Genomic DNA, 144179 nt, shown 5'->3' with positions numbered 1-144179 from the left:
GCCAGCAAACTGAAAAATCTGCTCACACAGTTCTACCTCCAAAGTCAAAGTGCAGTCACAGCTACAGGAAAACCATTAATTTAAGATTCCAGAGCTCACCAAAATCCAGATTATTGTGTAAAAGCATAGTTCATAATCCACTGTAGTCTCACTACTGTAGTGAGCTGGTAGTCTCTGCCCAGTTCATGGGTCCAAATTTAACTAAGCACTTTAGCAGGTAAAAATTTAAATTTCAGCACATGCTGAAATCCTACTAACCTAAGCAAAGCTAAATGTGATCAAGCACTTTCCTGGAGCCCTCAGGTCAGAGTTGGAGGGGAAGGGTTATTGACTATGTACTTCTGTGGACAGAAACTGTAGGGCTCTTAATCTGGTACTCTTTATAAGAACTATATTAACATAAAACCCATCAAAATTTATGTGCCCCAGTTGTGATCTTCTCATGTCACATTCTTTTCTAATATAAAAAAAAATTCTTTTCTGACAAACAACCTATAAATAAACACTTTAAACAAAAACTCCTTGCAATGATTACAGCCTTCCTTAATTCTAGGTCAGACCTGTTAAGGCCCCCATTCAACAAAGCACTTAATCCTGCAGTGAGGCACATCTTTAAATTATGCTTCAAGTACTCCATCAGATTATAGAATGATGGGTTTATAATGTATTCTAAATCTGTCACCAAGGATTAGATTGAAAGAGAGAGACTCTCCAGTCCGTTGTTTCAAAAAGTTAATTCCTTTTTTATTTTAGCAGCAAAATGAATTATTCTATGCCTCTACCCCCGATATAACACGACCAGATATAACACAAATTTGGATATAATGCGGTAAAGCAGTGCTCCGGGGGAGGGCGGGAGGGCTGCGCACTCTGGATCAAAGCAAGTTCAGGATGACGCGGTTTCACCTATAACGTGATAAGATTTTTTTGGCTCCTGAGGACAACGTTATGTCAGGGTAGAGGCGTACTTGGAAATGTGCAAACTCAGTTTTATCTTGGAGGCAGCTAAATTCTGTGGTGATAGGTGTTGTAGGAAACCCTCACCTAAAGTTATAACAAGACATTGCATACTGTGTGTATGCTAGATAAAAACTCATTGTACTGGTGGCTCTAGGCTTATTATAATTAAGTGACCTTAATCCTTAATACAGTTGCAGCTATATATCCAGGGCCAGCTCTACCATTTTTGCTGCCTCAAGCAAAAATAAATAAATAAATAAAAACCGCTTGGACTGTGCCGCCCCACGACTGGCTGGATGTGCTGCCCCTGAGCATGTGCTTCCTCCACTGGTGTCTGGAGTCAGCCCTGTATATATCCCACTCCAGTACAATGATATCACATCATGCACACGCCAATTCCTGCCCCTGGGTGCGTTCAAACATAGAAGACAAGCAACACACAAAGAGTGGGCTGTAGGAGAGCTAGTAAATATAAGCAATGCTAGGTGTGTATTTTATATACACTTTCTTGTAATAAACTTTATCAATTTTAAGTGAAGTTCAGAAACTTCTCCCCCACGTAAGTAAATGTCAGTTACATGAGCAAGCAATTTCCTGCACATAGACAGATACACAAGAAGAACCGAGGGTTATGCTAACGAATAAATGCCCCCAAACTTACCCAGCATCCCTCCTGGAGTACTAGAGGAGTGTGTGCTACAGCAGCTATTCCCTGACCCTTAAAAAGGGGCAACATATGCTTTCCCTGTGTACTGCCAGTTTTTCTAGCTGTGGTTCCTCATACCCCTATGGGAGGCTAGCACAACTGGCAGGACTGGCCAGGAATAGGGCCTTTGTTGCCAGCAAGCATCTGCACTGGGGCACATGAGGTGGAGGAGGAAGACTCTTTGCAATTCTCTACCCACTTGCAAAGAACCAGCCTTTTTTGGCCCTATAGTGGCCGAGGGATTGTGTCTTTACTTGTTTTATGAGACAACCAGCACACTTAATAAATGTGCTCAAAACAAGAAATGATCAGAATGTTAAATCACCATTCATTGCTTTTACAAGAGGATAGATTGACTCTGAGAGCAAAGGAGTTACCGGTATTATCTTTTTTAAAAGACAATTATTTTATGTGAGAAACAATAAAAGTTACGTCACTTATTCAAAACACTGCTCCTACTTCCTTCGCAAACTAATGAGACTTCCATGCATTGCTATTCAGTATCAATCATACATAAAAGCCTAAATTGCCAAAGTAATATCAGCCATGGAGACTTAAAAAAAATTAAAACGGTACCACTAATGTGGATTATGGTACAGTCTTTACTTACGTGAACATGTATTATTTTTCACACATTTTCACACATTGAGCCTTACCTCAATGAATGAATAGTGACTTAACATTTTTTATCTTCATGCATTTAATGCACACCATTTAAACCCTTTAGTGAATATTAAATTGTATATTTTCTCATGGGTGTTTGTTGTGCTCAGCCCACTGTATCTGTGCATCCCAAAAATGAATTTAACTACACAACATCCCTGTGAGATTAAGTGTTATCTCCATTTTACAGCTGGGAAAACTGAGGAACAGAAAGAGTTGGCCAAAACTGTCGGAAGGGTCCACTAACTTTGGGTGCCTAAAGTAAACTACTTAGGGCTTGACTTTGTTTGTTTGTTTGTTTGTTTGTTTCAGAGCACTTAGCACTTTGTACATTCAAAGCAATGCTCCAGTTGATTTCAGTAGCAAATGAGAGAGTTTAGCACTTCTACAAACATTGGCCTTCAGGTACCTCAGGTTGGACACCCAGGAAATAAGGAATGCACAATTAGTGGCTGCTTGTGAAAAGGCTGGTTTAAGTGAGTTGCTCAGCATCACACAAACTCATGGCAGAGGCAGGAATAGAATCTAATTCTCCACGGTGGCATTAAACGATCCTCTTTTCTCTTCCTGCAGTACCCTACCCCATCCACCACACACTTTTCAACCACTGCAACAAATCAGGCAGGGACAACAGCCTCTTTCATTACACAGCCTTGATTCCATTCTGAAGGATGGTCTTTCCTGTGCATTGAATGACAGGGAGTTCCTATGAGAAAAGTAGGATGTGATCATGTAATAAAAGACTGCACTGTAATACATACACATAATGGGATGAGTTATGGTTGTACAGGCAACCTTAATGGTGGCATTTTCTATTTTTTTTAGTGCTTGGTTTAGCAACCTTATGTTCTTTTAACATAGTTCTGCATATTGCTTTAGACTTTAACCATATAGAAACAGCTTTTAGTTTACCAGTAAATTCGTATTGATTTCAACTAAGATTTTGAGTGGATGGTTTCTCCAGTCCAGTATGGACATTTGAAAGCAAAAGATGTACCATGTTGATTTGAAAGTGGCCATTTCAGCACAGTTCCTACTTGTGAAAACCCTCAGAACATTTTGCTTTTTGTTTCAATGCAGAACAAAGACAAATTTTGAGACCTTGAAAGCTGCCATGAACAGCCAACTTCCAGTGACCTGTAATATACTTCCCTTTTTCTACTGAGTTTTTAAATGAACAACATGCATAGTAGAAAAGTCAGAATCGCCTTCTTAGTGGCTGATCTATGGGCCCAGGTCCTAGTGACAGACACAGGGCAGCCTCCTAAACAGCCCTTGAGTGCTGAGGGGAAATGTTTTCAACTAGCAATAATCATCCTGCAGTTCAGCATTCCAGTCTCAGGCTCTGAATTCCAGGTTGTAGTTGGAGTTTGGCTCCCAAACTCTCCTGTCTTTCTGGGGTTATTTCCATTCCTTTAGTAAACAAAAGATTTAATAAATGATTACTAGACATTATAAGCATGTTATAGATCATTATGATCACCCCAGTGGGAGATGCTGTGAGTAGTTGTAAGTAACCTGTTGACCTCTTGGATGCTAATAATTTATTAATGTCTGTTAATCATTTATTAACCCTTTATGAACTCATTGTAAATGAAACCTTTTAACATATTTCAGTTACTCTTTATATTATCAACATTTCACATCTGATGACTGAGACCAAGGGTGCATGGAAAGTGCTCTTAACGAGAACAGCCCTGTCCTGACTCTAGAGAGATGAAGAAGATATTAAATTGGTTGGTGTATGCTGGATAAAGGGAAGGATAAAGTTCAGTACATCATGACACAGGCATTTTTTTTTTTTGCAATGGCATAACCAGGAACAATTTAATTTTCTGCCAAATGATATTAATCTCTTTAAGAGATGCTTGAAGTGAGGGAAACATAGGCATATGCATTGTGATAACCATAGGGTGACTGTGTGTGCATGTGGACCTTGACCATGAAGAGAAAAGAAGATGACGGGGTGGGGAGATGGGGAGCGGTAGCAGAAGCTGAAAGAGAATTGAGCAATTCTATATTCTGCGTTCACTGAAGAAGAAAAATACAATAATATAAAATTCTCAATTCACAGATCAGCTGCTGGTTAGACAGGCAGTGAACTGTGGTGCTTACTGTGAAAAGCTTGCTTGTTTCACTGTCACTGACTCTTCTCGTCTCTCTCATCTTCGGTTTCATTCAGCTGTCAGTATCTTGTCATAAAACCAAAATAATAAGCTCTTTTGAGCAAGGAGTGTGTCTCTACTGTGTGTCTGCACAGCGTTTAGCACAATGGGGCTATAAGCCCTGATCAGCACTACTGTAATACAATAAGAAATGCATTGACAGGTGAGAAGTTTTATTTTAAAGAAGATCTATTTACTTCAAGTGAGTAATGGGCATTAGGAACAGATGAAGTCCCAAGAAACAGAGATCTTGTTTCTTTGTGCAGCCATAGTGATCTGAAAACCTCACCAGGAGAAACATAGATGCCTGAGATGAAAGCAGAATAGTGACTGAATAGAATATTCTTTGAGGCATCTGGAGGCTAGATTGATATTCATAATAAGGAAGTTCAACAGTTTCAGGTAAACTTCTTTGAATTTCTTATACAGAGCAAACAGGCAGAGACCTAAACCCTGCCTTCTTGTGAAAGAGTAACTCTCTAGAGTTTTCTTGCTGAGATAGCCAGCAGACACTTGGGCCAAAACGTTCAAACTTGAATGCCTAAAGTAAAAGCACCAAAACACTGAAAAAGATATATGGGTTGTGGTGGACAATCAGCTGAACATGAGCTCCCAGTACTAGACTGCGGCCACAAAAATGAAAAACAAGTAATTTCTCCTTTCATCCTTCTTGATAACCAACTTTATTATGCGATATTCTTTTTACTGCCTGTATCTAATTTTGATGATGTCTTCAACACTGAATTCCAGACCTATAATACTTGGTAAGAACGCAACAAATTAATACACATAGGGGTCCGATGCAACATCTTCCTGCACCTTTTAAAGTCACTTACTACAGTCCAGCATGGATGGGTGTCAAACTCTTCCATTCATATTTGATAGGTATTTACAACCACTTTGCACTGGTGTAAGTAACTGCCCAAGATACAGGCATGGACATAATGGATCAGACTTGGTAAGGAGCTGCTAACAGGGAGTTTCGCAAGGGAGTTCTCCAGGTGAAGGAGGAGCACATACAGCATCTGTGGGGTAAGTGACTGTCTGCAGTGTGTGTGTTTGTGTTTGTGTTTGGGGGTTACTTGCTGTGTGCTGAGCTTGTGTTTGTCAGTCTGTTTGGTTTGTTTGTTTGAAGGACCGTGTGCTGTAGCTGGCAGTTGGAGGCGGAGCTACCAAGGAAGGTTTGAAAGCTAGAAGCCTCTGGTAATTGGCTGAGCCTTAACCAGTGGGCGGGGCATTCACTCAGGCCAGGGCTGTATAAAGCTGCGCACAAGAGACCAGGGAGCTTAGCGAACAGGAGCTGCTAACAGGGAGTTTCGCAAGGGAGTTTGGAAGGGGAGTAGGAAGGGAGTGGGGGTCCCTTGTCGGTCTCATCCGTGACCCCTTGGTCCTCTGAACCTATAAACCAAGCCCCATCCTAAACCTTTCTGTTTAAAAGCAGAGCAGAGCGGACCGAGAGCTGCAGACGGGAATTTGAGAGAGTTTGACAGAGGGAGGCTTACAATGGTGAGGAGGACCCGCAACACCTGTGCCAGCACTGCTTCTGTCTCCTCCACCTGCGCCTGTAGCCAGACAGAGCACCAAAGCATGGATGCTTTTACCCAGATTCTGGTGTGGGCTTGCAAAGACTGTAATTTGCAATTTCCACTTACTGATATCCAGGCTGGGGGTGGCATCCAATGTGAAAGGTGCCTACTGGTGGAATCTCGCAGGCAGCAGGTGGGAGAGCTACAGGAGGAGGTGGCTAGGCTGAGGAACATCCGTATCCATGAGCAATTCCTGGACAGTATCCATGTGGAGACAGCTGACGTAGCTGTCCCAGATCACAGGACTACTGACACACCAGTGGAGGAGGAGATGGCTCAGGGTGTATCTGACACACCAGTGGAGGAGGAGATGGCTCAGGGTGGACACAGCCAGCTGGTTACCTCTGGCAGCAGGCAGTGCTCCACCCCTGCTGCGAACCCTCCTGCTGTGGTAATAGATAACCATTATGCTCTTCTTGATACAGGAGAGAAGGAATCACCTCCAACAGTTAAGGAGGCGAAGCCTTGTACCTCTAAGGCTGGGAGGTCAGCTGCCACCACTGATAATAAGAAACGTAGGGTAGCGGTGGTTGGAGACTCTCTGCTGAGGGGGACGGAGACACCTATCTGTCGCCCAGACCGTTCATCCCGGGAGGTATGCTGCCTGCCAGGGGCCCGTATCCGAGATGTTACAGAGGCATTGTCGAAGATTATCCGGCCTTCTGACTACTACCCCATGCTACTCATCCATGTGGGTACAAATGATACTGTGAGGTGTGACACTGAGCAGATCAAGAGTGACTACAGGGCTCTGGGAGTACGGGTTAAGGAGTTTGGAGCGCAGGTGGTATTCTCTTCGATTCTTCCTGTCGAAGGTAGGGGCCCGGGCAGAGACAGATGCATCGTGGAGGTGAATGCCTGGCTGTGAAGATGGTGTCGCCAGGAGGGCTTTGGCTTCCTCGACCACGGGATGCTAGTCGAGGAAGGACTGCTAGGCACAGATGGTGTTCACCTTTCGAGGAGGGCAAAGGCCTTATTTGCGCACAGACTGGCTAACCTAGTAAGGAGGGCTTTAAACTAGGTTAGACGGGGACAGGTGAGCAAAGCCCACAGGTAAGTGGGGAACAAGACCTAGGAGATGGGTTGGAAACAGGAGGGAGCACGGGCTATAATAGCAGAGAGAAAGGAGGGTCAGGGCAAAGCTGGGAGGCAAGATCAAACCAGTATCTTAGATGCCTATATACAAATGCAAGAAGTATGGGTAATAAGCAGGAAGAACTGGAAGTGCTAATAAATAAATACAACTATGACATTGTTGGCATTACTGAAACTTGGTGGGATAATACACACGACTGGAATGTTGGTGTCGATGGGTATAGTTTGCTCAGGAAGGATAGACAGGGGAAAAAGGGAGGAGATGTTGCCTTATATATTAAAAATGTACACACTTGGACTGAGGTAGAGATGGACATAGGAGATGGGAGTGTTGAGAGTCTCTGGGTTAGGCTAAAAGGAGTAAAAAACACGGGTGATGTCGTGCTGGGAGTCTACTACAGGCCACCTAACCAGGTGGAAGAGGTGGATGAGGCTTTTTTCAAACAACTAACAAAATCATCCAAAGCCCAAGATTTGGTGGTGATGGGGGACTTCAACTATCCAGATATATGTTGGGAAAATAACACTGCGAGGCACAGACTATCCAATAAGTTCCTCGACTGCATTGCAGACAACTTTTTATTTCAGAAAGTTGAAAAAGCTACGGGGGGGAAGCTGTTCTAGACTTGATTTTAACAAATAGGGAAGAACTCGTTGAGAATTTGAAAGTAGAAGGAAGCTTGGGTGAAAGTGATCATGAAATAATAGAGTTTGCAATTCTAAGGAAGGGTAGAAGGGAGTACAGCAAAATAGAGACAATGGCTTTCAGGAAGGCGGATTTTGGTAAGCTCAGAGAGCTGATAGGTAAGGTCCCATGGGAATCAAGACTGAGGGGAAAAACAACTGAGGAGAGTTGGCAGTTTTTCAAAGGGACGCTATTAAGGGCCCAAAAGCAAGCTATTCCGATGGGTAGGAAAGATAGAAAATGTGGCAAAAGACCACCTTGGCTTAACCACGAGATCTTGCGTGACCTACAAAATAAAAAGGCGTCATATAAAAAATGGAAACTAGGTCAGATTACAAAGGACGAATATAGGCAAATAACACAAGAATGCAGAGGCAAGATTAGAAAGGCAAAGGCACAAAATGAGCTCAAACTAGCTATGGGAATAAAGGGAAACAAGAAGACTTTTTATCAATACATTAGAAGCAAGAGGAAGATCAAGGACAGGGTAGGCCCACTGCTCAGTGAGGAGGGGGAAACAGTAACGGGAGACTTGGAAATGGCAGAGATGCTTAATGACTTCTTTGTTTCGGTCTTCACTGAGAAGTCTGAAGGAATATCAAATATAGTGAATGCTTACGGGAAGATGGTAGGTTTAGAAGATAAAATAAAAAAAGAGCAAGTAAAAAATCACTTAGAAAAGTTAGGTGCCTGCAAGTCATCAGGGCCTGATGAAATGCATCCTAGAATACTCAAGGAGTTAATAGAGGAGGTATCTGAGTCTCTAGCTATTATCTTTGGGAAATCATGGGAGACGGGGGAGATTCCAGAAGACTGGAAGGGGGCAAATATAGTGCCCATCTATAAAAAGGGAAATAAAAACAACCCAGGAAACTACAGACCAGTTAGTTTAACTTCTGTGCCAGGGAAGATAATGGAGCAGATAATTAAAGAAATCATCTGCAAACAGTTGGAAGGTGGTAAGGTGATAGGGAATAGCCAGCATGGATTTGTAAAGAACAAATCCTGTCAAACTAATCTGATAGCATTCTTTGATAGGATAACGAGCCTTGTGGATAAGGGAGAAGTGGTGGATGTGGTATACCTAGACTTTAGTAAGGCATTTGATACGGTCTCGCATGATATTCTTATAGATAAACTAGGAAAGTACAGTTTAGATGGGGCTACTATAAGGTGGGTGCATAACTGGCTGGATAACCGTACTCAGAGAGTAGTTATTAATGGCTCCCAATACTGCTGGAAAGGTATAACAAGTGGGGTTCCGCAGGGGTCTGTTTTGAGACCGGCTCTGTTCAATATCTTCATCAACGATTTAGATGTTGGCATAGAAAGTACGCTTATTAAGTTTGCGGATGACACCAAACTGGGAGGGATTGCAACTGCTTTGGAGGACAGGTTCAAAATTCAAAACGATCTGGACAAATTGGAGAAATGGTCTGAGGTAAACAGGATGAAGTTCAATAAAGATAAATGCAAAGTGCTCCACTTAGGAAGGAACAATCAGTTTCACACATACAGAATGGGAAGAGACTGTCTAGGAAGGAGTATGGCAGAAAGAGATCTAGGGGTCATAGTGGACCACAAGCTTAATATGAGTCAACAGTGTGATACTGTTGCAAAAAAAGCAAATGTGATTCTGGGATGCATTAACAGGTGTGTTGTAAACAAGACACGAGAAGTCATTCTTCCACTTTTCTCTGCTCTGGTTAGGCCTCAACTGGAGTATTGTGTCCAGTTCTGGGCACCGCATTTCAAGAAAGATGTGGAGAAATTGGAGAGGGTCCAGAGAAGAGCAACGAGAATGATTAAAGGTCTTGAGAACATGACCTATGAAGGAAGGCAGAAACAATTGGGTTTGTTTAGTTTGGAAAAGAGAAGACTGAGAGGGGACATGATAGCAGTTTTCAGGTATCTAAAAGGGTGTCATCAGGAGGAGGGAGAAAACTTGTTCACCTTAGCCTCCAATGATAGAACAAGAAGCAATGGGCTTAAACTGCAGGAAGGGAGATTTAGGTTGGACATTAGGAAAAAGTTCCTAACTGTCAGGGTAGTTAAACACTGGAATAGATTGCCTAGGGAAGTTGTGGAATCTCCATCTCTGGAGATATTTAAGAGTAGGTTAGATAAATGTCTATTAGGGATGGTCTAGACAGTATTTGGTCCTGCCATGAGGGCAGGGGACTGGACTCGATGACCTCTCAAGGTCCCTTCCAGTCCTAGAGTCTATGAGTCTATGAGACGCTTTGTAGCTCTTCTTCTTTCTCATTTTCTTTAAGGGACTTCTCAGTCTGTTTTTGTATCAATTGATGTTTGGTTATAAGATAATTAGTAAACAATGTTAAGTAGATAGGAAAACTGTACTGTTGATCACTATTGGTACCGACAGTCCATCGTTCCCTTTTCCTCCAGTGGTGAAGCATCTGCTAAAAGGACAAGGCCAACTGTTACAGAGATAGCACGTACTCGAAGAGTTGATAGCAGTGTTATATAACAGGAGAAACATGAGCCTACCCACTCATAGTGCCATACAGAATATCAGCTGAATATATAATATGCAAGACCTTTAACTGAATAGATTTAGGAAAAGCAGTAGACTGAAGGTCCCTTCAAATGGGTGTGTGACAGCAGAGAGTAGAAGAAAATCTTTTAGGATTAAACAAAAGGAAAGTGTCAAGTCATCTAAAGATATGTGGCAGGAGACCCCAAAACATGCAAATGCCATCAGATATGTGAAAACTTGTATGTATTAAAATAGCATATATGCTTAAAGGAGGGGTCAGCAATCTTTCAGAAGTGGTGTGCTGAGTCTTCATTTATTCATTCTAATTTAAGGCTTTGCATGCCAGTCATACATTTTAACGTTTTTAGAAGGTCTCTTTCTATAAGTTTATAATATATAACTAAACTATTGTTGTATATAAAGTAAATAAGTTTTTGAAAATGTTTAAGAAGCTTCATTTAAAATTAAATTAAAATGCAGAGCCCCCTGGACAGGTGGCCAGGCCCGGGCAGTGTGAGCGCCACTGAAAATCAGCTCGCGTGCCATAGGTTGCCTACCCCTGACTTAAAGGTACCTGAGGGGATAATGAAATGGCAGCGGAACTTGTGGCACATACAGTAGTCCATACTGACACCTCAGCACCCCTGTTTCACCTGCACAGGCTATGCATCTCAGCCTGAAAATAGGGCTCTCCTCTCAAGGGTGCAGTAAAATGCTTAAATTGAATCCCAAGTTATTAATGTCTGCAATTCGCAGGAGCAAAATAAGGAGACTAATGTTTGTAAACCTGACCCATTCTGTGGAATAGTTGGTGTGGGAAATGCAGGCAGGGAAAGAGGAGAGGTTAGATAAAAATAAGTGTATTCATCCTCTCTGGCGGTTACAATAATGCAGTGGGTGTAACAGTGACTAACCTCATTAACTAGGAAGGCCTCTGCTTTAATGCAGACAATCTCTGGTGGGGTGCTGCCATCCAGGTAATGTACAGTATCTTCACTGGCTCAGAAACTCAGATTTGCAGCAGGCAACACAGGTCTCTTAACACCTTTCTCTGAAGCATCTGCCACTGACCTCAGACAGGACGCTGGACCAGATGGCCTGGGGGTCTGATCCAGAATGGCAATTCCTGTGTTCCAAGTATTTAACTAACTGCTGCCAGTTAACACAAGCATGCAGGTGTCGTATGACCTAAAGGAAGGGGGGTGTGTGAGAGAGGATTCTTTGTATGTGTGTCTCCTCACGCTATGTTTCATTCTACAATATTGATGTGCTATGTAGGGGGAGAGATGATCAGATGAAATGCTGGACTTGGCACTCCGCTTGCTAGGGGTGCTTAGGGTAGTCTAGTCTGAAGTATCTAAATTCATTGTAGATTCCATGTGCATGGAGCATACTTCAGCCTGGGCTTGAGTGGGACTTGCTCTGCAATTGCAGCTTTGGGCTGAAAGCAGGTAGCCTGTTTCTCTTGTGCTCTCAGTGACCATCCCCTGCCTGGGCCCAGGCAGCCTAGAGGATGAAGCTGTTTATTTCAACTGCAGAGGGGACAAGAGCTGGATGTACTGGGGAGTAGATGGTGACAGGGAGCCTGAGGGGAACTGGAACTGGAGTCTGGCAGCAGTGGGCGGAGGGAAATACAGGCAGCCGTAATTCTGACTTTTCCTAACCTTTTTGAATGACTGGCTTTGCCTTCCTAATCTTCTAATGCAGGTTTTCTGTTTTTGTTTTTCTCATGCATGTGTATTCGTATTTCTGTTTGAGATTTGGGCAAGAAACAACAAAGTTTTGCAAGCATCCAATTATTACTGAATGGGGTTTTGAATTGTATTGTATGTAAACTTCAGCAGTGCTGGTGGAATACTCCTGAGAGACCAGGTCTGAAACAGCTTCCTGTCGTGTACTTTGGGTTATGCTGAGACTCAGAGGTCCACAATCAACTATCTTCCAATATTCTAATAACATTAAAAGTCTGCCCAACATACACAAACAAGAGCATGATCCAGTATACAAAAATGCCACTCTGTTCTGTAAGAGCTGTGTACTAGTAATGACTGCCTGACTGGACCCTATAAATGCATTAATCAGAAGCTCAGTAGACTATTTTCAAAAAAGATGAACTTACTATCCAATACTTTTCAGCTACTAGAGATGCTTAGTTAGGTACCAGACAAACATGATAGTTTTTCAGATGTCTTGTTGCTGGATGACAGCTTTATCAATACCATCTCTCAGACAGAAAATCCAAGTATTGTCACTTTTAGACTAATTCTCCAGTATCTAACTTTCCTGAAACCAGAAATATTTTCCTTTTTGTGATTAACCATGACAGCTGCAACAGAATCAATACCAGCTTTAACTGAATTACTTTTTAAACCCCTCTTGGGAATATCTCACTATTTTAAGATTCCCAGTTATGGATTCCAGCTTTGAGAACCAAGGGGAATCTCTCTCCATCTTAGCCTCCAAACTGGGTAATCACAACAAAAAAGGTCTTTAAAGAAAGTTCCCCGGTGGTGTTTCCACATCAAAGGGCTTTGTACTTAACAGGTGTCAGACAGAATGGAGAGACACTGCTGCTTTCAGCTGACTTCCTTTCTCCATTAAGTCTTAGCTTGAAGAATGGATCGAGGGAACACTTTTATTGGTGAGGCTCCTTTGGTAATTCCTGCTGTTTTTGTAGATTGTAAGAAATGGCTGCCAGGTAAATGAACCAAGAAGCAAAAATAACCCAGACTAGGAAAAGAACATGGACCAAATTCAGCTCATACTGACTCCAGTGTAAATCCACAGTAACTTCGTTAGAGTCAGTGGAGTTATTATGGATTAACACTGATGCATAATGAAGAGCAGAATCTGGTCTGATGAATCAATTATGTGCAGGGTTTCTCAAACAGGGGTCGCCACTTGTGTAGGGAAGGCCTCTGCCAGACTGGGCTGGTGTGTTTACCTGCCCCGTCCACAGGTCTGGCCGATCGCGTCTCCCACTGGCCGTGGATCGCTGCTCCAGGCCAATGGGAGCTGCTGGAAGTGGCACGGGCCGAAGGACTTACTGGCCACTGCTTCCAGCAGCTCCCATTGGCCCGGAGCAGTGATCCATGGCCAGAGGGAGCCGCGATGGGCCGGACCTGCGGACGGGGCAGGTAAACATACTGGCCCAGCAGGGGCTTTCCCTACACAAGGGTGACCCCTGTTTGAGAAACCCTGCTTATGTGGAATTCTAATCCAAAGTACTGCTTCAGAAAGAATATATCCGAGAATATATCAGATGCCAACAGCATCCGTTCCATAAATACATTACCTCACTCAGGTCTGTAACATTCAGTGTGCACATTCACTAGCTTAGCTCCCTCTGAGCACCACATTTAAATATCTATAAAAAGTTGTTAGCACGCTACTGGAAACATGTAAGCAATTAAGGTGGGCTCCATAAAGGGATGTAGGCAATGCAATGCTCAGTGTTGCAAAGCTTAACTTTTAGGTGCCTAGAAAAATTACAGACATAACACTGCAATCTGTAAAGCCAGTATACAAGGAGGGGGGCTGCCTAAGCTAGCCAAAAGGAGATGCCAACAAGAGGGGTGTGTGTGTGCTAAACACTACTCATCTGTGATGGGGTATCCTCCTCCTACTTGTCCTGAAAGGGTTAAGGCAGGCCAGAGGGGCCAGTTAGCCTATTATACAGCAATATGGGGGAATTAAGACTGAGAGAAGACTTAATTAGAAGCTCACTTGTACAGGAAACGGTGTGGCTTCTATAAAGCCAATGAGCTGATAGCATGACGGGGCTGCAGGGAGGTAGTCTTCAGTTGTTCCCTGGAAGAAGGGAGTTGTGTTTGGGGCTATAGAGACAAATAGCCTATGTTTGTTGCCTGGGAGTAGAGAGGCTGACAAACCTCAGGGTGGGGAGTGCCTGGGTAGGAAGCAGCTCAGGGAGCAAGCAGCAATGTTGGGGACTGAACAATCCTGGCTGCATGTTGTAGGGCCCCTGGGCTGGAACCCAGAGTAGAAGGTGGGCCTGGGTTCCCCTGCCTGCCCCTGGGGAAGTGGCACTGGTGGGGCGGTGAACTGAAAGACAGGCTAGATCACTGTGGGAGTGATAGAGATTTTGAAGGACTCTACCCTGGAAGGAGGGAACACTAAGTGACCTGACTGGAGGGCTGAGTCATGAAGAGTATGCTGCAGTTGCTGGTGTGAGAGAGGGGCTGCAGACCAGAGAGAGAGAGACAGAATAATGGCATGTGATTGCAGGAAGGCGTGTTGACCTCATGAGCTAATCCCCCAGAGTGGCCAAGAAGACGTGCCAGCCCAGTGGTTAGTGGAGCACCCTGGCACACCATCTCACAGGGAGAGGAACATATCTCTGTGTGTGTGATCCACAAATGAGAACACTATGCCTAGAGTCAGGTGGCTTATGCACATAAGGCATTTCTTGCAGGAATGAGTTAAGGGCATGCCTCATGCTGCACAAAATGGATGCTGTTGGAGGAGGAGGCCGTGCCCCCACTAGTGCTCACCTTATAACTGTTAGTCCAGTGGACAGAACACTTGTCTGGGATGTGGGTAATGCACCTCTGTGAGAGGCGATAGCTATCTTGATGGGAGTGTCATGTCAACATAGCACTATCTATCCTGGGGGTCAGGTCAGTATAACTGGATTTTTCTCACCCTTGTGTGATGTATCTTTGAAAAGTCCTGGAAGACGGGATTGATTCCAGATGACTGGAAAAGGGCAAATATAGTGCCCATTTATAAAAAGGGAAATAAGGACAACCCGGGGAATTACAGACCAGTCAGCTTAATTTCTGTAAAAGGAAAGAGCAAATAAAATAAAAGTGGAGCAAATAAAATAAAAGTGGAGCAAATAATTAAGCAATCTATTTGCAAACATCTAGAAGATAATAAGGTGACATGTAACAGTCAGCATGGATTTGTCAAGAACAAATTGTGTCAAACCAACCTAATCGCTTTCTTTGACAGGGTAACAAGTCTTGTGGATAGGGGAGAAGTGGTAAAGCATTTGATACTGTCTTGCATGACCTCCTCATAAGCAAACTAGGGAAATCCAACCTAGATGGAGCTATTATAAAGTGGATGCAAAACTGGTTGGAAAACCATTCCCAGAGAGTAGTTATCAGTGCTTCAGTCATGCTGGAAGGGCATAACAAGTGAGGCTCCCCAGGGATCAGTTCTGGGTCCAGTTCTGTTCAATATCTTTATCAATGATTTAGATAATAGTAGAGAGAGTACACTTATAAAGTTTGTGGACGATACCAAGCTGGGAGGGGTTGCAAGTGCTTTGGAGGATAGGATTAAAATTCAAAATGATCTGGACAAACTGGAGAAATGGTCTGAAATAAATAAGATGAAATTCAATAAGGACAAATGTGAAGTACTTCACTTAGGAAGGAACAATCTGTTGCACACATACAAAATGGAAAATGACTGGCTAGGAAGGAGTCCTGCAGAAAGGGCTCTGGAGGTCATAGTGGATCACAAGCTAAATATGAGTCAACGTGTAACTCTGTTGCAAAAAACGTCAATCTGGGATGTCTGCAGTAGTGTTGTATGAAAGACATGAGAAGTAATTCTTCTACTCTACTCCACACTGATTAGGCATCAACTGGGATATTGTGTCCAGTTCTGAGCACCACATTTCAGGAAAGATATGGAAAAATTGGAGAAAGTTCAGAGAAGAGCAACAAAAATGATTAAAGGTCTAGAAAACATGACCTATGAGGGAAGACTGAAAAAACTGGGTTTGTTTAGTTTGGAAAAGAGAAGATTGAGAGGGAACATAACTGTTTTCAAGTACATAAAAGGTTGTTACAAGGAGGAGGGAGAAAACTTATTCCTCTTAACCTCTGAGGATAGGGCAAGAAGCAATGGGTTTAAATTGCAGCAAGGGAGGTTTAGGTTGGACTTTAGGAAAATATTCCTAACTGTCAGGGTGGTTAAGCATTGGAATAAATTGCCCAGGGAGGATGTGGCTCTCCATCACTGGAGATTTTTAAAAGCAGGTTAGACAAACACCTGTCAGGAATGGTCTGGATAATACTTAGTCCTGCCATGAATGCCAGGGACTGGACTAAATGACCCATAATTCTATGTAGTTATACTGATATAAGTTTATAAGGTAGACTTGGCCTAAGGTCTCGATCCTGTAAAAGCCCGGTCTACAGAGGCAAGTTGTTTCACCAAAAGGCAGCTTTTGGAGACAAAACAGCACAGGTGTAAACACTGCAAAGCCACTTTTTTGTGCCAAAACTTCTCAGTTACAGCACTGTAATAAAACCACCCCGACAAGAGTCCTAAGGTTTTTTTGTGCTGAGGCTTTAGAGCTGTAGTGCCAGTGTAGACACCATTGATTTTTAATGCTGTTGTTGACCTCAGGATGGTTTCCCACAATGCCCATCCTGACCACTCTGGTCAGCAGTTTCAAATCTGCTGCCCTGACACCAGGTAAACAACATTCTGCCCCTCCCACTTTAAAGCCCTGGGAATTTTGAAATTCCCCTTCCTGTTTGCTCAATGTGCAGAGCTCACATTGCATCTTCCCAGCTGAACAGGGCGGCCCCAAGTAGCAAACAATCTGCTTGGACCACGGTGGAGCTTCTGGATCTGATAAGTGTTTGGGGAGAGGAGGCCGTCCAGTCCCAGCTGTGCTCAAGCCATAGGAATTTTGATACCTATGGCGAGATTGCACGCAGCTTGCACAAAAAGAGATTTGACTGGGATACGCTGCAGTGAGGAGCATAGGTGAAGGAGCTGAAGAACGCGTGCCACAAGACAAGGGAGGCAAACCATCACTCCGGTGCTGCGCCCCAGACCTGCCGTTTTTAGAAGGTGTTGGATGCTATCCTAGGTGGCGGCCCCACCTCCACCACAAAGAACACCGTGAATACTTTGGTGGGTCTGGAACCAGTGGAAAGTGGACTTAACCCAGAGAAGGAAGTCATTGATGAAGATGTGGAGCCCACAGCAGGGTCACCTAGTGGTGTGTCCAGTCAAAGCTGTTCTCCACTGCAGAGGTGTCTAGCCAGTCTCTGCAGTTGCTCTCTGGCAAGCCAGAAGCAGGAGAGGAGACCCCTGGTATGTGGTTTTGCTTTGTGAAGTTCTGAAGCAGGTTGAGGGCAGGGAAATGTAAAAGTCTGGCTTTGTTTCTGTGTGCTGGGCAATTTCCCCACACAGCTAGGCAGTATGTCAGAATAGCAAGTTGATGCACTCTGAGATTTCATGGGAATCCTCCAGAGAGATCGCTAGCAAACTTTTCTGGAGGTATTCAGCAATCGTCTGCCAGAGATTCCTTGGCAGAGCTTTATTCCTTCCCCCACTGAGAGACACTTTCCCACCCCACTCTGCAATTACTTGGGCAGGAACTAAAGCTGCACACAGGCGAGCAACATAGGGACCGGGCCAGAAGCTGCAAGCATGTAGCAGATGCACCCTTGCTTCCCTGCTTATCCTCAGGAGTGAGATATATCCTATAGTGACCACTGCCTGTGGAAAATGGTGGGAAAGTTTAGAGTGTTGCGCGTGCACGCCCCTATAAGTGCCCTGCAACCTTTTCAGATTGCAATACACAAGGCCTCTACCCTGGAGTTCACTCACCATTCTTGGGGTCTTCTGCCTCATGTGTGCTTGCCTAGGGTCATCGAGATAGTGATAGGTATGTTACAAGCAGTGTATTAATGTTAGTGTTTAAGTGCTCTCTGGGTAGTTGACAATAGCGCTTCTGTTTATTATGAATTATGCCTCTCCAGTCTTCACCTTGAGAACCAACCCTCCAACAGCAGCTGAGCATCTGTGCAAGATAAGAAAATGGCCAAGACGGACCTGGGAAGGTATGTTCGGGGGGTGCTGCAGCACTCAGCGGCAGAAAACACTGAATGCAAGAAGTGGAGGGAAAGCGACAAGCAGAAAAGACAAGAGAAATATTCTTACAATGGGGATGCCACAGAGAGGCTGATTAAAGTTCTGGACTGTCAAACTCACATGTTCCAGACTCTCATAACACTGCAGACCGAGCAGATACATGCCTGCCCTCCCATTCATAACGTTGTGAACTTTTTCCCATGCACTCCCCAGACTCCCTCTGTGCATTCCTTTCTGCCTTCTGGCACTTTGCACTTTCCTTTACACTCCACCTCTGTGGATAGGTTTTCAAATGAAAGCTGGACCTATATTCAGCTATGAAAATCAGCCCTTCCACCGCTACCAACAGTGTGTTTGTGTGTGTCTGTGTGGTCTAGTTTATTGGGCAATAAAAGCAAGGGTTTTTTTTTTTAAATTATAAACACCCTTTAATTGTTTCTATACAAGGTATAATAGCTCATGATGCCTGAAAATCAACAGGCACTTTAATTAGTTCCTTACATTGAATCCTAGGCCTTAACAATTATAACTACTTCCTAGCCTACCAAATGTAATTAACCTTTGCAGCCCCAATAATAGCAACAAAAAATTGCTGGTTTTCATCTTGGAAGCATTGCCTCAAGGCATCCCTGATTCTTATTGCCCCTCGCTGCCCATAGCCCTGGGATCTGGCTGCTCAAAATCATCAGCCAGGCATTTTGTCTCACAGTTCACTCCTGAGTAAACCATTTGCCTTTCCCTTCACAAATATTATGCAGTGTAGAACACATGGCTGTAACCATGAGTACATTTTCCTCATTCAGATGTAACCTGCAATATAGGCATCACCAGCATGCCTTTAATCAGCTAAACACACAGTCAACGGTCATTCTGCACCTACTCAGCCTGTTGTTGAACCTCTCCTCATTGCTATCTAGGTTGCCTGTGTACGGCTTCATGAGTCATGGCATTAAGAAGTAGGCTGAGTCTCCCAGGATCACTATGGGCATTTTGACTTCCCCTATGGTGATCATCTGGTCTGGAAATAAAGTCCCTGCTTGCAGCTTTCTGTACAGGCAAGTGTTCCTAAAGATATATGCATCACACACCTTTCCGGACCACCCCATGTTAATGTCAGTGAAATGCTTGTGGTGCTCTACAAGTAACTACAAAACCATGGAGAAGTACCCCTTCCAATTGATGTACTTGGTCGCAAGGTGGGCTGGTGCCAGAATTGGAATATGGATGCCATCTATTTCCCCCCTGCAGCTAGGGAAACCCATGACTGCAAAGCCATCCAAAATTTCACGCACGTTGCCAAGAGTCACGGTCTTTCACAGCAGGATGCAATTACTGGCTTTGCACACTTGCATTAACACAGCCCCAGTGGTTGACTTCCCCACTCCAAACTTGTTCCTGACTGACCAGTAGCAGTCTAGATTCACCAGCTTCCACACTGCGATCGCCACACATTGAGAGGGTAGCTCTCATTCAGGTATCCCTGCACCACAGGGTTGGGGCAAGCTCAGCACACGGCTTTAAGAAAGTGGCTTTCCGCAGCTGAAAGTTCTGCAGCCCCTGCTAGTCATCCCAGACTTGCATAATGATGCGATCCCACCACTCTGTGCTAGTTTCCTGAGCCCAGGAGTGATGTTCCATTCCGTTCAGCTCCTCCATGAATGCCAAAAGCAAGATAAGGTTACTGCTTTCCGTGTTAGATCATGTCAGGCAACTGTGACTGCTGTTACCTTTGTAACTCCACTGCCACTCACGATGTGCTACTGAGAGCTTGGAGAGCAGTGTGGGATCCATTCCTGCTGCTAGATGTGGAGGGGAAAGCAGAAAACAAGGGATGTTGAAAAATGCCGTGAACTGAAAACGGAAGCACATGGAATGCTGGGACAGAAAGCAGTACATCACAGGGCATTGAGCCTGGACCCACTATGTGTCACAATCCCCTCCACCTTCCCACAAGACCTAGTGGCAGAAGGAGGAGAGCTGCAATATGCAATAGCTACCCAAACTGCACTGCTCTTATTGGTGCTGCAAGCGCTGCTAGTGTGAACACGCTATGCTGCCAGTGGAAGGCAATGTGGCCACACAACAGCAGGTTTCTTTAAGTGCTTTTTTAATCAGTGACAAGGCTCTTGGAGAAAAAACTCTGCCAGTGTAGACACACCCTTACAGTGTATAAAGTTAAGCATGTGCACACATCATTAGGGTTGGCACATTAGTCAATCCAGCAAGCCACTTGTGAACTGCTTAATTTTAAACATATGAATAGTTTCATTAACTTCACCAGACACTGCTTAAAGTTAAGAATCTGTCTGAGTCCATGATCCATCTAATTGTCTGCCTGAACAGCCACTTATATCAGCATGGAGTCCCAATGAAAACAACAGAGCTCCACACGCATGCAAGGGTGAAAATGGAATAGAAGCATATCATGTCCAACTAAAACTATGCAAACTTTGAATTGTGAACATCAGGTGAGTCATGAGAAATCCAAAGGCTGAATTATGTTTGCATAAAACCCTTGCCAAATTTCACACAGTTAACAAGGTCATGAAAATCACGATCGGATTGTAGATAATTTGTAAATAGTAAAAAAGCCTCCAGTAGATTACTCATTGGTCACTGGAGCTAGCTTGCCCATTTCTAGTAATTTTTTTATCATTGCTGTAGTGTAAGATGGCTTTCTTTCATGCAGCAGCTTTTCAGGTTTGTAAAGGTACTGTATCTCTGTGTGATGCATCACAGGAGCTGTACGGTAAAATTGAAAGCTTAAGGCACTCCTTGAAGCTACAGTGGAAAGCTTTTAACTTTAGAAATGGTGTCAAATTAAATGTGTTTTCAGTGTCTCTGTATGTACCAGAGGTGTTTTTCTTTTAAAAAAAAACTTCAGTGAACACAATGAATTCAATTCACTGTTTTATTCTGCAACATTTGTCACGGGCAATTGTTCTTTTCCAGAGTAATTAAGGCAGATTTTGTTGATTGCTAGCAACTAAACCCATAAATTATCCTACAGAACAAGATTGATTGAGTTTTCATTATGGTTTCATTGATTGATTCTTGCAGTAGATGCTCATGCAAAGTAAACAGTACCATTAAATAAAGATTTGTTTAAAATGTGATCAGAGAGTAATCTGTTTGCTGTTACCCTTTCTCCAGTCAAGAGAAGCTGTGGGCGAGAACCTATTGTTACATTAACAGTACTATGGGAACAATCTAAAACCAGCTGTTGTAGAAAATATTGCTTAACATGACTAACCATTAGAGATGTAGGGCCAATACCATCACTGGTGTAATTCCATATATTTCATTAAAAGCAGCAAAGAGTCCTGTGGCACCTTATAAACTAACAGACGTATTGGAGCATGAGCTTTCATGGGTGAATACCCCACTTTGTCGGATACATTTCATTGAAGCGCCATCCACTTACACGTCTGAATTTGGCTTGCTCTATTTAATAGCTTTTCCCTACTCCATCTATTTTTCTCTGTTCTGTCATTGTTTAAAACTGGCTCTCTTCCATCTGTCCTGGACTTTTTAATTTTTATTTTCACTGTGTTAGTTGCTCTCTCTCCTCCCTGCCCTTTTGGCGCTAGATGTTTGCTTTTATTCTACTATATTGTATTGCTTAATGCCGGGATATCATGCAGCCCCTTGGTAAACATAGGAAGGAAAAGAGACCCAGCTTTTCTGAGTTGTAGCTGTAAACTTCTACACCTTCCTAAGAGAACTTAAGGAGCAAGTATATCTGAATATGGGACAGCAAGGGTGGAATCCATGGCATTACAACATTGAGTGTCGCAGCACCTAGAAAATCCAAGATATATCCCTGAGGTCCTTGAAGTGGTTAGGCTCCCTGTTTGATGAAAAGCACCCAAGAGTGTGATCTACGAAAACTAGCATGCTAATGCAGAGATCCCTATGCCAGCCACTGAGAGATGCTGACCGAGGGAGATGGGTGCTGAGCCCTGCCCCCATGAATTTTAACCTTAAAAAGTAGACACTGAGTGAGTTTAGGCACCTACAATGTACGGATGGAGTTTTGTGGATTGCAGTGGAGCTAAAACTGGGATGTTGGCACCTAAGTACTTTTGTGGATCCCACCCCATGTCCTTACTTATTGTCAAATTCTGCTCGCATGCACATCACTGTAAATCTGTAATAAATCCATTCACTTTAGTGGATTTAATCCAGGTTTACTCTAAGAGCAAAATTTGGCTCTAAATGAGTCCTTAGTCAAATGGCCCCCTGAAGCCAATACGAATTATGCCTGAATGGGGAATTCAGTAACTGCTCAGTATGAATAAACTGTACCTTCTGGGATACATTTGCTGGGCCCGACTTCACATAAAACTGCAGGAGGATAAAATGGGGTTAAATGAGTTTTGCACTTAACAAATCCTTGAGCCAGCTGGGGACTAGGCTGGTTTCTAGAATAAATCAGAATACCCTCAGGACTGTTTGAATTTATGCCAGCTGCCCACAGATCCAAGAGCCTGTTGTGGCAGCAAGGAATCAATTGAATGCAGTAGAATCATAGCTCCCTTTCCCCCAGACATACACCTCTATACTACAGGTTAGGGAATGGTGTAGGTGTTACTACGATAGGTTAGGAGTTGCCTGTAATAACTGTAATAACTTAGGAATGCTGCATCTTGACCAGGTTATTGTGATGATTACTTAATCTAAATTTTGAGTTAATTCAATAGCAGAATTGTCAGAAAATATACACAGGAAGGGGATTGGAGATGGATCCTAATATATACTTCCTAGAAAAGGACAATACAAAAAAGTAGGAGTGCCTTTTCAGATTTTTGGGGGGGCAACTTTAACCATGATTCCAAGGGCTACTTAGGCACCTGAAAACTCTAGGGTTTTTTTGCAGATAGTTACTTAGAAATTAGCTGATAGGGCACTATATCTAATTGCTATATAAAAAAAGAGGATTTAATAAATATTAGACTGACAGCTCTATACTAACATATACTCACATCTTATGTCAAGTCACTTAAGGGACATTTGTTAGGTTTAAAATTTTAATGTATATTCTTTGATACCAATTCTTGAATACAACAATTGAAACAATTGTAGAAAAATCTAGACTACTTTCTATCACTATTTAGCAGTTCATCAAGCTTGGAATAGATCATTTAACTTTGGAAACATCCTACTAGGGCAGGGGTTCCCAAACTTGGTTCACAGCTTGTTCAGGATAAGCCCCTGGCGGGCTGCGAGATGCTTTGTTTACCTGAGGGTCTGCAGGTATGGCCGCTTGCAGCTCCCAATGGCATGGTTCTCCGTACACGGTCAATGGGAGCTGCGGGAAATGGTGACCCGGCCCACATCACTTCCTGCAGCTCCCATTGGCCGAGAATGGCGAACTGCGGCCACTGGGAGCTATGAGGGCTGAACAAGTTGCAAACCAAGTTTGGGAACCCCTGTACTAGGGCAAGGCACTATGAGTTTATACTGCAGCTGCCTGGGGCTCTAGAGGTGTTACCTCACAACAAGTAATAGACTTTCAAGTCACTTTCACAGTATTGCCAATCCCAAATGTTCAAAAATCATGAATCAGGCTCATGAAAAATCATGAAATTGGCTTTAAAATAATGAGAGTATGTAAAAATACCTGACTGGGGGTTCTTTTTATTTGATGTCTGCTTTTTGAGCCTTTAGGGTGCACTGGGGTCACCTTTTGAAGCTGTATCTACAGCCACAAGGACTAGAAACTTCATTTTTCTTTAAGAATGAAAGCTGAAATCATCAGATATCCATCTTCTAGTCCTTAATCAAGTAAAACTTCTATTGCCATAAGCGCCTCCACTCATAGATTAAGCATCACAGTGAACATGTGATAACATGTGTGGTCAATAACTATACACTTCATACTTAAATATCTGAGCCATCTTATCCAAAGTTATGCATCTTGTATGCATTGGAGCAGGGACTGGATTTTCTGGCATATTCTGAACAGTGCTGAGCACACAGATGGTGCCCAGTGAATAATGCAAATCATGACAATAATTGTTGACTTTATATGGACTCTGTGGATGCAGTTTCCATTCTTTGTTCTGGAATTGGCCTGAATACAACTGAAACTCTATGAATTTGAGGCATAAACAGATCTGATATTCATACAACAGTTTCTCATTCCTTCCTTTTCTCAAACTCAGAACAAAAAATGACTGAACAAAATGGTTTTCAGTTAAAATGTACAAGTCAGCATGGGCAAGAACCTGCCACACATTGGGAGTTAAGTGATCACCTTTCATCTGACTCTCATTCTCCATCCTTCCTAACCTCTGTGTTGCTTTTCATGCTGTCAACCATGACATCCATCCTAGGACCGTTTGTTGGAGTCTCAGAGATCTGAACACCTTGGTTTTGCTCCCATCTATCAGAGTCCTCCTTTTTTTGCAGCATGCAGCAGAGAGAGGGGCTGATCTGCTAGATAAGGAGCTAGCCCAGAAAGACCTGGGTTCTACTTCTCCCATGGACTTCCTGTCTGACCCCAGGCCAGTGCTTTAAGGACAGAATTTCAAAGGTTTTTAGGCACTCAAAGATGCAACTAGATATCTAGTGGGGTTTACAGAGCACCTAACCTTCTAAGTGTGTTTGAAAATCTCACTAGGTGCCTAAATACCTTTGAAAATCTGTGTGTGCCTCAGTGCCCCATCTGTACAATGGGGATAACAGCACTGCTCTATCTCTCAGAGTGGCTGGGAGGAGAAATAGGTTAGACTTTGTGAGGCACAGCCACAGACAGCATGGTATTGGGGCCACATAAGTACCACAGGTAGAGTGGGACCTTCTGTATACACTGCTAGCCCTTCCCTGGGTTTGACTCCTGCTTTTCACCTACGCCCCCAAATCTCCCCCTTTTCTGAACATAACCTTGGCTCAGTTCTTTGCTGTATTTTTTCTGAGTCCCCTGTGTTCTCTCTAAAACAACCCCTCCTCCTTCTCCCTCCTCCAAGGAGGGATTTCTTTTTCACAGGCTAAACTTCCATATCCTTAATTTAATCCCCAGCCCTTTCTTATCTTACTCACCTTGCCTCTGTAAACAAAATACTGACTTCCTGCAGGTTTCAGAGTGGTAGCCATGTTAGTCTGTATCAGCAAAAACAACAAGGAGTCCTTGTTGCATTCTAGAGACTAACAAACTTATTTGGGCATAACCTTTCGTGGGCTAAAACCCACTTCATCCGATGCATGGAGTGGAACATACAGTAGGAAGGTATAAATACACAACATCTGAAAAGATGGGAGTTGCCTTACCAAGTGGGGGGTCAGTGCTAATGAGCCAATTCAATTTATGTTGGAAGTAGGAAATTCTCAACAGTTGACAAGAAGGAGTGGAAATCACTTTTGTAGTGTTAATGAAGCCAATGTAAACAAGGTGGTTCAACTGTTTGAAATGATGTTGATCAGGGTAGCTCTACTCACTACAATAATTTGGCCTTATGTGTACAATTTTGGAAGAAGGTGGTTACAGAGAAGACCGCCAAGTGTTCATACAGATTATGGTAAAATGAGTCAGATTGAGCTGCTTTCAGGAGGGTGATAATGGATGGCTTATCATCTTGGTTATTAAAGGATGGGTGTTTGGAAAAGATAATGAAAATGTTTTAAAGTGCTGACCAACAGTGGGAAAGGGGTAGACTTCCTCATTGGGATACAGATTGATTTGGCAGCAAGAGACATCTTTTTAGGCTGCTGGACCTAAACTGCTTAGCCATGTGTCACATTCTGGGGTGCAATCCAGACCAGCGAGAAGTTGTCTTTACCTGCCCTGTAACCGTGGAGTCTTAAATGCTCTGCTATTTGGCTTACAGCCTGGATACCAACAGCAAGAAACAGATGCACTGAATGCCTGTATGCTATACAGCTCTAATGCAGCAAATTTGATTTCAGACATCTGCTTGTTACACCCCAGAAACACTCTGGTATACAGCAGCTTGGGTTATACCTAGAAAGGTGACACAAACAAACCCCAGTCCTGAATTTTCCTAAAACTGCCCACATGTCTACACCAGCGACACCATCACAGGACCTAACCAGATCAGCCACACCATCACCGGTTCATTCACCTGCACATCCACCAATGTAATATACGTCATCATATGCCAGCAATGCCCCTCTGCTATGTACATCGGCCAAACTGGACAGTCTCTACAGAAAAGGATAAATGGACACAAATCAGATATTAGGAATGGCAATATACAAAAACTTGTAGGAGAACACTTCAACCTCCCTGGCCACACAATAGCAGATCTTAAAGGTGGCCATACTGCAGGAAAAAAACTCCAGGACCAGACTTCAAAGAGAAACTGCTGAGCTTCAGTTCATCTGCAAATTTGACACCATCAGCTCCGGATTAAACAAAGACTGTGAATGGCTTGCCAACTACAAAACCAGTTTCTCCTCCCTTGGTTTTCACACCTCAACTGCTAGAACAGGGCCTCATCCTCCCTGATTGAACTAACCTCACTATCTCTAGCTTGCTTGCATATATATACCTGCCCCTGGAAATTTCTACTACATGCATCTGACGAAGTGGGTATTCACCCATGAAAGCTCATGCTCCAAAATGTCTGTTAGTCTATAAGATGCCACAGGATTCTTTGCTGCTTTTCCTAAAACTGTATGTTCTGCAATATCCAGCCCTTAACACTGGATTAGTCAGAGGAATAACATGGTTCCTTTGTTCCTCTGAAGAGACAGAATGCATAGCTTATCACTTTAACTGGAATTAACCACTTCAATTCAAACACAGAGGTGTAGCGAGCGCCCTCCATACCCTCCAACCGGAGGGGGCCCCGCAAGGAAGGGGGCCCCTAAAAGTGGCAAAAAAAATGTAAGGTATAACTAGGTAAGTGACATTTATTGACGCTATTGCACAATCCATGTCGGTTTTACTGACAAAACCGTGAAGTCATTATGATACATCATAATGCTATTGGCTACATCAGTTGTCTGTCGGTCAGTTTCGAATTTTAGTTGGACCCATTCAAATAATGTGTATTTGCGTTCATAATGGTGGTCTGCGGATAAATGTTATTAATTTAGTTTAGTTTTTTATCGTTTCCAACGCAGAAGCGTGCTTTGTGATGTCTAAGAGAATGTATAAGAGCGGAGCTAGTAAACGAAAGGCAGCAAAAGATGCCGAGAAGGAACTTGAGAAAATTCCAAAGTTGTCAATGTATTTTGCGCTGCAATCCAACGTACAGGTACAGGCACATGAAACGGACAGTGCTAGCAGCGACGAATCGTATCCAGAAGTATCCAGAAGTGCTTCAAGTGAGGTCGAAGGTGAAGCCAGTTGTTCTACCAAACAAACTGTGACAGATATTCCAGCTGCTGCCGGGAAAGAAGTATCTGAATCTGAACCACTGACTGATGATCCAGGAGATTGGCCGTCTATAATATCAGACAGGCAAGTGTGTGACATTGTTGCACGTGACCCACCACAGCAGAATGAAAGTTACGAATTTCCATTTAACGAGGAAAGACGGAGGTTCACAAGTACTCATTTCTATCGAACCATGGCAAATGGCGAGAAAATAAGACGTTCACGGTTAATGTACTCAGTTCAGAAAGATGCCATTTTTTGTTTTTGTTGTAAATTATTTGGCACTGGCGACATACCGCTACGTCATGGAACATCTGCTTGGAAAGCACTGTCAAAAAGACTTCAGCAGCAGGAAACAGGCAAAGGTCATCAAGACTGTATGGTGAAATGGTTTGACCTTCGGTCAGGCATAGTAAACCGTACATCTATTGACCAACTCGAATTGCAGGCTTTTCTGAAAGAAAGAGATTTCTGGAAAAATGTTGTCAAAAGCATGGTTGATGTGGTTATTTTCTTGTCCGAAAGAAACTTGGCATTTCGAGGAAGTAATGAAAAACTCGGCGATCCTTCGAATGGCAACTTTTTGGGACTGTTTGAATTGCTTGCAAAGTATGATACTGTCCTCAGCAAACTTTTACAGAGGATTAAGAAGGCAGAGACACATGTTCAGTACCTCAGTCCACAGATCCAAAACGAGCTGATTCAACTTGTTGCCAGTAACATTCAAGAGGCCAACATAGCGCAGCTTAAAAAAGCAAAATATTATTCAGTTATTTTGGACTGTACTCCCGACGTGTCACATGAAGAACAGATGTCTGTGGTGTTACGCTTTGTTGAATGCAACGGTGAAGATGGTGTCAATATTCGTGAAGCGTTTGTTGTTTTCTTAATGTTCATGATACAACTGGCGAGGGCTTATTGGAAGCGTTTCTTGAAAAGGCAAACAACTTAGGAATAGACATTGCTGACATGAGAGGCCAAGCTTATGATAACGGCGCAAATATGAGAGGAAAGAATAAAGGAGTTCAAGCCCACATGCTAGAAATAAATGACCGTGCCTTGTATGTACCATGTGGTGCTCACACTTGGAATCTTGTGATCTCAGATGCGGCAAAGTCATCGAAATATGCCATTGACTTTTTTGGTCTGATTAACAGAATATATGTTATCTTTTCTTCTTCACCTTCACGTTGGGATATACTTCAAGAACATATGCCAATATCTGTTAAAGGGTTATCGGACACTCGTTGGGAGTCGAGAATTGATGCTGTGAAGCCATTGCGTTATCACCTTGAAGAATTGCGCAATGCTTTGTCATCTTTGCGAGAATATGCGCTCGAAAAGAAAGATGGCAATACAGCAACAGAAGCCGGTGCGCTTTTAGACCACTTTACTACGTGGCCTTTTGTTCTGACTGTGTACACGTGGTACGATATACTATTTCACGTCAATAAGACCAGCAAATTAATTCAGTCACCAGATGTGTCAACTGATGTACTGCAGGCAGAAGTCGGTGCTACAATGAAGTTTTTGGAAGCCTATCGAAATACAAGATATAACTCTGTGGTCACAAATGCACGTGAAATAGCAGAGCATATGAGTATTGAGCAGGTGTTTCCAGAAACCAGGGTGCGAGGTAAGAAGAGAGTGTTTGATTACGAATGTGCTGATGATTCGAGTCGTCTTTCTGCCAAAGAAAAATTCAAATTGCAGTTCTTTCTTGTTCTCACTGATCAGGCCATATCTTCTGTTTCGTCGCGATTTTACCAACTCGTGGAGTGGTATAAGTTGTTTGGATTTCTGTACAATGCCAACAGCCTGAAGCAGTGTCACAGAGAAAATGAACTGGAGAATCACAGCAAAAATGTTGAAAGAAAAATGGGAGACATTGATGCCAACGAACTCATAATGGAATTGAATCGTTTTATTTATGTCATCGAGAAAGAGAGAGGATTTGTCACGGCAAACAATTTTTTAACGTACATATACAAGAACAGCCTTCAGGAGATATATCCAAATCTTTGCATTTGCATCAGAATTCTTCTGACCACACCAGTTACTGTCGCTGGTGCTGAAAGGAGCCTCAGCAGAATGAAACTGATCAAGAATATCCTGCGCTCAACCATGACAGATGACAGGCTTTCTGCGCTTGCAGTTATCTCAGTCGAAAACAAGACTGCCAGATCTCTGGACTATGACGCATTGATTAACCAATTTGAGGAGAACAAGGCTTGAAAGAAGCGCTTTGCGTAAATACGGAATACATGTACACCGTAAGCCTATGTATACATAATAAGAACCCTGTATATTGTATAAAATAAATACCGCATTCCAGTTTCTGCATTGTAAGGGGCCCCGGACATGTGTTCGGAGTGGGCCACGTTCTTTGTTGCTACGGCCCTGTTCAAACACAGCAGAGGGCTGGTTTAGATTAAAAGTAAAACAAGTTTGTTAACAAAAGCATATACTATGAAGTAGAAGAAATAAAGTTAGAAAGGATAACAAACAAACATAAGTTAAAATATGCTTTCTAATGCTAAAACTTTAACAAGGTATTATCTCTGTATCAGATAAGATTCTTACTACACTTTCTTCCAGCGCTGTAGCTGACCACCTCTCTGGTCAGGAGCTCTGTCTAACCAAACACAACATGCTCGGTTTCTGTCTCTTCTTGGGTGAAAGATAACTCAGGTTCTTTGCTCCTCTCTTTCATAGTCCAGTGAACCTTTGAAATAGATTCTTCTGAAGGCTACCCTCCAAAATGAAGTTCATTCAAGCTGTGAGAAAGAAGACATGGAGTCTGGTAGAGAAGGAAGTTCTATGCCGGTTTCTTCCACCGCTGCCATTTGCTAAAATGCAAATTGATCTGTTCCTGCCCTCTCAGATGCAAATGATCGCCACGTGACATGTGATTGTTAATCAGCTCTGATGATACCTGGAGGCATTGACTTGTCCTTTGTCTTGGAGAAACCTGTTTACCCACTCTCTGGACTTGTCTGGTAAATACATTTTAATTCCGTGTTTCCTTCCCTTGGCCATTTACCATACATACACCATGGAAAAATGTGAACGATCAGTATGTTATTAGTTTTCCAGTGACACCTTATATGACACTTATCAGATACAGTTTATGAAATTAATGAATTGGGATACAATCAACTGGTCAAGCCAGCTGAAACTGGCTACCAGATACCAGCAAGCCTCTTGCATTGCTGTGCTGTGAGGGTCACACCTTGCTGTAGATAATATTTCCATATTTCATAAAGCAAGTCTTGCGCATCCTATTGGTCTTACTGGAAATCCTAGGAGGTGAGCAGACACAAGCCCGCCCACATCTAAAGGCCTAAAGGCCCCTCCCCCAGCCTTGCGGAAGGGACCACTGGACCTGGGGAACCAACTGAATTTGGGGGACAACTAATGAGTAACAGGGTCAAGAGTGAAGGTGTGCATCTACTGGTGCTTATAGTGTCCTGCTGGATGTGATTATATCCAATTATGTCTTATTTTGTTCTGTTTTCCAAAAGTTTACCAATAAAACTTGCTTGGATTTAAGATCTCCTGCAACGAGAGAGGGAGATTGTGTAGGGGGTGAGAATTGCTGTTAAGGTCATCTTTTGAGGGTCAAAACCTGAAGAGTGATGTCTGGGGAATGGGACCCCTTGCAGAGGCAGTAACAGCATCCAGTCAAGGGCACCAGACTTTCCAACCTGTCCATCTGCTGTTCTTTCTCAGAAAATTTAGGCAAGTGTTTGTTAGCTACTGTTCAGTGTCTGTCTGATTATTATACTGAAATATATGGTCCCTGAAGAAAAAATATAACTTAAGTTACATTATTATAATTGTTCTTGAAAATTAATACAATTGTCACAGAGTGGCTGACCTAAGGGAAGTCAGGGCAGGTCTATCTGTGACAGGGTTTGTTAAGGAGCACAAGCCCACCTGTAAGTAACTAATTGCCCAGCTGGCTGGTAGGCAGCTAATGACTAACAAGCACCTGAACCTGATAAAGGTTACCAGAACTAAGCTGAAAAATAGTGCTTCCAGGGAAAGGAATTGAGTAGCACCTCACAGATACTTGCAGGATGTTCAGGCTATGAGGAGCTGTATGTTACTGGGAGAAGAGCTGCAGTTGGTAGGAATCCACTGGCTCTATTGAAAGAAATTAAGATCAAGAATACCTTGTAGGTAAAGGGTCTGGATATCGGACTGATAGTCTTAGATGGAGTCTGCTTCCCTGTTGAGAAGCCTGGGTGAAGGTCTTTCTTGGGTTTCTTTTGAACTTTCTGTTAATAAATCAGCCCATTGGAAGGGAGGTACTGTTTGGTGAACTTACTGGAGAGCCAACTGAGAAAATTGTTGTAGTGCACCTGTTGTGCCGTACCTCTCCATAAGAGAGTGCAGGGGGATGACAAATACCTTTTACAACAAACATGCATCCCTTTAGAGTGTTAGAAATAATTCATTTAGTCAAATTCTCGATTGGGGCCTGCCCCAATAATGTGCTGAGTATGGACAGGCCCCTCTGCCAGCCTGAAGCCCCATTAAAGTCTCTGGGTCTTGGCATGGGAACAAGGATAGACTTACATAGAATTAATTGTATTGTGCTGGTAAAAAAGAATTTGTGGAACAATTTAAAAAAAAACAGCTCTTAAATCTCTGGTGTCTGAATAGTTGAAATTCCAGGGAGAGTTAAAACAGGCATCAAAATCGGATGTTAGTCCCACCATATCTTGTTTAATGGGAATAACACAAGCAGTCTCTTATTTTCCTTGTCTTTCAATTCTCTGTCATTGTCTGTCTGTTTCCCAGGATAGTTAACCTGGCTTTCTGTGCAGTCTCTGTAACCTGTCCATTCTCCATTGATCTGGAACCTAGCAGGTTATCTCTAGATCTTCATTAATTCTCTTTCATATTAAGAGAAAGTGCTCTCACAGCTATAGAGGTGAAGGCCTAATAACATACTAAAATATAACAAATTCCTTCATAGTCTTGATTTCTTCTATGTAAAAAGAAATCCTTGGTATGGTTTATATGTATAAAAGTACCTTGCTGTGATGCGTGTAGGTATAAAGGTTTATATAATGCTCATAGCAGTGCGTCATTGCCATAATACAACAAAGTCATGTAACACAGTTGAACATGTTAATATTTCTCAAAACCACTTTAATCTGGGTCTTAGATGAACGATTGCACTGGGCAAATAAATCCTGGGTGCTGGGAAATAAACCTTTTTTACAATGCTTATGCTCACTGATGGAATCCTTTCAAAGGGGATTTAGGAACCTAGATACAATTCACTTTCATGTAGGCACATAAATAAGCAGATAGGTGCCTAAATCCTGTTGATTTCAAAGATTTACTGAGGGTGAGTTTTTTTAAATTCGTTGTCACTGCTGACACTTTTCAAATTGTCCAGAAAGAACTGGGACATATAAGCAACACAACCCTATAAGATTATGTTTTCATTCCACTGGATATACTTTCTCTTATATACAGCAATGAGTAGGAAATAAAACTGCTTGTTTTAATTCCTTAGGCTTTTCTCTAGGCTTAAATTATATAAAAGAAGCTAGAATCTGATCACCAGGAATCCTGCTATCCCACTCTTGCAATAAAACAACAGAAATCCTTACGTGTTGACATGTCCCCTCCAATGTGTGACAAATAAATTATAGCTATGATCCTCTCTCGCCAGCAGCGGGAGGGAGGGCCTTCTATCCCCCACAAGACACCCTCCCTTTCAGGTATAATTGTACAGTACTGGTGAGTGAGATGAAACACCTTTATGTAATGCAATTATTGTTAGAAGGAAGAGGGGAGGAAAAACCTCATCTTGAGGGCAGGGCTACCTCAGGGAAGAGATTTGTATTCTCAGTCAGCCTCCTCTTAGAGGGAGCAATAAACCAGGTTTCTGAACAACTGGCAGATTTGAAGCCAGTAGGAGGATAAACCAAATGAAAATTTATCAAGCTGTACAGAGGTATTAGAAGTTCACTCATGATCTAGGATGTGCCAGCCTTCTGCCAGCATGGTTGTCTGGGGAAGAAACCCTGTTTTTGTTTTGGGGACGGAAGACATCTCTGCGCTGAGCATTTGGTTCCTGTGCTGGATGGAAGGGGAAGTGTGACACTCCCTGAAGCCTAGCTCTATGCCTCTTCTCCTCCTTCACCCTATTATCTCCCTCTCCCTTGCTCCAGTCTAGGTGATGCAATAAAAATAAGAGAAAAGATGGTGCTTGGGGAATCCACTGACTTTTGGCCTCCTGTGAGATCAAATTGTATTATATAATTAGAGAATAAGTATGATTATTCCTACTTCACTGCAAAAATGTCTAGTGCATCAGGCCCTGGATTTTTTTTAGTGAGGAAGGAGAGTTGTCTTATTTTCTATTCATGCCACATGATTGAGAGTGGTGGTGGGGAGACCATGATGGCCAAAACTTGAAAGACTCTGGTAGGACTAAGATGCCAGATCTAGGTTTTTGCAACATTCATGTTTTGGAGTGTAGATCTTTTCTGGGGGTGGGAGGTGGTGGGGGGTGGTGGGAGAGTGAGTTCAGTAGGAACAAGTAAACTTCAACTTAAAAAAAAGTGCTTAAGTGACTTACATAAAAACTGTCATACTGGGTCAGACCAAAGGTCCATTTAACCCAGAATCCTGTCCTCCATGAATTTGTATAGTTCCTTTGTTGAACCCTAGTATAGTCTTGGCCTTCACAACATTCTCTGGCAAAGAGTTCCACAGGTTGATTGTGTGTTGTGTGAAGAAATACTTCCTTTTGTTTGTTTTAAACCTGTCTATGTCCTATTTTCAAAAGTGAATTAGGCACTTGGAAGTTTAACTCCCATAGAAAGTCAGTGGGACTTAGGCTCCTAAGTAGCTTAGGGACAGTTTTTCAAAGGCATTTAGGTGCTTTAAAAATGCAGATAGGCAGTTTTCAAAATCTCACTAGTCAGCTAACTCCCAACTCTAGAAACTTTTGTAAACCCTACCAGAGGTCTATCTGCATCTGTAGATGGTAAAATTCCTTTGAAAGTCTGGTCCTTATGCCCTTTGGAAAATTTTATTGCTATTCTCTTTTCATGGTCAATTTGGAGGCTTAGAGGTGAAGATCAGTAGGATCCACCTTTCTTTTTTATTCCTTGGGTATCTTGCATGGTCTTAATGTGTGTGAACTTAAATAGATATACATCCACCACCATGGATTTGTTTTGTCACCTGGATTGATCGGTCTTCAGCTATTGTTAAGACTGTGCCAATCAAAACACGCCCACTATTCTTCTCGCATTCTTGACTTTTTCTCCATGTTCATCCGAAACGTTTAACAGTGCCATCTTCCCATCTTCTTGGAGGCCAACCAGGGGTCTTTTCTGTTCTCATATATTTGTATGTATGGTCTTGCTGATTTTTCCTTTGAGGACATCCTTGATGGAATTAAATACACACCCTTCTGCCCGAATCTTTCGCAAAAGTTCTCCATTCATGTCTTGGTGCATATTAACTTCTTGGCCCAAATATGTGTACTGTTCCACTTCTTCAATTTCTTCTCCTGTTACTATTATTCGAGATATTCATAAAATATCTGATTGCATGTATTTGATTTTGCAGCAGTTCATCTTTAGACCAACCTGACTGCTTTTCTTGCTGAGTCTTCACAGCATGCTCTGCAGCTGGTTGGTGCTTTCGACAATTAGTACAATGTCATCATCAAATCTGCGATGAGATAACCATTTTCCATATGTGTTAACACCACTCCTCCAATGGATCTTGTTCACAACCATTTTGAGGCAGGTTGTTAATAGTTTCGGTGAAATCGTATCTCCTTGCTTTACGCCTTTCTCTACTGGGATGCGGAGGGGAGTTTTAAGGAGAGTAATGTCTGCTGTACATCCAGTATTCGCTTCCTTCAATAAACTGATGTACTGAGTATCAATGTCCCACTCTGCAAGCGCCTTTAATATTGCATTGAACTCGAGGCTATAAAGGCCTTTTCATAGTTAATGAATCAAAGGAAGCTAATGATTGCCTACACCATGCCGAGCCACTGCCATCCACAACAGTGAGAGCACCGTGAAATATTATTTTCACCCAGTCTCTAGGGGTATGTCTACATGGCAGCAAGGAGCCAGCCGCTCCTGAGAGTAGGCAAAGGGCTAAAAATAGCTGTGTGGACCAAACTCTCCACTGCCAATCCCATTAGCAGTCAGGAGGCGTGCGGGTGCTGAAGCCATTGCGCTGTCCCTCTCTTCTCCCCACCCTCGCCCCATTTCAGGCTCAGGAGGGGGTGGTGGGCAGGGGAATAGTGAATGCGGGAGTGGACCTGGAGAAGGCTTCGTGCCTTCAGGAGCAGTGTGTGCCCCCCAGGATGGGAGTGTGGGGCTGGCTCTCTCCTCCCTCTGGCAAATCAGGCCAGGAGGGTGGGGAAGGAGGGAGAGGGGCTTGCTTCGCGCGCTGAAAGTGGATGAGCATCCCACCCCCGCTCTCCTCCTCCCCTTCTCCTCCTCACTCTCTGCTTGTGGAGCTGGGACCTGAGTGCGTTAGATGCTGGACTCTCTCTCCGCCTCCCCTCCGCCTGCTTTGTCGGGGATGTGCTGAAGAGCGGGCAGCTCCCCCGGCACTCCCTGCTGTGCACCGCTCGCCTCCCTTCGGTGCCAGTTTTGACGCGTTTGCAGGTTGAAAACCCCGGCCGGCCGGCGGTGAGTAACCTGCTCCCCTCCCGGACGGATGGAGCGCTGGGTGGGGGCGCCTGGATGCTCCAGGGTTTGTCCCCCCGGGTGAACCGGGCTCGGGGATCCTTCCCGACGCAGGTGGTTTTTTTTGGGGGGGGGTGGAGGGATTGGGGGGGTAGTTTGGGCGAAGCGGAAAAAGTCTCTCGTTGAAGCATGGGTGTGGGGCTGCTCGTGTGTTGGGTGGAGCTGTACGTGCCTGTCCCTGCGGAAGAGGGACCCCTGAGAGGGAAGAGGGACCCCTATAGATCCAGTCTGCCAGAGAGACAGGATGCTGGGGCTATACGTGCCTGTGTGATCCCGGCGCCCTGCCCTGTCTCCGTGTGACCCGGGCTATATGTGCCTGTATGATCCCGGCGCCCTGCCCTGTCTCTGTGTGACCCGGGCTATATGTGCCTGTATGATCCTAGCGCCCTGCCCTGTCTCTGTGTGACCCGGGCTATATGTGCCTGTGTGATCCCGGCGCCCTGCCCTGTCTCTGTGTGACCCGGGCTATATGTGCCTGTGTGATCCTGGCGCCCTGCCCTGTCTCCGTGTGACCCGGGCTATATGTGCCTGTATGATCCCGGCGCCCTGCCCTGTCTCTGTATGACCCGGGCTATATGTGCCTGTGTGATCCTGGCGCCCTGCCCTGTCTCTGTATGACCCGGGCTATATGTGCCTGTGTGATCCTGGCGCCCTGCCCTGTCTCCGTGTGACCCGGGCTATATGTGCCTGTATGATCCCGGCGCCCTGCCCTGTCTCCGTGTGACCCGGGCTATATGTGCCTGTATGATCCCGGCGCCCTGCCCTGTCTCTGTATGACCCGGGCTATATGTGCCTGTGTGATCCTGGCGCCCTGCCCTGTCTCTGTATGACCCGGGCTATATGTGCCTGTGTGATCCCGGCGCCCTGCCCTGTCTCCGTGTGACCCGGGCTATACGTGCCTGTGTGATCCCGGCGCCCTGCCCTGTCTCCGTGTGACCCGGGCTATACGTGCCTGTGTGATCCCGGCGCCCTGCCCTGTCTCCGTGTGACCCGGGCTATATGTGCCTGTATGATCCCGGCGCCCTGCCCTGTCTCCGTGTGACCCGGGCTATATGTGCCTGTGTGATCCCGGCGCCCTGCCCTGTCTCTGTGTGACCCGGGCTATATGTGCCTGTATGATCCCGGCGCCCTGCCCTGTCTCCGTGTGACCCAGGCTATATGTGCCTGTATGATCCTGGCGCCCTGCCCTGTCTCTGTGTGAGCCGGGCTATATGTGCCTGTATGATCCTGGCGCCCTGCCCTGTCTCCGTGTGACCCGGGCTATATGTGCCTGTGTGATCCCGGCGCCCTGCCCTGTCTCTGTATGACCCGGGCTATATGTGCCTGTGTGATCCTGGCGCCCTGCCCTGTCTCCGTGTGACCCGGGCTATACGTGCCTGTATGATCCCGGCGCCCTGCCCTGTCTCTGTGTGACCCGGGCTATATGTGCCTGTATGATCCCGGCGCCCTGCCCTGTCTCCGTGTGACCCGGGCTATATGTGCCTGTATGATCCCGGCGCCCTGCCCTGTCTCCGTGTGACCCGGGCTATATGTGCCTGTATGATCCTGGCGCCCTGCCCTGTCTCCGTGTGACCCGGGCTATATGTGCCTGTATGATCCCGGCGCCCTGCCCTGTCTCTGTATGACCCGGGCTATATGTGCCTGTGTGATCCCGGCGCCCTGCCCTGTCTCTGTGTGACCCGGGCTATATGTGCCTGTATGATCCCGGCACCCTGCCCTGTCTCCGTGTGACCCGGGCTATATGTGCCTGTATGATCCTGGCGCCCTGCCCTGTCTCTGTATGACCCGGGCTATATGTGCCTGTGTGATCCCGGCGCCCTGCCCTGTCTCTGTATGACCCGGGCTATATGTGCCTGTGTGATCCCGGCGCCCTGCCCTGCCTCTGTATGACCCGGGCTATATGTGCCTGTATGATCCCGGCGCCCTGCCCTGTCTCTGTATGACCCGGGCTATATGTGCCTGTGTGATCCCGGCGCCCTGCTCTGTCTCTGTATGACCCGGGCTATATGTGCCTGTATGATCCTGGCGCCCTGCCCTGTCTCTGTGTGACCTGGGGTGTATGTGCCTGTATGATCCTGGCGCCCTGCCCTGTCTCCGTGTGACCCCGGCTATACGTGCCTGTATGATCCTGTCTCTCTGGGCGGCTGGGTCCGTATGTGCCTGTCCCCAGCTGCGGTGAATGTGTAGCAGGGTGGGCAGTGCTGGGTGGGGCCAGGTGCTCTCCTCCCCACTTCCTTGTGGGTTCTCTCGGGGGTGGCGCTGCCCCAAGGCGGGGATTTGCCGTGGATCCCAGCAGGAGCCTGCCTCCTTTCCCACACCCAGCATGTGTTCCACAAACTTCGCTTTTACCCACCGCTTAGTCCCGCCTCAAGCTTCTTCACCATGGAGGCAATTAAAGTGCTCCAATAGTGCAACTTTCGGGAGCCGGGGGGATAAGGGACGGAAGGCATTGTCATCTGAACTGTAGCTGCACCCGTGCACAGAGATGTCTCATCCCCCCTCTCTCTGTTCAGGGTCATTTCCGCTAGGACAGTGTCCTGTTAGCTGCATCCTTCTGGGGGGAGGGCGGGTCTCATCAAAAGGAATTGGAGATATCCCCTGCGGATAAGGATGAGTGTCAAGTCTGGTTAGATCTTGCCTCACCCTAGTAGCTCCCAAAGAGATTGTCTGACAGGCAGAGAGAGAGAGAGAGATATCTCGTGCATTTAAACTGAGATTCCTATTTACAGCAATGTGAAAGCTGTTCTCTTTCTGTGGGAAGGGTGACAGATTTTGCAGTGTGTGTTAATGAGACACAAATCTCGCTCCTATTTTTCATTTTCGCATTTAAATGATCACAAGTTGGTAGTGGTGGCTGCAGATGTTTCTTCCTACTCAGCATCGCAAGAAAAAGGGAGGTTCCGGCATCAGCAGACTCTTATTCTGTATGTGGGTGGAGAAATAAATGATCAAGAGTTAATTTGTTAAAGGGACACTGCTAGGTTTTTTTGTTTGATTGTTTTGTTTTAAGGTCTTAAATGAAGTTCCTGGTCCCACACCTGCCCCTGAAACCACTTGCCAATATCTGTGGCTTTACTGTCACATTTTCCTTTATAAAATTATTATAAATGACTTTTTCACCCCTTCTGCCACCCGAAAGCCTCACACAAATAACAGGGGAAACTGATTACACAGGTTGGGAAGAGAAACCGACTATTGCAAAATGCTGTCAGATGCACTAAGCAAGCATATAGGGAAAATAGATTTTTTTTCTTTAATCTCTTTCAGTTCGTAGATTCATAGATTCTAAGGCTAGAAGGGACGTAATAATATAATATAGGGATGCAATATAATTATAATAGGGGTTACTTGTAATAATAGTAGGTAAACAATTTTCAGGGAGAAGTGTGATTTCTGTTTTGTTTAGTTTAGTTTTTAAGTTGATGGTGTGTTTTTAACCACACTGGTGCCTCTGAATGAGGAGATGTGGAATATCATCTAATCAAAGACCTAAATCCTGCAGTCCTTGGAACAAAACTCCCATTCACTTCAGTGGGAATTGTGTCTCAGTCAAGAATCAAAGAATCAAGAATCAACCAGTGCACCTCCCTGTCAGAAATGGATTATTATCTACAGTAAATTGACACCTCCTCATTTATATGGCTGTTTTTTCAAAGGATAAGCCTGTCCTACTTGGTTTGTGAGAGTACAGCATAAACCTGATGTGTGTCTGCAACACTGTTAAACTTTTTTGTGTAGTAGAATGTGAGAAAACTGAAAATATGAAGGCTGTTTGAAGAATTGCACTTATTGTCGTATTCACTTGTTGAACCACTTTTATTCTGCATGAAATATTGAATACTTCTATGTATAGCTACAGCTATGTATGTCTGTAGATAGATAATATGTGGGTATAGATGATTGACAGACAAAGTCTTTTTATAAATAAGGTTCCAGTCAGTTTGAACAGTCTTCCCTTCTGAAAAATATTTTCTTATTCAAAATGTTTCTTATTTTTTCCCCCTAGTGCTCTGTAAAGAAAATCTTTAGCCATGGATGTATTCATGAAAGGGCTTTCCAAGGCAAAAGAGGGAGTTGTGGCAGCAGCAGAAAAAACCAAACAGGGTGTGGCAGAAGCAGCAGGAAAGACGAAAGAGGGCGTTCTCTACGTAGGTAGGTGGGCAATAGAAAACAAATTGCTTTTAACTTGTTTGCTGAACTGAATGATCAGTGAAGGGACAAGGATCCAGAGTTACCTTGCTATAAGTACAGAGTAACTCAATAATAAAGCTACCGCAATGGAAATGAGATCAGAATTGAGTTCTAAGTCTGGAAGTAAAACCTCTGTAAAGATGGACAATAATTATTGCTAAATCCATTGGTGTGTCATTGCATTGTTGATAGCCACCCGTTATGTTAGCATCGTGCTAAAACTATAGTACCATATCATAGATCTGTGCTATACATGGCACTGTACTATAGGAGATGTGCCAAAAAAATGTGGCTCACTGTCCAAGAGCCCTAACAGTTTAAGGGCGCACAGGCTGCTACAGTAATGAACAATATACAAAGACAGAGTGACAGGTGGCTTTATAACCAGAATGCTACTGAATGCGGATTTTAAGGAGTTTTATTTTTAAGAAAAAGTCAGTTAATTTGGCAATTTATCCAACCCTATCCTTCCTCACTGTATAAAGCAAAAAGGATTCAATAGTTAGAAGGAAATATAATCAGTTGCTTTTCAAGATTTTAAATAAAGATTCCTGATATTCATCATTCTGTGTACAAGCATCTCATTCCCTTACCGCCTTTGACTGAGTTTCCTTAATGGATACTTGTTACATTGCAGGCCCACAGCACCTTCCTTCCATGGATCGTGAAGGAATGACCACAGCAACCCTTTGAGATAGGGGAATTATTACACTGTTCTTACAAATGGGAAAATTGAGACAAGGGGATATTAAGTGACTTGCCCATGTCACACAGGGAGCTTGTGCAGAGCTGGGAATAGAATTCACATTTCAAATTCCTGTCCAATGCTTTAACCACAGGTTTATCCTAGTTGCTTAGCAGGTTCCTAGCTCTAGAGAACTGTGTCTTCCAAAGGCTATGATGAAAAATTCATAGGAAGAGCCTGTAAAACATGTGATGATTAAATGGTTGGTTAGTTAAAATAAACATATGCCTCTGTTTCCTCCTAAGTTAAATTAGGTGATGGAAAAATATGAACGAAATAATATATTCTTTTCAGTATGTCCTTTCTCTTTTTTCATGGTTTTATAGGTAAATACTGGTACAGATGCTGTGTGTACCTAGGGAGTTGTGCACAGATTTCAGAGGGTGGTTGAAAACTGGAATAATTTCCTTGATATGGAAGTGTTGGGTTTGCTACACACTTCTTCCCCCTCCCCTCACCCAAATCCCAATACCCTTCCAGGTTAGCATTATTTTTGAACAAATTATTTCTGCTCCAGATACATTAGACTACACATTTTAGCCCATCTTGAACATTCTTTTCCAGTTAAGCAATAGCAAATTCCATTCCTGGGTAAACACAGAAAGCAGTAATTTTGCAAACTAAATGTAAAAGGAATATATGTTTCAATGTATGTAGGCATTTTTGCACAATTATCAGAATACCTTTCAGTATTTCATTGTCTATTATTAATTTTCAGTGGTGTATGATTTATTTCCTTGTAAATCATGATAGCACTTCCATGATTTCTTTTTATTAGGTATGCTTACAAAATGTATGCTGAGTTAATCTTCATGCCGTTTCCATTTGCTGTGATACTAGGAATGCTGAAACCCAATCCTGCTTCCAGTGAAATCAATGGCAAAATTCCCATGGTCTTCGATATGCTTAGATTGTGAATTGTTGGGGTTAGGGTCTGTATACTAACAATTAATAATAGTGCAGGAGTGATCCCACACTGAACTGATTTCTTTCATAAAGGAAACATAAACATATATGTAATTTCACTGTAACAGGTAAGGAGCTACTGGCAAAAGATCCACTCTCCTTCAGCCCATGAGTGATGATAGCTCGTGTGTATTGCCTCTGGATGTGCATCTTCCCTGGTTGGAATTGTAGTTAAAAATATCAGCTGATCTAGGTTGGCCTGATTCTCCTTCATGCTCGGATGTGAAAAGGGAAGCCATGTATTCCTCTTTTTACCTCCCCAGCACAGGGCAGTGGTAACTTCTCTTTTCTCCTGTTCAGCCAGATCAGAGGAAGAGGAGGAGAATTGCTAAATTCCTAAAGGATTAGTACAGTGGAACTCATTTATAATGGAGTAAAATGCATTGAAGCAGTTGAGGATTTTCATTCTACATGGCTTTATGTGGAGCTGCAGCTATAACTGGGTGCATTACAAATGAGTTCTGTCATGCTACTGGTTTCAAGTATCAGAGGGGTAGCTGTGTTAGTCTGGATCTGTAAAAGCAGCAAAGAATCCTGTGGCACCTTATAGACTAACAGACGTTTTGGAGCATGAGCTTTCGTGGGTGAATACATCTGAAGAAGTGGGTATTCACCCACGAAAGCTCATGCTCCAAAACGTCTGTTAGTCTATAAGGTGCCACAGGATTCTTTGATGCTACTGGTTGATACCTTCCCGAAAAGACTCTGTTAAGAACAGAATTGAGAGGGTCTCGATAGTAATTTTTAAATTCAGTAGTCAGCTAGTCAATGACTCTTTGCCATCAGTTCTTGGGGAGGAATTAACGAGAAGCTAAAGTTTTTTCTGTCCAAATTACAGCTACCTGTTATTCAGAGCATTGTAAAAAATATCTAGTGCAAAAAAAAATAGTAAGAGAATCCCATTGGAAAATATCCATTGTCTAGGAAGAAGTGGAATCATTGTAATGGCTTAATCTTCTAGGGCACAAAGGAATATTTCTATCTGTGGGTCAGAGGGCTATGGAAGACTTGAGAAAGTTTGGATTTTATTCTTCTTCTTATCTTCACGCTGAATGCTGTTCTCCTCTCCCATTGTTTGTTTCCTCCTTTCTTAGTACCTGATTCAATGTTAGTTGCAGTCATTGGAAAGCCCTCCCGGATGGTTTTGGATTAGGCCCTGAGTTAGCTTTTTTCTTACCCTCTGTGTTCAGAGTCTTAGCTTGTGTGCGTCAGCATAGGTCCAGTGAAATCAATGGAGCTACACTGATTTGCATCAGATCCTTCATAGTTATGGTATAACATACAAAGGAACCATGCTGATTAGTGGTTACTAAGAGAAGGGGACTGGGATTCAGCAACCAAACCTGGGTTCTGGTTTCTGCTCTGCCACTGGTTTGCTGCATGGTCTGTGCAAGTCACTCAGGCCAGATTGTTTAAACTTGAGTCCCATTGTCTTCATTAGAAGTTATGGGTGCTTTGCACATCTGAGTTTAGGAAGCTAAATATGGATTACTTAACCATGTTTATCTTTATGCAAATTTCATTTAAGTGAGTAAGGGCTAGATTCTGATTTCAGTGAGATGGTGTAAGGAGTGTGGTACTACTCAATGCAAGTAAGAGTAATTTAATCTGACTGACTATAGCTTTGATGCTCTGAATCAGGGACTGCAGTGTGCTAATCTTGGCCTCAGGCTTTCACTATCACCAGGGAAAGGGATGGGGCTTGTCAGGAGATGGCATGTGGTAGAGTGAAGCTTTGTTTCTCTGGTTTCTCTGCTTGTGTGTGATCTTGGTGTAGGACAAAGTGCCCCCCTCTGCAGCTTTAACTTACATTTGGCCTGGCTAGCTCAGTATCAGGTAGCTGAGAATGGATCCTCTCCTGGTCAGCTCCTACTCTCCACTGTACTCAAACTCTGGTGTTCATATTTGTATAGATTTGATCTGACCCACAGCAGGTGCATAGCTACAAAACTGTACCTTCCCCATATTGTTTAGATCATAGAAAAGCCTCTGTTGCAGCCTTCTCTCAAGACATATGTTGTTTTTCTTTGGCAGTAGAAAAGCTAGTGAGATAGCGACGATATTCCAATTCTGTCTGTTGGAATAATGAGCAACCTAATCCCTGCTAAAGTCCTTGTGGAAACAGTTCCCTATAGGAACACTCAGAAGCAGAAGCAATAATATCTCCTTCTCTCCAGTGGGGTCATGCTTCCCTGTCCCCAACCAGCTGTTGCTTAAAGTGGTGTATACACCACTGCAGAAAGGGCCTTAGCCAGCCCTATATCTGAATGAGGCCCCAATTCAGTGAAGTGCTGAGAATACTCGGCACCTGTAAAGAAGTGCTCAGAAATTAATGCCTTGCAGGACTAGGCCTCATGGCCAACACAGAAAATAGCTACTTAAGTTTAATAGTGCTGACAAATACTGTTGAAATGGGAAGGAAGGGTGGTAGCTACTATTTTTTACTCTTCTTCCGGTGGTCCATATTCTGGCTAGTGCCTGAAAACAAGAGTAATGTCCACCCCCTCTCCCCACCCCCGTGTGGTCACATGAACAGAATATACAGGAAAAGTAGTGTGCATGTGTGGCACTATTCTGCCTGAATTGTGTAATCTGTGCAGAGAGGCCATTGCTTTATCAGATAGTACATGCAGACCATGTTTCTTGACTGCTAGTTCATGCCCTTTATCACCCTTTCACGGCTCCTGTCAGATAGAGCATGAGGAGTGGCCAGAGTAAAGACAGCCACTTTCCATTATATGCTCCCACTACTGGCTGCAACTTTACTTAGGTGAGCCCCTGTGCTTCTCCAGCCAGAATTTGTCCCACAGAATTGAGCCGTTGTCCTTACAGAACTGTATTCTGACACTGAGCACAGTCTAAGAAAAAGAGAAGCTGTGTTACAACACAGCACAAGTAAGGTATGAACATGAAGTGTGAAGCCAGGAAAACTGCATAGATAGCTGGCTACTAACTGCCAAGTATGAATTTGCTTATAAGAATCTGTACTTTGGGTGGATCCACTGGCCAAACTCTCATGTGGGCAATGGGCCCACTCCCCACAGACCTGATTCTTTATCCCAGTTGTAGTAGTGTAAATCAGGACTAACTTCACTGAAGTTAGTGGAATTATACCTGTGTAATGCTAGTGTAAGTGAGGTAAGAATCAAGATATATGGTATACTCCTTTCTGGAGATATCTGCAGTTGAGAATTCCTCTGTGAGGATTTTTTGCTGCTTTACCCCATCTCTCTCCACCCCAGTTGAACAGTTAAACATCATTACCAGGCTCTTATGTACTTATGTACAGTATGTCACTTGAAGGATTTAGCCCATAGTGGCTAGGGAATCAATCCAGCAAGGGGGTGAGCACTCTGGCTCCAATCCAACAAAGCCCTTAAGCATGTGCTCAATTGTAAGCACATGAATTGTTCTATTGAAGCCAGTGAAGTGCTTTGTAGGCCCTTTCTACAAGTCAATAGAATTGCTTGTATGTTTAAAGTGAAACGTGCTTTGCTGGATTGAGGCCAGAGTACCTATGAAATGCAGGATCAAGCCCTGATGACCTAAGCTGAATCCTTACACACTGAAAGGACTTCTTCCGCTTTGTTTTTAATCAGATAGCTCAGAAACCCAGCTCTTGTGTTTTTCCTTGCACAAACTGAAGAATGAATATAAAGAGGAAAGGACACCATTTCTTCACCCTTTGTTCTGATCATTAGCTATTTACTTCATTTTCAGACAGAGAGACAATCTTCTCCAAAGTACCCCAGGCAAGTCTGGCATCTTCATTTTCCAGGCTAGAGCATGAAGTCATTTCACATGACACAAAGAAATCATTCATTCTCTCTCTCTCACGTGATTCTTATTCTGCTCTTACTCTTTAGTAACAAGACATTTTCAATGATGTAAAAGTTCATAAATCTGATAGTACAGATAATAAACCCCCAGGGTTTAGGTTTAACAAACTGGCACCAGTAAAGTATGAAACATAATGCTGATGGAAACTATGTGCTGTTCTACAATATTTACATTTATATTAGTGTGGTGCCCTAATGTGACAACTCTAAGAATCACTGACGGTCTCTTTCTTCTAACACTAAACAAGAAACTTTATTAGAATAAGGAAATCGATGTTAAACTTAATGCTACTTTCTTGCTGCTTCACTGTAGAGCTTCTGCCTAGAATTTTCCCCAGATCCTCTTGTTTGGCTTCCTACTACAGATTTAAAGAAACAATGCACATACACACTGTTGAAAAGCCCTGTACATACAATAACGTGCATATACTCTGTGTGTGATACATAAAAATTATCCAAATTAATAAAATAACACAGCTAGAAGTCTCTAAATACTAACTCTTTGGGAAAATGTTTTCTTATATAATAATGCATAATAAAGAAACTAAATGCTTTTTAAAATTTAGATCTCAATACTGTCCCTCAAAGACCTAGTCCAATGGCATTATAAGGCTATTACTTTGGCTTCCATGGCATGCATCACATACCCGTTCTCTGCACTGTAAATTGCTAAGCGTGACAGGCCAGAGATGGGCTCATCCCCTTCGTGTGTAGCTAAGTTATAGAACCAGAGAACTAGAAGTCCGGAATGGAAAAAGACATTGAGGGTGGGATTTTCAAAAGCACTCCCTGACTGGTTTATTTCTGCTCCCACTGATGTGAATGGGAGTTTTACCAATGACTTCAACGGAAACAGAGCCCATTTCCTTCCCAATACAGGATTTTTCCCTAAAGAGCCAGGATACATTTGCATATGCATTCCAAAATTGGTTTGGTGTTTGTGGCTGCCACATCACACTACACACTCATGTCCTGTATTATATCTATTACTGCTCACTGTTATCTCTAGGTGTCTCTCAGCATAACTGTTTTCTAGATTCCACTCTCATTAAACCATTTGTTTCAGATTACTTCCCACAGAAATATTAGCTTGCATTTTTCCAAAATGAATTTCATGACCATGTTTCTATTACCACTAGGCCCTTTTATATCATTTTCCTGCCCTCACTCTTTGCAGTTCCCCCCTGATTAAGACCAGAGTAAAGACTGCAGGATTGAGTTGTAAGTCACATATGCTAACTGCCGGGTCCTGAGGCTACACTGCCTTACACACATGAGTAATTTTATGCATGTGCGACTTTAGTGGAACTGCTCACATGAGTGAGGTTATTCATGTGCAAAAGTCTTTGCGGGATTGGGTGCTTACTTAACAAGCTGTTTACTAGAACAACTAACATGGATGCTTCCCCCACTCAACAACTCAAAACGTTGCCACTTATCTTCACCCTTTATTGATGGTTCTCCAGGCGATCTTCAGTCCTTATGCCATTGCTTACATCAAGCCAGATTTGAATTAATTTTAAGCATTTTGTGAGACATTTTGTGAGATGATTTATTAAAATCTAGCTGTGCTATATTTACTGCTTTCCCATCACCCACTCACTTGTACCAGTATTTGCCAACTGGTATTTCCAATGCTCATAACAAAATGATTTTTGCTTTGTTTAGGTTCCAGGACTAGGGATGGAGTTGTTCATGGTGTCACAACAGGTAAGCACACATGCACATTATTTCAACTGTCTTTTTATCAAAATCGGATGGCTGATTTGTCATAATCTGTTAAATGGGGTCTTCGTCTTTGCACAGCCTGCACCATAGAGGTTGACAGCCTTGTTTGGGCAAGTCTCTTTCTCCTTGAGCATGGGCAAGGAAGGGCACCAGGTGTCAAATGTGGGAGAGGGTGAAAGGAAATGTATTTGGGGGATATGGGGTGGAGTGGGATGCTTGTGTATCAGTCGGATGATTTGGGGGATGAGGGTGTTATAAAGTGGGTGACGGTTGGCTTGGGGGCTGGGATGAGAGTGCTGATGCTACCTGGGGATTAGGGACTGGGACGAACACGACAGATGGCTGGGAGTGGAGGATGCAGAATTTGGTGGTCAGGAGGTCACTCGTACGTGGGATTGTGCAGAGTGGGAAGGAAAGGCTGTAGGAAAGTAGGGAGCATTTGAAGCATACAGTAGAGACCAGTATCAGCAGTCAATGAGTGGTGGAGTGTTTAGGCAATGCTGGAGCTGCTGTGATGTGTGCTTTCACCTTCTGCAGATCTACCAAGGCCCCAGAGGAGAATACATCTGGGATCTGTATCACAGGTGGCACCTTTGCTTTTTGATCCTAGCCATGACTTCTTTTTCTTGTACTGTTCTCAAACCTGAATGAGTCATAGGGTTTGAAACTCTTCCCTGGCACTAGAGGATATGGAACTGGAGGATGGTTCTCTTGGCACCATTTCAATATATGAAGGAACACAGTAGAATTGAACTCATAAGGCCTGATCCAATGCCTATGAAAATCAACGGAAAGAGTCCCACAGACTTCATGGGGCTTTGGTTTGGGTCCATAAGGAAGAGTGGAAGTCATATTTTCCCAATTTTCTTCATATGTCTGTAGAGCTATACCTGTCTGAATTTGTATACAGCAGGTGATCTTGTGTTTGTCTAATCCAGGGGTTGGCAACCTTTCAGAAGCTGTGTGCCGAGTCTTCATTTATTCACTCTAATTTAAGGTTTCACGTGTCAGTAATACATTTAAATGTTTTTAGAAGGTCTCTTTCTATAAGTCTATTATATACACTTCAACCTCTCTAACCATTCAGTGACAGACTTGAAGGTGGCAATTTTGCAACAAAAAAAACTTCAAAAACAGACTCCAAAGAGAGACTGCTGAACTCGAATCAATATGCAAATGAGATACAATTAAATTAGGTTTAAACAGAGACTGGGAATGGTTGGGTCATTACACCAATTGAATCTATTTCCCTATGTTAAGTTCTCCTCACACCTTCTATAGGTCATCTCAATTATCACTTCAAAAGTTTTTTTTTCTCCTGCTGATGATAGCTCATCTCAATTGATTAGACTCTTCCTGTTGGTATGCATACTTCCACCTTTTCATTTTCTCTGTATGTATAAAGATCTCCTGTCTGTGTGTTCTATTCTATGCATCCAAAGAAGTGAGCTGTAGCCCACAAAAGTTTATGCTGAAATAAATTTGTTAGTTTCTAAGGTGCCACAAGTACTCCTGTTCTTTTTGCGGATACAGACTAATATAGCTGCTACTCTGAAACCTAAAGTATTGTTGTATGTAAAGTAAATAAAAAATTTAAAATGTTTAAGAAGCTTCATTTAAAATTAAATTAAAATGCAGAGCTCCCCAGACCAGTGGCCAGGACCCGGGCAGTGAGAGTGCCACTGAAAATCAGCTCGTGTGCTGCCTTTGGCACACATGCCATAGGTTGCCTACCCTGGGCCTAATCCATTTAATCTATCTGAAACTGGAGTTCTAGCTAGCAGATGCGGATAAAGGTGCCTAAGCATTTACATTCTATTGCTCTGTTTTCAACTGCTCAGAACTTTACAAAACTATCACTTTTTAGCCTGAAATTTACCAAATTGGTCTCTTTTTGGGGATGATTTTTTTTCCCTTGAAATTTTGAGCAAAAACAGTTCAGCCATTTTTGAATGAGAGGGGAAAATAACATTTCTCCCATTATTAAAATGATTGTGATTTTATTTTTAAGAAAAATCAGGTCTGGCACTGAAGTAGGCAGGAATAGGAAGCTAAAAGCTGGTAGGAAAATTGCCTTTTGGGAGAAGTGCCTTTCAAAATTGTCATGAAATTTGGTTTGAATTTGTCACAGTTATGAAGATTTGAAAATTGTACTTTGCACACGTACAGTCTATTTCAACAACATTAGCACTTTACAATTTGAAAAATAGGCTTCATGGGGCATGCACATGGCGTTATTAGCTGTACAGTTTAAAAGTCAGTGAATGTGTGCATTAAATTGATTTGAACAATAACAGGTGTGGTAAGGCAAAAATCAGGAAGCAATATGGTGCAATAATCAGTAAGATGCAAAGTCAGTGAAACTCTAGGATATCCACACAGGGCAGTTAGGACTTAAGCTTTTCAGCTGTTTGAAAAATCTGCATAGTACACTGAATTCCACGCAATTAACCTTCGTTGGAATAATTGACATGGGGAATATTTACACTGCAGCTGCGTGCGTGCCTCCCAACTCTGGCAGACAGACACACACTAAGGGCTTGTCTACATCAGAAAGTTGCAGCGCTGGTGAGGGAGTTACAGCGCTGCAACTTAGGAGGTGTACACATCTGCAGGGCACCACCAGCACTGCAACTCCCTGTTTGCAGCGCTGGCCGTACTCCCGTTTTGTCTCGGGTGTAGAGGATCCAGCGCTGGTGATCCAGCGCTGGTAATCAAATATAGACACTTACCAGCGCTTTTCTTGACCTCCGTGGAATAAGCAGGTATCCCAGCATACCTGAGGAAGCCTCTGGTAATCAAGCTGGTCTCCTTCCCCGGTTTGCTCTCGCGTTCCCCGAACCCCGAGCAAGCAGGTCTCCTTCCCTGAGGTTTGCTGGGTGGTTCCGGGAACGCGAGAGCAAACCGGGAAAGGAGACCAGCTTCGCCGCGGTTTGCTCTCGCGTTCCCCGAACCCCGAGCAAGCAGGTCTCCTTCCCTGAGGTTTGCTGGGTGGTTCCGGGAACGCGAGAGCAAACCGGGAAAGGAGACCAGCTTCGCCGCGGTTTGCTCTCGCGTTTCCCGGAACCACCGTGCAAACCGCAGGGAAGGAGACCTGCTTGTTCGGGGAACGCGAGAGCAAACCGCGGCGAAGCTGGTCTCCTTTCCCGTGTTTGCTCTCGCGTTCCCCGAACCACCCAGCAAACCGCAGGGAAGGAGACCTGCTTGTTCGGGGGTTCGGGGAACGAGAGCGCAAACCGGGAAAGGAGACCAGCTTCGCCGCGGTTTGCTCTCGCGTTCCCGGAACCTCCCTTGAAGCCGCCCAACAGCGCTGCAGTGTGGCCACATCTAACACCACTTGCAGCGCTGGTTGCTGTAAGTGTGGCCACTCTGCAGCACTGGCCCTATACAGCTGTACTAATACAGCTGTAACAACCAGCGCTGCAAAATTTTAGATGTAGACATGGCCTCAGTCTAACAATAGCAGTGAAGATGATGTGGCGTGGGTGGTGTTATGAGCTAGCCACCTGACTGTGGGGTACAGCGGACTGGTACTTGGGTGGCTAGTCTGTGCCACGAAATCAACACTACTATTCTTAGCAAGCTATCTCGAGCAGATCTAGGGCATGTCTGTCTATGCATGCTTATAGACACACTTCCAACTGCAGCATAAACACTCACTTAAAGGCCTGTGAAAATACCTGAGCAAGAATTTCAGAGGTTCTGAAGACCACTGTGAAAGTTAATAGCTCAGATAAGGAATTAGAAAAGAAAGAAGTTTGGAGTAAGACAAAGACTTTTTCTATTGCCTACTGCCCCACAGAGAAGCCTAGAGGAGACAAATAGCAGTTGATTGATGCTCAACTATACGAAGTCTACATTTTCGAAGAAAAACATATTGGGAGGCTTATTTAGCCCTGTTTAACATCATATGCCAAATGAATGGTTGAGGAATAAGCAAGGAGGGTGTTTTAGCAGCTAAACTAAAACTACAGCTAAGCAACCAGCTCTGACAATGCTGCAAAATTTAGCCTTAGGACACATGCCGAGGCATTCTGAGTCCGTACAAGTCCTTGATATAAGGTTTGCAGCCTGACATCAATCTAAGCTGGCCAGAGCTGAGTTAAGGGTTAACAGGAGGAAGAAAAGGAAACTCCACTTGAACTAGCAGAGGATCTGTGGTGACTTGTGTGTCTGATGTGTGGTATATCCAGACAACCAGCATGGGCATCCAGATAAAAAAGTGATGGCGATGATGACCAACTGGACTTGAACTTGAAAAGTCCAAGAACACTTTGTGAACCTGTGGAATTTGTGGCAACATTAGAATCTTTTTGTGCAGCAGCCTAGTAGGGATTAAAGCCACCTATCATGAAGAAAGTAGAAATGATTCATTATGAATCCTGTGAGTACCAGTCTATCTCTGATATTCATGAGAAAGGGGATTCCAGTTGGATGCATTACATGTTTGAGAGGTTTTTTTGGGGGATATGTTAAATTTTGTTTGTAAGACAAAGAACATGGACAATGATGCAAAACACAAGGGCATCAGTTCCGCTAAATGCTACTTCTGTGAAAAAAATTGACCATAAAAATTTTATTTTTGGCAAACCAGACTGGAACATCATAACTGACTAATGATAGGCCTCATTCGGCTCAGGAAATGGCTGACACCAAGCTGAATGGACAAGGCTTAGGGTTACTGATAGTAATTCCATAATATTTTTGTTTAATTCTGTGCAGTTAAGCTCCAGTAATGGACTTGGGTTGTTGAATGTAAATTAAAAATATGAAATGAGTAGTAACTTTGTACAATTATAGTGAATAGAGCAAACTTTCTACCTTATGTAAGTGGGGGAATGGTCCCGCTATTGTGGGGAACTTTCCTGGCTTCTGCACTACCCCGGTGAAGTGGGCTAGCAAAAGGATCTGAGTCCTCGCTCCCACTTCCTTTACCCAGAGGCCTCCCTGCCCTTGAGGGCTCCCTTTCCACTCTCCTGTCTGGCAGAGTCCTCATAACCCCAACAAGGCTGGGCCCAGGATTCCTGGGGGGCTCAACCCCCAACCCTGCTGTGGTTACCCAGGACAGGGGCTAGGGTGTCCCCACTCCGGGGTACTCTCTTTGCACTGCGCACCTCCCTGACCCACTGATCACATCATACAATTTAAAGCAAATACAAGTTATTTAATTAACAATTAACTTTAAAAAAGAATAAGGAAAAATGGGAAAGGTTAAAGGAAAACACATCACCTCGCTCTGTGGCAGGGACCATCACAAACAGTGTCTCTGGACATCAGGGCACTTCACAGTCTGTTCCTTGTAGGTCCCAGGCCTTCTTCTCAGGCCCTGGCTGTGCTGCAGGGATGCTGTGGGTTGGACACTTGCTCTGGCGGTGGCCACACTCTCTCAGGCTCTGGGTGGCAGGACCCTTCTCCCCAGTGTCACCCCCGCTCTGTCAGGGTTACGATCCCCCTCCAAGTCTGGCCTGCAAAGCCTCTTGGCTGAGGCATCTCCCTGTGCTGGGCCCACTGCCCAGGGTCCCCCTCGCTCTCCGCAGCTGCTCACCGCACCCAGCTCCAGACTGCTCCAGCCCCAGCTCCACTCTGCCTCAGCACAGCTGCTGCTGCTGCTTCTCTTCCTTCAGCTCCCTGGGCTGCTTCTCTGGCCTCTCTGGCTCCGGTTGTTACGGCTCTGCTCCCAGGGCAGGTCTGCTCTGCAGGCTGCTTCTGTGACTCTCTCTCAGCTCTCACCTGCTTCCTGGGCCGCTTGTCTAGCCCCTCTGGCTCTGGTTGCTGCAGCTCCACACTCTGGGCAGGTCTCTCTCTCTGGGCTGTGCTCTGGCTTTTTGGGCTGCAGCTCTGCTCCTAGCACCTTAGCTTGGGCCTCTACTCCATCTGACCCAGGCAATTCCAGCTCACAGGGAGGACGGGACCCACCTTGGCCTTCTGTCTCTTTGATTAGCCTGCCTGCCCTGTCAATCAGGCTGACCTGGAGCATTGGCCTCTCGCCATTGTTCCTGGGGACTGTCAGTCTCAGGGTCCTGATTTGCCATCGATCCCTCCCCTTTTAGTGCTGGGAACTAGCAACCAAAACATCCCCACCGAATATTAGTAAGGGGATAACAGTCCCCTTACAAAAATCTGGAGAACACAGGTTCTAAAGTAAAGCAGTATAGTTTCATATGGAGTAAGTGACTAGAGAACTTGCTCCCTCCAGTACAAACCGGGGAAATTGGGTTTAAGAAATGAATCTTTGGTATCTGAACAATTGGTCTGGAAAGCAAAGATAGTGGATGAATTCAGATTTGGATTTAATTATAGCTAATGATTGTATAATATATGCTAATAAGGTGTCTTGTAGACCAGTCCATGGAAATTAATCCTGATAAATCATGCTATTTTAATTTAAATGTGTGATTGAAATATTAAATGTAATGAGTTGTGTCATCTTGAAGTGCATTGGCATATTTCATGTAACCCTGTGTTGGAACTAGAAGGGAAGAAACTGACTATTACTTAGCCAATAATTCAGGCAAGCTGCCTTAAATAGCTTCAGAGTGTACTCTCAACATTAGCTTCACCATGGAGTAATTCTGACTCTCAGGTTCCAGTCAAATAGCTGATACAGCAAATATCTTGATTAGCATCATAAGGCTTGAGGCATTTAATATACATTGTCAGCTGCTAGTACTGGGCATAAGATGGTTTGATTTTATCAGTAATAGGGATGTATTATTGAGAAATGGCCTGGAGATGACTGACTTCATAATCAGTCACTGCTGGTTGGCATTTTTTAGTCAGATTACCTGCCTTGGAGATCAACTTGAGGGGACTTTGCTCAGCCATGGACTGGCAGCAGCCATGTGATTGTCCATGATTAATTTGTCTGCACCAGATCTGCAATAACCCCGTGGGGCTTTTAGACATGTAGAATAAAGCTGTACAATGTGGCCATGGATATTTGGCACTACGGACCCTCGCTGTCTAAGCGTGCTGTTGTTGTATTACTGGGGGGGCTGATAGCTTAACAAGACTGCTACATAGAGTCTAAATTACTACGTAGCATTTAACATAGGAAATGGTTTGATCAACCTGATTAGCTTAATTTGATATTAATCCACTTCATTCTAATTTGATTTGTTTATGTTTATAAACAAACCAAATAAACATGTGTGCTTTTGTTTTGTTATTTAGTATGGATAGTAAAGTGATTTATTAAAATGTTATTTAGTATGGATAGTAAAATGATATCAAACGGAAGCTTGTGTGGTTTGGATGGTTCTTCCTTAGAGTTAGGGTCCCTGAGGAGTTCCAGGGTAATAAAAGAGACAACTCTTTGATGCACCTACTGGTGGTGCATAGAACTACCTTGTAGTTCTGTTGTAACTGGTGCCTGAGCAGGAATCTTGGTTTCTGAGGGAAAATTGACTTTTGTATTGCCCATTTCTTTCAATAAGCAACATGGGCTCTGGAAACTGTGAGGGCTTGGGATAGGCAATATGAGCCCATCAACTTAAAGGCTAACCAGTTCCCTGTAATCATATCCTTATTCCTTACAAGCAGATAAGAGGAAATGCTCGCTCAGTCTTTCTCTGCTTTTAGCAGAGGAGGGGATGTGCACTTTGACATCTTCTCCACAACTGCAGTTTGCTGCACTTATGTGAAGGAATCTGAGAGATCTTTGTCTCAGCATCTCTAGCACCTGGTCTAATGCCAAAGGATGGGCCGCTATGACTTAGTGGGAGACACCTAACCTGTGTAGGTGCTTTTGAAAATCCCACTTGATACCTAGCAGCATCTTCAGGCACATTTGTAAATCTGCACTAAGTTGCTTTTAAAAATCGGGCTTAAGCCTCACGTACATGCTTTTGAAATTTTTATACCTGAATATTAGCTAAAAGCTATTCTTGGCAAACCCAGTATAATACTAACATTGTATTTCTGGGAGTGAACACGCTTTGGGTGGCATACTTTACTCATGTTCTGCAGAAATCAGCTCTGCTTATTGTTTTGAGATGGAAGCACTTCAAATGAATATTTGTCTCTGGAGAAAGCAGCTTTCCCGGAGAAAGCAGCTTTCCCCAGGAAAACTATTCAGCAGCCACTCATGATTGTCGAGTTCTGTATCCCAGCCCAGACTAATGATTTGGCAGTGGTGTCTGAGATAGTAAGAGAGAAACTGGCAGATGGGGTATTCTCAAGCCTTCAATTGTGTACATGGAGGCAGGCGCACATCATGTTCAATGCTCAGCATTATCATTTTCTTGTGCACTGTGTTTTATTCTTCTCCCTCTAAGCCAGCAGGATGCAATTACGCTGTACATTTCTGTTAGTTTGTCTTCCTGTTTCTTTACATACACTGAGTGCTATTAAATATGGACCTAATGCAACAATTTCTCCAGTAGATTGTAACAAGCTGTTTATATCGTCCCACAGTAAACAGTAAATCTCTTTAATGGCACCTATTGTGTGTCTTCTGTCAAGTTAACCTTGATACTCTATAGTGAACTCTGTAGCTACTCTTCTGGTTCCCATCTTTATTATATATTTTATGATTATATTACTAAAACCAGTGACAGCAGTCAGATTCCTTGTCCCTTTTCCTTGTTTGCATGTATGTACTAAGCCTTTCCTGAAGAGAAATGCATCCCTTTTCAGGAAAAGAAAACATATGCCCAGAGAGAAGGCTTTCTCTATACACTGTAACATTAGCAACTGTAGTCAGTAGGTAATCACCCTTGCTATACATCAACTGTTGTCACCTTAATGCAACCTAAGAAATGTGGTTTTAATAATGGCATTGTGTTCGAGCCATTGTATATCACAACTACATTAGTACAACTGTGGGGCCCCATACTTCAGTATATTTTTCCTTGTTTTGTCAGTGAACAGAATTAATTGGGCAGATCTTTAAATAGTGTAAATCTGCATGATTTGATTGAAGTCAATACAGCTATGCTAATAGTTCCACAGACTGACTGTGTGCTGCTGAAGAAGAACTTCCTTTTATTTGTTTTAAACCTGCTGCCCATTAATTTAATTTGGTGGCTCCTAGTTCTTATATTATGGGAACAAGTAAATAACTTTTCCTTATTTACTTTCTCTACACAACTCATGATTTTACATATCTCTATCATACCCTGCCTTAGTCTCCTCTTTTCCAAGCTGAAAAGTCCTAGCCTCTTTAATCTCTCCTCATATGGGACCCATTCCAAACCCCTAATCATTTTAGTTGCCCTTCTCTGAACCTTTTCTAATGCCAGTATATCTTTTTTGAGATAAGGAGACCACATCTGTACACAGTATTTAAGATGTGGGCATACCCTGGATTTATATAAGGGCAATAAGATAGTCTCTGTTTTATTCTCTATCCCTTTTTTAACGATTCCTAACATCCTGTTTGCTTTTTTGACTGCCTCTGTACACTGTGTGGACATCTTCAGAGAACTATCCACAATGACTCCAAGATCTGTTTCCTGATTAGTTGTAGCTAAATTAGCCCCATCATATTGTATGCATAGTTGGTGTTATTTTTTTCCAATGTGCATTACTTTACATTTATCCACATTAAATTTCATTTGCCATTTTGTTGCCCAATCACTTAGTTTTGTGAGATCTTTTTGAAGTTCTTCACAGTCTGCTTCATTTGCATATACTTCCCACAAGCTGTCCTTTATTACCTAACTTGATAATAAAATTTTCTAATGGGGACATTTGTTTGTTTGTTTCCCCCCCAGCTATTGTCTATTGATGTTGTATAATCGCTTATAGTAATCTGTAGAATGAGCCATTTGATACAGGAAGCTGAAATTCTTTCCATAAGAAATTGAAGGCATCTAATTGCTGGAAAGAAATTAACATTGCCAAAAGAAGAGTAGTGAGTCTGTGCACCACTTACAGGTAGCGTGACCAGATGTCGCGATTTTATAGGGACAGTCCCGATTTTTGGGTCTTTTTCTTATATAGGCTCCTATTATTCCCCACCTCCTGTCCCGATTTTTCACATTTGCTATCTGGTCACCCTACTTACAGGGTACAGCTAGGTCTGATTTCTGTTATTTTACTAGTAAAATTGTGGGTGTGGATACATCTTGTGGGCCAGATTTTCAGAAGAGTTTAGAGATCATTTGGCCACTGAAATAAATGGCCAGATAGATTTTCCAAGAGAAGCCACCACATTAGATGCTGATCACTTTTGAAAGTCTGACCCTTGTTTAGGTGACTAAGTGGGAGATGAGCTCTTTTGAAAATCTGGGCCTGTATCTTTAAAGCATGGAGTCCTATGGTCCTAATCCTGCTTTCTAGATTGACTTCACTACAGTGAAAGCTGCTCGTGCGGGAGCGCCTTTGGGAGTGAATGACCAGAAAGTTCACTGTAAGATTCCACAGGACAGAATGGAGAACTATTGATGTGTATATAGGGTAATTATATTGCCGTCTCTCTAGAGCCATGGGTCTGGCCACTAGTTTAGTTTGCTTTGATAGCTTTGGTTTGGTTTGTATTTATTTTTTTGTGTGACCTGGGCTTAAAACCCCACATTGGAGTAAAGATACATATAACCCTTTGTCTGAGAACAAGGTCTTCAGAATGTTACTTACAGGCTGAGAAACAATTGCTCCTGTTTATTAAGAAAATATTTTTTAAAAATCCTGAGAAATTAATAACTGGAATTTGACTAGTTCACTGAATTGTTTGTGATTAGCAGTTACATACAGTCAGTGTGTTCTGTGAACTAATCAAAATGTGTTTTTTGCATTGCATTGAACGTAAATGTTATGAAATGTAGATGGGCATAATAAAGGGCATAATAAATAACCTCTGTCCCGCACAGTATAACCTGAAAACTGAATGAATGAATGAATGTGGTCAGTAAAGCCTTACCAAGCAACAACAGTTGGGCCACGAATCGATCCTTAATTCTAGTTGTGCTACCACTATTTGTATGATCGAATGATGATGTTTCATTGCTTATGATTCACTTGGGATGTACAGAAATTGTAATAGTCTCACTGTCTATCCATGGATGCTGCACTGTCGGCTTCTGTATTAATAAGCCACTTTATCCTCTCATTCCCTGACTAACCTTCATCTCCCAGTACTGTAATGTATTGTTAATCTCTTGCTTTTCTACAGTGGCTGAGAAAACCAAAGAACAAGTGTCTAATGTCGGGGGAGCTGTGGTGACGGGAGTGACGGCAGTAGCGCAGAAGACAGTGGAAGGAGCAGGCAATATTGCTGCAGCCACTGGCTTAGTCAAGAAGGATCAGTTGGCCAAACAGGTTTGTGTTAGTTACCAGATGTTTATTTTTGAAGGTGAGGAAGTGACCAAATCAATGGGACCTCTGTGAATCCACCAATGTAAAGGACCTGGGTGGTGGTGATAGCTGGAGCAGGCATGTATGTCTGTCTCTTGATCTGGTGAGGCATATTTATGTAGTGAGGTTTACACTGCTACATGAATGAGAAATGAAGAAGCAAAGGGCTTGAGGAAGTTAGGAGCTTCAATGGGAGTTGAGCTGGTTGCTCCTTTCTGGTTCCTGTGAAAATCTCAGCCTACAAAACATTTAAGTGTACATTAAGGATGATCCCGAATGCCTTCTGATGGGTCAAACTAGAATGCTGGAACTGTATATCATGGCTGTCATTTTGGGGATTGAATAAGTGACCTCCAGAGCTAAAAGCATAAGCTCAGGGAGTCTTAAACTGGGGTCGGGACCCCTGCGGGGGTTGTGAGATGTCAGCCTCCACCCCAAACCCAGCTTTGCCTCAAACATTTATAATAGTATTAAATATATAAAAAAGTCCTTTTAATTTATAAGGGGGGTCGCACTCAGAGGCTTGCTTTGTGAAAGGGGTCACCAGTACAAAAGTTTGAGAAACATTGCATAAGCTACTACAACTTGAGTTCAAGGGCCAACTCATATCCTCTGTGGATTGAGCACAGAAGGAGCGGTGTAACATACGCTCACCCGTTAATTACATTGGCAAGCTCAAATGTTAAGAAAATTTTGATCCAAACCTAAACTTTGCAGCAGACTGCTACCTCTGTACCTATAATAAGATAAACTCAAAGCTGCCTCTGAACTTCTCTGATCTCTGCAGGTCAGATTCTTTTCTAGGGTGTTGTGTAAAAATAATTGCAGTTATTTTTGTTTCAGCCCAGAGGCTGCCATTATCAGTTGTCCTATGCCACCAGTTCCCATATTTTGGTATCTGATTCAGTGTCATTATATTTCTGTACTTACACCAGAGAAAAAGTATGATCTCAGATATAAAATTGTGGTAACTGTTGGTAGATGATGACTTCTTAATGATGATCATTGTGTATATTGATCTCTTGGGACAAAAACAACCAAAAGACAGAAGTAAAACAACTCATATATTATGCACAAATATTTTTAAAGTGATAGAAAAATAGGAGAATGTAAAGAAAAAAGCATTTGCAAAAGAATGGATTTTAAATGTAGGGTGTTACACTGCACTTAGACTGAATACATTGCTGTGTAATTTTTTTCCCATTTAATAGCAAGATAAGCTGTTAAAATTGAATTCTTTCCAGTAGCTCTTCTATATCCTCACTATCTGTTTTAAGACAGACTGAAATGCACTTTAATGAAATCTCCTTATTGTTTTAGAAAAAGAAGAATTACACTGTGAGTGGGCATTTCTTGCATAGGAGTAGGTTGGTCTCAAAACATCACATCAATGGTTTTGTTATTTTTTTCAAGCAATTTTCCTGTTTTATTTTTAATCTTTTTAAATTCACATGTAAAGAAAATGCTGCCTTAATGTGTCCCAGTGCTTTCTAGAACCTGTTTTGTAGCATTTAGAAAATAAAATACCTAATGAACTGTCAGGGGAATGAGATGAGTGAAAAGTTATGGAGCCCACACCCTTATTTTCTGCGAAATTTTGTTGTATCTCTTCAGTGGCTTTACAGAGAGAATTGCATTCCTTGCTGTTAGGTAACTCTTGGAACTTGGAAGCATTCTATGCAGTGTCATAGGCATCAATTTTACTACAGTATATGATTACCCTTTCACTCTTAGCCACTCCTAATGTTTGTGATTCCTGACTTTTAAAATTATAACTTTAACATCACATGAATCTACATTTATATTTCTTCCTTGTATTTTTTTTAAGAAAAGCACTACTCTGTACTGGTTTTACTGTCTAATCCCACTTTGCATAGTGAAAAACTTACATAGCTATGAAACTCATTAGCAATAACAGAATAAAATCCTATCCATAGAAGCAAAGAACATCTGTAGTGTATATTCATATTATTCCACAATCTTATAAATAGCATAATACATTCTAAGTGTAACTGAGATTTTGTACTTTGGATGTGAAAACCAATTTTTCTATTTCTTACACTGTCATTATTTATCCATTCTTATTTATTTAGGCTGAGGTTGTTAAAGCCCTCTGGGCCTCTTTGGTCACCCATCCCATTAGCATTCAAATCTCTTAGGCAGCTTTGAGAATTTCTGCCTTATTGTTTTCGCAGAAGAGGAGCAGCCATCTAGAACTTAGCAAGTTACAAAGTTCAGATGTTTAAAATCTTTTTATAGCAACGTAGGGTGGGGGCTTCTCCTGTTCTAATGCAAAAAAATGAGTGAATGGATTTTGCTCAAATTTGCGAGGTGAATTTACATTTTGGCTGAGGCCAAGAATGGAACATTTTGGTGAAAACTGAGTATTTTTCAAATAGGACCTGTCTGAGCATATGAAATTGGGGTGTACAATGGACATTTGGATGTGATTTTAAGTAGCATATATATATGTCCTGTGCCAGTTAAGTGGGTTATAACCCTTGTTTGGTGCCCAGTCCATAGTGAATAAGAACCTTCTACTCTTAATGGTGTCCTAACTCCGTTAGCTCAATTGTTAGAAGTCTGTGCCTTTGTGTTCCAAGCTTCTCTCCTCATAGATGACTGATAATCAGGGATGTTACAAAACAAATGATCTAATGTCCCTGTGTGCAAGGTCTGAGCTTGCTTATTGCTCTCACAACATTCCTCATTTTGTAAAGCTAGAAATTAAAACATAAAGAGAGTAATGAGCTGGGGTTCCTTTGCACGCTTGAATCCAGGATGTTTGCTAGTGTGGTGTCACCTTCTGAGTTTGCTTCCAACTTTGTGATAAATCGTGTCTCCCAGTTCATGTTGCCCAAGCGCTTAGGCATGGATTCTGCAGATGACAACATGTGAGCAAACCGATAGAGGCTCAGAGGGACCCCATGTGAGCATGGCACTCTGCCCTCACACTTTCAATTGCAGGATCAGGGCCCATGAGACAGATGTGATCAGCTCTCTATAAATACCTGGCTGCAGGACTAAAACCAATAGACACTAATACCCGTTTCATGTGACTGCTCTTTGAGGTTAGGAAGGGGGTTTTATTTGATAATCTTGAAGTATAAAGCAGGATAGAAATGAAATATCTCTGCATCACCAAGTCCCTCTTATTTGAATGGTTTGGACTTGATTCCCTCAAGATTTACAGTAGCACTTGTGAAGCATTATATCACTGATTAACCATTTCACTGGATAAGTTATCACTGGTATTATTCTCATGAGCGAACAGCAGTTTAGTTGTTCCTTTCAAATTCCTTGTTAGGAAGAGGAATCATAGGCTTAACAGAATGTATGTGTGTTCATATGTAGCTGCAAGACTACTTGTGATATAGAAACTCTGGTCAGATGCTTGGGGAAATGCTTTCTGTGTGGGCTACATCCATCTGAAGGTGCTAATATTAATCTTTAATAATACTTCCTTCGAAGAAGTTAAACACTGGCTGTGTATCATTCTGCCTGGCCCGGGAACATGAGAAGTACTGTTAGTGCTCTAACTGGAGACCAGACCGGAAGGCTTCTGTAACCATGAACTGCAGCTCAAATTCTAACAACACTATATACCCAGGCAAGCCTTGACTGGGAAGTGGTTAAGTGACAAATCAAACTATGGTTGATAGGGCTGATTTGTTTATTGGCAGTTTCAGTGCTGCCTATAGGTTTTATGATTTGAAAGGAATTTACTTGTGAATAGCAAAGCAAGAAGTGTCACTTTATATTAAGTTAATAAATAATTTTGAAGGGTTAGAAAATTATTAGAAAATGTTTTAATAAATGGCTAATCAATTCCAATAGATGATTATACAGCCAACAAGGTCAGTAGGTTGCTTATAATCATTGCCTATTGCCAGACATGTGTATATCATCTATAACACATATTACTAATGTAAAGTGAGAATGAGAAATCAAGATGCTGAATTTCTGAGTTCTGTGTTTGGCTTCAACTTTTGTTTGGTTCCCCCATCTGTGTACTGTATGAGTCATGCTTAGTAATAACTCTTAATCTCATAATGATCAAGGAGAAAAATAGAGAAAATAAGATAATTATATTCATAGTAAGAGAATATGCTTTCCCTGTGTAGAGAAAGTCATCCAAAAAATCCCTTGGGTGTCTGTTTGCTTCAGTACTCCCCGCATGTAGCTCCCATTAGCATCAAGGGGAGTTTAAAAAGGCGTACCATGGAGAGAACACACTAAAGTTGTGGTTTTTAACTCGACTGGATTTGGCTTATGTTACAGCTCATAACCAAATCTCGGGGTGCATTTTATCTCTAGTAAAGGTAGTGGTGATTATTTATGTTGTGATTGCATCCAAAGACCCTATTCAAGATCAAGACTCATGCTAGGCACAGTATAAACATATGTTTAAACATGGTCCCTGCCCTGAAAAGCGTATTGTGTAATTATATAGACTTGCATGCCTTCTCCTTAAGATCTTTAGGTTTTTTTTTTATAGCTGATCTCTTGTAAATCCCACTGTAGAACAAAAAAGGCTTTCCACTTTCAACAGTGACTCTGAAGTGGCAGGCGGAATTGTGCTTGTGAGTCTATACATACAGTATGTGGGGCTGGGTGATATAGCTCATCAGTGTAATTACCATGCTTTCACTGGGGGAAAAACCTGTTATGTGAGGATTTTGTTGACTTCGACGTTAAATAATTCTTTTCTACAGGAAACATTATTAAACTAAAAGCCCTTATTAGTGTATATTGCACATGAAAATGAATACAAAAGCATAAAAACAGTAGGAATTTTGTGAGTTCCCTTTCCATTTTTCCTCCTGATATAATATGGCCGTCATTCTCTGGATTCTTCAGAAGAGTTTAATCATTGTTCCACATGGCTGTTCAGTGAAGGGGGACAATTAGACCAGCTGAAGAACACAACATAAAAGCTACTGTAGTTCAGCTGCCTATTTTTGTTACTTCTCATGGTCAACCAACTTTTTCCATATACCTGCTGACTTTAACCATTCCCTACATCTCTTTTTGGGGTCACCTTGACCAAATGACTCTACACATGGATCTTTGTTCCCCCTGTGTGCAGGGGAGCTCTGGGAGGCATTGTGCCCAATATGAGGTTGTGGCTAACGTACCACGGTAGAGTCTTATGTGTAGAATGTTCCTTTTAATGTTGATGAGACAGGAATAACTTTAACTAGAATTAAGCCAACAGGCACCATAGTGAGTTCCATGCACTTATTATTTGTACACTTGGGCTGAATTCCAATTCTAATGGGCATTAGGTATCAACATCCCTTAAATGGCTTGGGCTTAATTTTTCATTTATGGAATGTTTGTTTTCCTTTTTCTTTCTCCTTTCTGTTAAACACACATTTTAAAAAATTGGGTGATACATTATCTTTAAAGATTTCATCATACCATAATGTGAACTAGGGCTTTTGGGTATTCCTTCAAATGTACTACTTAGCGCTCCTGTAGTTGGAAGAAACAATACCTAGGTACACAGGATGATTTTAATCTAATTTAAAATGGATAGAAAATGCCAAAAACTGATCAGCAAACTCTTCCATGCATTCACTTTTGCTGACAATGTCAAGTAGTTTAGGCTCAAAATTTGACCTATAGTAAAGTTATTATCTCAGGGAAACTGCCTCAAAATTTGAAATGTCAAATTTTAAAAAACAAAACCAAAATCCCTGTGTATATATTAGCACTACAGTAGAACCCCAGCGGTACAAATACAGGGTTACAAACTGACCAGTCAACCACACACCTCATTTGGAACTGGAAGTACACAATCAGGCAGCGGCAGAGGACCCCCCCACCCTCAAAAAAAAAGCAAATACAGTACAGTACAGTGTTAAATGTAAACTACGTAAAACAAAGGGAAAGCAGCATTTTTCTTCTGCATGGTAAACTTTCAAAGCTGTATTAAGTTAATGTTCAGTTGTAAATGTTTGAAAGAAGAACCATGACATTTTGTTCAGTGTAACAAACATTTCAGAGTTATGAACAACCTCCATTCCTGAGGTGTTAGTAACTCTGAGGCTCTAATGTAGTTCTCCTCAACACTACATAGAATATAAATTACTCATTTATGCCCTGTTCCGAAGTCCATTGAGGTCAATGTAGTGATGCCCATTGATTTCAGTAGTAATTCGATATCACCTAAATGGAAGTAGAAAATATGAGGTGGGATTTTTCTCAACTGCTCAAAATTGGCTAACTCTGCTTGTAATGAAGCCAGTGGTGAAACACCCACTGAGTAAAATGGGAGCAGTTAGGTCTGGTCTACACTACATAGTTAAGTCCACGCAAGACAGCTTACATCCACCTAGCCATGGAAGTGTCTATACTTGAATTTGACTCCGGCTGATGTGTCTGCCCTGCTGTGCCAACTTAATAACTCCACCTCCACGAGTGGTGTAGAGTCAAGGTCAATGTAGTTAGGTCAACACATTATCAGGGTAGACTCTGCATTGCTTATATCAACTGTTACTGGCTTTCAGGGGCTGTCCCACAGTGCCCCACATTGACAGTACAGTCAATACAAGTGGTCCTGGTAAGGACATGCACCCCTGACACAAGGAGTCAAGCATAGAAGAGTTAAGCCCAAGTATCATCACTGTGGCTTGGGAGTTCTTGTCATGGGCCAGGAACCCACTGTGGTAAGCACTGACCAAACACAGAACAAAAGGCATTCTTTGCCTGTTGTTACTTACAATCTAAATAACAACAGATGGATACAGACAAATGGGGGAGTTCAAGGCAACAATATTGGTCAGCTTGGTAGGATTGTCAAGATTTTTGTAGGAGTCATGGCAAAGAGAGTTTGAAGGAGAACAGTGAAGTGGCTTTATGGAGCAGCATGGGAGAAAGCAGAATGGTACTTGTTTAACAAGTGAGCGGTCAAGGCCAGCATCTTGGGCCAGTCAAAGGCAGGAATCAATCTTTCAGTACTGAATGACAGATAATAGACATGCAGGAAATAGACTGTAAAGGTCTTTGAAAGCAAAACCAAGTAGCTTATGTTTGATGCAATAGAAAAGGGAGAGTTGGTCGAGAGGTGTGATGTGGTCAGAAAATCAGGCACTGAGGTGATCTTTGCAGTTATACTCTGAGTGGATACGGGTGGGGCAAGATGGCATTTGTTAAGGCCAGAGAGAAAGATGTAGCAGTAATTGAGATGATGAGAGTCTGGAGACAAGTTTTAGCCTAGAGAGGTTATGCTGAAAAAGTCAGCAAGATTCACTTATAGCGTGGATGTGAGGGCCTAGAGAGAGGTCCAAGTTGAAGATGACGCCCAGGTTACTGGCCTGAATGACAGGTAGGATGGTGGTGTTGTCCATAGTTTCCAAGAAAGGAGAAAGCAGGGGCATTTTAGCATTCTATTCAGTTACCAAATACCACACCAGATATCTTGTTGGTTGTTAAAATTATTTCAAAAGACAAAATGTAATTTACTGTATCCTGGTAGCAGAGATATCAGGAAAAAAACGTCCTGACGTCTAATCCCATTGGAAGGAAAACATGAGAAATACCATTCAAGTTTCTTTTGAGAAATGACTTGATAGGTTGGTTAAAATGCAAATAAAGTTCTTTGCTTTTAGATGGCTGTCCCCACCCTACATACTATATTGCTGGCAACAATGTTTTACCAAGGTCCCTGTAAAAGCTTCTCCATCCAGGGAGGCAAGACAGCACCTGGAGAGGGCAAATGCTAGGTCTTCTCTGCTTGTGTTTCAGCTGGTGTTGCTCAGGGAGGTTCAGAAGTGGTAGTGGTGGTGGTGGTTGGGGGGAGGTTATGGCACAATCTGTCCTTAGCCTTCCTGGATGATGAAGGATAGTGGGAAAGGATTGGTCCCTTCATGGAGGAGATTGTCAGTGCTTTCCTTAAGGAGGGCAGGATACCAATAGTTTTAAGGCTCATGATTAGCCTCTGTCCAGAAAGCCATGTCCTGATGTGGCCATTCTATTCAGTTATTGACCCCAATGTAATCTTCCATAGCTGTTTATAATCATTAGTAAGGTTTGGCAAGATAACTCCTACAGTAAGCATATGCCTTGGACTTCACTTTGACTTTGTTAATCTTGGAATGGACCTGAGTCTGGCATGGTGATGGCATAGATTATACTGGTTCATCTCCTGCTGATGGATGATACTGGATAACATGCTGATGTTTTTAGATCTATTTACTGCCTTAGATACCACCGACCATAAAGTATTATAGCAGTCTGTAGTGGAAATAGGTGGAATGGCTCTTGAATGGCTTCATTCTGTTTTCTCTATTCTAGGAGTCTCAGATGCATTGTTTTAGGTTTTGTACAAACATGTAACAAAAAGTCAGTGCTTCCTTAAAGATCTTACAATTTAAGTATAAGACTGGAGAGAACAGAAAGGAAGGTTGGTCCAAGGAGGTAGCCTGGGACTTAAGAATCCTGGGTTGGAGTCCTGGCTCAGCCACATTATTTCTGTGTGGCCTTGGGGAAGTCATTTAGTCTCTCTGCTTTGATTCCCCATCTGTAAAATGGGATATAAGCACTGCTCATCTCAAAGAGATGTCGTAAGGATAAACACATTGAAAATTGTGAGGTGCTCAGATGCTCTGGCAATGAGAGGCCATATAAATACTTTATACTGAATAAGTGGATATCACTATTTTTCTTCTGGTCTAATTCTCTCACTTTCTAGCTTCTTACATCAGCCACTTCCCCCGGTACTCTCCTGCCTTTCTGGAGTTTGACTATCATTTGATCCATTGATTTATTTTAATTTTTTAGTTTCCATACTCTTTATTTTGCATCCTGTGCTTTTTTTCACTCACTCATTCTTTCCTCTGGCCTCTGCTCCTCACTCCTGTACATTTAATCTTTGATAGTCTTTCCAGTTAACTTAATTTCCTCCCAGCACATTACAGGCTGATACATTTGTCTCCTCTAATTCTAGTCATACTTAGAGTGTGTTATATAAACCTTTTCAGTTAACGTGGCACCAGTTCTTTTTCAGTGTCCCACTCTTTCCTATGTATCTGTCTGTGCCTGTGTGTGGGATCTCATGCAAAGCTCACATAAATGTATTTTTCTTGATCTAAATACGGTAGCAAAGCCTATATTAAATATGCAGGGGGATGCTGCTTGCTAAGAGGGTGAATGTGTTCAAGTTCATTCTGGGATAATTCATATTCATGCCAACTATTGCTATCCCTTCCCACTGTTGCACAAAGGCTTCTTGAACAGCCTCTGATTGGAAATAATTGTTTATAACCTACAGGGGTTGTGCAAACTTACTAGTATTATTGTCTGTCCTGAGTGCTAAGGATAGGTTTACAAGCCTGCAAACCTCATCAGTTACAATAGCACCATCCTTAGTTTCTCCTGCCTCTTACATATTGTGCCTATCTTGCTGACCTCATAGGACCAAAAATGTGTATTAAAGTAAGTGCCCTTAAGATTTGACATTTAACTCTGATTCACACGTCACTTGCTAGGACAGCAGTTACATGGGATGCAGGTTGGTAATGACTGAAAAGTTGTTTCCCTCTGAAGATATGTAAAATTAGTTGTTGCTCATTGTCCAGATCCTAGTAGATAAGTATCCATACAATAAAAATCAGTACTTTTTGTTGGCAAGTGATGAAAATTTTGCTGGGCACTGAGGTCCCATTTCAGAGAAGCAGTGAAACATGTGCCTGAGTCCATCCATCCCCCTAGATATGCAATGGAGACTTGGGGTCCTAGATACCATGATGATAGGTGCTGGAACTAAGGGTGTGGGAGGTGCTGCAGAACCCCATGGCTTGAAGTGGTTTCCATCATAAACAGGGTTTAGGGTTTAGTTCAATGGCTCTCAGAACCCCCACTATAAAAATTGTTCCAACTCCACTGTGATGATGGCAACATAAAGTTAGGGACTGTTTAAGTGTAGGCCACGGGTTGAGTGGGACAAAGAGAGAATATTGAGAATACATTCTTTTCTCACTCATACAGCTGGCTTCTCTAGTTCGTGATTGAATCAAGAGAAAGTAGTTGTGTGGATGAACAGAATTATTCACGCTTTCAGAAATATCAGTCAAACATCATTCCTAAGAATTAATTACTACACATTTAAACAGGGGAAAATGAGAACTTTAACAGTTGATTTATTAGGATAGATTTGAGAACAATGAAGTTTGTTTATTTAGGGATTTGTATAACAACTCTTCAAACAAACATAGTTTGTTATAAAACATGCCTGTTTCAAACATTAAAGAGATCTCATGAGAGATCTAAATAAATCTTTGTATTCATGAATAAGAATGATTACAGTTTTAATTACATTACATTTTTAATGATTACAGCTGTGTTATAGAAAGCCAGCGGTATCCAGGTGAAGAGCAAAGCAATTCTGGTGCCCTGTCAGCTGTATAAAAGGCTACCATTGACCTATCTCTGCAAACTGCATCCGGTGCTTTCAACTGTATTACATCTGGGCCTTTAATTGACACCTAAACAAAAGAGTAAATTTGTTTGTGGCAGGGTACCTGGTAGGTTGAGGTTTCCCTCCCTCCAATATTTCTTACAAAATGTTTGTGTCAAAGTCTCCCAGAATATGTCCAGGGGTCACAAGTCATTATTGAGGGAAAGTAAGTGGACTACATCACAAACTGGAATGGGTTACCTAGGGAGGTGGTGGAATCTCCTTCCTTAGAGGTTTTTCAAGGTCAGGCTTGATAAAGCCCTGGCTGAGATGATTTAGTTGGGGATTGGTTCTGCTTTGAGCAGGGGTTGGACTAGATGATCTCCTGAGGTCCCTTCCAACCCTGATATTCTATGAAACAGATCAAATTTTACCATCTGAGAACAGACATCTGAAACCTTTTTATGTTTTTGGTTCTCTAATCTAAAATGCTACCTTTTGAGCAGTTGGATGCAATTATCAAAATGGGTCATTAGTTCACTGAAAATGGATATCTGTAAGAAACTCCAAATGAAACCAAACCAGCAATGCTGTTTTCTTTAGGCCTTGATCCTGAAAGTGTCTGAGCACTCCAACTCTGATCCAAATGTATAAGGATGTGCTTAACTTAGAGAACTGCTCAAATGCTTAGCTGGATCAGGGCTGGAGTAGTCAGGACTGAGCCCCAAATGAGCTGATTTAGCAGACCCAGCTAATGTAGAACCCCCTCCACAGCCTTAGATATTGTAGTATCAATGTGCTAAGATGGTGGATTAACCCCTAGCCCTAAGAAGCAGCTCAAAGTTGGGCTGCCACCAGAAGCAGATCAGGGATTGACTTAGAGTGAATTTGGTCTCTAATCCTCCCCTTCCTTTGCTTCAGGAGGGGAGTAATCTTTATCAGCTAAAGGGTGCCTCTACAGCAGCACAGCTGTGTTGGCCACTGTGTGGAGAGGTTTGGGCAGAGACCAAAGCTCCACCCATTCCCTGCTCGCTCCTTCTACTTGCCCATGATGGGGAGTACTGGACCTGCAGAAGCTGCTTTCTTCTCTAAGCTGTGATCTGTAATGGAGGTGTCCCATGCAGGTGAGTAAGGGGATGTTGTATGCACACTAATTCTCCTGGGTGAGTGTATGAGATGGGTAATAATCCTGGCCAGTGTGAGTATATAGTTGTAAGGTGAAGTAGAAATCATGGAGTGAAAAAATAAATTATTCCTAATGAGTAGATTAGATGAATATTTTAGCAGTGCAAGGATCATCTGCCCTTGGAGGGAAGGGGGAAAATAGTTAAAGGGAGAATCATCAACAATCCAAGTGGTAATTTGATGTTGCTAAAGAAATCTGTGCTTTTACAACTGAAAGTAGAAAATGCACACAAGGAAAACATGACAGAGCTAGGTTAAGATATGGCCATTAGGGAGAAGTCTAAAGAATTAGAGGTCTTCTTAATTTCATGTGTACTTTGGGGTAGAGTGCTGGAACCCATGTGAAAGTATACGTGGCTGTAGTGAGAGTGGATGCTGCCAGCATTCTGATCATGTTTATAATGAAGTATTTATCATGGTCAATGCTGAAACACTATAAATTGTTAACGATGAAGGCTGCAGTTCAGCTAGGCATTTAAGGGAAATGCTTAACTTGTAGCACACTGACTGCATTCCAAACTTCTTAGGTACAGAAATAATATAGCATGGTTTTACAGATAGCAAATTAATTTGCTATCTATGTAGTTCATATACACAGTGTATATACTATAGAGAGTGTACATGTAATGTAAAATACCAATTTATTTTCATAATTCAACATACATTATGATAATTTAAACTGATACTGATTATACAGTGGGATTAAATCCTACAATTCATTACAGGATTTAATGCATGCGTACATCATTTAAACATTAATTCTTTTGTTAGATACTTGTTTAACCCAAGTCTTATTGAATTTGTGATTTGTATAATTGATGTAGAATAAATCTGTCTCTTTTTAAAACAGCATTACCCTCCAGTAGTATTAGTTTTAGTGGTTTGGTTGCTTCTGATTTCGCTGTTGACAGTATTTCATTTTACAAGACTCTCAAGACATTATTAGAAGAGCTCAGATGGACATACATGTATAGAAGTCTGTTGTAAGGAAGGGTCAGAGATTAACAAGCATGGAGTCTGAATTAATTTCCATTCCTTGAGAGAGTTATTCTAACAGGTCAAGGGGGAAGTCACTAGAGAAGGGAGGTAAATATGAATGGCTTCCACTCTGCTCCTTATACTGAGGAAAGAGGATTTTTTCCCCACATGTTTAAAAATTTATCTTAAGTGAATTTAGTGCATGTGAAAGGTGCTGGATTGACAACTCTGGAGACCAGAGAGCTCTATATTTAGCTACAGCATGGCCAGTGTCTGTCTAGTATCCCCCCTCACCCCATCAGTAAGCCTCTCAAACCTGATCGGGAATACCAATTTACAGGGTGAGAAGGTAGTTTAGATTCTGTGCACATTACACTTTTTGGTCTTTCTGTTAAATCTGACAACCAGCTGCCAATTGTTATGTTGGTGTCTGTGACAGGGACATCAGACCAACAAGAACTGGGGGAAGATTGCTAAAAGCAGTTTAGTTCCTAGTCCTGGCCATTTGTTTCATCCTGCCAGCTGGTCACATCAAAGCTGAACTCTTTAAATGGTGATTACACAGCATTTATGCAACTTCACTTTATTGCAAATAAGTCACATGGGTTCATTTGTGAATATAAATGTAACAATTGATCATTCAAGGTGCCTTCTGAAGTTAGTATATTAACTGGTTTATTACAAGCACAGAAAAGGGCTTTTTTGATGGCAAGGAGAATGAGAGGAAATGTATCGAAACAGATAAAGTAATGACTCTGTATCTAAACTGGTATAGTGGAGGTATTGCTCTTCCTGTTGATTTACGTAGCATTTACTCACTAGTGTATGTTTTTTAGACAGGTATGGGCTAAGCATTGGCAAGAGAGGAGACATTTTTAGCAATGTTTCTTTCCCCCTCCTACACAGCATAAATCTATGAGACAAGGTTTTTATATTTCTGGAGGTCTCTTGGCAGATTTTTCTCAGGGCTTGATTTCAGATGCGTGCTTTATATTAAGGTCAGGTGGAACTTATAAATTTCTGCTGCTGCATAGGCTCAGAAATATGAGGCAAAAATGTTTCTAGAGCAGTAATGGGAATAAAATGGAATGAGAGTGAAAATGAAAATAGGTCTGTTTTTGTTGGTTAGGCATTCATATTGAATGGTAAACTCTTTGATGATACCTCAGATGAGGAAACATAAATAGGTTTGCAGATATACCATTTGCTGTGTTCTTTGAACCTAGCTTAACAATAGTTCCCAAGACTGATGAGTGATCCATACACAGGCAAGATAACTGGAATGAACCAAAGACTTCAGTGGACTTTTAAAGGAGGGTCAGGTTTGTGTTCAGTGTTTGGTGATTTGCAGGTTAGCATGTAGAATGTGAATGAGGGGAGTAGGGGATCAGTAATCCTCACTGGATATGTAGGGGGATAAGATTAAGAGGGCTCTTCTAACATAAGAATGGCCATACCGGGTCAGACCAAAGGTCCATCTAGTCCAGTATCTGTCTACTGACAGTGTCCATTGCCAGGTGCCCCAGAGGGAGTGAAGCTAACAGGCAATGACCAAGGCATCTCTCTCCTGCCATCCATCTCCATCCTCTGGTGAACAGAGGCTAGGGACACCATTCTTTACCCTTCCTGGCTAATAGCCATTTATGGACTTAGCCACCATGAATTTATCCAGTTCCCTTTTAAATATTGTTATAGTCCCAGGCTTCACAACCTCCTCAGGCAAGGAGTTCCACAAGTTGACTGTGCGCTGTGTGAAGAAGAACTTCCTTTTATTTGTTTTAAACCTGCTACCTATTAATTTCATTTGCTGACCCCTAGTTCTTGTATTATGGGAATAAGTAAATAACTTTTCCTTTACTCATGATTTTATATACCTCTATCATATCCCCCCTTAGTCTCTTCTTTTCCAAGCTCAAGAGGCCTAGCCTCTTTAATCTTTCCTTGTATAGGACCCTCTCCAAACCCCTAATCATTTTAGTTGCCCTTTTCTGAACCTTTTCTAGTGCTAGAATATCTTTTTTTAGGTGAGGAGACCACATCTGTACACAGTATTTGAGATGTGGGCGTACCATGGATTTATATAAGGGCAATAATATATTCTCAGTCTTATTCTCTAGCCCCTTTTTAATGATTCCTAACATCCTGTTTGCTTTTTTGACCGCCTCTGCGCACTGCGTGGACATCTTCAGAGAACTATCCATGATGACGCCAAGATCTTTTTCCTGACATGTAGCTAAATTAGCCCCCATCATATTGTATGTATAGTTGGGGTTATTTTTTCCAATGTGCATTACTTTACATTTATCCACATTAAATTTCATTTGCCATTTTGTTGCCCAATCACTTAGTTTTGTGAGATCTTTCTGAAGTTCTTCACAATCTGCTTTGGTCTTAACTATCTTGAGTAGTTTAGTATCATCTGCAAACTTTGCCACCTCACTGTTTACCCCTTTCTCCAGATCATTTATGAATAAATGGAATAGGATTGGTCCTAGGACTTACCCTTGGGGAACAACACTAGTTATCCCTCTCCATTCTGAGAATTTACCATTAATTTCTACCCTTTGTTCCCTGTCTTTTAACCAGTTTTCAGTCCATGAAAGGACCTTCCCTTTTATCCCATGACAGCTTAATTTATGTAAGAGCCTTTGGTGAGGGACCTTGTCAAAGGCTTTCTGGAAATCTAAGTACACTATGTCCACTGGATCCCCCTTGTCCACATGTTTGTTGACCCCTTCAAAGAACTCTATTAGATTAGTAAGACACGATTTCCCTTTACAGAAACCATGTTGACTATTGCTCAACAGTTTGTTTTTCTATGTGTCTGACAATTTTATTCTCAACTATTGTTTTGACTAATTTGCCCTGTACCAACGTTAGACTTACCGGTCTGTAATTGCTGGGATCACCTCTAGAGCCCTTTTTAAATATTGGCGTTACATTAGCTAACTTCCAGTCATTGGGTACCGAAGCCGATTTAAAGGACAGGTTACAAACCTTAGTTAATAGTTCCGCAACTTCACATTTGAGTTCTTTCAGAACTCTTGGGTGAATGCCATCTGGTCCCGGTGACTTGTTAATGTTGAGTTTATCAATTAATTCCAAAACCTCCTCCTAGTGACACTTCAATCTGTGACAGTTCCTCAGATTTGTCACCTACAAAAGCTGGCTCAGGTTTGGGAATCTCCCTAACATCCTCAGCCTTGAAGACTGAAGCAAAGAATCCATTTAGTTTCTCCGCAATAACTTTATTGTCTTTAAGTGCTCCTTTTGCATTTCGATCTTCAAGGGTCCCCACTGGTTGTTTAGGAGGCTTCCTGCTTCTGACGTACTTAAAAAACATTTTGTTATTACCTTTTGGAGTTTTTGGATAGCCGTTCTTCAAACTCGTCTTTGGGTTTTCTTATTACACTCTTGCGCTTAAGCTGGCAGTGTTTGTGCTCCTTTCTATTTGCCTCACTAGGATTTGACTTCCACTTTTTAAAGGAAGTCTTTTTATCTCTCACTACTTCTTTTACATGGTTGTTAAGCCATGGTGGCTCTCTTTCAGTTCTTTTACTGTGTTTCTTAATTTGGAGTATACACTGAAATTGGGCCTCTATTATGGTGTCTTTAAAAAGGGCCCATGCAACTTGCAGGGATTTCACGTTAGTCACTGTACCTTTTAACTTTTGTTTAACTAACCCCCTCATTTTTGTGTAGTTCCCCCTTTTGAAATTAGTCAAAACTAGTCTACATGTGGAGGGTGAGCAAGGATATCTGTGGGGGTAACCTTGTTTGTGCTATGTTAATGCTGAATTCCTTGACTAGTTTTTCTCTTAACAATTTTTTTGGGGAGGGGCTTTAGTTTTTTATTTTTTTATAATGTTGATGAATTTTATTGAACAGGCATGATCTGTTCAGCTGTGCTCAGGATTGCTGTCTAGACCTGGCTTGGCATGGAAAGGCTTATCACCTCTGCCAGCCATATTTTTTGTAGTCTGTTCAGTGGGATGAAAGTGCTGCCAAAATCTCCATTTACAACTGGGGCAGGGGAAGGGAATTTTTGGAAAATACAAGCGTGTGATGCTGCTGTAGACAGCTTTGATTAAAGAGCTCCTATCGTTTTCCTCTGTCCTTACTCCTGGTATCTCCCCTTGCTCCCATGTCCATATCCTTTCCACGGAATGGTGGAGGGAGCGTTGTGGGTAGATACTGGAAGGCTAGCAGCTCCCCCAATACATGTGTTTCATCCTGATGTCTCTGGTCCTGTCAGGGAACAGCCATTAATGCCATGGTGAGGAAGAGCTTACATTTCACATGGGACTTTGAAAAAGCTCTGCACTGACTTAACTTTGCTCCCACTGAAGTCTACAGTAGAACTCCCATTGAGTTCAATGAAAGCAAAATTTGATTACTTTTGAAAACCTCGTTCCTCACAGTTTAGAAATGGACATCAACATTTTATATGCATTATTTTAGGAGGTTTTATATAGCACAGAAAGGCTTTCAGTGGCTGTTTTAGGGACTCGGGTTCAAATGAGACTTGGGTTTGTCTGAAGGGACTTGTCTTGGACAGGCCTGGAGCTGTGTGTGAACAATCATATCCGCACAAGGTGTTGTTAGTTTACACAAGGTTGGCATGTCCCTGCTTATCCTGATTTGTACTTGTCAAATCATGGGAAAGCGACTTATTTGGTATCTGCTGATTTGGAAAAAATAACTGGGAATGGTTATATCCCTGGACAGCTACGGTGCATGAGTAAACATCATTTGAATGGAGTAATATGGGTGTTGAAGGGACAAGGCATTTTAGGCGTCGAGGAACGTTGGGAACTACTTGATGCAAATACGTTTATTTAAATATTCAACATTTTGGTTATTTTCAAACTATAATATTTTCTCTAACTAGAGCTTGAGCCTGAGTTAACAGTCTGCCCTGATCGTGCATGAGAGCCACAGTCTTCCTCTCAGGGTAATCGCCACTGAGTCTCTACTCAGTGCAGCACACATTGTTCACATAAGAGTACAGATATGACACCCCGTTGGGCCTTGTGTGCTCCCTGCAGAGACTGCTCCCAACACTGTGCAGCTACTCATGACTGGGCTAGCCAGCATGAGGTAATAAAGGGACCTAAAACACCCTCAAGGCCCTGCCTCTTGATATGAGAAGAATAAGTGTTGGCCGCCAGTCACAGGGGATCGTGCTGAATTCCAAACAATGTACTACCAGTAAGCTAAAGCACAATGTGAAGGAGACATCTCTGGCCCAAATACCATCCCCATGGAAACACCAGCTTGATACTTTAGAGTGTCATTTATTTTTGTATCTTTTAGGTTTGTATCTCTTTATTTTGTTCCTCTCCTTTTTATATACATAATTTTGAAAGGAGAATTTGACATTTTCCTAGAAAGACACTCTTTTTAAGTGCACTCTTTCTAATTGGAGTTCTTCTCTGTTTCATTCACAAAGTGTGATGCTGGATGCAGCATAAGTTGAACAAGTAGAATTTTATTAAATCCTGTGGACTGCTCTGTCCACTTGGCTCAGTTGCTTCTAGCTTAACTCTGCAGCATTCCCTGTTTCCATTGGTGTCCCATCAATAACAGTCATGGAGTTTAAGGCCAGAAGGGTTCATCAGATCATCGGGTCTGACTTCTGTATACCACAGGCTACCATCACTACCCAGCACCCGCACACTAAGCCTGACAACCAAAATTAGATCCAAGTATGACAGCCCACAGGGACTAAACTATTACATGCCACAGCCAGTGAATAGACAGGACTGAGGTACACTGGTGGCTGGGGCTCCCACAGTGGCAGGGAAATAAAATGATTAAGTGAGATATACCAGATAATCCTGGCAAGTGACCCCCACACATGCTGCGGAGGAAGGCAAACAAAAGCAAACCCAAGGTCACTGCCAATCTGACCTGGGGGAAAAATCATAGGTGCTGACTCCGTGGGTGCTCTGGGGATGGAGCACCCACGGGGGAAAAAATGGTGGGTGCTGAGCACCCATCAACAACTCCCCTATCAGAACCTCTCCCTCCCCCTAGTACCTCCTGCCCTGCAAATCAGTGCCTTCCCCTCCCTCCGCATGCCTCCCAGCCACAATCAGCTGTTTTGCAGTATGCAGGAGGCTCTTGGAGGGGGGACGAGCGAGGACACAGTGTGCTTGGAGGAGGGGCGGGATGGGGCGGGAAGAGGCAGGGTGAGGCCTTGCGGGACGGGCAGAATGGGGCGGGAAGAGGTGAGGTGGGAGAAAGAACATGCAGAGAGCCACCTCAGAGCCTGGGCTCTCCCCATCCAGTGGCCTATCTCCAAATGTAGCTTCTCCTGATGCTTCACAGGAAGGCAATAAAAAAACCAAACCGATTCAGAATACATTAGTACATTGGGGCAGGGGGACAGGAAAGAATCCTTTCCTGATCCCAGACAATGGCAAGCTGAACCCTGAAGCATGAGCTTTTAGGAAAATAAGACAAACCGTAAATGAGATCTAGGGCTGTTGAGCCCCCTACTATCACCCTTCATACAATTGCTGTCATACAATCACACTCATAAATTTGACCAGCTCTCTCTCAACTAATTACGTTGCTTTCCCCCCACAACTCCTGTTGTGAGGCTGTTCCAGAACCTCACCCCTCTTATGGTTAGAAACCTTCTAATTTACAGACTGAATTTGTTCATGGCCAGTTTATAACCATTTGTTATTGTGCCAACATTGTCCTTTAGCTTCAATAGCTCTTCACTCTTCCTGCTATTTACTCCCCTAATGTATACTCATAGTGCAATCATATCCCCTCTGAGCCTTCTCTTTGCTAGACTAAAACAAGCCAAGCTCTTCCACTTTCCTCTTGTAAGACAGGAACTTCATTTCCCTGATCATCCTAGTGGCTCTTCTCAGCACCTGTTTCAGTTTAAATTAATCTTTCTTGCACAAGTGACCAGAATTGTACACAGTTATGCATCCAAGTTGGTATTGCCCATTGCTGCTTTCCTGAACCTGATATGCTCTTGGACTCGAGGAGAGAGTCATGATGTCATTACAGATGTCCGTTGTGCCATCCCCCTCTTATACAAGTCGATTTAATCTTTCTGAGATCATCCTTTGCTCTTGCACAAACTGCTAAAGTGGTTCAACTTGCCACAGTCCTTGCAGTGCTGTCTTAGTGGGAGGCACTTCTTCTTTGCCTGCTCATGCTGCCTTCCATGGTAAATGCATCTCAGTAAATGGGCACTATTGAAAAACCTGTGTCACTCCAGTTTCATTCTGCTTTGAGGAGCAGGGCTCCTAGGACTGATGTGAGGTTTGTGGCAATGGTGAGCTTCAGAGTGCTGCAGGCCTCTTTGCCTTGTTCCCCAATAAGGTAACATGACTGTTGTCATCCTCCTGTATGGCCAGGTCTGTATGCAGCTCAGACTCCTGCTTCCCGGGGTCCATTGCTGGGATAAGCTTATGTATGCGAAATCCAGGGCTCCAGGGGATTTGAGACTATGCTCCATAGCTCACGATGCCAGCTGGTGCACTTCAGAGAACTTGGAGCTCTGATGTTGCCACTATGTTCATTCACAAAAAGCGATGGTGAATTTAGGCTAAGCCGAACAAGCAGAACTATATTAAATCCTGCTAATAACTGCCAGTGCTGCAAACTGAATCTGAGAGTTGAGCTGGAGGATTCTTTCCTTCTCATGAATCAGAACTATTGAGTGCAAGTCAAATTGGGCCCTGGATTACATTGAAACTTCAGATGATACTTTCAGTTTCATATGTACAAATCAGTTGAAGACTAGTGGGGTTTGCAAAGGTGTGAGTGCATTGTCTGAAGATGGTGTAGCTGCATAGGAGTAATTTAAGGCATAGTTTGGCCTCTAGCATCTTTTATTAATGGCGATGTGTGGGAAGGAAAGATCCCAGGTTGGCTTTCAGAGCCCAGGTTGAGTTTTCAGGGCTGGCAGTTATTAAAACCCATTGTTTTACCTGTAAACTGAACATATTTGATCCGACATCCATTGAGACAGTAAACACAGAGCATCCTGATAGCATTTTTACAGTCTCTTTTTGAACAGAACTAAGTTTTCCGTAACTTACAACTCGTGTTCTGTTGTGAACTGTTTCCTGCCTGGACGAGTCATTTTTGACACTGACACTAAAGTCATGGCTGAATTTCGAGTTTCTTCATATAATATCAACAGTTGTTGAATTACAGTTTCTCATCTGCTCTCCCTTCTTTCTCTGAAACCATCAAATACAATTCGAAGCATGATGGTTGAGATTTATTTAATTATATAGCTTAGGGAGGGTTTTGGAGGAGAAGGGAGAAATTGGTGATGGCTTGATCTTTGGACACTTTGAAATGCAGCATAAAACCTCCTGTGAACTCTGTTTGTTGTTTGTGTGCGATCGCTGGATGTTGTGCTTGCTTTTGTTAAAAGCAAGAGGGGAACCCTGCCAGAATGTCATTATGTGACACAGTTTGTGAAGACAGACTTGAGAAACTCAGACAATCAGCCCCAGAAAGACATTTTATATCTGCATGGGAGTTCTTTCTATCACAGTCAGACACTGCATGGGAGCTTTTCAGATAGTCTTTTCTCTCACTTTTGGGATCAATAACTAACACAGTTGAAATTTGGAACTTATGTTGGCAGGACCCAAAGCTAAATGAGTCTAGAAACCAGAATGCTTGGGAATACAGTGTTTACTAAAAACATGCCTACCCAATTATATGCAACTAGCAATCAGCTTTATCCAGTAGCATCAGACAAGGTTAACTGTTTATTATGTTCATAATATTAAGTGCCAGAATCTCCCACTATTTGCATTTAATAGTACTTTACTCCATAATCAGTCTCACTGAGTTACCTGTGAAGTAAGGTGCTTCTCAAAGTAATGAAGGATTTGGCCCTAAATATCTTTTGCAGGGGAGACTGGTAGAGGCAGAAGAATATGGTGGTATAAGTATAGACTGATACAGTGAAAGCATCACATTTGGTAATCACAAAACAGAATGAAATTCTAATAGTCCACAGCAGCTGTATTTCTTCAATCAAAATCTTTAAATAGATTGTTTAAACCAGCTGGCTACTCTGACTGAATTGTCTTGGGATTAGATATCTTTCCCTAGAGAACTCACAACTTGGAGGTCATTTTTGAAAATCAGCCCTAGATCTCCTATGTACCTATAGATATAAAATGAGAATAGACACAATAATATCTGGTTAATGTGTTAGGAAAAGTGATAGGGGGCCATTTAGGGAACTGGAGTAACAATCTGTCTGGAGATTGGTCCTGCCTTGAGCAGGGGGTTGGACTAGATGACCTCCTGAGATCCCTTCCAACCATAATAGTCTATGATTCTATGTGAATTATCTTCATATTCATCGTACTGAAGATAGGGTGAACTGAGCTGCTGCTAGAACTGTTATGGTATTGCTGCATAACTTTGAGTTGCTGTATTTCCCCCCAGAGAGAGCTGCAATTCACTAGTTTGCAAAATGATTTCTATATAGACAATCAACTAATAAAGTTGTGCAACAAGAAAGAAAAAAACCCAGTAATTAACCTTTGAGAACAAATAGGATGAAGGTAAGTTTTACCGCGGATCACTATTGAATAATGGTTAGAAATAAGTGTCTTGAAACTGGAAACAACTGGCAAATGTGTTTTGTCCCTCATTATGGCATGATAGTATGGCATAAACGTTTACAAACATTTTGTACATATGCTGTTGTGTCCTGGGATCCTGATTGCCTTTTTGTCACTTTTCATATTGTAGGATACAATTTAAGGTATTCATCATATGGGTAGCATACACTCTTTGCTGATATCTAGCACCAAAAGCTAACTACTCTTGTCAATCATGCCAATGCTAAAGGCCAGCTTTTAAAAAATATATAGGTACCTTCAGCCTGGTCAACACTAGAAAATTGTCAGTTTAACTGTTACTCAAGGGGTGAAAAATCTACACCCCTGAGTGGCCTAGTTAAGTTGACCTAACTCCCAGTGTGGATAATGTTAGGTTGACAGAAAAATTCTTCTGCCAACCTATTACTTATGGGAGAACCCCTCCAACGGGCACAGGTAGTGTCTATGCTGATGCACCACAGCAGCAGGTATACAATTGTGCTGCTGTAGCATTTCAAGTGTAGACAAGTGTCACGGAGTCCCTGGGCGATGCTCTGGAACTGCTCCCCATCAAGCCAGTCAGGACTTTGGGGAGCCTCCTCTCCCTTGGAGCAGACTTGTTCAGGGCAAGAAGCTCACACGTCTTCACCTCCTGGGTCTCTCCTTGGAGCATTCAGCATCCTCTGCCCCTCCGTGCGCTTCCCACAGCGAGTCCACCCAGGCGGGGTCCTGAGGAAGCCACAGGGTCCTGCGCCCCCACTTTGCAGTCAGACGTGACTCTCAGCCAGCCAGTAAAACAGAGGTTTATTCGATGACAGGAACAGGGTCTAAAACAGAGCTTGTAGGTACAGCAAATCGGACCCCTCAGCCGGGTCCATTCTGGGGGGCAGTGAGCCAGACCCCGCACGCCTGCACTTCACTCCTCGACCCCAGCCAGCTCCAGACTAACCACCTCTCCTCTCTGCTCAGCTCCTTTCCCAGGCCAGGAGGTCACCTGATCCCTTTGTCTCCAATACCTTCAGCTGGCACCTTTGCAGAGGAGGGGCCCAGGCCATCAGTTGATAGGAGACAGAGTGTCAGGCATTTAGGTGCACTGGCCCTTTGCTCTGCCAGATACTTAAGAACTGCCTAGGGGACACTGAGGCACCAACACAGTATTCAGAGAAAACATTAAGAACATTCCCAGTTCGTCACAACAAGCCTTAAGAATGCAAATAGGAGCCTAGTGAGACTTTTGAAAAGTGCATTGGCAAGTTAGGTTCCCGTCTCCCATTAATTTGAAGGGTACTTGGGGAAAATTCCACTAAGTGCCTATCTGTGACTCCAGGTGCCTAAATACCTTTGAAAACTTGGCCCTAAGACAGAGGTGGGGAAACTATGGCCTGGGGGCCACATCTGGCACGCGGGACCCTCCAGCCTGGCCCCTGAGCTCCTGGCCCAGGAGGCTAGCCCCCGACCCCTCCCTTGCTGTTCCCCCTCCCCCACAGCCTCAGCTTGCTCGCTCTGCTGCTGATGCAATGCTCTGGGCATCTGGGCTGCGAGCTGCTGGGGCAGTGCAGCTGCAGAGCCCAGCCTGACCCAGTACTCTGTGCTGCACAGTGCACGGCTGGATCCTAACGCCGCCAGCCACCGGTGCTCCAGGCAGCACGGTAAGAAGGCAGGGAGTGTGGGGGGGGTTGGATAGAGGGCAGGGGAGTTTGGGTGGTGGTGGTCGGGGACAGGGGTGTGGATAGGGGTTGGGGCGGTCAAAGGGCGGGGAACAGGGGGGTTGAATGGAGGCAGGGGTCCCCAGGGGCAGTCAGGAAGGCGAGGATGAGTTGGATGGGGCGGCAGGGGACAGCCAGGGGTGGGGGTTCCGGAGGCAGTCAGGGGATGGAGAAGGGGTAGTTGGATGGGGCAAGGGTCCTGGGTGGGCAGTGAGGAATGAGAGGAAGGGTTGGATGGGGCAGTTGGGGGAAGGAGTTCTGGGGGCAGTCAGGGGACAGGGAGCAGGGGTGGTTGGATGGGGCAGGGGTTCCAGGGGGGCAGTCAGGAAGAAGAGAAGGGTTTGGATGGGGTGGCAGGGGTCAGAGGACAGGGAACAGGGAGGGTGGATGGGGCAGGAGTCCTGGGGAGGCTGGGGCAGTCAGGAATGAGAAGAGGGGTTGGATGGGGTGGCAGGGGGAAGTCAGGGGTGGGGGGTCCAGGGCAGTCAGGGGACAGAGAGCGGGAGGGTGGATGGGGCAGGAGTCCTGGTGGTGCTGTCAGGGGCGAGAAGCAGGAGGGGTGGATAGGGTGCGGGGGTCAGGCCACGCCTGGCTGTTTGGGGAGGTACAGCCTCCAATAACTGCCCCTCCATACAATTTCAGAAACCCAATTTGGCCCTCAGACCAAAGAGTTTGCCCACCTCTGCCCAAAGAGCTTGTCTACATTAGGGATTTTGGTTACACTGGTGCAAACTCCCATATTCAGACTGGAATAAGTCACACCAGCATGCCTTCAGTGTATAGCTGTATCAGTGTAGCTGCATGAATGGAAAAAAATCCCTGACCTAGACAAGCCATCAGACAGGGCCAGTGCAACCCATTAGATGACCAAGGGAGTCGCCTAAGGCGCCAGCATTTGGGGGGCGGCATTTTGGGTCCTTTAGCGGTGACAGCAGCGGCTGGATCTTCGGCTGCCTCGATCATCATCGGCATTTAGGCGGAGGGAGCTGGGGCAGGGGGGCATGGGGAGGGCTGCCTGCAGCAAGTAACGGGGGGCACACAGGGGAATCGGTCCGTGCCCCAGATCACCTCTGCTCCGCCTCCTCCTCTGAGCACACCTGCTCTGCTCCTCTCCCTCCCAGGCTTGCTGTGCCAAACAGCTGATTGGCACCACAAACCTGGGAGGCGAGAGAAGTGGAGCGGCGATGGCGTGCTCGAGGAGGAAGCGGAGCAGAGGTGAGGTGGGGCGGGGAGCTGCCTCATGGGTTACCGGGCCGGAGGGGGCTGCCATGGAGGGGGGAGGCACTTCTAGGTGCGGGGGTAGCTGCCACGGGGGGGCACCTTAGGGTGGAGGAGAGGGCGGAGAGCTGCCACAGGGCTCGGGGGGTGGGGCGCAAGGTGGAAGTTTCGCTAGGGCGCGAAATTTCCTTGCACCCGCCCTGCCATCAGAGGTTCTGAGAGAGCACCCTGTGAGAATATGGCCCACCTTAATGCATGTCAGAGCTTCTCCAGATGCTTCTCAATGTTGATATGTGGCAATTGTGTTGAATACATCAAGGAACCTCTCAAGAGACTTGTCCTGTGATGGCTAGGTGCAATGGCATATTGTTCTGGTGTCATAGTATAGCTCATGGTGGCCTTTGTTTCATGTCAATGACTTAAAGTATCTGGGTTAGATTTTTTTTTTGGGTAGGCTCATGGGCTTTAGCCTAAAAATCCAAATACCTCCCCAAAATTGAAAGCGATAGCAAGATGTTGTACATATATCCCCATACAAAAAACTGGAATAATCCGGTGTAAAAAAACAAGTTATTGGCTGATTTATACTACCATAGATTATATCAGCTCAGTGGGAGGAAAATGTTAACACTTCATTTTCCATTTCTCCTTTCATCTTAGTCCTGTAAACATGAAATGCTTTATTATAGTCAAGAATTGTACTTGCCAGACAGATGTTAAAGTTAATGATGCTATTGTAGGTGAAACTCAACAGCTACTTCCTGTGGTGTTGGGACATATTGCATGGCTATGCAACTGCTAACTATTCTGAGCATGTGTGAGTACTAGTAATACTCTGGTTTCTCTTCAGATCGTATAAATCTTTCGCCTTTTACTAAAGATTTCCTGCCAGGCACTCTTATGTCTTTGCTCTATCTTGCATCTCTTGGTGATGGTGACGCTCCTCAGGAAGCGATGGCATGTTTGTGTCAGGGAGCAAAGGACAAGTCACTGAAGATTATAGGATGCTATTAGTTGGGTGTCACTGGCATTTCAGTTTAGTAACCTATGCCAGATGTGAGACCTTGGAAGTGTAGAAACTTCAAAAGACTACTATATTGAGATTAGCCAGACACTATGGGCCCAAGGAATATTCATAAACTTTCATAGGTGTGTGTATGTGTGTGTGTGTGTGTGTATATATATATATATATATATATATATATATATATATATAATGTATGTCTGTGTTCTGTGCCCTTGGGCAGTAGGAATTGTATTTGAGCTCCATGGCAGGGGAGGATGTCTGAGCTTTTCCAGGAGCCAAAATCAGAGGAGGGGGTAATTACTGCAGATCCTGGCTTCAAGAGGCTCAAGAGATAAAGAACCTTTGGGTCAGCCTGAACTGACTCGGAAACCTTATTGGATTCTCAAACTAATATGCAATTAACTCAAACAAAACATGGTTAGAAGTGTTTGAAGGGCTGAAAATCTGCAAGGGTCTCAATGGGGAATATGGGAGGCACCTAGTATGTATGGCATGCATGTAGACTCTTTGTTGTTTTATTTGATGTTCTCTCACTAATGCTTTTGTTCCTAAAACACAAATACTGTGCTTTGCGAAAGCAGGTTGGTCACTGGTCAACACAGTTATTGTTCCTGAGAGAGTGTGAACCACAGGTATTGGACTACGGTCAGACCTGTGGGGATAGTCACAGTGGATTTGCAGACCTAACTCCCCAATCTGGAGGGAGAGGGTTGTGGGTCCCCACCCACACAGAGGTAACATCTAGAGGCCTGAGATCTAAGAGACACCCTTAAGCAGACCAAGGGAGTGGCAGGAGGGCAGTTAACTCTGGATCTGGGACATAACCCATTTTAGGTGACAGGTGCTGTGAATTTAATGTTCTCAGCTTTATCTAAAGTGGATGCTTTTCTTCCAATTGCAGCAGCACATGCCAAAATATTTTAATGAGAGTTCAGGAATGGAAAGCATGTTGTAGCTCAGGGCTGGAAATGCTGAGCAGAGAATCCCACTTCCCTGTCTTTCATGAGGGCTGTTTCTACTCAGGACTATCACTCTTCCCTTTAAGAGTACTTAAATATAAGACAGATTAAGATAATTTTGTTTTGTAAGATTGGGGGGAAAATATGCATCAGAGATAATTTGGTGCCTGGCCAGAAACCTAATTTGGCATTTTATTCCGCTTCCTGATTGGCAGTGCTGGTGTAACTGTGATACTAGGGACTGAGAAATATGAAGTAGAGAATAGGATGTTCTTATCAGTGCAGAACTGCTTGTTTCTTTGGCTGTGAATACATGAAACAACATTCAGGCTAATACCGCACAGCAGTGCTTTCCAGTTGCTACAGCCTAAATTCCAGTAGCATGATTCCTCAGATATTCTGTGGTCTTGGCATGTGCTTCCTTGAAACATTATTTTGTGTGTAATATCCACTTATATTGCATGTCGTATGGTCAGTAAAGATGTTCAAGGCCTTGCACATCCTCAATATGACTGAACTCTATTTTCCTTGCTGGAATACCAGCTTGTTTCCTACCTGAAGGCTTTGATCTTTTTACTAAATAATAATAAAAATGGTAACTTACTACGTCTGTGTTGCTTTTGGTTTTCCTTCTTCTCTCACTCTTTCTCCACTGCATCACTCATGTATTTTTCAGCATCTGGATTCCCTAGTCTTTTACAGTGTGCTAGATCCTCATTGCACTTAAAGAACACCCACTACACTGGGTGGGGGAGTAAGGAAGCAGCCAGGAGATGATCATAGGGGACAGAGTGAGATTTGGGTCCCATCCCATTTTTTTTAAATACATTCTCTCTCTTCTCCCCTCCCTCCTCCCACCCCCTCTTAAAATTCATCTCTCTCTTCTTAGGCAATGCTCTCTCCTTCTTTCCTCTTTCTCGCTCAGACTGTCCTTTCTCTCCATCAACTTCTCTTTCTGTAAATTGTGTTGTTTTTTTTTTCTCCCAGGCCAGTGCCGCCTCCTGTTGGAACCTGCAGTGAGGTAGTACTTGTGTGCTTATGACATCAGTCCATTGTTTTGGAAATAACTCTGAAGTCAGAGTCTTGTATTAGAACATCAGTGTCAGAGCACTAAGCAGAGATGATAGGTTGTGAGGAAGGACGCCCTGGCTTAAAGATAAATCGGGTCTGATTTTCACAATTGCTGAGCATCCAAATTTCCAGATGAAGTCAATGGGGGCTACAGGTGCTCAGCATTTTTGAAAATCAGATTAGACTATCATTGGTAATTATCAAGTATGGGGCCAAATTCTCAGGAGGGATTGCTGTCAAAGGAGAAAAGCTGCAGGATTTTATCCATGGTAATCAAATATATGCAATCTGTCACAGTTCAGGGCAACTGCAAAACACTGACTTAATTTCTCTTCAGAGACAGATAATAGTGTAATTATTGCAGATATAACTCATCACCCAGCTCTTTCTAAGCAAGCACATTTTATTCCTAAGGTAAAAGCATTACAGAGAAAACATGAAAAGCAACAAAAGAACCCCCACACATGCTAATAAGCTTATCAGAGTGCATCCCAACTCTCTCATGGGCTCTGGCAGGTGCCGTCTTTTAATACCCCAGTCTAACAGACTCCTTGTGGTTACAAGTTCATCAGAACTTCAGCTCAGAACAAGCACCCAGTCTTATGAAGCCCCAGTAGGACGAGTCCTTCCAATACTCCCTTAAAGATGGGGGCCATCTGTTGACCAAAGGTCCTGTCCATTTGCTGGAGCAGGAAGAAGGCCCTGAGGCAGGTTAAATCCCAAGATTTTATTCAGTTTGAAATAGTGTGTGTGTGTGTGTGTGTGTGTGTGTGTGTGTGTGTGTGTGTGTTTCTTTCCGGGGGGTGACTTCACAGGGTTGATAATGGAGGAAGTACATTAGCATCCCTCATCCCTATTAGAGAATGTATATACAATACCACAGCAACGCATACACAGTTGCATTTTAATATAATGTACCCCAAAGATGTTAACCCTAATTCAGTAAGATTTACCTTAATTTAATAAAATTTAGCTTAATTTCATAAGGTTTGTTCAGGATATTGTCAGTGTGTCACACACTCCATCTACCTTTCAGTCGCTTTTAACTTTTCAGTGAGAAATATGTAAAGGTTTTCTTCGGTGTCATAAACCTTCCAAATTTCACAAGGAGAATATCTCTTGCCATGCCTTCCAGTGCATACTAATTCTGTTTGTGGCCTCAGGATTTGAGTAATGGCTTAATACCTGGACTTTACTTGATTAAAACATTTCACACATGAGCTTATTTCCAGCAAGATGTAATATATTAGCAGCATTGTTCTGCTCATACTATCTCTTGACAATATGTTCTCTGTGCCTCATTTGTTATACACCTAGGATTTAGGCAGGCATTTTAAAGATATCAGACACATTACCAAAAACAAGTTCATCCAGCCTGACTTTGGCTCCACTGAGTTCTGTAGATCCTGTTCAGATTTGGCCAGTCTGATAGACCTTCCATATGAACATGACTCCTGCTTTTTTTAAAGCTAGGGCTTGACTCTGGAAAGGGCCAAGAATCCTCTGTGAGGTTCTCCATTTCAAGGCAGTGCTCTCAGCCTTGCTCCCAGCTGGAGTTATACCATTGACGTCAGTGGGAGCAGAGCCAGGCCGATGGGAGATGAAGTGCTTGGCATCTTGTATCACTGGATAAAGAGAATGACCAACCCCCGACCTCTCAGATTACGGTGACATTGACAGGGTACTCTAGGGGAGCTTATTGCTGCCAGTGCTGTTCCTTTTTGGTGGATAAAAAGAAAAGACGGGCTCTTGAGTGCTGTCCAATTTTTCATGAGCATTAAGGGTCCCTCCAAGTGCCTTCTCAAATATTTTGAAATAAGAAAGAAAATGGTAAAAGAGCCTGGACCTGCTATGTTACAAATGGTTTGTCTCACCGTGGATCTCCCATTGCTCAGGAACGTCAAGGTGGGATAGCTTATACATGTCCCCATGATCCGGGCTGTGTCTGAAGACACACACTAGCCCACAGAGAGTAGTCTCAGGAAGACAGAGAAAATACAAAGTTATTCAGACATTGAGAATAAAATCAAAGGATATACCAACAAGTTGTAGAAATCTAACTTGAATTTAGTCTCACACCTAAATGAGCTACAACAATTAAATTGACTCTCATCGTCACAGTCTATTATAGACTCTGAAGAACATGCACACCACTTCAGAGGGTAAGAGCCAAATGTCACCTTTCAGCAGGTGTTTCTAGTCCATCTGCCATGCAGGGCAGAAAGCTTGGGTTTCAAGTTACTGTTGGACAGACATAGGAATATAATATACAGATTTTGTAGACAATGCTGATTTCAAATGTGGAAGCATGAACAGCCTCCCATATTTGGATATCTGGATACATGTGAAATGTACAAATTGGTCACTTACGTGCCTCAGTGAACATCCAAAGAGAGGGTTTGGATGGTTTCAGACACCCAGGTTTCCAAATTGGAGTTCCCAATTATTCTAAGAACCTTCAGATTTTAATTTTAATTAGGCTTGCAAAAAATTTCCAGTCTGTTACACCAGAGTGCTGGAGAGCCCAGGAACTTCACTGCAGAATGCATGGGGCTTTGATCTTGTGCAGGAAAAAGAAACAGTCAGTAGGTAGACATTGCTCTTTCTGGGAAGTGAGAGCGGGCAACTTGTAGCAGGTCCACGTGGAGGAAAAACTAGCAATCACCCAGGCCATTCAGAACTGTACAAGACAACACTATTAATAATGCATTTCAGAATACTGGGGATTCCATTATGCCAACTGACTATTCACATAGGGTCAAATTCTATTACCTTTATTTAAGCTGAATAGCACTCACGATGATTCTGTCACTTTCACTCTCTGTGAGTGGCCCTGTTAATTTAGCATTATTTTACATAATTTATTTTTGATATTGAGATGTAAAAAGGAACCTCCAAGATATTGACCTCCATGCATAATTTCTGATTTTTCACCAGTGTATAGATCAGAAAAAGGGGCTCTGTCCCTTTCTATAATAAAGCTGTGGAGAACTTGCAAAATTTTAATTCAAAAGTTCGGTCTGTGTTAAGCCCAAAATGACTGATCTTCTTTAGATTTAAGTAAGGTGAATAATATTTAGACTGTTATCTATCTCATGCATTTCAAAGACAAAGTTCATTAGATATCAGAAGAAGGGAAATCTTTTGTACCTTTCCTTTTGAAAGCAATACTATAGAAGTTTTTCATTTAAGTGGAAAAAGGTGCTCTTTGTAAGGTCACGTATTACTTTTTTAACTACCCTTTCAAAAATATATGTGCAATTGATTTACATAGTCTGGAAAATGAGTCTAATTAGTACTGCTTCTTTAAAGTGTAAAGTTAGCCTAGAGTTACAATATTAGCTGAAAATGATTCATCATGACTTTTAATTATTTTATGACCACTAAACTATTGCTCTCATAAACTTTAAGGTCAGAAGATACCATCAGAATCATCTAGTCTGACCTGCACATAGTAGGCCACAGGACCTCACCCATCAACTCCTGCAATAGACCCCTTATCTCTGGCTGAGTAACCGAAGTCTTTAAATCAGGATTTAAAGACTTCAGGTTCCAGAGAATCCATTATGTTGTTAATATTTCCACATTTTTTGAGAACCTTTCTTCTACATTTTGGGCTGTTACTGTCTCCTGTTGAAATCTTTCCTCTGACTTCAACATCAGACTTAGAGAACTAGATCTTCAGCTGGTATAATTTGGCATTGCTTCATCAATTTCCCATTCCCATCCCAAAACATCTATAAAGGAATACATAAATAGACCATCAGTAGTCTCAGTTTGGCCAAATAGATCTCTGTATACTTACCGTTGGTGTTTTTTGGTCAGTGTGGTGTGGAGCATGCTGTGATCATACTTGGGGTTGAGGTGGGATGACAGGCCAGAGACAATCTTGTTTCCATTTCCACCTCTCCCTGGAAGGACTGGGGCACGGGTTAGTCATGGAGCAGGAAATCCTTGCTTCTCTCACTCAAAGGATCCAGGGAGGTGAACACCAGTGCAAACAAAGAGGGAGAAGAAAGAAATTGCAATGGAAACACATAAATATTTCAGGTCACAGACTGAATTAACCCCTGCTAGGAAATAACTGCCTTTGACCTACAACAAGGGAATGCCCCTTTTACAGGAACTCAGTGTTATTCAATGGAATTTGCCTTGCAGGGCAGACAACCCACAGCTGAACTTGTGGTTCTTTAAAATCCCAGCCCAGGCACCTGCTTATCCTCTCAGTTGTTGCTGCCTCAAGTGAGCAAAACCCATGCTGTGGGCTGATATAGGCCACAGCCCTACCTCTTCCTTCTCAGGAAAAAAATTACATAAAATATTAGTTGAAAAAAATAGTATTATTGAAAGAATGTATCATATTATTATTAGATTATTTGTCCAGTTCTAGTGTGTATCCTCTGACTACTCTCACACATTTATACTCACGCTGGAGATCTAGGCATCAATTCATCTTACAGAGGAAATGCCTCCATTTTTGTGAATTTATGCTATCTTGAAATTTGAAATACATATTTATCACACAGAGTGGTAAAATAGTCTCATTCAAAGCTCTGTTTGCTTTTTTCCCTTTATTCTCCATCCCATGACTGTCAGCTACTTATAACAACTTGCTTTGTATGAAGAAGAACTTTTAACTCTTCTCCCCTCACCCTTTTTCCTGGGGTCTGCTAGCTTAGATCAGATCTTCTCATTCCTTTACTGTGTACCTTTGATGTTCAGCAACAAGGGTAGTTGCTATGACAGCCAAAAACTCCGCCCAGCTCAGAAAATGATATTTTGAGCGGGTGTTTCTCTGCTTACAAATGTACATCTGACACAAGAGACAAGATGAGGCAAGTGTGATCAAAATAACCCAAATCTAAGCCTCTTTCAATCCCTTTTAGTCTTTGCATTTTTCAAAGCTTTATATGGTTCATTGTTTTGGGGGGTTTGCATTGTTCAAAGGGGACATTTCACAATGGAGCAAACCTGGAAGAAACCTTTGTATATAATAATAAATTAACTTGGACAATAATTTTTTGTATTCCCATTGCCATTATTGGACCAGAACCTGAATAGGAATCTCAGAAGTTGGAAAAGGGGGAAAGGATCATTCTGTCCTTCATTTTAGACTAAGTCTGCCCTACAGCTGGGGGTATAATTTCCAGCAAGAGAGCTAGCATACTACAAATAGCTGAGAAGCTGTGGCTACACAGGTGGTGGCAAAAACTAGTTGTTTTGAGTACAATTCCATTTGACCCCTTGGGAATATACCTGGGTGGCTAGCCTGCTCATATAGCTGCAGCTACCCTCCTATTTTAGCATCCTGGCTTGATTAGAGTGGGTATCTCTACCCAAACTGGAAATAATGCCCTCAGCTGCAGTGCAGCCATACCCTCAGTGAGGATTTCCCTCTACAGTACGTTTCTAGTGTATTGCTCAGGGTATGTCTACACTACAGGATAATTTCGAATTAACTTAAACCGGTTTTATTAAACAGATATTATAAAGTCGATTGCATGCGTCCACACTCGGCACATTAATTCGGCGGTGTGCGTCCATGGTCCGAGGCTAGCATCGATTTCCGAAGCGTTGCACTGTGGGTAGCTATCACTATAACTATCTGGCCAATAACTTCTATTTGCGGCCACAGTAACTCTAAATCGATATGTTAATATCGATTTTAGCGTTACTCCTCTCGTTGGGGAGGAGTACAGAAATCGATTTTAAGAGCCCTTTAAATCGATTCAAAGTGCATTGTAGTGTGGACGGGTACAGCATTAAATCGATTTAACGCTGTTAAAATCGGTTTAACAGCGTAGTGTGGACCAGGGCTCAGTCTCATTTTTAAAGACTCAGGCAAAAGGAGAGAAGTTTAGATGCTTTTTGTGGCTACAAAATCTCTCTAAACAACTTTGTCTTCTAAGAATTTGCTTATTATAAAAAATTCTTTGGTGAATGATTTATACCATGGCAGCTTGTTCACCATGACAATTGCTTGGAGTTCTTGTTATCTGTAATTTGCTATTTGTGCTATGTGTTTGGTCACCTATTCAAGCTCCCTGATTGGAGGACATCCAAACCCATGTGCGAAATGGCTGTGCAAATACTCTGGCAAATAAATTATTGCATGATTATTTGCATCACACTTCCATATGAATGGTAATAGAAAGTAAATAAAAGGAGTTCTGAATGCAATTGCAGTGAATACATAATTTAATTTGCATCAGTGTTCTTGAATATTTCCTACAGTTTTTTTTCAGCTCTTACCATAGGTGTTTTTCAGCATCCCTGCTCTACAGGTATCTCTCCCTTACTCCAAGACTGTGAGATTGGAATTAGTATTAGTTGTCATCTTCCCAAGACAAACCTCCTTTAATTATTTTATATCCATGTTTTTTAATCCCAACAAATAAAGGCCCCACATAATATAAGGCAAACTGGACCTAAATTTGATTGTCATATTTCCTGGATTCTCTGGCAATCTGGTGCAACAGACTGGAAATTCTGCAGAAGTTTCATTTAAAATACAGCTTTTCAAATAATTAAATATTTAAATGTGCAATACAATTAGGAGAGTAGCTGCTGTGTTATGTGTGTGTTAGTTAATTTTATGCTATCCCGTATTATCAGCGTACTGAAGAAGTTTGTATAGATGATAAATTGCCATACTGTGGAAGTCAAACCTGGAGTTTTTTGGCAGCTGGGATGGAAGAAGCTGGGGCTTTTGGCACCTGCAGAGGAGTGGGAGGAAGTTTGGGATTGTAGGATAAGTGCGTTAGAGATTCCTGGTGAAACAGATAACTATGCTGACATTTAAATTGTCACCTCTGGATTTCAGACTTAACCCAGAGAAGTGAATGGGAGAGTTTACATCTCTCAGAGGTGTCTTCAAACTCAGGCTGAGATTACTACCTCAGCTGGATCTGGTTCACATTTTCAAAGATTTTCTTTTCCCCCAACCATAATGATGTTACAAAAAAACTTAAATTTTGGAGCACACAGCTTGCAGCAAAGGGTGGATTTTGGAACAAATTCTGCAACTATGGAATTGCAGAAGGGCTCTGACTATAGGGCTCTGTATTCTCACTAGTGGTCACAGTTTCTCCCAATTTATTACCACCACTGAATTTCATTAACATGCTGATTACTCCTCTTACAGATCTTTTAATGAAGACATTAAATAAACCCAGTCCCTGCAATGAGCCACTAGTCACCTCCCCTTACCTTGAAACACTGTCATTTATTATTACCCTTTCTTTGCAGTCTTTTAGCAAATTTTTAATCCACATGACCTTGTTTTTATGTAAGACAATTTGAATGATCTTTTCAGTTAAGATTTTGTGAGGCACAGCACTGGATGCTTCATTAATATCCAAATCCGTTAACTCCTGCCCATAATCCACTAATTCTGTCCAAAAAAAAGCAGGCTGATCAAAAAAGATTTGTTCTTGTAAACCCATGTGGCTTAGTGCTGAGTTTTCTCAGGCTTCTTACCTTTACCCCCAGCTTTAAGCCTTTTGAGGGGGCAGGTGGATCTCCCGTGTGAGTTATTCTATTCCCTTTTTGTAGCTCAGTAAAGGGAAGGTTTCCAGTTTTCATTGGGCTTTCTTCTTACTCATGAGGCCCTGTTTGAGGAAGGAGAATAATATTTCAATTCAGCATTGTAAAAGCACCTACTGGCAAGTGATTCAATGAATATCAGTGAGTGTTAGTTATAAAGGACAACTGTACATTATGGGTCATTGGAACAGATCCCTGGCTGGCTAGCACTAAAGGAAAGCATTTTTAAAGCTAAAAGGACATCAGTTCTGAACCTTTTCAGAAAAGGGAAACTTACATTACTGCTTATCCTATTGTGTTTCTGTTTGTACTGAGTGACACACATGGTAACCCTTTGTTATTGGCTATAACTTTTTATGTACAGCAACAACTTAAATAAAATATTTTGGGAAAACATAATTAAAGTATTGAATTTTAAGTAGTAATTAAAGGCAATGGCCATGATTTTCAAAAGTGACCAATGATTTGGGGCTCCTCCAGTTAATGGGGGCCCAATATGAAATACCTTAAAAGGGCTTAATTTTCAGTAAGTACTGAGCACTCGTCCAACCACACTCTGAAAATCAGGCCCTTTGAAGTGTCTCAAATGGACACCCACAAACTGATGAATCCAGAATCATTAGCTACTCATGAAAATCTTGTTCAACATGTCTGAGAAAAAGAATTCCTAGAGCTAGTGTAAAAAAACTCACGCTTCCGCGGAATTGCATACCATAGATAAGCAACATTATTCACTCCTACCTCTATAAAAGTAGAAAGGGAATAAAAAGCTCGAAATAAAGCTCTCATAAATGGCTCCTTTGTTAGCACAGAGTGTGTAGGAGCTTCTCTAATACAGGGGATCTCTATCGCTTGAATAGTATTGTACAGCACAATGAAAGATTCATGCAAAACATAGTCTGAATCTCTCTAAATACTGCATTATGCAGTTTGTTGTTAGAAACTGTGCCCCTTGGTATTTCATTTGTAGGACATATTGTTCCATAAACCACGTTAGCCTTTAAATTGTTGCGCTTTCTAGGGGAGGAAATTAAATAGTAGTGCAGCTTTCATTCCCATGAGCATTTGCCAGAAATATATAAGTGGCTCCCAGTCTCAAAACAGAACCATACTAAAGTATTTTTGACAGAGACCAGGAAAGAGAGGACTTCAAAACAGGGTTTTCTAAAATGCCTACATATACCCAAAACAGAAGGGGGGACTTTGACTTGGGAAGCACTCCAGCACATATTGCACTCTATGTTGGTGTATTAATTTTTGTCACTTTGCTAAGAAGTTACTGAATTTAAATCTTCTAATTAACTCCTGTTCCACTATAAACATCTTGATGGCTATATATACATCTCTTAAAATGACAAAATATCTAGCTTTATCACTGTGGTTGCTTAGTCATATCTTTTAACTGTTTGTTAACTATAAGGGGTGCTGAATTTGGAGTAACATGCACAAAAATCCAGAGGTAAATTCAGAAATGGAACTGTGTCTAGGAGAGATTAATTCACCTACAATATGCATCTGAGATGAAGTCATCTGTAAGCATCCTAAAGAAATATAACCCAGTGGAATATTGATTGAAAATACATTAAACCACTGAAATATGGGATAGAGACATTTCATCAACAGAATACTATCGTTATCGGAACAAACCTTGGAGTCAGCAAACAGTTACCTACTGAAGCATTGTCTCAGAGTGAATAACTTCCTCTGATGATAGTACTCTTACATGGGGTGAGGGATGTCATACTCGTGTATATACTGGGGGTGAAGGTAGTAGAATAAAGAGAGAATCGTCCATGTTAAAAATCCAAATGGCACAGAATCCAAGAAATACTCCTGTGAGTCTTTTTTTAAAAACAAAAAAAGGAAGGGGTAAGATAACAGCAGCCTTTCACAGGGATTGCAGAAATAACTACAGCTACTGTACTTAAAAGAGCAGTGAGTGACTAAAGATAAGTAATTGTTGGGCTGTGTGCTTTAAGGACTGTGTTCCTGTGTTTGAAAAGTCTGTGTGGGGGCTGAGTGAACAGCAGAAATTGTTACCTACTCTTGATAACTAAAGAGGGAGGGGAGAGTTGTGACAGCCATAAAGGCCTGTGACTAAAGAAATGGTGCAAAGAGCAAACAGACAAACTGGGGAGTTCAGAAGGAGATGTGAGACGAAGAAGTGCCTGGATGTATACGAGTTGCATCAGAGGTGAAGAGATTCTTAGAGGTAAAAATGTCAGTGGGATACAGAATGGTCACCAAAGGATGAAGTGCAGTTCTATGTGTGTAGAGGTGATTGGAAAATAAGTTTTCTCCCTGCCAAAAATGTAGACTTTTGGCAAAAAAAAAAAAAAAAAAAATCAAACCCAGAAAATTTTCAGCCCAAAACTTTGAGTCAGAAATGCTGCTATGGTGCTTTAAGTAGTTTGGTGCCCAAATTCACCTCTATGTGCCAGGTTCCACGGCCAAACTGCATCTTCTATGATGTACATTTTGCGGACCCATTGTGGTGCATCGTGTGAGATACAGTTCAGCTGGGGAGTCTGCCCTATAGAAGAGAATGGGACATGAGGCGACCAAACTACAGCTCCCATGAGTTACTGCAGTTGCCATTTTGAATAGAAACTTTTTGATGTTCAGGTGTGTGTGGCTTTGCAATGAAAAGTCAAAATTTTATATGGCAAGCAGACATTTTTCATGCAAAAAAAAATTTCAGTCAAAAACCCAATTTTCTGATGAAAAATGGATTTGGTAGAAAATATCTGTCCTACATATGTTCTGTTTCTCTTCCTGAACAAAGAGCAGGATGGCTATGTGTGTGTGATGCACAATCTGGCTTCCTTCAAGCAAGAGAAGATGGAAGAGTTGAAAGAATGATTGAAGTCACATTGAGAAACCATGGAAGCTAAACGGCCTCCTGAACCAAGGAGCCATCAGAGACACTGCAAGCTGAGTCCATGCAAGGGATAGTTATGGAGGTAACAGAATGAAGTTAGAAAAGTTTACCAACTAGGGAGTGTAACAAAAAGAGAAGAGGGGAGACAGCAATGAAGCATTGCAACTTTGTTGACAACAGATATTCTTCCTTTTAGGAATAAGTAAACTGAGAACCAGACAAAAATGAACAGTAGCCTGATTAATGACCAAGAATCAAGTAATAAAAAGGAGCCTTCACAAAGAAATAGGCAGCAACATTCCTGATTGGTAACTCCATAGTGAAGAACCAGGACAAACAGGACCCAGGATTGTACGCTTCCTCCCTGGATGCCAAAAGTGATGATGTGACAAGAAGGTGTAGTGTTTCTTAAATGAGTGCTGAGGAATTTCCACAAATTGTTGCCATTGTGAGACCGAGAACAGCACAATTCAGTTAAATCAAAGATGAGTTCAGGAAGCTGGGAAGGCTGGCTTGATGTATATTAATTTTTCCTAGATCCTTCCAATACCAAGAGTGTGTGAAAATAGGGGATGACTGATACTAGAGACAAGCTGATGTTATAGAGAAGAGGGTCTTGTATTCTTGGATCATTGGAATGCCTTCAATAATGAGAGGAGACTCAAACAACAGATTCCTCTTAAGCAAAAGTATAGGACATGTTTTAAACTAGTCTGGAAATTGGATGAGGTATTATTTTTGCCCACTCCAAACAACATGACATAGTAAAGTTACAGGTTGAGTTTTCCTGAAACAGAAAGTAAAGACTATGGAAGGAGTCTGTGAAAGAGGGAAGAAGAACTTGAAGTGATATTCAGCACAGGAAAACATAATGAACTGGGGTTTTAATGAGTTGGTGAGATTTTCACAAATGGAATGACAATTAAACAAGTACACTCTATTCAGAGAGACAAAAAGCAAAGACGAAGTGGGAGGGTGGTGTGATCTGTCAAAGGTTTATAATATGTTCTGCTAGCAAGATAAAAGTGTGGTTGTAGAAGAAGTGTGGTAGTGAAATTCTTGGATAAGAGTATAAGGAACGAAGGGAGTGGAGGAGATAAATTTCAAGGAACATCTAACTCAGATTGCTAGGGCTTGAGAAGAATGAAAATAAAGCTTTCCAGAACTGTCAGGATTCCCAAAGCCACACTATACTCATGGCACTTCTTAGCTATCTAAATATCTGAGTAACAAATGCAGCCAAATGTGTCACTGGCCGTTTCCTAAATTACACCGAATATAGGAATGGCTATTTTAGGTCTAAACAATGATCCATTTAGCCAGTACCCTGTCTTTTGGCAGTTGCCAGTGCCAGATGCTTCAGAGGGAATGAACAGAACAGGGCACTTATCAACTGATCCATCCACTGTCATCGAGTCCCAGCTTCTGGCAGTCAGAGGTTTAGGGACACCCAGAGCATGGGGTTGCATCCCTGCCCATCTTGGCTAATAGCCATTGATGGACCTATGTCCATGAATGTATCTAATTCTTGTTTGAATCGAGTTATACTTTTGGCCTTCACAACATCCCCTGGCAATGAGTTTCACTTTGACTTGTGATATTCCAAGAGGTACTTCTGTATGTTTGTTTTAAACCTGATGCCTATTAATTTCATTGGTGCTCCCTGGTTCATGTGAAGGGATAAATAACACTTTTTCACTTTCTCCACATCATTCATGATTTATAGACATCTATCATATCCCCCCACCCCCTGTCACCTCTTTCCTTAACTGAACAATCCCAATTTTTTTAATGTCTCTTCATGTGGAAGCTGTTCCATACCCTTAATCATGTTTGTTGCCCTTCTCTGTACAAGGTATATAGTGGTATTATCATATTTTCTGTCTTTTTATCTATCCTTTTCCTAATGGTTCCTAATATTGTTAACTTTTTTGAGTGCCGCTGCGCATTGAGTGGATATTCTCAAAGAACTAACCACAATGACTCCAAGATCTTTCTTGAATTTTAACAGCTAATTTAGACTCCATCATTTTGTATGTATAGTTGGGATTATGTTTTCCAATGTGCATTATTTTGCATTTATCAACATCAAATTTCATCTGCCATTTTGTTGCCTAGTCACCCAGTTTTGTGAGATCCTTCTGTAAGCCTTTGCAGTCAGCTTTTGAATTTAATTATCCTGAGTAATTTTGTATCATCTTCAAACTTTGCCACCTCATCTTTTACCCCTTTTCCCAGATCATTTATGAATATGCTGAACAGCATTGGTCCCAGTACAGATTCTTGGGAGATGCCACTATTAATCTCTCTCCACTGTGAAAACTCACCATTTATTCCTACGCTTTTGTTTCCTTCTTTTAACCAGTTACTGATCCACGAGAGGACCTTCCCTCTTATCCCATGACTGCTTACTTTGCTTAAGAGCCTTTGGTAAAGGATCTTGTCAAAGGCTTTCTGAAAGTCCAAGTACACTGTATCAACTGGATCATCTTTGTCCACATGCTTGTTGACATCCTCAAAGAATTCTAGTAGACTGGTGTGGAATGATTTCCCTTTATATAAGATATGCTCACTCTTCCCCAACATATGGTCTTCAATTACGTGTCTGATAATTTTGTTCTTTACTATAGTTTCAACCAATTTGCCTGGTACTGAAGTTAGGCTTACTGGACTGTAAATTGCCAGGATCACCTCTGAAGCCTTTTTTAAAAAACAGATTTTACATTTAGCTACCCTCCAGTCTTCTGGTACAGAGGCTGATTTAAGCGATAGTTTCCATGCCACAGTTAGTAGTTCTGCAATTTCACATTTGAGTTCCTTCAGAACTCTTTGGTGAATACCATCTGGTCCTGATGACTTATTACTGTTGATCAATTTGCAGACAACGTTACTATTGTTATTTGTATTGCAGTAGCAATTAGGAGACCCAGTCATGGACAAAGACCCCTGTTGTGCTAGGCATTGTACAAACACAGAATGAAAAGACTGTCCCTTCTAACACGGCAGCTGCAGCCACAACCAGAGAGAGTCACTCCTCCAGTAGTAGAAAGCATGGTCTTAGGGTTAAGGCAGTTGACTGACTTGGCAGATCTGGGTTCAATTCCTGGCTTTACCACAAGCTTCTTGTGTGGCCCTGAGCAAGTCATTTAATCTTTATATGGCCTGGTTCCCAATTTGTAGAATGAGGAGTATCAATACACTACCTTTCTGTCTTGCACATATATAGATTTTAAGGTCTTTGGGGCAGAGGCTTTCTCTTACTATATGTATGTGTAGTGCATAATGGGATTCCATTTTCAGTTGGGGCCTCTGTGTGTTACCATAATACACAGGGTAAGTAATAAAAACGACATCAAATGTTGGAACATCAGTGGGCTTATTTCTAATGCATGGAGCTTAATTCTGATCTCACTTATGCCAGTGTAAACCAGGAATGATTAAAATCTGTGGAGTTTTAACTAATGCGGGGTAAGGATTAACCCCCCTGTGATTTGTGCCTTGTGGTCTCTTTCTGTTAAAGTGATTCACTGAAGACAGTGCACCAATATATTGCATCACACATTATTTGTATATCTGTGAAGCACACGATGAGCATTGTTGGCATTTAATAACAACATTAGAAAATAACTGAAAATAGAGTGCAGGGACTATACAAGAGTGATGGCAGTATGGCTAGAATACTGGAGATGTGTTGCAAAAGTCTATCTTTTAGTTTTCAGTTCTTCTTCCCTTTTGTTTGTTTATAAATAGCCAGAGTTCTCTTGTTTCCCATTCAGTTTGCATAAATATTTCCCAGCAGAAAGTAATAAGGAACTGCGCAATCAAACGCAATGACACACCTGCTATTAGCAAGACATTTCCTTTCATTACAGCGTAGAAGTTGGATAAGTAACGGTAGCTTGTGTCAGTTTATTCCTTTCACGTTCATTGTACCCAGCAGGATTCCTAAAGATGTGTTCTCTTGATACGTATACATTTTCTTTTAACATCTGTTATGTTTGTTTTTAATGCCATCATTTCCAGTATCAGATCCTTAGAGCAAAAGATAGCACTGGTGCCAACTTATCTTTGCCTCATGCCACAGGAATTGCTTTACATGGATAAATACGGCCACTGCTGAATGGGATATTTAAAATATCTAGCAGCATTTTCTTTACAGGAAAGGCCAAAATCCAATCCACAGTACTATATTTGAAACTCCTGTGCAATGCTTCAGAAACAAAAGTGCCAGGGAAAAATTACCCAAAAAGTGACGGAAAATGGGTTTTTAATATTTAGCAATTATAAGGCCTTCTGTGTGTTAATCTGATAGCATTTTGTAAAGTCTTGTTATGCTCGATTGGGAAACGTCAGAGCAGGTGACTTTCCCAAGGCCTCAGAGGAAGTCAATATCAGAGACAGGGACGGCGCTTCCATTTAGGCGACTTAGGCGGTTGCCTAGGGCACCAGGATTTGGGAGGGTGGCATTTTGCAGCCCTCGGTGGCAATTCGGCGGCGGGGAGTCCTTCCGCGCTCCGGGTCTTTGGAGGCAATTCTGTGACGCATCCTTCGCTCGCTCCGGGACCCGTCACTGAAGTGCCCCGAAGACTGGGAGCGCGGAAGGACCCCCCTCGCTGCAGAATTGCCTTCTACCGAGAATGCGGAAGGACCCCTGCCTAGGGCACCAAAAACCCTGGTGCCGCTCCTGATCAGAAACAGGACTATGACTTAAAAGTCACTCACTCGTTCTTTGTCCTTTGCAGAGAGCCTGTTTGTTCTCTTTCCATGAATCTGGCTACTTCTACAGGTCTCTTATTCTTGGCAAATCTCTCATCAGGCTCCCTGCACTAGTCGAGGCACTTCCTCTGTTGCTGGGCTTCTCACTGAGCATGAAATTCACCCTAGTACACAGTGATAACTCAAGGCCTATGTACCAATTAAGGGGTGAATAGTGCACCCCTTCTGTTTTCCTTGAAACTCCTGGCTCCTATAACCTCTGCTCACATGTTTGACACTGCAGAACTTTCCAATATCTCAGCTACTTGCCAACACTTTTCACTAACACTTTTCATCCAGTACTTACTGGCATGCTAGTTGTGAATTTTGGTAGTGCCAGCTTTATGTGTGATGCAGATAAGGTGTGATGAAACTGTCCACTCCATGAAAAATGAAAAGCCCACTGAAGTCTATGGGAGTCATTGTACCAGGCCCATAGGCCCCAATTCTATATTTTGGATATCACAATTAGCCTTATATGTTTGAGCCTTTACAACTTCAATCAATAGAGACTTATTTTATTCATGGTGATACTGCAAATTGTGGGCTCACAGTTAATTTGAAGAGGATTCTTAACATGTTTTAGGAAGCGTTTGTGACTTACCATGTTGGATACCAGATTTGTTGCTCAGGCTATTGGGTCTCATTAAGAGTGAGTCAGTGCAGTGGACCATCATATGTCTCAGATGTCTATTTTCCCAGTAGAGTTTGTACTTTGATATCTTACCACTGCAGAGGCCTGAGATAAAGTAACAGGTCTCCTCATGATCTGTCATCTTTCCTTGGGTTTCTAAAAATAGTCATTAAGTAATTGGACATGATTTAAAAGACTGGCCAAGATTTTCAAAAGTCACTAGTGATTCTGGAGAGTTGAGTTATTGTTTGCCCAGCTTGACACTCCTTAAAGAGGGCCTGATTTTCAGAAAATGCTGAACAGCCATCTTCTGAAAAAACAGGCTCCTTTAAAGATGTCTTAAATTGGATAGCCCAAAAAATTAGGCACCCAAAATCACAAGTTTCACTTTGGAAAATCCTGGCACCTGGTATTTCTTACTCGCATATTAGGTTCTAAGTTCTAGGCAACTGAATTTGCATTATATGTTGTAGATAAAGTGTAAAGGCTTAATCAAATTCCTAATGCTCAGGCAATGCAAATCTGCTGTGCTGTAGACTTAACTCCATCACAAAACGTAGTTTTATATATATGATTGAGATGTCAGAAAGAGGGAGAAGAATTATAGGTTAAAAATCTTCAGTGCCAAGTTGGGGGGGGCAGGGGTATTTTTTTTAATATATTAAATAAAAAAGAGATTTTGGGGTCCATATTTCTTTCACCAATATAATTTAACCAACAACGTCAGAAGCCGGTGAGTTAATTTTTATTTGACATATCAAATAAATATTTTAATATATTTTTAATATTGCAGTTACTTCTATGTCTTTGTTTCCTACTGTGGATAAATGTGTTTCCATACGCCAGATACCCTGGGAAATCTCAATGAATAGAAATTGTGAATGAAAATGACCCCCTCCCCCCCAAAAATAAAGTTACTACATTTTAAATAAATAAGCTCAGGCTTGCAGCCACATTACAACAATGCACAGAAATCATAAAATAGTTCAGTCAACTCAATAGTTCTTGAAGTGTGTGTGTGTGTGTGTGTGTTAGGACTAAATTCTCCACATAAAGGAAAAAACAAAGAAAATGGAATGTATTAAAAATGATCAAAACACTTCTTTTTCCTTCATAGACCAGTGGGAGAAAAATAATCAGTGGTATAAAAAATAATTTGTTAAATGTCAGTATACCACATTGGAAAATGCAGAAAATAAAATAAATGCAATTCTGAACAGTCCCTCCCCTAATAAAAACAAAAGCAAACCATGGCCCTGATTCTGCAAAGACTTGTGCATCTGCTTAACTTTATGCCTCAGTAAACCCATTTATTTCAGAAGTGATCTCTGAGCGTGTAAGGTGTAAATGTGTGTGTAAGTGTTTGCAGAATCAGGGCCCCAAGATGATCTACTTTCATTGATAAGTATCCTTGCCCAAAGGTTTTAGCTTGCTGTGCACTGAGATTTCTCAGGATGTTTACGGTATGCAGATGCATTAACAAAAAACTTAATGTGATTTAGTTAGGGTGTGACAAGGCATTGGATCAGGCTCCTAATGCAAAAAAGAGAAAGCAAAGCATTGGGAAAATATAGGTGAAGGAAACTCTTGAATCTTGCATGGTTTTGAATTTAAAGTGATATCTTCAACAAACTTTGAAAAGTTTGTTTGAATTAGTTGAGCAGGATCGGAGGAGGGGAGCAGAGGGTATTAGTACAATGATCTCAAAACTGAGTCTAGACTTTCTGAGATCCATGGCTTGACTCGAGGGTGGGGACCAGTTTAAGCCTGTGTTGGTTAGGTTAAGACAGGTTGACAAAATGGGTGAAGGAAAACTTACATTGTAGAGATGCTGTGTGACCGTGAGAGTTGAAGCTGACACCGGGCAGATCCAGATTCTACTTGCCAAGGGGGAACAAAATGTTCAGCCCCAAAAGGGCAAAGGACCAGAATTACAGCTTGAGAGAAAGAAGATGGAGTTCAAGGTATTAACTAACCCAGAGAAGCTGGATCTTGATGACTGGAAGGAGAAAACCCTAAAGACTTATGAACAGCCCCAAACAGGGGCGGCTCTAGGCATTTTGCCGCCCCAAGCACGGCAAGCAGGCTGCCTTCGGTGGCTTGCCTGCAGAGGGTCCTCCGAAGGTGTGGGACCAGCAGACCCTCCGCAGGCAAGCCGCCGAAGGCAGCTTGCCTGCCGCCCTTGCGGTGCCGGCAGAGCTCCCCCCGTGGCTCTCTGCCCCAAGCACACGCTTGGCGTGCTGGGGTCTGGAGCCGCCCCTGACCCCAAATAAGGGATAATGTGCAGCTACACTGTCTCTCAGGGAGCTCCAATACCCAATGACTTAGAGAGCTCTCTAGGATGCAGGGGGAGTGTGCATGCTACACCATCCCTTAGGATGGTGGGGAGGCCTTGAATAAGTGTATTCTGTCCAGGGAAATGCTCTGGCCATAGGAGTTTGTCTCAGTCTACACTACAATATGCCTCTTTATTAGCTATTGTTAGACCAATGTTATAAATGTTTTATATTTTTAATAATATCTATGTTTTCATGGTAATAATGCCATTTAATGTATGATTAAACTACAATACAAGCCGCTCAGTGCACATATGTTGCCATACTTTTCCCAGACCAGAAATAAATGTTTATTTTGGATGATTCCTGCACTGATTTCACTCCCAGCTCCTCCATTTCTGATTTTATTTTTTATGCTCTAGAAATCTGTACAAATGAGAATTTTTCATCCTTATAGGTCCAGTTTCAGAAAAGCAGCTCTGTATAGGGAAGGCACTTAAGCACATACTTGAATATTTTGCTTAAGAAGGATGGACTTAAGCACATGCTTCAGTGCTTTCTTGAATTGCAGTCCCAGGAAAGCAGCTTGCAGATTTAGTGCAGACACTCTTCACCTTTCAGTCTAAGGAATGAAGATTGCATTTCAAAGTCATTTTTGAAACAGGAATATCTGACCCTTTAGTTAAAACATTGCTAACTGCAAGCTGCTACACCAATGTGGTCCTTTTGCCGGTATCACCTTGGTGTCTCTTGGGACCCTAAAAAGAAGCACCAAATGGTACAATGTGATAGGAAAGCTAATAAAACAAGAGGCAGAGTCTCATAAGTATTACCTTCCTATTAGACTATAGGATACTGATGGGTTGTTTTTTTAAATAAGTGGCTACAAGATAGTACAGCATGATTTAAAAAAATAACCTTTTCACTCAGCTTGTTGCTCCTTCTTCCATCTTCCTCATTTTACTGTATTTTATTGTGGTTTTCATGTTATGTTGATCTCAGTTATCTTCCTTTTGGGAGGTTACCAAAAAAAACCAACCTACCAGCCATATAAATCTGATGACCTTTAACAGTCACTGTCTAAAGGCCAGATTCAATGCAATTCAATTCTGCAGTTTATGGCATGGGAGCAGACCTGTGCAAATCTGGGTGGCTTTGGTTTGTGGGTGCTGGGGGTGTGCAAACTATTTTTCTTTTCCCAGCATCTGATGGGGTGTCCCTGGGCTGGCAGGGAGCTAGACTTTCACCATGTGTACTGACATCCATGCTCTGAAGGAGGAGGTATGTGATAGGGTGCGCATACCCCATTCCTGGGCTGACAAGGAAAGAATTAACCCACTTTCCCTAGAAAGGTCTATAGCTGTTTATATTGATTGCAAAGTCCCTCGAAAGCGGTGGAGACAACTGAGAGGAAGGGGTGGGCTCTATGTAGGAGGTCAGTTGCTAGAAGCACAGAAGGAGGTGTGTACTGGGAAGGATCCCTTCAGTAAGGCTCTCCAAAGAGTTGAGCCTGGGTAAAGGGCTGAGGAGCTATTTGTGCAGAATTTTTTGTTGCATTTTCATTGCCCTATGAATAGGGGGCAACTTTCATTTGTTTAGCCAGAGGGACATATCTCAATTCTGGCAGATGGGAAACAGAGATATGTTTGTCTGGATGATGGGATGGGGTAAGCTCACCTACCTACACAGTTCATATGGGATTTGCTTTCCTTAAGATTCAGGTTTGGGTTTTGAACAAAATTCAGCTGGTTCTTTGGTTTCTGACTGAAATCACCATATTTTATGTGTTGAAAAGTTTATGAAAAGTTCAAATTTCCTACCCTTCAAGGCACTGCACAGTACTCTCTGGGCCTGTTCTTTATAGACTTTATTTTTAAGGACAGATGGGACCATTAGATATCTTGTCTGACCTGCTGCATAATACAGGCTGTCAATTTTCATCTAATTACTACTGTATTGAGCCCAATAATTTGTGTTTTCTAAGGCATATCTTCTAAAAAGGCATCAAGTCTCTCTTTGAAGACATCAAGAGGTGGATAATCACCATTTCCCTTGGTAGATTGTTCCAGTGCTTAATCCACCTTCACTGTTAGATAAAGAAAGCACTTTTTTTTTGTCTCTAATTTCTATCCATTGGTTCTTGTTATACCTTTTTCTGCTAGGTTAAAGAGCTGTTTAGTACCCAATGTTTTCTCTCCAGGAAGGTACTTGTATCCTATAATCAAGTCACATCTTTATCTTGCTTTTTATAAGCTGAACAGTTTGTGAGTATTTCACTGTATGGCATCTGATCCTACCTTTGACTCACTTGTGTGTCTTCTCTGCGCCCATTCCAATTTTCCAATTTGCTCTTTAAAATGTGGACACCAGAACTGGACACAGAATTCCACTATCGGGCTCACCAGTAGCATAAATACAGGTAAAATCACCTCCTGACTCTCACTTGCTGCTCCCCTGATTATTATACATCCAAGGATCACATGATCCCTTTCGTAACAGCATTGCATGGGCAGTTCATGTTCTGTTGCTTCTCCGCAATGATCTAAAGCTATTTTGGAGCCACTGCTTTCCCGGATACAGTTCCCTATTCTGAATGGCCCAGCTTACCAAGCAACGCAGATCATTCTGTATAACTTCACCATTCTGACAATCTTTGTGTCCTTTACAGATTTCATTGGCAGTGATTTTATATTTCTTACAGATTATTTTCTTCCAAAATATTGAACAGCATCAGATTGAGAACTGATTTCTGAGGGGACTTACTAGAAACACTCCCATTCAATGATGATTCTCCATTGACAACTTCTATTTGAGATCTGGTACTACCACTTCCCCCTCTCAATTCTGGGTGGAATGAGGCAGATGCAAAACTCATTCTTACAAGAAGCGACTTAAGTGCCTAAGATACCTCACTCCAGGAGAGGGTTCCAAGCTGTGGCTTGCAAGCAGAGATAGGTGCCTACCAGTAGCCTGGATTTAGGTGCCAAACTCTGTGAGGGGGGTGAGTTTTGGACACACCCATCCCCTTGACATCTCTCATTGGCTAGCTTAGGCAGCTCCTTGCCTAGCATGCTGGCTTTTGTGGAACTGATTGACAAGCACCTATCTCTCCCCATTCATTGTACAGGAAGCCTGGGCACCTAACTCAGGCTTTGTGGATTCCAGTTTTGTTCCAGTGATTTTCTAGGCACTTAAGTTAGCTATTGTAACGCTTAGCATCGCAGAGACTAAGTCCCTTTGAGGATCTGCCTTCTCCGAATGCACGGCTTCTTAGGTTCTCAGGAGACAAGCTGCTTCCTATAGGCCTACTAAAATATGTGAGAGACTAGGCATTCCAGTGGTGACAACCCAAATAATTCCAGAAGATGGGCACCAGCATGCATACATTATTTGTTTTGTAAGCCAGAAGTCCTGGAGTGTGCAGTGCTTGCTATTAATTTTTTTTACCTTCTGTTTTTAAAAAAAAAAAAACAAAAAAAACTAATTCCATTTTTAAAAGGCTACTTACTGTAAGGATGCCCAGGTAAGAGAAGCACTCAAAAGTCTGGAAGGGCCACATGGTTTCACATGCAACTTTAACTCCATCAGAGTGGCCAGCTCTTGTGATTTTTAAATTGCAAGCCTCAGTATGTTTGGTGTTCTTCTTAGAACCCCAGTTCCTATAATCGTGATTACATGACGATTTCAGTTTTCATTTTAAAAAAAGAAGTTCAACCCACAGGATTACAGAGAAAAGCTTGAAAATAAGCCCTAATGGCTCACAAACCAGAAGTTAAAAAAATGGTTTTTTTTTAAGCCACTCTTGTTTTGAGGATTATGCTTTCATTGGCAGTATTGGTACCTGTAGAGTCAGATACACACCAAGGGCCAGATTTTCCAAAAGCACTCCTCTCCTGTTTAGGCACCAACCTCAGAGGGCCAGATCTTTGAAAACAGCTAGACATGCTGAGGGTTAACCTCTTTTGAACATCTGGCCCTAGTTGTGGTTGCTGAAGACTTTAGAAATGTGGTCCCAGGACCCAAGTTTAATGTTTGATGTAGAGTGTTTGAATCGGGCCCATTGTGTCTGGCAGCCATACAAGGATGGTGAAATGCAAAGCCCTAAAGCTGATACACGTTATTTCTTGCTAGTCCAAGTACAGCCTGCATCAGCATCTCATTAACAGGAGTGAAAGTTTTGTCTCAATTGCTGAACTTGCAGCATTTGGTACTCCTCAGCAGGTTCACACTTTTTTTTTTTAAACAAATGAACAAATTTATTAGAAGCAGCGCTTATGTCATGGTCACATTATAGCAATTACTGTCACCGCACAGTACAGAGCAGCATCCATCAGGACTCGCTTGGGCCTGGCAGGCACGGAGTTGCATTAAAGGTGGCGCAGGTCTGCACTGTGCAGATGGAAGTCCAGAAGACGTTGTGTCTCAGGCATGCACCGTGCATCCTGAATCTATTAGGAACACAGGGCAAGTTCACCCAGTGCTGCTCATGTTGTTTGGATGTAACAGGTACTCTCCACCAAAACCAACCGTATGTTGTTGACGTGGGCCTGCCTCTTCTTCACCTCGAACTTATAGCACTGCTAGCTAGGAACAGTCATTTCACTTGTGGGAGTCCACGCGGTCCTTGAATCCTCCTCTAGCTGAACAAGAGCAAGGATTCCAGCCACAATCTGACCCTCAGCCTGGGAACAAGCCCCTTGTCACCAAGTTATAATGTCTTTATCACTCCAAAAGTAAGCTTTTCATATCTTTGACAACATTTCAGAGTCAGTGGAGCCATGTGAAATCAACTGATTCCCTCTGCAATAAATTGTTGCCGGTATCTTAAGAAGTGCAAAAGCACTCCGTATGACTAACGTCTGACTCATATGAAACCTGCATCACTAACAGTATCTATTACAGTCAGAAATCAGTACTTTCCTTCTATTTAGAAGATATTTTGGTGCTGTGTGTGTGTTAGGGAGGAGGTTCTCATAGGCCTATGTAGCTGGTGCAAAATATAGTCCTGAAAGGAGACCAGAAATTAGGGACTCATCAGGAAAACAGGGAAGCACTTCAATAATTGAACTGAAGAAACAGCTGTCAAAGAACATCACAGCTCCCCAGGCTCTGTATTAGCTGGGGGACAATGTATGTTGTAGCACCCAGGTTCATTCCAGAAAGATAGCTTTATCTGCGAAGGACCTGATTCTCCACCTCTTTACACCAGTCTTGTACCATAAAAATTCATTATCTTTGTACTTGGAGGATCTTACTTTTCAAACATGTGAGGGAGTAGGCAATGTAATGCTGAATTCTATTGCTGATCTCAGTGTCCCTCTCTCTAATACTTCCATCCCCTGATGTCACACATGCATAGTTTGGCATATTCTTTTGAAGTGATCACTTGATCTCATGTGTTTTGTTTACCTTTCCCCCAATCTTGCTTTAATTTCATAAGCCCGGTTGCTTTGGATTTTGTGCTGCCAGTATAATATCAGCTCTTAGGGAAGAGAGAAAGGAGCACTTCCCTCCAAACCAAATCAGCAGACACTTTTCCCTTCCACTCTTCCCCACTCTCATTTTTTGTTTCTTTTTTCAACTCCCCTTCCTCTTTCCAGTCTGTACCTCCCCCAAGTATATCAACAATTTGGAAAAAGTTTGGAACTAGTGGTTAGGGGGTTTAATCTGGGATTTAGAAAACCCGGGTTGAAATCTTTGTGCTGCTACAGACTTCCTGGGGGACTTCAGCTAAATGATTTATTCCTCTGAGTCTCAGCTCTGCATGGGGATAATTCCTCACCAGGGTGTTTTGATAAGCCCATTGAAGATTGGTTAATGGATGGGCACATAACTTCAGATCTCTTTTACCTTCCTTATATCTTTTCTGTTCTCTTTATTTAGGCCCCAGTTCTGCTAAATCCTTAATCACATGTGTAATTGTAAGTGTGTGAATAGTCCTGTTGATGTCTTTGACTTCTTTAGGACAACTCAGGTACCTGATTGCACACTTACTCACATGCTTTGATGCATCCAGACCTAAGAAAGCAGCACTCCTGAAAAGAAAATGTCTGTTCCTGTTGCTTTTCCCCAGGGATCAGTCAGCTTCTGGCCCTGATCAGCCTCTGTGGTCCCAAGACACCATGGCCCACTGAAAAAGTTAAATTTAAAGTTCAGTGGGACACAACAGTGTATTTATTCTACAAAAGTCAGGACCTAACCAACATATGCATATACCAGGAGATGCAAGGGGGTGAAAGGATTTGAACAGGGGTTTCTGATACGTCTCAGGACTGTGCCCTCACTGGCCTATAAAATACTCGCTCTCTCCTGTTGAAACTGTTCCACTGGGTCTAAACAGAGTCTCTTGAGAAGGGGGACTGGACCCTCTGTCTTCCATGTCCCACAGCTGGGTTGGGAGTTCTTTGAGTTGTGTGCTGCCCCATTCAGCTGCATACACCCATCTGATTTCACTATCTAACATCTCCATGCACCAGTGTATGTACTGTGAACAGACGTAGATTGGAATGAAGTATTCTGTGTCTACTCATGTCCATCTGAAGGGATGTATGTCTCTGTACACAGGCAGATGGAGGAAGCATTGAACCATTCCTCTTTGGCTAGAAGGAGGCTGCAGTTGCCTGCCTGGAGTTCAGGGCTTTGCAGCAGAACAGCACTCAGATGCAGGTGTGGGGGAATTAGCCCCTTACACCTGCACACAGCAGGAGCACTGCATCGGGGTTTCTTGTGGGCTGACTTTGACAGTGTGAGAGGTTCCTTTTCCTTCAAAACACTCTGCTGAAGTGAATCACACTTAGACTTGTGATTTGGACTTGGCTGAAAGTAGCCACATTTTTACCTTTGTTCTGATTGAGGGTTACCACATCCTATTTGTCTGGCCCTTAAAGGGACAGACCATTCCTTTCATGTCCTGTTCTGCTTTACAGTAAGGCACGCTAGCAAGGCATGTCAAATCGTAGTTTCCCCTCTAGCTTGCCTGTCACATTCTCCCAACAAGGAAATATCCCATAAGTTTCAAGTGTAGCCATACCCTTAGTCTCCCTGACTGCTCATAGGTCACAACAATATATTTGGCGGTGGTAACCAGCAAGTCAGATTGGTAGATGGTGAAAAACACTCAGTTCAAGCTTTAAACATCCTGAGTGGGCTGCATCCAGGAAACACAAACATAGTAGGGTGAGGCGAGGGAGAGGGGGCAGAAATCTCTGCTGAGTGAAGTTTTGTGGGCACAAGAAAAACACTCCAATAGTTTGGGCCAGATGCTGTTTTCACCAGCTGAGCATCTGGTCTGATCATGTATAAACTCTGTAGCCATTCCATAGAGAGAGATTTTGCAAAAGGAGTATATCTTGCAAAAGTACTATTTAAATGTTAATATACCCATTGTTTTAAAAGTTTTTATAGGTTTTGTACCAATGAAATGCAGTTATACTGGAACAATAAAGACATTAAAATAAGCAATGGCTAATATTTCTTACATACCAAAAAGCTTGCATTCAAATAACGCATGTATTAGCTATGATGCTAGGAAGGGAGAAAATAGATATTTCCCCAATTTTTCATGGAGCAAAGCCTGGCCAGTGATTAACAACCACAGTTTGGCAATTAACATATTGGAGGGGTTAAAGGAATGAGTTTAGTTCCTCTCCTAGGGTCTGTCTCACCACTACAGTACTTTACACTTTATTGCTTTATGCAGTTGTTACCCTTGACAATACAGTACAGTGGTTAATCAGAGTTGTAGTATTTAGGAAATATTTAATAGTTGTTTTCATGGCTTCCTGTTTATACCATATTGTTCATTTGCTTTGTTTGTTTTTATGTAACTACTGTTCCTGGGGGATTTATATCCTTTCCTTTATTACTTTGACTTTCTCTTTTATAAACTAGCCAATGGATGACTGAACATGTGGGTCAGATTCTATTCTCACTTCTACCATCAGCATACCTCCATTCACTTCAGTGGAGCTACTCCTACTTTCCACTGGTGCAAGTGAAATCATGCAGAATCAGGGCCTAGAAAATCTGTTCTGATCTAATATGATGACATGGGGAAGTACATATGCCTAGTCAGGACAGTCTCAGCGCTACTGGTATCGTGTACATAGTAAAAATGAAACTGCTTGGGAAACGAATGTGTCCAACAATTGAATGGTTGGCCAATCTTTCCCCAAAGCCACATCACTATCTTACTTTCAAGTTGGTTAATGCATCACCTGCATGTTTAATTAGAATTCTGTAACAATGTACAATTTACTTTTCAAAAGAATTGGCTGGGTTAATAACTTAGCATTAGGGACTATAATGGTTTAGGACAAATTAAAACCTTAGTTAATATGCAACAGTTTCTGTACTCTGATGTAAATGGAGCTAAACAGATTTACACCCCTGAGGAGCTGGCCCTATATGCCAATAAAACAAATATATTTAAGAAGAAAAGTGACTTATGCCAAAAAAAATTTTAATCATGTGCCAGAGCTCCTATCTCTAATATCTTATCTCAAACAATAAATTGCCAAAAACACTAAAAGGGAAAGTTAATCCATTAGTCTCAGTGGTGGATATGTTTGGGTCTCAGTCGTGACTGATAGTGGGTCTGAAATTTTGGAAGAAAAAGACTTAATGGACCAAATGGTGTAAATTGGTATCACTTCATAGATGTCAATGAGGTTTTGTCAAAATATGCTAGCTGAGGATCTAGCTATCGTGTGTGTGTGTGTGTGTGTGTGTGTGTGTGTGTGAGAGAGAGAGAGAGAGAGAGAGAAACCTATTTTAATCTAGAGTATGAGGCCAAACCAATGTAAGGAAGTAATTTCTCTACTTGGAAACAATAAAATACAGAAATAAATGGGAAAAGGTTAATCAGCATGGGAATTGAATTGCAAGGCCTGAGTTCCAGGATTTAAAGACGGAACCCTGTTGTGAAGGTAGGTTACGTTAAATGAAAATGAGTCCTCCTAATAATTGCAGTAATGTAATTAATACTTCACTTGTATGGACCATTATCAGATTCCCAGCGTCTGGCAAAGGTCTTTCTGAGCCACAGCCATGGTGGAACAGAAGGGAAAACTGCTTTTCTAAAATAATGGAGGAGCTGGCCAAATGCTTCAGATATTCTGGGAAGGCCATGTCTAAGAGAGGCTGTTACTAAACCTGTATCATGTGCCCAAAGCTGCTCTGTCAGTCATGGCCACACTCCTGTGCCAGCCCAACACATTCCTTCAGGGAGCCAGAGTGGTGCTGTCAATGCTGGTTGGCTCCTCCCTATTTCTGCCAGAGCACTTGCAATTAAATTATGGCAGCCTTCTGTACCCGCGTGCTAGATGGAAGGGACCCCTGTTTTTTAATTTAAACCTAAGAGTCTTGTTATCTCAAATAGTTGCAAGTTACTTTAAAAAAAAATGAATTAGCATTATTTTAAGGGTGCTCTACATATTGACATGACTCATCCTATTCAAAAGAGAAAGAAGCAAATTCCTCTATTGCAGTACATTTATTCCCCACTGTTGTAAGATGGTTGGAGGGTGTGGAGCCAGCCGGCCATATAGATGGACAGACAGACAAAGTCCACTTTGTGTGGGAGAAAAGTGGAATGGGTGACTTCAAACATCTAAACTGAACTTTCCCAGTGCCTTTCTCAAACTGATGAGTCATATAGTGCCTTGTTTTAGAATGTGCTGAGAGATTAAGTTCACACTTTTACTATTTTCCTGAAGCATAAAGTTATTTTTAAAACACTGCATTCATTATTTACTCTTTTCCACAGGAAATTTCAGTGACGCTATGATACAGTAAGATTTTTGTTGTTTGTTTGTTTGATGTTATTGGGAATAACTGACTGCCATACAATACAAAGATGGCTACATGAGCATTTATTTATGCATAAGTGAATGTTTTTTAAAGTAAAGTTTTGGAGTAAAGTGGCCTTTTCTGAGCCTCCAAGTGGTGTCCACTATTTGGCTCAAAAAAAGATTAAGATTGAAAGATATTTCCCCATATTAGCCTGATGATATGAGGTTTTTCATTCCGCTCTAAGTCCTACAATGGTGGCCAAGTCCATGTGCATTTTTGCAAGACTAGGGTCTTAATTATTAAGGGACTAAGGTCCTGAGAGGTGTTGAATACCTGCAGCTCTTGTTAGTCTATAAGAATGGCCCACGTTCACTACACTTTGAGGTCAGGGCCCCAAACCCTTAATAGTGTCACCTCTGTGAGCTGATGCTAGGGAAGATTCAAGTCTCTGCTAAGCACCTGAGAATGCCCTCCACTATTTTGATGGAGAGGCTGTATGTGAATCCTCTTATAAAAAAATAATGTTCTCAAAATGCATATAGAGCCTGATCTGGGGCCCTGTGAAGTCAAAAGGAGTCGTTTCACTACCTTTATTGGACTTTGGATGAGATCCATAGAGCTCAATTCTGCAAGGTGCTGAGCATTCTGGCCCCAACACAGCAGACCATTTGAGCGTGTGCTTCATTTCAGCTCAAGATCAGTCACATTCAACTCGATGCATTTAGCATGTAGTTAAAGTTAAGCAGAGCCTCAAATGCTTTGCTGCGGGGATGGGGGTGGGGTGGGGAGAAGTGTTCAGCCTTACCAACAGAATTGAGGCCATTCATTACAAAGTGAATGTTGTGGTGATGAATGACAGTTGAGTGGCTCTCCAGCCATTACCTGCAAGGTGTTTCGCAGGAATAATGGGCAGAGCTTCCTTGTATTAGGTTAGCACTCACGGTCTACTGTGTGATGCACAAATTTGTTGTGAGGCAGAGTCACTGCCTCAAAGATCTTCACAAGCTACAAGACAACTCCTAATTCTTTTCCATTTAAACTTAGTTCTATTTTTTCTAGAGAAGGTGATGAATAATGTCATTTCTCAACCCTAATGTAATTTTTGTTGGGGAAATCTGTACATTATTTATATTAATACTCAAGCTCATTCATCAGAACTAGTGTCAGGGATTAAAAATGGTTAAGCAATCAGAAAAAAGGACTTCCTTTTCAATATTTAAACTAACTGTTTAATGATCAAAGTCTTATGATTTTAAAGCAGCAAGATAAAATGGGTTTACAATTTTTAATATTTGTAGTTTGACATCACATCTCATACTGCTGCTGTCACAAGACTAAAGTCCTCCCACTTTTTAAATGAGCTGTGAGTCATTGTAGTGTCACAGGCTAATTTAGGACACGTTAACTATCATTACTGTCTACACAGGACTTACTCCAGATGACCAACGAAGGTATCTCACTGACGATACAAAGCGCAGGAATGTTACTCTTCCCTCCCCGCACACTTTTTTTCCCACAGAGCTAATCATTGACATCACATAGAAAAATCACATTAATTCCATAGGTGTCTTATTTATGGAGAAATATACAGCTGAAATTTTTAATTAAAAAATATCAAGCCAGATTGTCTATGATTTGCATAAGTTCTTGCATCTTCATAGGTCTTGTTATGAACTAGAGAATATACTTCGAATTTCATCTCTTTATGTATGATTTTTAATTTATTCTTGTAATTTTCAGTGTTGCAATTTCATAGAAAGGACAATAAGTCAGCCCTTTTGTTGGTAATTTAACATGTATAAACGCACATAGATGATGCTGAGCCTGTGTATTTCAGTGGAAAGCGGGTTTGCATCATATTTAGAAGGGCATATATTTAACTCATTAAGTGAAGGTTTTGCTTTTATTTACTTTTACCAATTGGTGACAATAAACTAATCCTTGGCAATATCCTAAAGCAGCAAGCAAGCAAACAAAACAATCAGACAACAGTTCACCTATGTAAAGTTATAAAGGCGCTTGATTCACCACTCTGTTGCTTGAGTATTATGCCTCCGGAAATGCATTGAATTAAATGGGACTGATTCCTTGCTTAAAGTTACGTATGCACTTAAGTGCTTTGATGGAACAGGGCTTACAAGAGCTAAAATGGGTTGCTTGGTAGACCTTTTTGGTCTGTGAGCAATCATGGTAAATGTAACACAAAAAATTATTATTACATTATAGCAGCATCCATTGTAGTAGTCCATGAAGAAAACATGTGTAGATGTGTTAGTTTGCAACTGAACTGAAATGAAGATGAGCTGTTTTAAAGCCAGATTATTTACAGGTGATTAAGTACATTTTAGTAGTGGATTTCTATCTGTGTGCGCGCGCACCTATGCACACACCACATTTATTCTTAGCCTCATATTCCAGGTAACCTCATATTCCTGCCTTGATCTATGCCTAGGCAGACCCAAATCTTCTAAACTGCATATGTTAACCAGCTGAGCATCTAACTGATCATTTTGCTTGTGCTTTTACTCCTCTTGGGCAACCAGTTGTGGCAAACAGGCAAGTAAATTGTGCCTGTTCCTTTCTGAATATATGATTTTGAAGATTTAGATCTTGTGCTCGTATTTGAAGGATCAGCAGTTAGCATGAATGCAGAGGATGATCTTTAAAATTGCAAGAAATGAAAGCAAGCAGTGTTTCATGTATTATTTCAAACTAGATGTACTAATGTCAATTGCAGCAGGAAATCTTTTGGACTTCTAATGATGGGTAAACTGATTCTGTTACTCTTGTCCCCCACTCCCAGCCCTGAATATCAGAGTACACATGTAAAATACAAAAGTGCTCTGCAGCAGCAACAGTGAAAGCTTAAAAACTGAAGCTACTATATTGCTCTAGACAGTTTGTCAGTACTGATCACGTCAACTGCAAATGTGACGTTTAGGAGAAAGAAGTGTGGTTATTAGCCTCAATTTTCTAGTACTGTGTGTGTGAACTACACACTCTTCCACTCTACCTTTCAACTGTATATTATAAACTCTATAGATAGAAGCCCATGATAATTTCTTGTGTTGCATGGTAATGGGGAAGTTTACCCTTGCTCAATTTCAGTTAAACTGTTGTAGATTAGCTTTAATTGAGGTTCATGCCATGAAATCAGAGGAAAGCAGGTTTTTTTCTTTTGTGTCTCAAACATTGGAGGCAATAAGCACACCTCCGAGGCTAATACTTTTCCTTTCATCAGAAAATATCTGGCCTATATCTGTTCTGTGTTTTAAATGATCGAACGGGCATGAATACTTAGTCTAATTTATATTTTTAAGCACATATCTCAAGGCCTAACAAACAAATACATTCCTTGCATCCCCTCACAATTTATATCTAGTAGGGCTGGAAACACTTTGGGACGTATTTTTCATTGTGGCGCAGCAGCTACAGTCACAGTTTCTATCCACGCCCCCTTTCTTCAGTATGGATAAGGCTCCATGATAGGAGGCATATCTCATGATGCACCATGGGGACTTGCAGGCACAATGACTATGTGCCCATTATTACAGACCCACCTGTTACAGCCATGCATGAACACATTGCTCTTTAAAAATAAACAGACAAAAGAGCTCTATAATAGATAATGATGGTTATCATTGAGATCGGGACAACCTGCCAGGGTATTTTAGTTAGTATGGGCTATACGAGGGGTCCCAGTAAATGAAATACAGAAATGCCCCCTCCCCAACCCAAAGAGTTGAATTATCTTTATTAAAGGCAGTAATTTAGGTACTTCAGCTAGATCACAGGGAAACAGGACACTATACTATGCTAGTAGGAACCTAGCTTTCCCAGCCATTCAATGCCATACTCTGTATGGTGCAGGGTGCAAGGAGTCTTGCCCTTTAAGCTACTTGATCAAGGCTAGGCACCATCACAATCTGGCACCCAGAGAGTACAAGGATTGCATCCTCCTAGTGCATAGGGAGGGTGCATATCTTATACCATACCTGTCAACATATCATTCTGCAGGTAGGGTACCTGCAGGGCTATGTCCCCTTTCTTTCCTGCATGTAGAGAAACACAGAAGAGAGCACACATATGACACTATCCTAAGGACACGGTATGTGTACATCCCTTTATGCTCCTGGGAGCTGCAGAAGGAGGGGTGGAATGCCCCGAGCCAGCACCCGTTCTTCATGGAGTTCTCCCTGCAGTATCATGACCTGAAAGGCCATTTTGTATGCAGTGTGTAGAATCTGGCCCTAATGGTCCCATTTGGGGATACGGTTGTGGATAATAACAGACGGGAGAAGGATTGTTCTAGCTAATCTGATTATGAGCCATCATTTGTTCCTCTTAGACTCTGTAGAGGCAGATCTAAATACTAATCTTAAATGGGCTTTGTAAACAGAAGGCTCTTGCTGGTGAAGGTCAAGCTGTAACAATTCCCTTGGAGGACCTGTCAGTGGCTACATTGATCTTCTCACTATGTTGATTATGCTGTTATCCTAGCTTGGGTACCTCTGGGTCTTGGCTCTCTTTTTGCTCTGACAATTTGATATTGAAAGTCTGTGTTGATCTCCTTGAGTCTGCTAATCGCATCAGGTACCTATAAGTGGAGGGGCAAGAAGAACTTTTTATACTGTTGCTGTCACTATTAGAATAAAGGGGAGCCTAGCGAGAGTAAATTATTATTGATGTGCTACCTGTACTTTAACAAAGAGCTCCCACAAATATTTCCCTGACTGTGTGATAAATCTTGTGTTATAGCTGGTTGGGAATTTTCCACTGAATATTTTTTTTTATGGAAAATGCAGCTTCTGCTAAATCAAAATATTCCCTGGGAAAATTTAGTTTTGTTGAAATTTTCCATTTTGGGTTGGGTTGACCCAAACTGAAACACTTTTTAGTTTGTTGAAATGTTTTATTTCATTCTGGGTCAATTCAGTATTAATCTCTGTCTGCTTGAGTTGCCTAGGAGCCCCCTGATATTGTAGTTTGGCTGCCTTGTGCCCCCTTTTCTGTGGAACAGAATCCCTGATTCGAGTACATATGTCATGATGCACTACAGTCTCCCCTCTGGCTGAATTGACACAGTGCATCATAGGAGTCTCATTAACACAGTATATTATGGGACATATAGTCTGCCTTGGGAGCACAATCCGTAAAGCAGAATGGCAGCATGAGGACACCCGGACTACAACTTCCATGAGGCACCATTGCATTTTGGGGGAACCCAGATTAACGCTGAACCAAGATGAAATTTAACATTTTGATTTAAGGAATGTTGGAACAAAATTATTTGAATTGGAATTTTTAGGAACTTTCCATTCTGTTAAAATTTTGGCTATTATAACTCTTCATTCTGATTTGGGACAAAAATGAATCTGGAAATACTGGAATTTTCTATGTGATGGCTCATTATGTACCCAGGGCCATGTGTGCTCTAAAGAGCAGAAGTGAGGGAATCTAATCACTTATTCTGTCATTTAAATCTAGATACCTGTTCATAACCAAGGAACGAGGGAGCAGCACTTGCAAACAAACCTATAATACTGTAAACTTCCTGAGAATATTTTTACTTTATCTCTGAAAACTAAATTGACTAAAATGGGTTTATAATGAAAACCATTTTTCTATCCTTAACTACTGAAGAGTGATTGATACTTTCAGTACTATTACTGTGTGATGTATCACAGTGTTTGCCTTGTTTAATTTGAAGTAGGGCATGGGCAGTGGGTTATCCTCGGTCAAAAGACTCATTTATATTTTCAAAATACCTGCCATTTGGCTTATTCCAAACTGGAGGGGGGAGCAACAGAAGAGGTGTAAGAAGACTCTCATACAGAGACCACATGGGCATAAATCCAGAATCAGTTCATTGTGCTCAGCAGAATTATGCCTCACTTTCTGCTATTGTAACTGAGATCAGAATCTAGCCTGGAAAAGACTATTCAATTATCAAAGCTACACCCTTCCAGTGCAGGGTGGAGGACATAGGAGATACTCATCAGATACTGTATTCAATCTGAAACAATTTATGTAAGTAACAATAACATCTGTTTGTTGTGATTTACCTGTTGTCCCTCATTTTATATTTAGATTGTAAGCCCTTTAGGGGCAGGGACAGTCTCTTTTTTTTTTCTTCTGTATACGTACAGTGCCTAGTACAATGGGACTCCCTCTCTGACAAGAGACTCCAGGCACGTTTACAATAAAATAATCATCAAAAAAAAAGTCAGCATAAATGTCTTGGATATTTTTCATGAATGGCTCATAAGCATTAAATATGTCAGTATAAAAATGACTTTGAGATTGCCCTTTGCTCCCTCACTAAGAAATACATCCTGGCTAATAAACACTTCAGCATCAGAATACAAATATTACCTTGTAAACAAAAGCCAGCCCTAAGAATCATCTGAATATATGTGATCATAACATTTTTTCATCATTCTTAATGGGAAGGAAAATGTGTCAGGATTGGAAGAGCTAGTAAATTGTAACTTTGAGGGAGCTGCTGTACTTAACTGATATTACAAATTTAGCTTATTTCTTTTATAAGCTGCGTTTGTCAATGAGTAGAGAAGAGGTAACCTATTTCTGAGTGAAATAACTTGCATTCAGTGCAGTTGCATTCTACTGAGACTCTGAATGTGTTTTATTAAGCTGACCAGCTACCCACATGGTGCTATAATAAATGTGACAGGACAAGCAGATTGCTCCATCTATTTTCCATGGGGTAGCCAAGCCTAAATAAAATCCCTTTCTATTCTCCAAGAAAACACTAGATTGACTTTATCAGTTTGACCAATACTTTCTGAAAAAGTTGGTCACTGGGAACTTCCACGCCAGGTTTCTCCTCCCACAATGTTATGTAGGGGGAACCAGACATTTTGCCCATCCCAGAAAAGAAGGTGGACTTTGTAGTGATAATGCCATTGAGGAATTTTGAGAAACCTTTACCTGGATTTTCTCAGCTGCAGTCAAATACAATTGTAACTATTAAGGGATGTAGAATGTAGTTGGAATCCATGATATGTAAATACACTGTATTAAATTGTTAAAGGGTGAAATTATGACTCCTTGCCCACTCACCTGCATGATTATGGAAGTGATAGCATTAAAATGGAATGACCACCGTTCTGCTGTGTGAGGGGGCCAGGAAGTGATAAACCCCAAAAAGGACTATTATGCAGCTTCCTCTGCACTGCAGAACCATGCACAGTAGCAACCCCATACACAAAGATGTGTAACAGGGCATGTAGGCAGGCTGGTTGGAGCATGGCCTGTGAGTCTTTGAACTGAGCAGATCCACTAGCCACAGATTCCGCCAAGGCAGGAGGAAGGGGTGGCAATATCACATCATGGCCACTACTACAATCTGCAAGCTTTAGCAGTAGCCAAGGAATGTCTATGTGGGTACTTTACATTCTGCCTCTTGCCTAGGTTAGGACTCTGTGTCTCCACCTCATGTTTTAGACCACAGAGACTTGAAGGAGGCAATGCCCATTTCACCCAATGTCGTTAACATTGTAGCCTATAGAAAAGCCAAGGTTAGCATTTCTGGTTACTTAGAGCTGGTACTACAGGGCAAGATTGAGTCCTCATGCTCTGCCTTTAACAGCATGCTTATCACAGCTTTACTTTTCTGTAAAGTACCCTAATTTGAAAAAAAATTCTGTGCAAAAGAGCAAGCTTTTGTATTAAAAATAGATGGTCTTCAAGAACCCACGTATGTGAGCTTTTTAAGGCTTGTGATGCAAAGGTTTCCCTAAGGATTCAACTTTCTGTGTGTTTTCAAAATAGAAGAATGTTGATTTTTATTGGAAAATGTTCTGTGAGGAAGTTTCTAATAACAGAACTGAAATATCAGAAGCAATTCCCTTTGATAAATGAATGGGGATGTTAAATTATCAGCTTCATCATGCAGGTAGGTCGGGAAATGATTTTACGCTCCAAGTAAAGCTGGTGCATGTATTTATATTATTACACTAAATAAATAATGATCATGGACACACCTCCATTATTGTAATGTTTTCAGGGACATTGTTTCCTCTTTTTGAGTCTTAATTGCAGAGGGAAGAGATGGCTTGGGCAGCGATGCTGTCATTAAAAAATAAGTGTGGGGACCTGTAGAGCAGTGTTTCAATGTAACCAATTAGAAATGTGACCTTGGGAAACACCATTAGCGGTTTAACTAAACGCCAGTTCTGTTCAGCTTGACCTCAAAATGGATACATGTGGTATTTTGAGATGGCGGTTACAAATGGACAACACTGATAAACCTTTCCTAGGCAGCAGCTCTTTCATTTGTTTGATATCGTGGCTATGTTTTTGCTTCTTTAAAAGAAAAAGAGCATGAGGTTTAAACTAGAGTAACTTGGAGTCTTTAAATCATGATTTGAGGATTTCAGTAACCCAGCCAGAGGTTATGTGTCTGTTAGAGAATTGGGTGGGCGAGGTTCTGTGGCCTGCAATGTGCAGACTAGATGGTCTCTTCTGGTCTTAATGTCTAGACTCTATGAGGCATTAATGTTGTTCCGAATTCCGCTTTGTGCTCTGTTTCACCAGCTCTGTTGGTTTCCTGGGCTTGGAGCTATAAAGGAATTTTCCTTCCTCTGAAAGAATTTCCCACTGGGCTGGCAGGAAATTTGGTCTCTCTTTAGGCATTCTGTCCATCATAATCCAGATGGGCATTTCAGGTCTGTGATTAAGATACTTAGCAGACAAGCTGCTCATGAGCTGTGAAGCCCTTCTTAAAACTCTGTTGGCACACCATTCACTTCATCTTTATTAATGGCGTTGGCAATTTAAGTTGCTTTCTGTTGTCCTGTTACAGATAACTTTAGCCTGCATGCCTTCTTTCTTGTGCAGCCTCAAGAAAAATTTCAGGCACAATTTGACTTGGCAGATGGATTACTTGCAAAATCTGTTCTTTAATGATAGGGAAGGCAGAAATGAATTTTCTGATTCTGAATAAGAGTGCAGTAGTTGGAAAATATAGGCCCTAAATACTAAAGTGCTGGATGAGGCGTTAAATAACACCTTTTAAATTATTCATCACAAGAATACACTTTGATCTGCTTCAATCAGATTCAGTGTAGGCCACTTGCTGGGGAGCAGTCAGTGGCAGCTCTGCCTTCAGGGTAGCTGTGGGCTGGGGCATTGCCCTGCTCAGAAAAGCAACAATAATTAAAAGACCTTTAAAAAGGTTTAAAAGTTAGAGTCTACATTTTCAAAGTGATGAGTGATTTTAGGGGCCTCAGTCTTTGGGTGTCCTGTCTGACACCTGTAAGGGGCCCAATTTTTCAGAACAATGTTTTGAAAATCAGGTGTCAGGTTGGGAACCCAAAATCGTTAGTCACTTTTGAAAATGCTAGGCTAAATAAAGATACCAATAATATGGCTTGTAAATGTCCAGTAACAGCTTCTAGAATTGTGGTGCAGTGGCTCTAACACACATGGTTGCACACATCAGTTGGAGTCCCTATACATTCCAGTTGCAGAGAGCAACACAGACAAAGCACTAGAAAGTTTCTCTTCAGTTAAGGAAGGCACAGCTAAAAACCTGCGTGGAACATTGAGGAATGTCCAGGATTGACCTAAATCTGTTGTGCTCCAGGAGGAGCAGTGGGGCTGATCACAACAGGCCTGAAGGGGTCACACACCTTCAGACAGAATATTTTATATCCAGGATGGGCAATTTGTCTCTGGCAAATTAGTAACTGGAAGTAGAGAACAATGAACTGTGCAGGGAGACGCTCCCACACACACACAGTCTGGGGAAGCTGGGATGAAGGTAGTGCCTTCTGTCACCTATGCCATATGGCGTTCAGGGGAGAAACAAGCCAGAGACTCCAGCTGGTAGGATCAGAAGCAACCAAAGCAGGAAACTTTGGACATTCAGAGACCTGTCAACATTTTTGGAGCAGTCTTTCTGTGCCCTGTGCTGATTGACTATTTACAGGGGCGGCTCCAGGCCCCAGCATGCCAAGCGCGTGCTTGGGGCAGCAAGCCGCAGGGAACGCTCTGACGGCGCCACGAGGGCAGCTGGCAGGCTGCCCTCGGAGGCTTGCCTGTGGAGAGTCCGCTGATCTTGTGGCTTCAGTGGACTTCCCGCAGGCAAGCCTGCGGGAGGTCCGCCAAATCCGCAGGACCAGCGGACCCTCCGCAGGCAAATTGCTGGATGCAGCCTGCCTGCAGTGCTTGGGGCAGCAAAATCCCTAGAGCCGCCCCTGACTATTTATTCCAACCCTCCCCCTCTGCCACCTTCACAGTCTCTGCACCTCAGCTTCACTTAATATCTGCTCCTCTTACCCTTTTCTCCCCTGTCCTGCCCACCCCATTTCCCTTCAGTGTTCCTTCTCCCTTCACTTTTCTTTCCATTTAACTTATCCCCTCTTAGCTTAACACCTCACCAAATATCTATCTATCTATCAACTGACATGCATTTGCTGCCATGAGTTCAGTCTCTGTGTTTTATCTCTTTCTCCATCCTGTGTCTGTCTTGTCTACTTAGGCTTTGTCTACACAGGAACTTTTGTCGTTCAGGGGTGTTAAAACGGCAAAACTTTTGTCGTTCAGGGGTGTTAAAAAAAATGCACACGCACACCCCAAATGACAAAAGTTTTACTGACAAAAAGCGCTCTCCTGCGAACAAAGCTGCTGCTGCTCGTGGGCGGTGGAAGATTTTTGTCGGCAGGACAGCTTAGACAAAGCCTTAGAGTGTAAGGCCTTTGAAACAGGGACTGTCTTTTAATCTGTTTGTAGATTGCCCCATTTTTGCTTGGTCCTTAGGCACTATGGTAGTAAACATGATTAATGATAATGAAAATAACAACTTACACACAAAAAGAACAGAAGTACTTGTGGCACCTTAGAGACTAACAAATTTATTTCAGCATGAGCTTTCTTGAGCTGCAGTGAAAGCTCATGCTGAAATAAATTTGTTAGTCTTTAAGGTGCCTCAAGTACTCCTGTTCTTTTTGTGGATACAGACTAACACGGCTGCTACTTTGAAACTTACACACAGAGGGTATGAAAGTGGGGACCTTTCTCGTGCTGTTCTTGCAACACAGGGGTTTCCATGCTAAGTGCAGATCTGTTCCATTGAGCCTGTAGCCGGTGATATCAGAATACGGCATAAAGAGGAAGAGAAATTAAAGTTAAGAGAACAAAGACGACCCACGGAGTTTTGTTTTAAGGATACTTGCTGCTAAAGTTTGTATGATAGTGAAATGTGTTATGAATTCTATTGTAAAATGTGCGTCATTTTGAAGTGTTGTGTAGAGTTTTAGATTTGTGACTACCTTAAATCACAGAAGCATGTGCTGCTAAACCCCACACAGCACCACAGCACTTTGACACTGTGTTCCTTTATTTCAAATAATTCTAGGAAGAAAATTAATTATGAATTGAATAATAGATTATTTGAAACTACTGTGTTGCATTCTTAAGTGCACCAGAATGCTGCATTTTTCATGTTACACTTTAAAGAATTCCCAGGTAACATGCCCCCATTGGGTTCACTACTAGTGTTTGGGTTACCATGCCCCAGTTAGACTCATCTTTGATGACAATGAAGTTTAAAGTCCTATGCCTAGTTTCAGTTCCCTTTATGCATGTGTTCCAAGCAGCTGTGACAAATGTGGATATGGGGGGTGGGGGCGGAACTCTCAGAATCCAGATCTCAGAGTGTTCATGCCACCCTCATGGTACCATCAAAAGTCATTGAGAAATGAATCATGATGATAGGATACCAGGGTATAATGCTACCCATTTGATACATTAGTTCCAGAGGCAGCATTTCAGGACCCGTTAGTCTCTAATCTGTATGAGTCTGGGAAGATGTTTTTTTTTGGTTTTAAATATAATTGGTTTTCCACATTTTATCTGTGGCATATATTGGCTTTAGCATGGATGTCATCTAAATCATAGGCTATCAGTAATTGTCCTTTTAGATTGGTCCATGGGGTTTTATTTTACATTAAACTCCATACTGCAAGTCTAGAAATTATTGAGTGAAAATATTTTAAGTCAATTTCCTTTAAAGTCTATGTAAAGTCTATGTCTATGTAAACTGATTTTATATCTATTTCAGGTTTATCAACAAGTGTAAATCTGCATAACAGCATTGATTTAACAAGAATTATGTCATTTTTATACCAGCTAAGATCTGGTTCTTGGTATCAAGAGTTGTGTATCTTTCAATTTAGGACCAACTTGCTCAAGCAAAACTCGTATCTGTCTTCATTTGGAGTTTTACCTGAACAAGAATTATGGGATTTGGCCCATACAGAATAGGCATTCCTCAGAATATTCACTCTCTTTTAATTTATTGTAGATACTAAATAATATTTTCAGTTATAGGGTTTGAATCCAACGTCTTTGACATTGAGTTTCACCTTACTGTTGGTCCGTATGAGGAGAGATTAATAAGACTTGGACTTTTCAGCTTGGAGAAAATAAATAAGGAAGTGTTATTTACCCCTTCTCATAACACAAGAAACAAATGAAATTAATAGGCAGTAGATTTAAAAGAAACAAAAGGAAGTATTTCTTCAGACAACACAGTCAACCTGTGGAACTCTTTTCCAGAGGATGTTGTGAAGACCAAGACTAACAGTTCAAAAACGAACTTGATACATTCTTAGTGGGTAGGTCCATCAATGGGTATTAGCCAGGATGGGCAGGGATGGTGTCCCTAGCCTCTGTTTGCCAGAAACTGGAAATGGGCCATAGGGGATGGATCACTTGATGATTACCTGTTCTGTTCATTCCCTCTGAAGCACTTGGCATTGGCTGCAGTCAATAGACAGGATACTGGGCTAGATAGACCTTTGGTCTGATCCACTAGGGCTGTTTGTATGTCCTACTAATTCTAATGGAACTACTCATGGAGTAAGATTCTATTTAATATGCATGAGTATTAGAATCTGGCCCATAGTATCCTTCATTTTGTGCCATGCTCTAAAATTGAAAAAAAAAACAACCCATAATGCTGTGTATTTTGATATATGTCTTCCTTCTGACCAGATTGTTTGCACATACTGTGACCATGTTAGAACTGTTATTAAGTGATGCTCATGTAAATAGGACTGGTTCATCGTCTACAATGTAATCTTTTTGGAATAACCATTTGCCTTATTTGTATCTTAAAACCTCCCCTACTCTAGTGACCCAATCCTGCAAATGTTTAAGCACATGAATATTTACTCCCACAAATAGTTACATGGAAGTCAATGGGACTACTCAATTGACTAAAGTTACTCAGAGGCATAAATGTTTCCAGGATTGGGCCCTTCCAGTGTAATCCTCAAAACATAATTTATTTGCTGATTTTGAGCTAGACAAGCCCCAATGGTACTGGAAAGTTTCTCAGGGAAACTCCAGAAGTTGACACTGATATCATCCCCAGGAGGTGAGCGGTTTCTGGACACATCCATGCCAGTCGGGGAGTACTGGGGAAGGCGGGGGTGAAGTTGTAACCCTCCTGCAATACAGGGGAATTCAGCAGTATTCTTGTGGTACCTGCTATCACAGATGCTGACTTCTTTCTCTTTGCTGGTGGGTACTCCTCTCCACCCCCTCCCCCCAACGCTAGCAGCAGGCAAGGCTTTGGGGGGAAGATGCCAAATGGGGCTAGGGCATTGGAGGGGCCTCAGGGGAGGGGCAGAGCCTCGTGGAGAAGAGGTTGAGTGGGGGCAGGGCCTTGAGGTAGAGCACGGGTGGACTGGGGAGTGAAGGTGTGGTCCAGGCACCAGGGCCCACAAAAGATTAATCCGGACCTGCAGGTGCCGAGCACCCCCTACATTTTTTTTGATGGGTACTTGAGCCCCAAAGCACCCACAGAGTCAGGTGCCTATGTCTGCCATGGTCATATGTTTGGAGAGTCAGTGCCACCTTTGACTTAGCATCATGGCTCTTTAATAAGATGTGCTGCCATTGGGTCCTGGACTGCTATGTACTTACTATCAAGCCTAGGTAGAGGGCACAGAATTTGTAGACATGAATTACGACAAGGACAACATTAATTGCCTTGGGGGTTTTCTGAGGTCACTCCATGGGGCTGCCTGGAGATGATGCCACCTAGAGCTCCACCACCAATTGTCTATGTCCCCTAGCCAAAATACCCCCACAAGCTGAATAGTATTCATAAAGGACAACTGCGTGTTAACGTGGAAGGGTGATGCTGCACTGGCTTCTCTTCCCCAGTCTCTGACTGTCTGGGATCCACTGTTTTGGGATTTCCACAGGTTTCATTCTCCTGTTGTCAAGCCGCAGAGGCGATGATATGGCCCTTTGCCTTCACTAACCAACTACTCTGTACTTAATGGGAAAAACAACACTGAAATAAACATATTTTTCAAGGTGAATTGTAAAGAAACCCGTGACACACTGTTGCTTTTCTTTCCTGTTTTAAACATTAGAATGAAGAAGGAATCTCGCAGGAAGGAATGATGGATAATACAGATATGCCGGTGGACCCAGATAATGAGGCATATGAAATGCCTCCTGAGGTAAATCTTCATTTGCTGTGCTCTCTGAATGTATGTGGCTAATGGACATCTGAGCATTTAGCACGGGGACTTTATGCCAAAGTGATCCAGGTGCAGAAATGTAATGATGATGATACTTACATGGATGCACAGAGGGGTGCTTCCCCTCTGTGGGTGGCTGAGAGGTTGCAAAGAGGAGGCAGATTCATGACTCCAACCTTCTTCACCCCATGCTGTGGAGCTGGCCAGCCATGCAGAGGTATATGAAGCTGCAGTATAGTAGCAGACATGCAGCCTCTGTGACCAGGATCTCAAGGACTCGGAATGCATCCCTAAGGCAGCACATCTACCTGGGGCTCCACACCACCCATTGATTTGAGCCAAAGTGGCACAATCAAGCCCAACAGAGGAGATTCACGTCAGATTCACACTTGGCTGTAGGACTCTGTGCATAAGTGCTCTGTTATGTAATTAATAAGTGAATCTGTACTATTTCTGTGTGATAGAGCCTTCATCAGGAAACTTTAATTCCTGGGAAATAATAATGCTTTAGGGCCAAATGTTGTCCTTGGAAGCATGCTAACAGCTCCTAATGAAATTAACGGGAATTGCTCATTCATTGGAAGGCAAAGGGTGGCTTTTAGTACTGTAGCAGTGGGGTACCTGAAAAAAAGAGGGGAGGCCCCTCAGTCTAACCAAACCCTTTTAATGCAGCCAGAACTCCTCCTTTCCTCCATAATAGTACCTCCCTAACCCAGTGCCTATGTTGCACCACCTCTTGCCTTTCTGATTTCCCTCACCCAGCTTCTCTCAAAACACAATATTACATCATTAAATATTTTCCTTGCAGTAATGATATTTGAGAGAACAATTATACTTTCACATGCATGCACGCACACACACAAACACACATTCCAGACTAATCCACAGTAAAGTCCCTTTTCTTGTATTTGGTAAGAGATGAGAGGAAATTAGACCTTTGTCAATGTATGAGTTCAAGAAAAAAAATGTATGTTCACAGTATCTCTTTTCAACAGTTTCCTAATTTTGTGGATAACATTTTATAAGACACAGCAAATCACTTTTACTCCCTTTGGCTCATGCAATCAAGAAAGTAAAATCTTTTGTCTCGTAGTTTCCTTCCACTAATGCTAAATTACTTTGGTCCTACTATATATAGTATTGCTACAATGCACAGGGTACCACCATGAGTAATCAGAATGGTTGTTTCACAGAATTGCCATGCATGGGTTTGATCATGAAAGGCCAGGAGCATCTAGGGCCTGATCCAGCAAAGTACTTAGATATATAATTAACTTTAAGCAGCTGAGTAACTGGAATCAATGGGGCTACACATATGCTTAAATGATTTACTGAGTCAGTGAGAGTGCCTGCAACTCCCAATGGATTGCACAGGGCAACAGGAATATCAGGTACCCAGGACCTCGAAAGGTCATGCCCAATTACTATAATTGAACATATCTTGGTAAAGGAATAATAATTTAAGTCCACAAATATAGTAATTGCCACTAAGATCCTGATCCAATTCCCACTGAAGTCAGTGGAAAGTCTCCCATTTAGCGTAGTACGAATTGGATCAGGTCCCCCATGAATACGAAAGATCTGGCTGAAAATAGTTAGTTCACTATTGAGCATGAAAATAACTTGAAGTGTACAGCCTGCTTATCTGCCATGACATTTCAGACATGTAGATTTTCACAGTAAACTCTTCTAAAGCAGCAGGAGGACAACACTTCAATCTCTCTGGTCACTCAATAACAGGCCTAAAAGTGGCAATTCTTCAACAAAATGCTTCAAAAACAGACTCCAACATGAAGCTGCAGAACTGGAATTAATTTGCAAACTGGACACCATCAGATTAGGCCTGAATAAAGACTAAGAGTGGTTGGGTCATTACAAAACCTAAACTTAATTTCCCTAATACTAATTTCTCCCTACTGTCTGTAATGGGCCACTCTCTTACCACTTCAAAAGTAATTTTTCTTCCCTTGGTATCCTGCGTTAATTGATTTATCTCATTAGACTGACCTTACATGAAAGGATGGGGGTTACTTTACCAAGTGTATTTATACCTGCTCCTGTATTTTTCACTTCATGGATCTGATGAAGTGGGTTCTAGCCCACAAAAGCTTATGCCGAGATAAATGTGCTAGTCTCTAAGGTGCCACAAGGACTCCTCATTGTTTCTTCTAAAGCAGTTTTCTGTCCTAGGTACTGACCCTTCCAATACAAACTCATGTACTTAATTTTTAAGCATACAAATTATCCCATTGATTTCAGTGAGATTATTAATGAATTTAAAGTAAAGCACATGCCTAAATGCTTTCCTAGATTAAGACTGATGATATGTTGCCACTGAAATGAGCAGCAATGAAGCTTTTCCTTCAACACATTACAGAAATACATAAAGGTGGCTTCAGTGCATGTTATATACAGAAATGTGATTTTCTCTTTGCTTATTAGTTCTCTTGGGAATTCTCTAGATATCAAAAGCTATAAGTAATCTTAGCCATTGATATGGAAGGTGAACGGCAAGTTAACCTCAGGAGAAGTCTAATTAATCTGTAAACACCTTTTTCTTGTCATTTAAGTACTGGGTATTTGGAAAACAAGCTAAAGTAATGCCAACCAAATAAAGATAAATAGCCAGATTGTGTTCTAAATAAAATCAGTGGCCTTTTTTCCATTGACCCCAGCGGGAGTAGAATTTTTCTAAGTGTTACCAATTTTGATTTTTGCTCTCCTCAATAGGAAGAGTATCAAGATTATGAACCTGAAGCATGAAAATCTCTTCCCTCTTTCTATCTTCTGAAATCTGCTAACAAAGACGTCCTGTCCTGTACAAGTGCTGAGTTCCAATGTGCCCAGTTGTAAACTTTTTTTTATAGTTTTTACAGTGTATTTTGAAGTCTTCCATCAGCAATGATTGGAGTGTCCGGGTCTGCGCCCTGCTTTCATTCCAGTGATTCCCTCCCACTGAAATGAACAACTGGGTGTCAGGGCCATTGTCGTGCTGTGGATATTGTGGCTTCAGGTTCTAAAAGTATAAAAAAAAAAATTAAACCACCTAAGTGTCTATTGCTTATTTCTAAAGCTGTACATGTTTTATTGCTAGATTGTCAGTAATTTGGTATTGTTTCTGATACAAGGATTTTGTTTGTTTGTTTCTTATTATTACTCTGTTTTGAGATTAATTTATTGTGAGAACTGTTTATATATACATATATAAAGTAACTGAGCATGAACTATGCACCTATAAATATTAACTTAACATTTTTATTGTTTTGTGATGTGTTTTATTAATGTATGTCTGTAAATAATGGTGTTCAACTGAAGCAAATAAAATGTAATTCACTAAAAAATAAACTTTCATATTAGTGGTGATTTACAGCACATTCTTTCCTTTCTAAGAGTATATGTTAAATAATTCAGGATAAGTATCTCATTGTGAAAGAGTTGCTGCAAACAAAATTATATTAGAAATAGTATAAAAGATGGGAGGATGGATTATACGCCAGCTGAAGATATGGCCCTCTATGCTTGTGGGTGTGGTTTATTAAATAAAAGTTTACGAAATAGATGTTTTGATAGTGACAATAAAGAATCAAGAAACAAAAGTGGCCATCAACAATTTAATGCAGCAGTTTATCAGGAAATTGTAAGAACCTATAAAGAATCATTGTCTAGAGGTGATTAAAATACCAAGATATGGAGAAACCAGCTGAGAGATGGATTGATTGCACCATATTTGTGTCAGGTAAAATTTGACTATAATTTGTTTTCCCAAAAATAGACCCAATTGAATGGTTACTGTTTTACAGCACTGAATGTTCTTTATTAAAGCTAAGTATCTCTATATTCACTGTGCTGACTAGGTACACTTCTATGTAGTGAGATTATATAAATATAAAGAGACACTTTACTTCTTTTTCCCTTCTTATTCAAGCTACTCTTTTCTCTTGGATTCAAGTTTTACCTCTAACCTGCGTGACAGCACTTTTTAATCTAATTTTTTATGTTGCGTATTGTCACAAGTAGGATTTTTACCTTTCCTCGTACCCTCTCATTTCAATAAAACCTTGTTGGTATATAATGCTTTGCATGTGTAGATCTTAATGCAGGTAAATATCATTATCCCCGTTTTGCAGATGAGGAGACGGAGTCACAATGAGGTGATGTGACTTGTCCAAGGTCACAGAGTAGGTCAGTAGCAAAATTAAAAATAGAACCCAAGTCTCCTGAGTCTTGACTCAGTGTCTTATCTTCCAGGCAACACTGATCATTTTTCTGATATTGGCATTCCCAGAATTGAAGGTAAAATTCCTGGCATGGTCTCACTAGAATTGTGTACTTGATGTGATGTGTCTGCAGTCAAAAAATAAATCACATTGGTATTTTGCTTTCATTTTGTATTGCAACCTCACATTTGATTTCCTGTCTGCTATCACTCCTAAATCTCTTTTAGCAGTGCTGCATTTCAAAATAAACGATTGAAATGAGAGAGAATTGGAATAGAGGACTTTTTTTAAATGACATTTAAAATTTTCTCAATGTTTCAGCTCATGATTTTTCATTCACAATAATGTTCCCTACTGAAACTCCAGAATTTAAAAATCAGAAAAAGTAATAATATAGCTCCTGGTCTACAGCTCACTAATGTCAATTTATGGGATGGGGTTTACTCCATTGTCTTCACTGAGCTTTGGCTGAGGACCTAAATCATACTGAAAGTGTTTTATAAAATCTCTTACTTATCAACTGGATCAGGGATTCCCAGACATCTTCATAGTATGAACCGCATCACAATAGAGTATCTTAGACTAGACACCTTTGTTCCCATTGAAAGTCCTTTTTCCTTCCCTTTAGCTGTTGCACAACATTGCTAGGGCAACTATAGCAATTGCATCAATATAAAATTGATGTCAGAAGAATGTTTAATGTAAGTTTTATAATTATGATGTGGTTTGGCAGACAGAAGCAAATGAGAAGATCCAGCACCATGGAGGCAAGCCAACAACAAACACTCCATGGGCCACCAGTGGGCAACAATTTGAGAACTGTTGCACTAGGACTGAGATTGACAAAGCTACCTAGGGGGATCAGATGCCTAATTCCATAGGAAGCTTTGAAAATCTCATACATTTTTGAGTGTCTTGTCTTCCCTGCATGTCAGATGGGGGTAGCCTGAATTTTTCTGAGTCAGGAAATCAAAGTGAATTATTTAGGGAAGATATGTCCAGTTGCTGGGAGTGAACCCAACTCCTCAAACAAGCCCTGGGACAGGCTCATGAAAAATATGAACAATATAATTTCACCCCTGTGATGAGCCAGACCTCTGTGCCTCTAAGAATTAATTCTTTTCTTTCTAGTGTAACATCAGTAAATCATTCATAGAATAATAACATTTTTAATATACTATAGGTGATATCTTTAGTTCACGTACCTCTTGGAAAACATGCCCTCAAATGGCCTAAAAGGCCCGTAAGTTCACTGTTGCTATGGCAACACAGTGTGATCCAGTCATACAGTACTGTGCTGTATTTTAATTAGCTTCCTCTAGGGCTGCCTTACCGTCTTTTCCAGGTACGCTAAATGCCAATTTGTCTTATTTCCTGCAGTGCAATGAAAACAAATGTGTGGACTGCAAATGTCAGAACTGAATTAGACCCTGGTAAAGCAAGATCTAAACAAATATTACAGTAACATGATCTTAAAAACAGTCTGCCGTGTGTATGTGTGTGTATATGTGTGTGTGTGTGTATATATTTAAAAGCAGTATGGCAATTGTGATACTGTTTGCTTAAGCAATATCTGCTGGTGAATAGTGTACAGTTTAAAGTGAGTAGACAGTAAAAGATCTCTCTTTTCCTTGACTTAGGAGTCTGGTTTCCAGGTTATCAAGGGAATTGAAAGCAATACTCTATCCTCTGATTAAATGATCAGTAACAAATCTCTCCGTATTCCAATCTTCCTGTGAAAACAGTGTGATGCTTTTTTCCTATTTTGACAGCCTTAATTGCTGTTTTAATTACTCCAAATTAGACTCATTAATTGTTTTTATTACTGTAAATCATGGTGTCATTAAGATTTGCTGTACATGCTTTTGATGCAATGGTTTTGAGAAAACTGTATTTGCCAAAGGAAAAAATGCAAGAAATGACCACAACAAATAACGAACTGAGACGTCAGCCGTAACTTTCCCTCTAGACATTAATATGAGGTTCGGGTAAATTGCAATGTAGTGTATCTGGAAAAATAACTTGCATATGATTAACACTCCTCGGGATGTACTTGTTTTACTCATTGGGACATGCATGTGCTTTCCTGGGGTTCTTTGGTCCTTGACTCACCTCCACATTGCATTGTTTTGAGTGTTAATGTAAGTAATAGTTCTGACTCTTTCACTCTGGCAAGCCTGATAGCAAACCCAGATGTTTCCTGACTAGCAGGGAAACTCTTTGGGTTACATTCATCCCTGGCTTAACAGCAGCGATGAATGGATATCAAAGAGTAATTCTCGAATACAGAGCATCAAAAGTGGAGGCTACTGCTTCCAAAGGCTTTGGTAGACATGCTAAGCACTATTTGTTCAGTTGGTGGAGCCCTTCTTCATACTGTCCACAACTGCACTTCTTGGTCTTGCCTACAGGTATCCATAAAATATTTATACATCATACAAAGTTATCTGGCTACTTTTGGGACCTGACCTGATCCAAAGCCCAGTTACAGTCAAAACTCCTGTGGACTTCAATAGCCTTTGAAACATGCCTCCATCTTAGTGACTTCTATAGCACCCATAACATGATATCTAAGCTTTTCCCAGGCAAAGCAAATCAACATGGTGAGGTCTCAGTGGATTTCTAAGAGTTTCCTGGTCTTCTTTCCATACTGGGAAGGGAGGAACTGTTGGAGGGATGAGGGGATTAAGATACCGTTCATCTAGGTAGTATCTTCATCAATAGTGGAATGTGTTGGCAGGGCGGAGACTGAAGCCTATGACTTTAGAGAATGTTAAGTGAAAATGTGTGGGATGTGTCATCGCTCCAGCCCCTCTTATATTGACCAGTTGGCCCACTGCTGAGGCGATATTCCAGGGACCTGATTCAAAGCTCACAGAAGACAATGGGAGTTTTCCATTGAATTCAGCAGGCTTTGGATCAGACCCAAATACTTCCTCTTTAAAATGCAGGCGGAAAGTGTGGATGGTAGAAGTTCAGTACATCAGGCTCCTTAAAGAGAGCCAGCCCTGATGGTGGGGCCAGCTCTTCAGTGGTCTACATTGGCACAACATCATGGACTTGAGTAGACCTGCACCCATCTACACCAGCTAAGGATCAGCGTTTGCTATCATCCGTTACTGACTGAGTTTAACATGACAAAACCATTGCCTCTTCCATCAGCATGGAACTTGCTGCTGCTAGAACATGGGATGATCAATCCTTTCGGCACTGTAAATGTAATTCCCAGATGTACCAACAACTCAGATGCAGAGCTGGAAAGCACAGCAAGGAACTTTTTGCTCCATACTGCTTTGTGTGCCTGAAGAGAAGGGCTTCATTCTCAGGGAAGGCAACCCTGAGTTGCTGCTTAAGAAAATGGATGTCACAGGGTGATTCAATAATCCAGTCCTTTTCTTTTTCTTCCACTCTAAAAAAAAATCTAAAATATAATGTGAGATGAAGGATCATCTTGTGGTTAAAGCACTGAACTGGGATTCAGGAGATCTGGGTTTGATTGCCGGCTCTGCCAGACTCCCGTGTGATCTTGGACAAGTCCTCTGGCCCTCAGTTTCCCTCTATAATATATGGAGATAATCCTTTGTGTATCTTGTCTAATTAGAGTCTAAGTTCTCCAGGGCAAGGACTATCTCACTCCGTGTCTGTTTGTCAAATGGCTAGTGTGATGGAGTTCTCATCTCAAGTGCAGTTTTATATGCTACTGTAATACAAATAAAAATAAATAAATATATGTCCAAGATGTGAGTCGCATATTAACAGATTGAATGATGCTCTCATTTATACTGCTGTGAATCAGGCCTAAGTACATTATTTTCAACAGTCACTCCTGAATTACCAGTGCAATAGAGAAGATTTAGCATTAAATAGCTCCATGTTTGTTTCTTCGCATAGTGTTTGTCATATTCTTAATCTGTATTTGATGGTTCACTTTTTTTAAATTTAGTTACTTCAATATAAAAAAGGGGTGCAACCAGCACACATTCATAATGAGCATTTTTAAACTGCTTAAAACCAGCCATAAGCCTTTTTGCAACAAGCCTGACATTCATTGTATAATTCTAAAAAGCTTCTTTGATCTAAAAAAATCTAGCAGATGGAGAAGCAGTAGGTGGAATCACATACAAGATCGCCAGAAGGTAATTAATGAGATAGGTATCAGCAGACCCAGTTTTCTATCATGTTGAGGGAGGTTCTTTAGAAATGTATTCTTCAGTGGAAACACAAAGGCTGACTTTGTCCTTTCCTTTAATGTTTGAACCTATCTATATGCCAGACTCTAGAAACAGCCAGTACCTGTGCAGTATATTTCTCTGGAAAGAGGGTAAGGGAGTAAGAATGATATCTGGTTTGTTTGGTCTGTCTTATCCATAAGAGATTTATTTGCAAAAGAGCATGGCATCTACTCACTTCCATTATTTGCCTAAGATCTTTGCTAAAGAGAATGTTGTTGATCGGCAGGACTGACCTCATTAATAATGTTGGACTATTCTGACACTTCTGCCTGCCCTCAATTTTTCTACTTTCTACTAGTTTCCTTCCTTCCTTCCTTCCCTTCCATTCTTTCCCTTGCCCCACTGCCCAATTTCAGTTTCACTGGAATGCATTGTTCAAGGTGAAGTGTTCTAGAATATTGTGAGGTGGCTGTAGCAGGGTCGAGAGAGCCCATGAGGAAATGGGCAAGGAGACAATTGTCTCTCTGAGCAAAGCAAAGACCACTGCTCATGCCCTCCTCCAGAGCTATGGAGGATTCCCTGGCTGCACAAATGCTGTACGTGGGGTTGTAGGATCTGGGAATACACAGCACATTTGCATCGCAGAAGCTGTATCTCACAGGGACTTGAGTGGGGTCAACATGAGTATCAAAAAGGCAAAGGAGGAATTTAGTGTCCAAGATTATTATTATTATTATTTTATTATTAAGATTAGAGATAAGAGCCTGGACAAGATCTCTGACTGTCAGGGCAGGGAAAAAAGGATAGGTGACCCCCTCTCCACCTTCCTTGCACTGCACTAACTCCCTGTGTCCATTACCTGGGGGAGACAGATGGCTCTGTACCACTTAGGGATTCCCCTAGACACATGTAATCCCCAAGCAGCCACTTAAACTCAATTTAGGGATGTTTGCTCAACCAGAGCACTGCAAAGTAGCCTTTCTATACCAGAGTATTTTCTCTATTATTTTCTATTTCTTTCTCTATTTTCCCTCTCCCCACCAGCTCTCTGCACAACATGAATAGACCACAAAAGGATATTTGAGAGAACATGGTAGGTTACATGTGCACACTATATATCCGTAGCACTGAAGAGGACTGCATAATGCAAATATGAATTCAATGCTGTATTGTCCACCTTGTTTTTATTCATACACAATGAAATGATAAACCACCTAAAATATTTAAAAACCAAAATGGATGGTCAGCAAATGTTAGCATTGGTAAGATTTAACCTACCATCCAGTGAAGCCACCCTTAAGTCATCCTGATAATCAATGATAGGGTTGCTGCTTGCAAGTATTTATCTAACTCAAAAGACAAAACATTTATGTTGAACTGCTAGGGATACATTTTGTTGGTTTATGGTGCAAGTGTAAAGACCACCATTTATAAATGCCATGTAATGAGGTCAGAATAAAATCTTATCTCACTTCCCTAACTAAGTGGCAATTTTAACTGGCAGGGGAGATGTGGCAATTTCTTCAAGGCACTTTTGCATCTTGAAGACCTGCTACTCAGATTGCATTGGGGCTATGCAACAAAACTGAAATAAATGAAAAGTTGAGCTTTTATTTGTCACCTAAAAACACCCTGACCAAGTATTGCACAAAAAGCATCACATTTCATCTGAATAATTGGATGTTCTTAGGTGTGAACGAAATGAAGATAAATTCGACAACCTTTAATTTTCTTTTTCATTCTCAGTCTCATGAAAACCCAGCAAAATCAAATGTGATAATAATCTCAGGCTGTTACAGTCTGTGAGGCAGGTGATAATCTTGCAGTGCACAAAATGGAAAGAGCTTCTTTTCCAATATATTAATGCATTTCTTGGACAGATGGGTTTCTTGCCTGCAAACACCTGTTTTTCCCCCATTATATACGAGTTCTTTAGTGTCTACATGTTTATAATTTTGGTTTATTGTTGTGTGCACGAGCTGGAGAATTGCAGGAGCTTTTTGAAAACATAGTTGGGCAGAGTTCATGGAGTCTGGATGTATTACTTCTCTGATTTTCAGAAATGTTCTATATGTTAGTGTGTATGTGTCCAGTAACAGATACAGTTTTTAAATACCTTCATGAGGACAAACCCTCTTGGAAAACTTTTCTGTCTCCCTAATAGTCCTTTTTTTCTCTTTCCCCATAACATTTTGCATGCTTTTCAGAGCACTCTATTTTAACAGGTAGGTCGAGTCTTAAACATTTCTGTAGTGACATACCTATGTGTGTCTTTACAGATACGTTCAACCCAGTGGGCATCAACTACCGTTATGTATGATGTTTGCAGCAATGATAGTAATTGTGGTATTTCTCAGAATGTGGAATTGTCACAAATATTTAACACAATAATGCATTTTAAGGATATCCAATGTACATTTTCAAAAGTGACATAGAAGCCTCAGTCCTATTCTCAAAAACCATTTAGGCTAGGTCTATACTGGGAGTGTTTTGCCAATATAACTGCACTGACAGTCGGTGCCCAGTTATGATGGTCAGGGATCTCCTCTCTTCCTATCCCTAACTGACAGCGATGACAAGAAAAGTTTTCAGTGTAGATCTGACTTTGTACACAGAGTAGCCTTTGACTTTCATGCAGTTTTGACTTTTTGCGCATGACTTTCCATGGGACTTAGGGTGCCAAATCTTTAGGTGTATGTTTACCCTTCAGGTCGAGGTGTGATTGCAGCACAGCTAAAATAGTAACATAGACACAGCAGCACAGGTACATACATGCATTGCTAGTTCACGCTGAAGGCCGTGCCATGGCATCTGCACTGCTATCATTAGTGTGGGTATGTTGGGCTAGCACAGTTGGCGTTTAGGGTATGTCTACACTGCAATCAGGTGATTGCAGTACATGTAGACCTACTCAACCTAGATTTAGTCTAGCTAGCTTGGGTATGGATTGCAGTGCATCCTTGGTAGTGCATTACCTGGGCAGCTAGCCCATGCTGAAGTATGTGCTGCTTTGGCTTCACTGCTATATTAATATCTGGGCTAGCTAGAATAAGTTAGCTCAGCTATGTCTCCACGTGCTGCAACTACAGCCCCTGACTGCAGTGTTGATCTAGCCTGAGTCACTTCTGAAAAATTTTCACACAATTTCATATTATAGCTGCTCCTGAAGTTCCTATTTGTGACAGCCACGCAAGGATTAACTTGCAAAAGGCAGCTCTTGGAAGATGTTCGATACAGCATTGTACCCTAATCAACCAGCTAGTGCAAGTTAGTGCTGATGAAACCAGAGTGAGGCTGAATGTTGCCCTATGGGAGATGGGTAGAGATGAAGAAGAGAACTTGGGGTTGGCTGAACAGAGAGGAGGAAGGGTGAGGGGGGTTATATGTGGAAAGCAGGGAGAAAGTGTACTTAACTTTTGGCAGTTTGTTTGTTTGTTTGTTTGATGTCTGTCTTTAGCTGGTTGTCTTATCTTTTAGATTGTAAACTCTTTAGGCAGGGACCATCTTTGATTCTGTGACTGTGCAATGCCTGGTCCTGTGGGGCGTTTAGGCACTGCTGGAACACAAATGATAAATAATGACAATGATGCATAATGCTTTTAAGGTAGAGTTTCTCCAGGTGAGTGTGTTGTCACTAGATAACCTGCTGGAGGATGTTGTGGATGGAGTTTTGTAGGGGACCAGAACACACTTTCCAGCTCCTGCAGTGCGGTTATGCAATTCTTAAACTGTTATTTGTCTAATTTGCCTCCAGGCTCCTAATTACTGTGTCTGTAAACAAAAAGCAGGTGTTGCCTTACATCAGATTTAAATTTACTTAATTGCAGAAACATTTAACATTGTTTAAGGCAAGTTACCTGAGATGCTTCTCTTTAATTGCTGCATTTCCAGAGGCAGCTTTCTCCTACTGACTAGCAGAGACTCAGCCTCCAGAGAACATGCTGACATACCACAAGGTTGATCCCGGCCCTGATCAGGTGTGCAAGGAGGTAAGAGGGCACAATGCTCTCTCTCTCAGACACACTCCTATGCATGGGCTGGGCACAATGACAGCCCTGAACCCAAGTCTGTGTGAGGCCTGCACAGGCTCCTTTATAGACCTATCCGCTTCACCTTTGGCCAATAAAATGAGGTGGACAGAGGAGAATACTTGCTGCATTGTTACAAAGGGTTGCAGAGCTGCCATAGTTTCTTGAGCTCTGGGAGGCATTGTGCTTCCCTGAGTCCTTTCAGTAGTGGTATACCCATGCACTGCCCCCAAGGCAGAACTGGCCTGGAAAGGTTGACTCCTTAGTGGGCTTTAGCTCAAGGGACTGGTGGCAGCTATAGGACATTAAAAACAATTGGTAAGTTCAGCTTCTGTTCCAGCATAGCTTCTGTGGATGACAAACAGCCTTATACAACCTTGTTTGCTGAATCTGGAGCTGGACAATTGCAGAATCTACCATTTACTCACTGTCACAATGGACAAGACATCTCACCTCTGACTGTTTTTCCTCTGTGAAACGGGGATGGTAACACTCGTTAAGTGCTCTGACATCAACAAATAAAAGTATAATTTTCTTGTTATTGAAGCAGGATCTAAACAGGTGCCTTAGGCTAATATGCCTGTTTGCATCCCTAGACTCTATGCACTAGGGAGGAAGGGAGCAATACAGAACTAGATACAGATGTTTTGCCGTTTCCATGGTTTGTCTTTTTTTAAAATCCATTAACACTTTTCATCCTTTTTTAAAACTGAAGTTGAAGGGCTATACTCCTTAAGGAAAGCACAAAAAATAAGTGAAATTAAATAAGAGGACAAGGTAAAGTCAACTGAGTTTGCAACTGCCAAATTTGAAGAGCGAGACAACATGCTGAGCTATGTTATATTGGTGTTTGTTGATGGAGTTCTATCCATATCCTCTCATGGAAGGCTGACTTTAAAAAATCATAACCTCAAGGTTTCTGAGATTCCCATTTGTCATCCTGCTTGAGGCAAAGTAGAACAGAGGACAAGGCCCCAGTTATGCTGTGTGGAGACAGACTAATAACTAGAGCTGGGCAAATATAGCCAAAATATTTGCCTTGAATTTTTTTTTTTTTTTTATAAACTACAAATGTCAATTTGTGCAATACAAAATCATTTGGCTCTGTTCATGCCCTTTTAATTCACTTTTGAGTTTACTGGTGGCAGGAATGTTAATCTAAGCACTGAATTTAAGTGCAGATTCCAGAACATTTGCTGAAGGTAAATGTTTGATTTTTGTTTTTTGTAATTACAAGTGATCACCAAGGAAATATGGTTATAAGAGTTATGTTCATGCAATTAAGGAAGTGAAACATGTCATACGTTGTGCATCCATCCAAATCAGCTCTTTTGCATACTGAATATTCACAATAAAATGCATACAAACCAACTACAGGGCAAGAATTATTTGATGACTAGCTTTGAAAAATGAACGCACATGAGAAAAATCAGACTGTATATGGCTACATCATCAACACAAAAAAGGTGAAATTCAGTGACTGAATTGTTCATTAAATTAATCTCTCAATTCTTTAATGTTGTAATTTCACACACCAGGGCCGGCTGGCTATTATATTGTCAAGCATGACTGTTTTTGAACTATGTTTACAACTGTTTGGAGCACAGATGTAATTTTGATCTGTTGTAATAAAGATGCTTGGCTGGTTCACTTTGTTACAGTCAGTCCAATGTACAACTTGATTGATTGACTCTTACAGAAACCAATAACTCCTGTTCTCTGAGATGCACATTTCTTTTAATCAGCCTCCCAGGGATCCAGGCACATAACTGCACTAAAACTAGTACCACAACTAATGCTAACTTTTACTACTGCTAGCTAAATGAGAGTGGTGGTTACACAAGCTTTTTGCAAATGGAAAAAACAATAACTGAAGATAGATATAGGTGCTGGGTCTTTTAAGGTATGTCTACACTGCAGTTAGACATCCATAGCTGGTCTGTGTCAGCTGACTTGGTCTTGTGGGGCTCAGGTTACAGGTCTGTTTAATTGCAGTGTAGATGCTCAGGCTCACACTGGAGCCTGAGCTCTGGGACCCCACAAGGGGGGAGGGTCCCAGAGCCCAGGATCCACCCTGAGCCCCAACATCAACATCACAATTA

The 144179-nt window shown here is 42.0% G+C and overlaps 1 protein-coding gene and 1 pseudogene across 1 annotated transcript; both read left to right on the top strand.

Annotated features, from left to right (window-relative positions):
* Window positions 1-35825: 35825 nt before the first annotated feature.
* On the top strand, window positions 35826-132990 carry SNCA (synuclein alpha). Its single transcript, XM_050944074.1, has 6 exons — window positions 35826-36271; window positions 40335-40480; window positions 47738-47779; window positions 58911-59056; window positions 129550-129639; window positions 132391-132990. The coding sequence occupies exons 2-6, from the start codon at window positions 40360-40362 to the stop codon at window positions 132421-132423; spliced, it is 432 nt and encodes a 143-aa protein (XP_050800031.1). The 5' UTR covers window positions 35826-36271; window positions 40335-40359; the 3' UTR covers window positions 132424-132990.
* Window positions 85023-85129, top strand: LOC127048543 (uncharacterized; annotated as a pseudogene).
* Window positions 132991-144179: the final 11189 nt, after the last annotated feature.

Source organism: Gopherus flavomarginatus, chromosome 3 (genome assembly GCF_025201925.1).
Source record: "Gopherus flavomarginatus isolate rGopFla2 chromosome 3, rGopFla2.mat.asm, whole genome shotgun sequence".
NCBI classification, from domain to species: Eukaryota; Metazoa; Chordata; order Testudines; family Testudinidae; genus Gopherus; species Gopherus flavomarginatus.
This window is presented reverse-complemented; position numbering and strand designations above follow the sequence as displayed.

Bases quoted from the DNA above. Each gene is read 5' to 3' on its own strand.
- SNCA (XM_050944074.1), top strand. From the start codon at position 40,360: ATGGATGTATTCATGAAAGGGCTTTCCAAGGCAAAAGAGGGAGTTGTG. The intron at 59,057-129,549 runs GTTTGTGTTAGT...TTTAAACATTAG, and splicing joins AGGATCAGTTGGCCAAACAG to AATGAAGAAGGAATCTCGCA. The intron at 129,640-132,390 runs GTAAATCTTCAT...TCTCCTCAATAG, and splicing joins CATATGAAATGCCTCCTGAG to GAAGAGTATCAAGATTATGA.